Below are 144,179 nucleotides of genomic sequence, written 5' to 3'. Positions count from 1 at the left end.
CTGAGGTGTTCGCAGCTCCCAGCCTGTGTGTGGAAGCCAGAGTGGAGCTATGGAAGGGGCCCTGGCAGTTGCTGTGATGATAGATATGCTAAAAAGGAGAATAACATGAATGAGAAAGTGATAAATGCTCAGATTTTTTAAAGACAAATAAACTTGAAAAATTTTCCCTGTTAAAAATAAGGGGAAAGATTTTCCTCTTCTGTTTCTTAGGTGGAGCATTTATTTACGAAAACTTAGAAATACAGAAAGTATTTCCCAATCATCCCATAATATATTTGAAACCATTTCATGAATTTCAAATACTTTTACTTCTATGTTCTCTTTCGCCTCCCGACATATAATCCTGTACATGAGAAAATTTGATAGCAGGTTATGTGTAAACAAATCCTGCCCATCCCACCTCTGTGCCATGAGGGTCATCACCACAGGCCATGGGGTATTACAAGACCACCCTGGGACACTGGGATCTTCGGAGCAGGAAAATGTTAGTGGGTCCAGCTAAGAAGCAGTGTTCTAACAACAAAAGTACCAGGGCAGCATCGGGGCCATGCCGGCAGAGACCTCACTAGATCATGGATAAGTGAAGGCTTATCTACTGCAACTGTGTATTCACATCCAAGAAGTGATGAAAGATATTTTACAGACCTGAGAGATATTTTGTGACAGGAAGCAGCCAAAATCTCAAAAGGACAGCTAGATCAAGTGAGGAAAACCAATAAGGATGTAAATAGTAAGACAAATTATCTTGAGATTGAAATCTCTCACATCTCAGTTTTATTGGGAGATATTACCGGGGGGAGGGTTGTGAGGGCTTGGTTTGTATTCGCTCCAAGAAGAAAATATTCTGATGCAATCAGCAGGGGAAGCAAATGAGTTATTGCTCAGCAACAGCTATTGCTAAAGGATTAGCATTTCTGATTTTAAAGTAGGAGGCACAGCAGATCTACGCATATTGTTCATAAGTAATGCTAATAGAAAGCCAAACACATACCTAAATTATAATCTATGATTTGTTTTGTGTTTTTGGGAAACTCATCATAGACTTCTGGTTTCAATGACTCCCATCTTTCACATTTGGAGCATTTCTCACTTAATATTTTTCAAAGGCATCGTAATTAATTCAACTTCTGTTGAGTGGTGGAGCAAATATTACTGAACTCTTGGTAGGCACCAAGCCTGACACATAACTGTAGGGATTTAGTATGAAAAAAACAGAGACCTTCCCTCAGTGGGTTAAGTAATCAAATAAGTAATTAAAAGTAAACAAGCCATTACAATATAGTGCACAGAGAACTTCAATATGGGGTGAACTAAGGAAACATGTATTAAGCTCATTCTATGTGCCTAGCAATATGTTAAAGCATGATGACAAACAAACCAGCATGTTGCTGCTCTCTTACATGAGACATCATCTGGTGCCCATACATGGCCGTGTTTATTCATAATTCAAAGTATGTCCTGGGGTCTGGACAGACACCTACAGATTTCTCTCTTGGATCTGTAGTCACAGGTAACACCAAATGCTCTTCAAACACAGTGCAGCTAGTTCAAGGTTATCTTTGTTTAGAATGCATAAAAGGAAGGGTTTCTCTGCAATAATTACTAGCAATGCCTGTCTAAAGGGCTTGATAACTAAACACAAGTTTGATTTTGTTTACTAACATGGTCATCATTTTTTTTTTTTCCTCACTCGAGGACATTTTTCCATTTTTTGTTCAGATAGAGCAAGAGGGAGAGAGAGGAAGAGAGAGAGAGAGAGACATCTATGTGAAGGGACACATCGAGTGGCTGCCACCCGCACAACCAACCAGGGCCGGGGACAAACTGCAACCAAGGTACGTGCCCTTAGCAGGAACCGAACCCTGGACTCTCTGTACCGCAGGCCGACGCTCCAACCGCTGAGCCAAACCGGCCAGGGCTACATGGTCATCATTTGAAAGAATTGTTGCTGCTTATAGCATATACATTTAACTGACTTTGAAGGCTACATAAAGTTTGTTTTCTTGCTTGTTTTTAAAAATAACATCTACATTACTTGAGAATGCGAAATAGCTGCTGTAGTTCGGCCTCAGCCAGCAGGCCCTATGAAGAAGACATACACTGGTTTTCAATACATTTTCCAAAGAATTTTTTAGGTCATTTACTTAATCACATTCTTACCCTTTTCATTATCTTGTGACATCCATTTCAAAATGTGTGGCCTAAGCAACGCCCCCTCAAAAAAAAAAAAAAAGATTTCTATTCTTTTTGACTAACTGGCAGAACATAAGATTGTAAATCCTTAAGTGACTTGGAATATAAATTTTTTATTTTAATGGTAAGTTGAAGGATTCACTCTGGGTATATTAGTATTGAATTCAAACAAATTATAAATCAAGTGCTAATGGATGTTGTAGACACCATAATCTTTCTCAGTGCTCCAAGATCATGGTATTAGTTTTGAGAAAACCAAATAAATAGCATAAATATGTAATTATATATTCTTCTTCATGTAGAGTAATTATTGATCTGCTGTTAGTATGACAAAAAGGTACTCATGAGCAGGTGGCCAGGAACTCCTAGACTAGTTGCTCACATGTACAAAATAGGTAAAAATTTGGTAAGCTTCAGATGGCCCTCACGCTGGTGGTCTGGGGGCTACAATGGCCCAAGGGTGACCCCCAATTTCTCAAAGATCCACTACACTTCTGAGATTGAAAATTAGCCAATGTCTGATCCCTCTGTACAGTCAAATTTAGCAAATTTTAACCATTACAGACATACGCATTTGAGAAGAAAATGTTTAACTAAAGACAGGAGTGTGAAGGTTGAATTCCACCCAGCTAAGGAGTTATGGAATCAATGGCAATGTGCTGAAAGCGACTTCTGGCATGAGAGGAATTAACAAACCATCCCATGGAATCCTTGTTAGTGTATTCTTTTTTTTTTTTTTTTTTTCAATTTATCTTTACTTTTGAGAGTATTAAAGCTTATTCTTGATCTAATTCTTTTCTCTGTTATTATTTATGGCATTTAAAAATGTTTACACTTCCACATTTTCTGTCTTCTGTACTTTTGATTAAGACAAAAATCACAGGGCAAAACTTGCTTTGGGAGAATGTGAGAAATTTTTACTTGATGAGAAGACAGATGCACCTATTTCTAGGTAGTAAGCCTTGTATCTAAAGGTCCAAAAGATAAGAAATGTCAATTCTGAAGTTCAATGTATGAACTTGTCCTTTCCAGTGGGCATATTTTTTAAAAATTTAGGACCTGACTTTCTTTTACTTTTGAGATTTTATTCTCTGCTTAGGAAAGGCAAGACTAGAAAGGTGGTAAGAATCTGAAATGAAGCAAAGGGAAGAAATGAACTAAAGGTAAATTGTGAGAATGAAGAAAGATCAGGGAGAAAGTGATTGAAATCAACACCAACAGAAGGTGGAGGCTTCAGAGACACTGGTGGAGGTAAAGTCAAATGCTATGGCCTCTCTCTGAACCTCAGGACATCCCTGTTCTCGGGATGTGACCATAAAGCCCTAGGCACACTCAAGACGGTGCTGTGTAGGGGAGGCATGTTGGCCCTTTGGGGCAGTGTAGATGACAGTTCACTGTAATAGACTCTGAAGCTCTCCTTGATCATACATTGTAATGAGATTTAGTAAACACACTTTGCTCTGGCTGTCAGTCTTATAAAACAGCTTTCCAGCTTTCCTGTGGAACGCTGCTTTACACCTAATTTAATGTCAGGCCGTGGAATTTTGGAGCCTTGGCTTCAGCAGACAGCTTTAATTAATCACAGTAATTCGTCAAGGGACTGACAAATGACATACTCAGAGACAGTGAAACGCAATGGAGCTTTTCTTAGGAATCCTCAGGGATCCGTCATCTATTTTCCCTGACTTCAAACCTGGAGGAATGTAGACAGGAATGCTATGACCAGCATGTCCCTCATGGAGACAGAGAAAGTAGACAACACATAACAGGGAGCACTGCTGAGCTGAGGACTAACACGGGACAAGGGCTTAGTTTGAGGCCGTGTCTTGATCAAGTTACAGTTGACATAAGACACATCCCAGGACTTTCCAAGTACATGAACAACGAAATAATTGTTTGTTTTTAAGCCAATCTTATTAATACTAACTCATGCGTGGACCTCTGCTCAAAGTATGGAGAGCTTCTCCAGCATAGCAGAATAGATTTAGAATTATACACATCTATATAGAAATCTTAATTTTATCACTACCAAAGGTGTTATTCTGAGTAAGTGAATTAAACTCTCTGAGTTCAGTTTTTGTGTAATAGACAAACCATAAAATCCAAATGGTCAATGAGAAAAATCTATGGAGAACTTCCAGTACAGTGTACGCCACATAGTAGGCACTCAAAAATATGATGAGTCATTCTGAGAAGTCGTTATTGATATGAATGAAAAACTAAATACAAATTATGGGGGAAATCAAAGATATGAAACTCTTTTCTTGTTCTGTTAACGACATTCAAGTGTCCTCATGCCTACCGATGATGTGACTTTGAAACATCATTCCACCTCTCTCATCCCACCTCAGCTCTAAAATGACTTGTTGCGATGATAAATTCTAATTTCTCTTTTAGTTCTAAACCTCTGGTTCTATAGTCCTTAATTGCAATACACGTCATTACAAATGAACAATATGTTAATCAACACGTTTCTTACATAAAAATGAAAGAGCCATAGTTCATTCTCTCTGCATGGCTAGTTACACTGCAGTAGTGGATTTGGGTATAACTCAAAAGCTCCTTTGTGAGATATGAACTCTTAAGCTGCTGCCTATCCTCATACTTTTCTTCCTTTCTTTCTTCCTGGATAATTTGGCCAGTAGGATGGTAGGTTCTGGTCAGGGATCGGGGACAGTGGCAGCCATTTGGCATAAGATGTTGGAGCCAGAGCAAGAAGAAGAGTGTGTGTTCCCTGGTAGTGGCTCCAGCAGGTTGTTAACAGCCTAAGCAGGGTGAGGGGGAAAGCAGTCACATAAGGAGTAAGGGGTGGTAACAGTAGCAAGAGGAGACGAAATATAGTGGAAGAGGGAATTCACTATGTAATATGTTTCTCCAGACAAGAGAGTTACAAATATAGAAAAGGGGGAATTAGAATAAATACTTGTTGCTGAACTGGAATTGAAAGTGTCTGTGTGAACTCATGGGGATATAAAGATTATATATATATGTCTGTATATATATACATATATATATATGTTCACATTTATATTTAAATGTGCATATGTATATGCATACATACATATCCTAACTCTGTCCACTGAGAAGGTCTGCAGCAGTGACATCCCAATAGCAATAAACACACCTAGTGTTCAGATCTTGGTTTCTAAATACTTCTTCCCTCTAAAGGCACTAGGACGCCTTAGTGAAATGACTAATTTTAAAGCTGAGACAGAGAAAATAAAAATTGAACCTGGAAAATGTTGTATCAAAAAAAAGAAATTGCTTCAAGAATGCTGGAGCTATGTTAAAAGAACAACAAAGCCTAGCTTAAAAGACTATCTGCCTATTTCAGGATAATTTGAATATCAAAATATATAATGACTATTATAATAGATTAAAACCCATTTAAAAATAGGAAGCCATGAATCTATACTGATATCAAAAAACCGAATAAGTGGGTGCTATGGAAGAAAAGCATTTACTTTTGGCATAATTTCAATGAAAAAGTGTAGAGTGAATGATAGAATTTAAAAAAAAATCACAATTTAGCATAGTAACTCAAGACCTATCAGTGGATGCTACAATGAATATATTAAAGTTTGATGAGCAATGGGGATTTATATAGTCTCAAAGTACTTCTTTACAAAACACTTATTAGTCACAAAAGGGCACATGGTAATTCTACATAGAGAAACTTAGCAGATGCCACCTTAATCAAATAATCAAAGTTAACATCACCAATAATCAGACAAATAAAATCTGTTTACCACCTAGTAGGACACAGTGAAAAGAACACAACATTATTTCTCTGATATCCTTGCCAAAAAAAGCATAACATATGTAATCATGGGAAAACATCAGGCACAATCCCAATTGAAGAAATTCTATAAGATAACTGGCTCTGATCTTCAGAAAATATTAAGATCAGAAAAGGCAAGGAAAGACTGAGGAACTATTTATGACTGAAGGGCATTAGAGAGATTGCAACACACAACCTTGGTTTAAACACTAAGGGAAACTGGAGACATTTAAAGAGGACCTATTGATTCTATTGTGCTAATGTATTAATGTTCATTTTGTTGGTTGTAGTGTGATTATGTAGGAGAATGTCCTTATTTATAGAAATATACACCAAGGTATTTCGGATAATGAAACATCACAGCATCAACTAAATCTCAAATGACTAAAGGAAAACTACATTTGTTGTGTTCTTCTTGCCATTTTTATTTAAGTTTGAAATTATTTCAGAATTAAAATTTTTTTAATTTTTTTTCTTTATTGATTTTAGAAAAAGAGGAAGGGCAAGGAGAGGAAGAGAGAGATGGTAACATCAATGAAAGAGAACATCAATTGTCTGCCTCCTGCAGACATGGGAATTTGGCCCATGACCTGGGCATGTGCCCTGACCAGGAATTGAACCAGCGACCTTTTGATTCATAGGTCGATGCTCAACCACTGAGCCACACCAGCAGGGTTAAAATTATTTTAATAAATAATTAAACTAATTTAAGTATCACAAAAGCTGAAGACAACAAAAATTTCCATCAAAACGACTCTGGATAAACAAACTGTAGTGTATTCATACCACACGATACAACTAGGTAAATCATGGAATGAACTACTGATACATGCAATAGCACAGGTGGATCTCACAGGCATTGTGCTAAATGAAATAAAACAGACTCACACACTAACATGCTGTGTGATTTTGTGTATAAGAAATTCTAGCACAAGTAAAACTAATCTAAAATAACAGAAATCAGATCTGTCACTGCCCAGCTCTGGAGGATGGGGAATCAGGGAGGACTGGCAGCGAAGGGCACGAGAGAACTTTCTGGAAGGATGGAAATGTGCTATGTTCATTGGAATGGGAGTTAGGCAAGTGTATACTGTTGTCAAGAGTCATAAATCTGAACTTTATTGTATGCAATTATATCTCATTAAAGTTTATTTTTAAACAAAATATTGCTGGTAATAAAAAACAATAGTAACAGGAAATAAAACAGCAAGTAAAATATTGATAAAAATAATTTTAGAAACTCAATTGCAACTGTTCTCTTTGGAAGTAGTTTTAATAAAGTTATGAAAGGGTAAATTACTTGTTTATTTACTGAAACTTAATCATCTAGTAAATGTAATAAGCTTATAAGCATTTAATTTACTTATCTCTTTTAATTTTAGTTTTATGTATTTAATAAAATTCTATTTTAAAACAAAATTTCTAAACCAAACCACTTTAGTATGTAAATTTATTAATTTAAAATGTTCCTTATCCTAATAGCTTACCTTTAATTTGATTATGCTTTGTTAAAACAATGTTGTTTTAACACCAAACAATTCAATTTGCATAGATTCAAGCAAATGCCTTGACTGGCTTGGTCAAGGAGCAAGGAGAACTCTGTGACTTCATTAATCTACATCTCTTATAAAGTACTTAAAATGTTTTGAATCAAAAGCTTTATCATGACCCTAGTGTATCTAAAAGCAAATTATTTTGTTCTAAGACTGAAAGCATTTTTTATTGCAACAGCACTAATTTCTTTTATGAGCAGTATACGAAACATTCTAGGAGACAGTGTTTCTATTTTATAAAAGAAATACATGGTATGAAAGAAGGGAAAATGATTTATGCGAAGTGAGTCTTACAGGAAAGGTATAACAAGATTTTTGTTCACTGGGCCTTATGTGGGGCTATAATCGTTTAGCTCCTTGAGGAGCACTCATTCACAGTGGTATTGATAAGCTGCTAAGAACTGATATTTTAAGAGTCTAACCATAACTCATTTCTTTTAACAAAAATTCTTTTCTGATTCATTATGCTGGAATAAAATAGGAAAGACATCTAAGATGTAAATATCAAAAATTATGCACCATAATTTTGCTCCTCAATTCATGGGTGGATTATTCGGTGGCCTTAAATGCCACCCCTAAATTATTTAAAGGAAACTAAGTAATCTAAATTCTACTTCTGTCTGAATTATTTAGGGCATAAATGTTTCCTGTTGAATGCTTTTGTGGTCACAATTTGTGTCTTGGCCTAAGTGAATAAAATTAGCTTTAATGCAATAATACAAAAGGAATGGTTAGAAATAATACATGAAGTGATTGTAATTGTTTTTTCTTATTACAATGATGAAGTAGATATTGACAATAATATGCATTACTTATTTTTTCAATAAAGTTTTGTGCCAAGAAGAAATTGCTTCTCTCTCCCTCACCTTATATGAAAGTCAATTGCAATAAATGTTCCCGTGCCAAATTTTTAATTCACTTCTAAATCTGCCATTGCTAGTTCAGGTTTCTGGTTACCGAGTACAGTCGTTTATAATGACAATAATATACTTACCAGGGTGGCCAGTTGCTTTGATGGAGAGAAGCTGGCAATCTGTCCTTCGATGTGGAACCCGGTGCATTCTCTCTGTAGCTTAGCTTTGATTATATTGTTAAGAGACACCCCACGGGCTTAGGAACAGACTTCCTTGAAGCCTTCCTAGAACCTCATTTTTGTCATTAAATTTAACTGCCTTTCATTTATTTCCATGTTTAGCAAGTCTGAAACTACATGGTTTACGTTTCAGATTTTAATTCTCTTTTGATCTTACTAGTTAGGGAGGTAGGAGATAGGAGGACGAAGGTCAGTTAAAAGCTCCAAAGGTGCAGAATGGAAGGGAAAATAAGAATGTAGAAGTGACTAAAAGAATCAGAAAAAGAATAAACAATAATGGTATTATTTTGTTCATTGAATATTCTTTTAAATTGGGACATTCTCTGAATTGAATAGTATTATAAATATAATGACCCTTTGTTAGTGGTTTATAGTTGCAAGCAACAGAAGCCACCATAAGATGCCTTAGGGAAAAAAAAAATAGCTCGGTCGGGCTGAGGACATGGGATGTGTTATATGGACACAGGGCTCTTTCACAGAGCCCAGGGGCCACAAGTGCAGGTCCCCAGAGCGACAACGGGGAACTGGAAAGTTGTAGCGGGCTCACGGCTCCATAGCCTGCTTCTCCCTGGGCTCCTCTCTCCGTAGAGTGGCTTCCCAGCCACACGGCACGCGGCCGGCCGGCGCTCCAACGGGCAGGTCCAGTGGGCTCGAAAGAAGCTCCGACTCACCTACAGTTCCCTGGAGGAAGAATCGTATCAGTCTCACTTGAGCCAAATGTCTTCTTATGGCCAAATCAATGTGAACAAGGATTTCATTATGTGGCTTTGGGGAATAGGGTTGTCATAAGTTTCCATAGCAAAGGGAGAATTTATTGGCTCAGGTGCTGGGCAGATAGTCGATATATGCCCACCACAGAAAGCTGTAGTTAAACCATTTTAGAGCAAATTGTCATTTCAGGTCACATCCTTTAATAACTGTCATTCTTAAAGTAATTTTCCAAACACTAAGAAGTTAGGCTTTCAGAACTCCAGATGTTGCCTACATAAGTATAAGACATGTTGTAAATTGAGTGTTTAATTTTCTCCCTCCAGGGCCAGTGTTATTCAGGTTTTTCCGTCTGAAACATGGTTTTCTGTACTTTCCTGAACAGCCTTTGAAAACCGGGCTAGAGAGTTCAATGTCAATCTACAATGACCTCTACCTCCCTCCGAGGTCTAATCCAGCACTTCCAGTAATGACTGTGAAGTTAAGGACTACATTCTGTTTCCCATAATCCTCTTCTTTGTGTGGCTGGATTAAAGCCTCTAATGAAAGGCATTTGTGTGAGATGTACAGGGAGCCGTTATTTTCCAAAGGAAGCTGCAGTCTGATGTGTGGACCAATATGAGACTCAGAGTCTTTCTAGGGAGATCAGGAGCCACCAGCCTCACCGCTGAAAGCTGACGGGGTCCACGGGAGCCTCTTGGAAATGCTTAAGAATCGCCTCAGCTTCCTGCTGAGGACTTGAGAGCCATCCATGTGATGTTTCATGCTGAGACTCCCCGATGCCGCCTTCCTTCACCCCAGCCCTTCTAACAACTGTGTACCCCCTTAACCCACAGATTCAATCTTTTATATCTGGAATACTTGAGTGGTTTTTCTGTGTTCTTGATTATACCACGTCCAATTAAAAAGACTTTTGAAACCTGCTGTTACCGTTCACTGCTTTTCACGTGCTGTAAAGTGCGCAGTCCTCCAGGGCCAATGCTCTTTGTCACTCTGAATCAAGTTCAAGGTACTCAACTGCATCAGTTTCATCTTAAATAACACTTCTGTTTATATGATCTGGAGTCTGGTCACTTTCACCCTGGGGAAACTTTTTAAACTCAGAAGTTCCACAAAATATTGTTAGTATTTTTTAAGAAAAGCATAATATTATTATTTATATATATATCATTTTCCCTTAAAATATCCAGAAACTTGTGGGAATGAAACTCAGCGATGGTTATGAGTTAGTCATAAAGACTGACATCCCATCATCCTTGAACAGCTGCCTTCAAAACTTCACCCTTCCTCCTTCATGTACTGCTTTGCAACTGTCTGCCAACCCAAATGTGTCCTCTAACAGTTTCTAGAGAAAGACTATCTTAATTTTGGAACTCTTTGGAACCTTCATTGCCTTCTACTGATAGAATCCTTAGTATGTAACATGTGACTTGTCTTTCCATACTTTCCTGGTATTTGCTTTCATTAAAACTGGTTTTGGCTGCTAGATTTGCCTTGAATATTGAATCTGTATCAAGTTCGCATCAGAGCACCGGAAGAAATAGGCACCGTATAAATAAATCAAATAAAATGAATAAAGCATTAGGTGGGCTGTGCAATGAGGCAGAAGTGTCTGTATGTTTGCAGGAAATTCAATAGGAGATGAATGGTTTTGGAAAACATGTGCACAGCTAGGAAAAGGCTTCAAATGAGCAGGCCACAGGCAATAAGTCTTTCATTCATACTTCAGTGTCCCATCCAGCTCAAATTTGCATCTCTTTGAATCCCAGCTGTGGAAACCCTCTTTTCACTATGGAACCAAAGGCACTGGATTCTACCATCAATTTCACAATTAAAATAAACATGTCCACTGACTGTTTATTATTCTCTTGGCTACGACTTATGAAAGTGATGAGATAAAGTTTAGAGCTAATTGAAAGATGCTGGTGAGGATGAATTGATTATTATCAAAGTCTTTCTCTATGAAAGTCTTTCAGCAGAATTTGACACCCAGCCATTGATTGTGTTATGTTGTTACAGCCCTACTACAGTTTCAAGTGAAACTTTGTTCTTCAAATAGCAGTAATTTCCTTAACTTGTTTTTCTTTATTACAGAACAATGTCTCTGTTAAAACAAAACAGATTTCTGGAATGTGGTAAGTCAAGCAGTGAAAAGTAGTAACACATTTTACCAGCATCCACAACCCTCTCTCAGTCCATGAAAAATGTCACTACATTCCACCCAGATTGGCTCTGTTGGCAAGAATTTGAAAAATGTCTGTAAGGCTAAAAAACAAAAAGTGACCATTTTATTTCAATTATGTTTAATCTTCAATGTGTTGATGCACTTCACTGTCCATTATTTTGAAAGCAAAAATGTTAACCTAATTACTTGTTTTGATGTTTAATTGTTTTTTTCCCTTTGACTTTGGCAGATATTAAACTAGTGTTTATGGTATATTTTCTAAATATCATCAAGCAACAAATTTTTAGTAAACACTCTAGTTAATCTCTTGGCTCCTGAGGAAGAAAGCATGAAAGAAAGTAAAAGATTTCTTCTCCCATGTGCTGACTTATCTTCATAGGAGAGGAAAGAGCAGGAGGCTGATGGCAGGGGGCTGCCACCTGCTCAGAAATATTCAATAAGACCGAGAGTCCTTCAGAGCGGAGTTGGAGCGTCAGCCACCTCAAGCTGTGTACAAGCTCTAAACATAAGAGTCAAAAGGAGTTTTAAAAGAAAGCCAATGTCTCCATTGGATCTCAAAAGAGACACTTTACTAAAAAAGTGCCATCGATTTCCTTGTCAAATCATCTAATCATGTGAGTTTTGTTCAGATCTCAGAATGTCAAATTCTCTATTCTATGTTTGAGCTCATAATCTACACTGCCCTCCCCCCACCACACACACACACACACACACACACACACACACAACTAGATATCCTTGTAGCTTTTGTGTTAAGACTTCCAAAGTGAGAAAGAATTAATAGAATTATTTGAACAGCATCAGCCAAATGCAGTGAGGGAAATTACATGAGGGGGGATCATATTGACACATATAAATTTTTGCTCATATTCGTTCATTGGATGATTATTTTAGCTGATGAAAGTCCTATATAGTTAAGTTTAAAACCTCTTTTAAAGTTGGCTCACTGGTTAGAGCATCACCCCCCACACCAAAGGGTCACAGGTTCAATTCCTGGTCAAGGGCACGTAACTGGGGTAACACGATTAAAGGTTTGATCCTCGGCTTTGATTGGGACTTGTTTCTCTCTCTCATCCTACCTCTCCCTTCCAATCTCTCATTTTAAAAAATCAACAGAAAAAAAATATCCTTGAGTGAGGATTAACAAAAAAGAATAAAAACATAAAAATAAAGTTGTCAGATGGGATGTCAACACTAGTACTGCTATTGGGAAGTAGGGTTGAGGTGCCGCTATTTCCGCAGGCACCCACAGGAGAATGAGATATTGTTGAAAGCTTTACTCCTGTTAAATTTGATCCCTGACTTCCCAAGGCCCCATTTCCCTCTGTCCCACCAAGAAAAAAGTCCTATTTCATTTCCAGTAGGGCTAATATCAAAGCCAGTGCCCCGAGCTTTCACTCCATGTTAGGGCAAAGGCCAATCCAGCAGCAGGCTAGCTTAGCTTGTGTTTCCCGCTGCAGCCCATCAGTCCATCGTATATGGTGTCCACAGGGCCACATGCTATGGAGGAAACATGGACAAGAGCGAAGCCAAAGGAACCAGAGAGCCAGGAGAGAGAGAATTCCTTTGTCTAGTGATTATGTATTTCCAAATTTTCACGGGCTTGTAGTGGCCCTGCTCCCCCTGGCCAATGATCTCTGTTCTCAGGTTTGACTGACAGGCATCTACCCTATGTCATCCCGACTTTACCATCCATGTGGATCTCCTCTTTGCTGGACCCCTTCCCCCAGTGCTTTGCAGGGAATGGGTCAGTGGTTTCCTGGGGAATGTAAAACTGCAGTTTCCTGGTGAAGGTGCCCAGATACATGCCTAGAATGTCTGCCCTTCCTTTTGCTCCTTTTCTATTATTAATAACTAGCTAATTACAACAGTATCAGTACAATCTATTAAGTAATAGCTAAACCCTAAGTCACTTTTCTTTAATAAGCATAACTGGGTATTAGAAGAAGCACAGCGTAATAACATTCTGGTTCTTAATTTTTAAGAGTTGCCTATTTTATTTGAATAATGATGAATATCTTTCACAGTATTTCCCTGCATTTCAGATTAAATGATTATTGGTATAAGACAAGCAGCAAAGTGTACTTTCAACCAGTGAGAAAAATATTAGCACACTGATGCCCCAATAACCTCCAAAGATAAGCAGATATCCTATGATTCAACTTGACATTCATTATATGTTTGTGGCATGTCAATTCTGAACATACCAGAAGGTAAGACCTCTGCTGAGTATTGCTGAAATTTCCAGCACCTGGAGAGAAAAATGGAGGAACTGCTGGGATATTGGTGATTATGCTTCAGTAGGAAGATTATAACAGAGCATCAGAAACTGCAAGATACATAGGTCAGAAGTGTACTTCCTACGCTACTTAAAACATGCACGAAGGGTTGGGATCCAGTTTGTTTCATTCATTTTGTAATATAAACATCTCTAATTCTGCTCTAATCTTTTTCAATAATCTTCCAAGACAAATATTAGAATGAGTTTCATCCATTTTCTGCTTTTTAGCATCTTTGTGATGTTTAAAGTGCAAATTGCTTTTTTTTTTTTTTTTCCATACAAGGCATCAGGGACAATTTGGCACACCAGATGGAGAAATAATTCTCTCTGAGGTTCAAAAAATGTCTAGATGTAGACTGATGCCCATGTATGGGAAATTCTAAGTAATGTCAAAAAACTTGCATTTATATTCTGAATTATAATTGTCCTACCAATACCATTGTGATTAGCTAGTTATTAATAATAGGAAAGAAGCAAAGAGGGAAGGCCAGACATTATAGGCATGTCATTTGGGCAGCTTCATGAGGAAGCTGTAATTTCACACTCCCCAGGCGACACCAATCTATTCCCTGAAAAACACCGGAGAAAGGAATCTAACAAAGGGAAGACAGATGCATGCCCAGTAAATTTGGGGCGACTAGCCCTGACTGATTTGGCTCAGCGATAGAGCATCGGCCTGCGAACCAATGAGTCACTGGTTAGATTCCGGCCAAGGGCACCTACCTCAGTTGCGGTTCATCCCTGGCCCTGGTTGAGGTCATCAGGGAGGCAACCAGTCGATGTGTCCCTCTCACGTCGATGTTTCTCTCTCTCCCCCTTTCTCTCCCTCTCTCTCCCACTCTATCTGAAGATAAATAGAAAAATATCCTTGGGTGAGGATCAAAAAATAAAAATAAAGTTGGGGGGACTAGGGCAGATCCCTGACTGTCAATCACACCTAAAGACAGAGATGGTTGGCCAGAATAGGCGTGGCCACTGCCAGTGTGCCAAAATTTGGGAATATATAATCCTTAAACAAAAGAATGCTCTCTCTTCTTGCTGTGGTTGCTCCTGTGCTCTTGGCTTCCTTGCATTTGCCCGTGTTTCCTCCAGAGCATGTGGCCCTGTGGACCTCCCACACAATGACCGATGGACGGCAGTGGGAAACACAGCTAAGCCAGCCTGCTGTGGACTGGACTGGGCTCCAGCATGAAATGGAAACTCTGGACACTGGCTCTGCTTCTAGCTCTGCTGAATCCCCAGCGACACTTCTGTGACTGGGCTAAGGGGAAAGGGACTCTGAAAACTCAGGGACTTATTCCACACAAATAAAAATCATTCATTCTCCCCTGCAAGTCTCAGAAGATTCCTTTTCTCAGAATATCACAAGGAGTCCACCCCCGGTAGCAACTAGGGGAGATGAGACCTTCTCCCATCTGTTAACACTACCTTAATTTAGAGAAGTAATTTTTGCCAATCCTGAGGGAAAATTTTGGAGCAAATCACCACTTCCATGTATACTCTTTAATTCATGTTATTTAGCTGCTCACAAGTCCATAACATATTTGTATTGTTTTGAGGAAGATAATATGTACCCAACATTATTGGCAAGAATTTCATCTCCTCTCTTATGGAGTAAAAAGAGCACAGACTTTAGCCAAGGGCCTCCTAGAGATATTTGAAGATTACCACTTGATTCACAGTCTTGCTTATGTCCGGTGATTCTGTGGGTATGCTTTGGGTGGACAAAAGATTCTTCTAATACTTTCCCATCACTTGGTAGTGGGTCCAGAAGTATTATTATCACTATCCTCCTTCCTGCACACACTGTGTAGCAACAATACTATTTTCCACTGATAAACAGAACCAATCAGTTAACCAAACAGTAATCTTTTCTCTCTGGGTCTGGCGTTATCAGAAGCTATAATACGGCCTCTTGGAAATCTCAACTTTCAGTTCAACAGACCATTGCTTTGGCTTCTGATGGACACACTCCTCCTTTGAATACTAAGATGCCAATAACCCAATATCATAGGCAAAGGAAGAGCAAAAAATGTTTCGAGCCAAAATACTCTGATAATGAAAAACAAACAAAACAAAAACTTTAACATTTACTCTCTTGGTTAAGAGCAGTGGTTCTCAACCTCTGTGGGTCACGACCTCTTTGGGGGTCGAACGACCCTTTCACAGGAGTCGCCTAAGACCATTGGAAAAATATTTCTGATGGTCTTAGGAGCTGAGACAAGGCTCCTCTATCCGCCTCCAGGCTGGTCCACCCACACGCAGACATGCCCACACACAGCATGAGGAACTGTATTAAAGGGTCGGGGCATCAGGAAGGTTGAGAACCACTGGTTAAGAAGATACACTGCTCCTTAAACTCAAGTTACTATTTGCCAACTTTCTCACTTCTTTTAATATATACTTACTTTCTTTTCCCAAACCAATGTTTCACGGAATAAATAATCCTTTACAGGATGAATACAAAAGTCCTGTACTTTCAAAGCTTTTCACAATATAGTCCCACACTATTGTAATCCTATATGGCCAGTACTAAAACAAATAACTTATGTGTATTAATTTAATCTTCTCAACAACCCTATAATTTAAGTGTTAGTATCACTTCCATTTTCCAAATGATAAAGTTGAGCCACAGCAAATGTAAGAAACTTGCTTGAAGTCACTCAGCTGGTAAATGGTAGAACTGGGATTCAGACCCGTCAGAATCCGCCGCCTGTGCAGGAGACCTCAGTGACAGTAGCCGAGCATCATCAGCTCTGGGATCGTCTGGATTGTGTAATGAATGCAGTGCGTGCCATCTGCCACACTGCACTAAGCACTTTGCTTTCCACCTGCCTGATTCTATAGCCATGATTTCCCCCCCAGCTTTTTGCCTATCGAAGTCCTAGCTATCACCAAAGGCACGGCTGAAGCGAAGTCTCCCCAGGAGTCTCCTGCATTCCTATAGCCTGCTCTCCTGAGCATGCTAACATTTAGTGTCTTTACCATCGGATAACCAATAATCTGCACAACAGAGTCTGTGCTCTGTTTATCTAGAACATGTCTTATCTCCTCAATCACGGTAGAGACGAAGCTTCCTTTCATTCATTTTTGTATCGCTCACGATGTCTGGTGCATGTCTTGACGGAGCGCCCCATGGTTAGTCTTCATTCCAGAAACTCAAGGAGTTTTCTATAATTACTTATCACAGTAACATTATTAACAAACTTAAATATTTCATTCAGAGACTAAAATGCTCCTGTGTCATAAATAGGCTCAAAAATCTTCCCCAATCCCTATTTCTCCAAGCAGCTAAGGAGAAGAAAATGGGACGAGAACATGTTAGGAAGAGGTAACAGCTCGTAGCAGCTGCTTACTCATTTATAACAGCAAAGGATTCATAGAAACTCCAGAAAAAGCACAGAATACAGACACCTTTACCTTAGGGAACAATGTTCTGAAAAGCAGATATATTTCTCTTCCCTAAGAATAAAACATGCTGTAACATTTTCTAGTCAGAAAACAAAAATGTGACAGAAAGTATACGGACAATTTTGTCTCCAGGTAAAATCTACGGCAGACTGAAAAGCACTCAAAGCAGACCCCTAAAGGTCACAGCAAATCTGTAAACGTCAGAGCAGTGAAGTGGCATCTGGTCTCCAGGAAACAGCAGTTTGGATTTCGGACCAATGCTTCTCCTGAGGGCTTTTCGGCTTCACAATGTCTTCATCCGTCAAATGCAGAGCAACACACTACGCAGAGCAACCAGCAGTGTATAAGAAAAATATTGAAAAGATCACTATTTTCCATCAGTCTTACTCTTTTTTCTTTTATTGTTATAGATAAGTATACACCATTTTCCAGATTGTGCAAACATTTTGCTTTTAAACTGATCTGTATACTTAAATTTTGGGGAACTCAGATAACATTTTTATAGGTATTCCTCAAACAAGTGGCAAGAGGAGAAAAGGGTTATGCTCACAGAAACATATAGGGGGAAGAGTAACAACTTAAGGGTACAGTTTGCTAACTGAGGCAGGTGCAGTGCGGAGAATCAGTATGGATTTTCTAGGTATTGATTAATATTAAGAGTTGGCTTCAGCCCTGGCCAGTTTTGCTCAGTGGTTAGAGGGTCAGCCTGCAGTCCAGAGAGACCAGGTTCAGTTCCCACTAAGGGCACGTACCTTAGTTGCAGTTTGTCCCCGGCCCTGGTTGGGGTCGTGTGGGTGGCAACCAGTCGATGTGTCTCTCTCACGTCGATGTTTCTCTCTCTCTCTTCCTCCCTTTCTCCCTCCTGCTCTAACTGAAGATAAATGCAAAAAAAAGTCCTGGGGTGAGGATTAAGAAATAAAAGAGTTGGCTTCAGTTTTGCTACATATAAGCAATGCTTTCAGGGCATCTTGTGTTCTTCTATAAAGGTATATTACTATTCAAAGTCACCTTGCCACCAAATCGTGCATTTTGAGTTTTCCAATGTGTTCTCTGCAAGGATTAATAAAAGAGTTCCAAAAGTTCAGCATAGAAAAATTTTCTTCAGAATGGGTGCACTTTCTTTTCCTAGAGGAATTGTTTGAGGCATGAGTACTTCTCCATCGTGGGAGAAAACTCATCTCTCATCAAAGCATTTCCCAGGTGGCCAGTGGTTCTCCGAAGACAAGTGCCTCTCGCTAGGAACCCTCTGCGACCACGTCCGGATAAGTAAGTCTGCAGTAGCTGTGTGCTCAATGAGACTCTCGTTCTTTTTTAAAATGCATTTTATTTTACTTTTAATATAAATTATATATACTTAAGGTGTACAACATGGTGATTTTATATACATAGACACACTGAAGTGATTACTACAGTTGAGCTAATTATCATATCATCTTACATAGTTGCATTTTTTGCATATGTGGTAAGAGCACCTGAAATCTAGTCTCTTAGCAAATTTCCGATGTTGAACACAATTGTATTATTATTAACTATTGTCATCATGCTGTACGTTTGATCTCTAAGACTTAATTCATCCTGCGTAACTACCACTTTGTACCCTTTGACAAACATCTCCCTATTTTTCCTACCTCCCCACCCTCGGTAGCCCTCCTACTCTCTGCTTCAATGTACTAACTTTTTAAGATTCCACATACAAGGGAGATCGTACAGAGGACATTATGCTAAGTGAAATGAGCCAAACAAAAAAAGAGACTGTCTCTTTCTAAGAGGCCGGTGTGGAAGGTTTCCACCCTGTTCAGTCACTCACCGCAGTTTAAAGAGCCTGCGGTGGAAATGCTGGTGGCGAAGCAGTTTCAGCCGCTGCTGACCCTGAAGGGTGGTGAGGAAGGTGATGATGACTGATCTTGCCCCTGGCTACTGAAATGGTCATATCAGTTAACTAAAGCTTTCTTAGCCAACCTCCACCTCACGTACCTTCAGGGTTGGCAGAAGCTCCCTGTTCCCTCTGTAATACATTCCTTCTGATGCCCTCTGCCTGCTGACTGCTTGCAACCCAGAGGGAGTCTTATCTGCCTGCAGACTTCTGCTGCCAGCAGGCAAGTGGATCTTCCAAGAATTAGTTCTGTTTCTTCCCAAGTCAGTTATCCAAATAATACCATATATACATATATATATATGGTATATTAATTTTAATTAAGTAAAATAATTTGTTATAACTAAATATTACATAGGCTTGTTAAATATGAACACAAAGAGGAAGATGTTTATTCGATGGAAGGTAAGTTTAATGCTTTAGAAATAACTTCATAAAGTCAAGTACTAAGAAAAAAATTACTGTCAAGTTTCTGTGGGTAAGGAAACTAAAAAATATCAGGAGAAACAATCCCCCAAATTAAGAGTTATTACATTCAGATGATTGCCAAAACGTCTTTAAATTTTCACGCCACTTCAAAGAACTCCAGAATGGCTCCTGCGAGGTTTGTACCTGAAAGACCAGACAAAACTCCAATCAGTACACTAATAATTTATCTTTTTTCAAAAGACCTCGCTATGACAAAAAGAGTAAAAAATAAATATGCATTTATATTTATTAGGTATGTGTCATTTTTAAAGATCTACACCCCTTTAGTCTTTTTAAAACATTTATTCACAGACCACCCCTAGCCCTGATTATATTACTATGTACCCTTTGCCAGCAACCAGCATTGCTGACTTTTGCAATAAATGAAGAACTGCGGAGAGGAGTGTGTGAAGTTGTAGGAGCACAGAGGACAGGACTTTCTTTACATTCCAACTTCGGTAGATGTCCTTCTCTGAGCAGGTGCGTTGTGCGCTTGACTGACTTCCCACTTTATACCAGAAATAAAGGCAGCTTGCATGTACACTTAAGATACAACTAACATAAATTGCAAGATGACGAAAATTAATTAACAGTTTGCATCACAGTTTCTTCACAGTATTTTGAAGAATAAATGAGATAACATCTATAAAACCAAGCACGTACAAGGTGTCCAATAAATGTTGGCGCATTTTCTTATGTGGTCAATAAAAAGATATATTGCTGATGCATAATTTTAATTGCAATTATGAAATTACTCTCTGCCTCTGTATGCTGCTTTGTATTTTTAAAGTAGTTTTCTATAGATTCTGATTCATCCCATACAACAACAATATAGGATAAACAGAGTAGGCATAATTATCTGTCCTTTATATTTTATAGAACTGAAACAGAGGTGAAGTTTCCAACCAAATTCTCTTAGAAAGTTAACATAAATGCATGCTTAAATAAGCCTATTCTTAGCTTATTTTCTAAGCCTATGACTCTCATTAACTTCTACAATTCTACAAGATATCTGAGGTGTTTTTTTTTATTTCATTTCTCTTTCATGATGTTCTTCTTTAGAGACTCACAAATAATCAGCAAAAAACATAACACTTTAATTCCATGCCAATGGATTTTTTTAAAGAATAAAAGGTAGAAGCAAAAATAAATTTCTTGTGCATACAATTGCAACTCAGAGAGCTTTTGTGCTCTGAGCCTGTAGTCCAAGATGGGGCCTGAAAATCAGAATCCCTTATATTGTTCCAATTCTCCATCCTGATTCTTCCCCAGACAAGGACATTGGGACTATGGCTAAATTTGCAGAAACCTAGCCAGGGAATTTCTGGATAGACCTTGCTAATTCATAAAATCTCAGAACCATGTGGGAGCTGTGATGAGAAACTCTTCATTGATGCAGGAAACTTTCCCGCTTTCTTGACAGAAAAATCTTCTCTCAAGTAGCCATAAATTGTACCACTGTGTTAGTTCTCTTCAGATTTGATTTTCTCCTCCTGCTTTTTCCTGCCTTTGAGATGACTATTCTATAGATTAATTTTGGCCTATTTTATAGCTTCCTACAGAATGGGGCAAACATAGGCGTACAGTTGTGAGTACCTGAAACACAGAGTTTATTCTTGTATTGTTATTTGTTAACTATTGTATTATTTCCATACAAACAACTGTAAGCCTATTTTTGCTCCTACTCTGTATAAATAGAATCATAGTACAAAGTCTCTGTGCTCGGCTGAGTGTATTCACATAATGTTTTTTGAGATTCATCCATGTTATTGCTAGAATTAATAGTGTATTCCTTTTGATGGCTAGTGCTGTGCCCTTGTGATAATACATCACAATTGCTTACCAATTCTCCTGTCAGTGGGCATTTGAGATCTTTCCACTTTTTTGGCTACTAATGGTACAGCTTCCATGAAACTCTTCTACCCTGTGGATACATGTTTTTATTTCTCTTGAATAAACAACCAAGAAGGACTAGGAGTAAAACTGTTGAATATATAATTAGTGTACGTTTACCTTCATTGAATCTGTCGAATGGTTTTCCTAAGTGGTTGTACCACTTAATATTCTCATCAGCAATGTACAAGAGTTCACTCCACATCCATACCAACACTTTACATTTTCAGTCTTTTCTAATTTTAGCCATTCTAAATACAATGTAGTAATATCACATGGTGATTTTAATTTGCATTCCATGATGAGTAGTGATGTATGTTTTCCCTACAATTTTAGCCATCCGTATGTCTTCTTCTATGAAGTGACTGTTGCCTACTTTTTTAAATTAGATTGTCTTTATTACTGATTTTTCAGAGTTTTTGAAATTACCTAGATGTAAGTCCTTTGGCAGATATTTGTACTGTGAATATATCTTCCCAGTTGTGGCTTCCCTTTGCATTTTATAAATAATGTATTTTAATGAGATTTTAAATTTAATGAAGTCCAATTTATTATTTTCTGTAGCTAAGGCTCTTATGGCTTGTTCAAACATCTTTGCCAACCCTAACATGGTGAAGATATTCTCCTGGTTTAGCTCTAACATTTAGGTCAGATTTTCTCAATCTTGACACTATTTACATTTTGACTGGATCACCCTTTTTGGAAGTGAGGAGTAGCCCTGTGTTTTGTAGGATTCTTAGTAGGATCACTGGCCTCCAGCCATTAGACGCCAGTAACAATAGTGGTGATGGTGGTGGTGGTAGTCGTTTTCACAGTCATTTTTCTTCATGTAGGAATCTGGTAGTTTCCAGCACCCTTTGTCACAAAGACTTTCCATTGTTTATTGCTTTGAATTGCCATCCTTCTTGAAAAATAATTGACCTGTTGAGCATCCAATTCTGTATATTCTTAGATTTCATTGATCTATTTGTCTATACTTGTTTTACTCTCCTTGTTCAAAATGTTCTTGGATACTCTAGATTGTTTGCATTTTCATATACATTTAGGATTATTGGTTAATTATACAAAACATCTGGTGGGATTTTAATTGAGATTTCATTTAATGTAAACATGTATTTGAATTGTCTATAATTTCTTGGCAAAATCTGCACTGCAGTTTTAAATGTAGAAATCTTACCCACCTTTTGTAAGATGTATTCCATGTATTTGATGTTTTCTGAAAGTATTATAAATTGTATTATTTTAGTTTTATATTCTAAGTGTTTGTTACTTGTGTATTATATTTCTAATTTTTATATAATGACCTTGAATTCAATAATTTTGTTAAGTTCACTTTGAAGTTCAACAGTTTGTAGACTCCTTTGGATTTTCTACATTTTAATTGTGTTATTTACAAATAATGAGCTTTATTTTTTTCAATCTTTATGACATTTTTTCTTGCCTTATTTTACTAGCTAGGACCTCCATCACAATGTTGAATGGAGATGATGAAAGTGAATATTTATGCACTCTTCCTGATCTTAAGGAGAAAGTATTTAATATTGTACATACCATTAAGTATTATGTTAGCTGTAGATTTTCCTATTCAACAAGCTACTTTCTATTCCCCACTTGAGTGTTGAGTTTTGTTTTAACAAATAGTCACACACTACAAGATAACCATGATACCATGGAAGTTTGGTTTTATGCTTTCTAAGGGAAGGTCTGTTGTGTATGTGTCTGTAGTTCTACAACACAGCCCTTAATTTCTGGCCTTATTCTAAAGATGGCCCCTTCTGAGATTTCAAGGGAATATTCATGTGTTTCCTTGTGAAGGCCAAACTGACTTTGCAACACAGGCAGCTACTGAATTCTCAGCTCAACTGTTCGGGTTCTTAAGCTACTTATTTCCTTTGTGTAGTTGTGATTTATAAAGAGAAATATATATTTGGTTTTCATCCCATTTTCTAGCTCAAAACTCCTTAAAATTGCATAGAATGTCCTAAGTTATAAAAGCATAAAGTGGCCTTTTGTTGTCATTGAGGTGGCTTTTGGACCTCACCTAAGTTTGGGAGCCACATGCCAGGAGAAGCAACCATATGATTAGAGGGTTGAAATGCTCAGTCCCACTCTGATCTCTGGGGACAAGAGAGGGACTGAAGGCTGAATCAATCACCAATGGGTAATCATTAAATCAATCACATCTGTGTAAGGAAGCCTCCACAAAACCCCAAAAGGACAGGGTCTGAGAGCTTCTGGGTTGATGAACATATGGAAATTCGGGGAGAGTGGTACACCTGGACAGGGCGTGGAAGCTCTGCACCTTTCCCCATACCTGTCCTATGTATCTCCTCCATCTGGCAGTTCCTGAGTCATGTTCTTTTATAATGAACTTGTGACCTATAAGCAAAATGTTTCTCTGAGTCCTGTAAGCTACTCTAGCAAATTTATCAAACTCAAGGAGGGATTTGTGATCTGTAGCCAGTTGGTTGGAAGCACAGGTAGCAAGTGTATGGGGAGGGAGGGCAGTCTTATAGGACAGAGTCCTTAACCTGTGGGATCTGATGCCATCTTCAGATAAATAGTCTCAGAACTGAGTGTAATTGTAGGATACCCAGGTGGTGTCTGAGAATTGCTTGGTCCCAGGATTCACTCTGTATATGTAAGTTAGGAATCAGCCAAGGATTTGCGGGAAATTAATGAGCAGATTTGGGGACTCATCTTTGATTCTCTCATTTCTTAGAATTTCCCACTCAATTCCAGGCATGCTACAGCCCCAAATTCCAACATTTATTTTTTTTCAGGAAAAGTATATTAATGCTGATTTTCATCACTTCTATTCAACATTGTGATGGAGGTCCTAGTTAATGAAATATGGCAAGAACAAAAGTCATAAAGACTGGGAAAAAATTAAGCACATTATTTGTAAATAACACAATTGGAATGTAGAAAATCCAAAGGAATCTACAAACTGTTAAACCTCAAAGTGAAGCTAACAAAATTGTTGAATTCAAAGTCAGTAGACAAAAATTAGAAATACAGTATACAAGTAACAAACACTTCGAATATAAAACTAAAATAATACAATTTATAATACTATCAGAAAAAATCAAGTACAGGGAATGCATTTACAAAAGATGTATAACATTTTCACATTTAAAAGTACAATGCAGTTTTTGCCTAGAAATTATAGAGAATCCAAATACACAGAGAATTCTACCATGTTTGTGAATTGGATGACAACATTTTAAAGAAGTCTGTAATTTCAACACACTTTCTTTATGAGCTATATTCAGTGTAAACTGGGGAGTGCTCTCAGGGATAAGCTGGGTAAATGTGGGGTTCATTGTGTTTCTCTTTGTCTAGTGATCGAATCCCTTTCTGATTCTATTTTTAGTTGCTTTCCAATGCCTTGAACAGTTGTTTACTTTTTACTATTTAGTTCACGACAAATGTGTTATCAACAGTGGGCTCCGTTTGCCATGTGCTGTTCCACTATGTCCAGACTGAAATTTCTCACATTGGATTTCTTGCAGTCCCTCAAACATACACCTTTTCTCTGACCGCAGAGTCTCCACATATGCTATCTTTTACCTGAAGCACTATCCCTTTGTCTTTGACTAACTAGTTCCCAATTACCCTTCATGTCTGTTTAAAAATCAGTTGTTCAACAGTCTCTTCTTACCATTTCCTAACTCATCTAGGTTTTTCCTTTGGCTATACTTTCCCATAGCACATTGTTTCATTTAGTATTTATGAGACTCATCCTGCTTAGTTATTTAATACTTCTTTCCTCCTTAGAGGGTAAGCACCATGAAAGCAGAAATTATACTGTATACTGTGCCTGCCTAGCTGATTAGGAAGTATTTGGTAAATATTTACAGCTTTTTATAAAACCAAGATACATAATATTTTGATGGCCTTATTATAAATATTATGAAATTTATCAGAGTACAGATGTGTGTACAGTTAGGAATCAGCCAATAATTACAGAAAAATTCCCTCTGTCCACCTTGCTCTCATTGCCTACTATGTGCTCAAACTGTAGTTCTCTGTGCCCAGCTCAAGAGGACGGCAGCAGCAGCCCTTCCGGAGGACTTTCTGTGACAACAGCACAAAGCAGATGCTTGAAAAGAAAATAAGTCCAGATAAGTCTTCTGGCAGCTTTTTTATCATTACCAAGAAATCCATCTGATAACATTAATTATTTCTCATTAATATCATCTGTTCCAAAACGTAATAAAAACTTTACCATCTAAGAATAAATGTGATCATATTCTTTCCCACTATCCAGAGTTCTCTCTTCGTTGCAGCCGGGACACACAGAGCAATGTGTTACATATACCTGGCGAGTTGAATTAACTCATCAATAAGGAGACATTGCAAAAAGCACCATTAAATAGATGTATTTTGTGTTTTCCTTAGGAAACAAAAACCACTTACGAAGTCAGGCTGTAGCTGTCTGGGAATGGTACTGGGTAATTCCAACTAGAAACCAGGATCTAGCACAAGGCTTGGCACATAATAGTTGTTAAATAAACATTTATTTCATAAATAAATAGAAAATGGTCACAGTAAAAATTCAAAACAAAGGCAATTATAATAAACAAAGTTTATTGATTAATCCATAAACGTGACCATTTAAAAAAAAAAAGTATAAAGCAAATGATTGCCTCGGTTAATAAAACGAGGCCCTCCCTGGGGGAAGCTCCGCCTAACCAGCACAGCTCTTACAGCGCTGAAGACCGTTCTCGTTGCAAGCTGTACACTTCAGGGCTTTGAAAGAGTCTGTGAAGCAGTTTCGAAACACTGACATCTTGCTCCCATGGCACACGGAGCAGGGATGAAAGCCGAAGCCCCCACAGGAAGGACACTCGTGAGGATGCTGCACTCTCTGTGTAGGGCGGCAAGGGGACAAGAGAGAACAGGAAATGTGTTAGCATGGACAACTCAATCAGCCTTCCTGTCTTTCTGTACTGTTGATGGTCATAAAAAAAGTATTGGCATAACATGGCTATGTATTAGATAGATATATACACATACATATATGTATATTACTAGAACCAGACCTGGGGAAAGCTGGCTGAAGTTTCCGTCATTGTCCCACTGATGGCCATCAATAACATGAGCTTAATTTATAAAGCTTGGTGCATTTTTTTTTTCTTTACTGATTTGAGGGAGAGAGGAAGGAAGAGAGAGAGAGAGATAGAAACATCAATGAAAGAGAACATCGATTGGCTGCCTCCTGCATGCTCTCCACTGGGGGCCTGGCTCACAATCTAGGCATTTGCCTTGACCTGGAATCAAACTACTGACCTCCTGGTGCACGGGTCAATGCTCAACTACGGAGCCACATGGCCGGGCAAAGCTTGGTGCATTTTAGGTCAAAGGGCACACATTTAGAGAAAGCCATCATATGAAAACACATATTTACAAACCAAACAGTTCAGGAGATGGAGGTTTGCATTAAAGGGAAATACTGTAGCTTTCTAATATCTCAACAGTTTTATGTCTTTGTTTACAGAATAGTATCAATAATAGTGAATCTGGAAGGTCAGAAACTAAAGGCTGAAGTGCGGAGGAGCCACTAACTGGAGATTCAACTGTATATTGCACATCTGAATATGTTTTGTTTTTAAAGAGCACTTTAAATGCATTATTATAGAAACTTCCCTCACAACTCCTTTCACACACACAGACTTTTTTAATTTAATTAATTAATTTATTTGTGTTACAGATGTTTCCCCCTCTTCACCCACTGATTCCCTCCTCCCCCCTTTTTAATGCAGATAATTCAAGCAACTTATTCTTTATTTTATATTTGAAGAACAGACATAAAAATTTTAAGACATTTACCTAAGTCTGTAAAGCTTCACACAGTGGCTATCAGCCTCTCCACCTCAAGTAAAGATAAAGAACCCTGATAATAGAATGAAGATAAGTAGGCCGAGTGTTGAGGACAATATTTTGAAAACTATCCACACACATTTCTATTTGCCTTTGTGCTCACGTTCGTGCCAGAGTTCACTAGCGGCCTCCCTCAGCTGGGAACGATTAGGAGCCATTATAAAATGAATGCAGGGAAAATAAGAAAGCGAGTGCCTACCAAGCTTCTGACTTGCAAAATAGGAATTTGCAGCAATGTTTGAAAGCCCAGCTTTGAAACAAGAATAATGGGTAAAATAAGGCTGGGAAACGTGGGTCCATACACACACACACACACACACACACTGGACATCCACACAGTTTTTCTCTGGAGATTCACAATGGCAGGTATAAAAGTTTCCAAAAAATATGACTGAAAAAAACCTGAGTAACTGTGTTTAACCCACCATTTCTCCAGCACAAACAATTATATGAACCCCGTCCCAGGAAACAACTGTAATTCTCTCCTAATTACTACATAGTGGAATGTACTTTGGGAAACAAACAATAAAGATAAGATTGCCTTAAAATGTATATGTTCCCAGACCACTTTCAGCTATGCATTTTCTGCAAGATCCATGTGCAATTACCATTTGGCTTAGCGGTTGTATCGAGATGGAAAATCCATGTAATAGCTCGTTTTTAGTGGCACAGTTTTACTCTGAGGAAAAGCAAGGGCTGCCGATCTGAATGACACACACAAGGAACTCTGTCAAGTTTGCAGAGATTCAAAGCTCTTCCACAAGTCCGAGAAAACTTTTTTCTAAAATTAAATTAATATATGAATATTGAAAGCAAAATGGTCATTTTAAAGGGAATCACAAATGGACATAGGTCATCCTAAAATAATGTCATCAGAATCCATGCAATGCTATTATGAGATCTGTCTTTTACTCAAAGAGCTGTTGAGAGAATTCAATGAGTTGATTCATAAAAAATTAATAGAATATTGCCTGGCACATAGTAACTACTCAATAAAGCTAGTCATTGCTAGGTATTATTTCATGACTAAATCCTTATTTGAAGGGATTTTTATGAACTGCTGCCTCAAGCTAAATTGTGGTCATATGACACAACCATTTTCTATTATTCTTAAAGTCATTTTGTTTAAATATGTCTTCTATACTTAGTCTTTTGGTTTAAGGTCTTGAGGGAGAGTAAATGTGTTGTAATTCAGGTGTGAATTCTCATGCTTGGAGTACAGTGCTGGAGAGATTATAAGGCCACTTCCATTCTTAAAACAAGTTAGCTGTTTCAAACTTGGAAAGGATGGCTATGCCCAATTCTCACCCAACCTCACTTTACAAATGAGGAACCAAAGCCTCTAAATGGGTAAAAGAGATAATAATAATGTTCAAGTTGCAGGGGTACTAAACAACTAGAAATTAAAGAACTCTCTTCAAGACCAAAAGCCATTGTCTTTTCTCTTTAACAGTAGTTTCAACCTTTATTTACATCCATTTTTTTTCCAAAATAAAACATTGCATAGGATTCCCAAGATTAAAACAGCTAAGAGGATAAATGCTCTGACTAAAGCGGAAATGGGGAGGGGGGCTTTGGGCCACTCGAAGCTCCCCCAATGCTCCATGCGCCTCCAGGATCCCCGGTCCTGTCACAGCACCCAGTACAATCTATTGCATCTGATTTTCTAATAAAAATAAACAAGTCCTAGCCATCTCCTTCAGAGCACTCCTATTACACCGGAACTCTGGTTCCATCTTAAAGAGTTTTCACAGAGAAAAGAAGGTGGCTTATATCAGATGTTCCCATGTCCTGAGTCCAGTCCCTCCATGGACAGTTTTGCCCTCAGGAAAAATGTGAAATGAGCTAAGAAATTCCCCCAAAACTTAGCTTGGAAAAAGGAGAAATAACCGAACTTAACATTAGTCATTATTATTAGCAACAAAACATTTTCAATGAAGAGGTGTACTACAGGACTCTGACCTTGAAGCGACTAAGGAACCTAGGGTAGCTCTTCAGTGTCATGTGTCCAGCAGAGTGAGAACCACGCAGACCTAGTTGAGAATAGCACTCAGAGCATGCAGTCCACAGACTCACCCCTCTGAATAGTGGTTTGGGTAGAAGCATGTCCCTTTGGAGTACAATTCAAGAAAAAAGAAGTGTAAAGGCATCCTCTTTTTTTATCTCTTTCTGTTTACATATTCTTGGAGAAAGACTTTTTAAAAATAGATACTCAATAGGTAAGACTTATTCATTCACCCCACAAATATTTCTGGGTGTCCATGTGCCAGGCACTGTGCAAGGCACTGGGGATACAGCAGTGAAACAGACTCGTCCCTCTTCTCTTAAAGATAGCTCTTAGCCCCGCCTTAGATCTTCCACTGGGTACACTCCACACTGCAGTCATCTGAGCTGCAGCAACAGGAACTCCCAAATCTCTACCAAAGGTCCAAGTATCCAAGCATGGAGTTCATAAAGGGTAGTCAAATGGATTTTTTGGTAGCAAAATCTCAAATTTCAGAAATACAAAGTTTTTTCTGCTAGCTAATACAGAAATAGGATGCTAGGAGCAATAATCTTCAATGTATTTTTTAAGATTAAGAAATAAATGCACTTCTTATTCTTAACCCCAGATCATCTAGTCCTATTCTGGAGGAGTTTGAAAGTCCTTTTAGTATTCTACCAAAGAGGAAGCAATTTATCTGAGTTTCTGTGACCATAAACCTCACCATGCAGATTGTCTATGATGCAGACCTAATCCATGAAACAAATTGTCAGAGTGCACACTTGACATATAATCATCTCTGGATGATTCAGCTTTGTCTACATATTTTGCTTTAAACTATACTCAACATTTTAATTCAGAAAATGCTTGTTAAGTGCCTAATAAACACCTCTCTGTCTGACCTAGCTGCTAATAAACAGAATCTTCCCTGATAATTAGAGTTTCTAGCATCCTCAATTTGTAGATTTGGGAAAGAAGCCACCAAACAAAATGCAGACACAGAGGAAATTTGTAGTTTACGATACTACGTGGATAAGCCTGAATGTATGAGTCTGATTCTTGAACCCAGTGGGATATACTGCCATAAACCTACTTAAAAAGATGTTCAGATTTCAGAGAGCGGCAGACTGAGCACATGGCCTGATTTCCCCAGTGAGTAGGTGGTGCTCTGAGGCTGTAGTCTCGGAACATGCTGTGGCCATCCCCCCTGGGAGGGGCTGTCATCCAGAATGGAGCAACTCCAACGCCTTGTACAGACAGCCTGTGCCATGCTCAGCATCCTCAGCGTGGTGCTGGGCATCTTACCTATTCTACATGAACAACAAATAGTCCCCAGTCCTCAGGGGAGAGTCAAGCTTTACAAGAAAAAAGTGCAGAAAATAGACACTATGTTGGCAATCTCACTAGAAATGACACAAAATGTTTTCTCATATATTTTAAAAAACAAATAAAACAAGTTCTACTAACAGAAAACTTTAATTTAGTACCTGCCACGACAAGGTGTTTGTTAATACCCTTAGACTCCCTTGCTCTCTCTGTGTGGCCCCCAGCAGGATAGCTATCCTTCTTGGTTACTGCTTTGGGGAAATCCTTACTTACCTCTTTGCTTCTAACCTTTAGCCTGTTATTAATATAAATAAATACATAACTATAACAATAAATAAATGTTAGCAAAAAGTGGTGGTGTTTCTATTTATTCTTTTTGCCCAAGTATTCTCCTACTTTTTCTCCTCTTTTTCGTCAATTAACTGCTTTGCCTTGTCAAGAAACACTTTGGATGAAAAAGGATTCAAAAAAATATTTACTAGGTGCCCATTATTTGCCTATCGCTGTTCTAGGCATTAGAGGTAAAGAATAGAACAAAATGGACAAGAATCTGTGTTCACATGGGGCTCACATTCTGTTGGAGGGTCCCTGTGACTGTCTCAGGCACAGAGCCTGCACTGGCACAGCTGGCCTTATTGAACCCGAGTCACATAACGGCTATCACCATACTTCATTTGTTTCTATTGCCTTTGGCCAGCACCTCGTGTTAGAGGCCACTGACAATCTTCATCAACAAAACAGACCCACTCAGCTTCCTAGAGCAATTTTCACTTGGGAGAGATGTATGCCAAGATTTTTAAACTCAAAATTATTTGCTGACACCTTTTCTGATTGCCCAACTGTGACTGTTAGCCTCTTTCCTCACCATCACTGGGATTACCACTGAAAACTGGGACCTGAATTATGAGGACCAGAGCAGTTAAGTCCACTATGTAGCAAGCACCCAAGTAACAACAAATTGGAACTTGGTAGGACCTGTCAGGTTTCTCTCTAAAGTTATCATCAATTTGCACATCTTCCATGATGCCCCCTGAGAATCAGAGCCCAGTGTTAAAACCCAGTCTGTTCCTTGGACGCAATACTCTGTCTACCTCCCAGTAAACTATTCCCCTAGGCCTTGGGTCCTGCCACATATGGTCAGATTTCCCAGAAACCTACATGAAACTTAATTCAAGAGTGATGACAGCATAGATTCATGGTTAAGATCATGAGCTTTGGACTCAGCCTGATTAGAATCATTAATTGAACATGATTTCTAAGGTCATGTGCAAGTGATTTAATACTCTGTGCCTCTGTTACCTTGTCTATAAAATGAGGATAATAATAGAAGCCATCTTGCAGAGTTGTTGTGAGAGTTCAGAGACTTCATACATAAAATAACAAGAATATTACTAGGTACGTAGTAAAGACTCCAGTGTTTCCTACCTCATGAATATTTAACTCCTGCTTCATTGCCAAAAGCCAACCAGAAGAATGAAATGGGTTTGGATCTGAATCTCGCATCCCTTATCCACTTTGTTTGGCTCTTCCAACTGATTCTCCAGGGCCAGTCTCTTTATGTGGGTTAGTTTATCTTAAATCTAAGCCCTTTCACAGACAGAGTTCAGGGCTTTCTTGGATGGCTTCAAAGTGTCTACTACTTTGGTCATATGGGCAAAGCAGACCAACAGAGTGACAGCACCTTATAACTCCTGTAATATTAGAGGTCAGTACCATACCATTCTTTTTAATATTAGTCTTAACTGTTGTGCCTTCTTTATGTCATCAGTAGAATGGAAGGAAACAGACTTAATGAAGAAAACAAATATTCTTTCCAAAATTTTTTGCACTGAGAGAGAGAGATAGGTTATGTTAATATAACTTCCTGGTGTTAAGTTGCAGAATTAAAGAATTACAGACTCAATGGAATAAAAGTCCATAAATAGCTAAGTCAATCATCAATCTTTAAAAAGAGTAATGAGGGAGATTTACCTTGCAAGAATCTAAAAGTTGTTATTGAACCACAAAAATAAAAACAATATGATGATATTGGTACCATAGGAAACAACTAGATCAGTGGAACTTACTAGAGAGCTCAAAGACCCAAGTATATACAGAGATTTCCTACAATAACATAAAATTGACACAACAAAGCAATAATTTAGTAGATGATGTTGGGAAGCTGGCTTATCTTATGTAAGAAATTTGAATTGGATTTTATATGAATTAATGACCTAGATATGAAAAGTTATAAAGGTAATATAAAAAAATGTTGGACAATATCTTTCTGGCCTTAAAATGGAAGGGTATTTCATAAATACAAACTTAAAAGCACAAAACATGAGGAAAAATGATGGTTTTGATTATATTAGACAATTTCTGTTGGATAAACACCACCATGAAAGAAGCTGGAAAAGGGGAAGGAAACATTGCAATGACTAAAATGAACAAAAAGTTAACATCTAGAATATAGAAGGACCTTCTGAAAATCAACCCCAAAGAGGGCAAGTGTAAGACATTTGATGGGCAAGGTATAAGAATACACAATTTACAGAAGAATTAACAAGCGTAAAATGAAATGTTTAAACTCAGTGGTAATCAGGAAAATATAAATGAAAACAGTAAAGCAATATAGCTCAATAAAGCAATTTGCCTAATACCCTGGCAAAAATTAGACAACTGTAAATTAGAGAACAATGTAAAATAATTGTCAGGAATGTGGGAACATATGGAACCTCTTTCTCTACCGGAGGGGTGTTGAACGGTGCAACCATTCTGGAGAGCCATCTGGAACTTCCTGGAAAACTAAATACATGCATAAGCTCTGATCCAGCAATTTCTACTCCCAGGGAAATCCATGGGAAGCACGTTCAAGGTTGTTCCTTGCAGCACTGTTTGTTTGATGGGAGGAGTTGGAGGACCTGAGTGCCTGTCAGTAGAAAAGAGAATAGATAAAACATAGTGGGTGGGCCCTGACAGATTGCTCAGTGGTTAGAGTATCGGCCTTCCGACCAGAGTTGCAGGTTCGATTTCAGTCAAGGGCACATACTTTGGTTGCAGTTCAGTCCTGGCCCTGGTCAGGGTTTTGTGGGAGGCAACCGATCAACCTCTCTCTCTGCCCCCACCCTCCCTCCCACTCTATCTGAAGATAAATGGAAAAATATCCTCAGGTGAGGATTAAAAAAAAAGGTGGATGGGCTTCATGGAGTCAGACACTCCAAAACAGGAGGCACCAGTCACATGAGGCTGTTTGAATTTAAGTTTAAACCAAGAAAAGTTAAGTAAAATGTAAAATGCAGGTCTCAGTTACACTAACCACACTCTGAGTGCTCAAAAGCCACATGCAGCCAGTGGCTACTATTCGAGATAGTACAGGTGCAAACACTCCCATCAGTGAAGAAAGTTCTGCGGAACAGTGCTGTCATGAAGAACTGGGCAGCAGTTAGAAGAAATGGAAAATGTTTACAGAGCAATATAGATGTTACCTAAAAACACAGTGCCTAAAGAAAATAATATGAAAGAAAATTAGATATATTCCATAAAACCATTTACATACATTTAAAATGTTCACAGAAAATAATACACATGAACCAATGCAACTCATGTAAATAAAAATATTATATTAACCCAAATGAATGGTTTCATGGGGTTGGAGTAAGGTACAGGTACAAAATGAGAGAAATTAACTCCATCCATACAGATTTCCGAGCTGAAAGGAATTTTCAACTACCAAGTACACACGCGCTTTGTATTGTCCTTGTGGGCAAGGTCATAATATGAATAAAACATGATGCCTAAAACCAAGGAGCACATAGTTCATTTGGAACATGAATCAAAGACCCAAAGAAAAGTAATACAAAAATCGAAAGACTTTGATAAGCACCCAATGAAAAGAGGGTTACAGGAATTCAAAGGTGGAAGAGATCAGGAATGATCTGGGGAAGAAGTGTAGTGCGGACGGGCCTGGAGGATGGGGAGGGAAATGAGCCATTGGAACAGTAGCATTATAGGCAAGAACAGCTACACACAGGAATGGTAGTGACAAACCACAGAGAGTTCTTTGTTTCCACTGACATGGAAGGAATGGGAGACTACCAAAAACAAGGTCAGCAAGGGAGACTAGACCAGGACAAGCTGGTAGGGCTTGTACACTAGGTCCCAGGTGGGCACACTGCCTGGTTCACCTAGGAAAGTCCAGGTTCATGTTTGCTGACCCAGAATAATTATCGATGCGCCCTTGTACTCTCAAAGTATCTCAGTTTGCATGATAAAATATATGATCTTCCTACACACAGAGAAAAATAAGCTTAACAGAGAGGTATTGAGGGCTTTCTAGTTGCATATTGATTTGATGCATTGTACATTTGAATAAGTATTTTTCTGATGCTGTATAGGAATAAAATTTTAATGTGCACTTTTGTAGAAATAAATTTTCTTAATCTTTAGAAATGATGACCTGGTCCATGAGAAAAATAAAATAATTTAAATGAAAAATTTTAAGTGTGTTCAAGACAAGTGACTGATTTGTGACACATTATCAACATCACCTCTATTATAGAGAATTAGGCTCAAAAAAAGGCGGACTGGAATTTTCAGCTAACACTATGAGGTTGTCAGAAGCTAACACTAAGTCGCTGTAACTGGCGCAAACTTAATGGCAGGTGACATCAAATTAAAACGGCCATGTGTATCCTCTTACATGTGTGTAAGAACATGGGAAAGTTCAATTAGGAAAACTTAATTACAATCAAAATGTGTTTAATATTTTGATTACTAAAAATAAGTTGCTAAAAGCACAATTACCTCAATTTTGGTTAAGAGGTCTTGCAGTTCTCCTGATTCATTCATTGACAAAATTTTCTCAGCACCCTATTAACAAGAGAGGGTAGGGGGAAAGAAAATCCATTGTGTTAGTATTGGAGAAAACAAATCTCTAGCCAGGAAAGTTTAACCTACAAAACACTGACCATGATTCTTCCCATCAGATCTTAGTACATTTACAACCAGGAGGCCAAAGAAGAGAAGAAATGTATCTTTCCTTTCACATGTTCCCATCTAAGGCCCACTGTGGGCAAGGGGAGGTGGCCAGCTGTCAGACTATGTCCAGACGGGAAAGCCTCCGGCGCCCCCTTGAGTTGTTCCGGGCCTGAGACCTGCTCCAGCACCTGAGAGAGGAAGCCTTTGAGCAACTTGCCAGCCGGGCTGTCTCGGCTCCATTCCAAGCAGTCCTGGACATGGTCTCCCTCAGACTCATGCATGTAATGACAACAGTAGCTAAAACAATAATAAAATTAATAACCACTGATAGGAAGTATATACAGTGAGGCAGGCACCCAACATCATCTAACTTGATGTGGTTGACTCTGTTCATAGCAGAAACTGAGCCTCAGTGAGATTCAATTAAGTCAAGGTCACCCAGAAAGAAACAGAGTGGGCATTTTAACACAGGCAGGGCGCGGACTCCAGAACCAATGGTTTTAACTTCTGAAACTGTACAAACGAGAAGGGAGCAATGTGGGCACTTTCCAACAAGCTCATCCTGCTTCTTCTAGCCGCCCATTTTCTTCTCCTTTCCAGTGTCTTACAGTCTCCCTCTTTACTTCCCGACATATAGTCATAGAAAGAAAGAAAGAAATCTTGGGGTAATTGTTTCTAATCAAAGGCGAAGACCACATCTTCCTTTTTCACATCATATCCCCAGCACAGAATGTTGAATCCACTGTTGAGTAATCAACAAGACGAGAAAATGCCATTACACACATAGTGGTTGGATTTCTACTTGTGCTGGGCAGGGTGGGAAACACACACTTGCTTCGAAATAGAAAGGTCCCCCTTCTTAAGGAGATTACAGTACCCTTTTATGTGAACAAAACAAAGCAGCGCATGGGTGGAGTTGAAAATGATGCAGAAAACAGGTGAGCTAAGAAATCACAACACGGGGGACGAAAGATCTGCTGACTGAGGGTAGAGAAGGATTTCTGAGGTTGGTGGCATTTGATCTGGACCTTGAAGAGTGGTGAGTTTTCCAAGTAGGCTCGGCAATTCCCACAGATGTATAGGCATCTTTGGTTCTGGGTTTACTTAACTTTCATTGATCTTATATAATTCATGACAGCTTAATCACCATCAGAAATGTCAACTTAATATTTTATAAAGCACTATGGAAAAATACACAGGGCTACAGAAAATATATGTAGCTCTATGGGGCAGGTTATATTCTTTTACTTGTAGGTAGTTTTGCCAGGAATATAGACGTGACACCCCTAAAGTGGGAACAAAGGTAACAAAAGCACCAAAATAAAACATTAAAGTATAAAACATAGTAATATCTGGTAATATTTTACTGTTACTACATTGTATTTCTTTTAAGAGTCAGCTAAGTTAAAATGGGAAGAGCCTCTGGGGAATTTGGCTCAGGAACCGAAGCAGTAAGGAAACAATGCATGAGTCATTTTTCTTCAATGAAAGAAAATGCACCACAGTAACTCCAAGCACAATGAATGGACCAGAGAAGCTATCACACATCTGCATCCCAGCTCTCATCTCAGCAGTCAGTGTGCTTCGTCGGTTGTTGGCACACACTGCATAGGCCAGGAAAGGACTGTCTCATTACTCTTAAATGCATGAAATATGCTTGGCCTCAGTCCGACAGTCCCAGCACCATCACTACTATGGAAGTAGATTCCATGTTTCAGACGAAATGCAGGCTTTGCCCACTTCAAGCAATGTACCTAAAGGCATGACGGTCATTGCTCTTCAAGACACCCCGCTGTCTAGTGCACAGGTAGTGTACCAAGTGCTTAAGGTGGGAAGAACTTTGCTCTGTAACAGAGGCCTGGGAGATATCTCTCTCTCTCTCTCTCTCTCTCTCTCTCTCTCTCTCTCTCTCTCTCAAATGCTGCTATTCAAAATGGCCTCCACTTGTAAACTCCATAAGGTCAGCCCTCAGATTTTTTCCTTGGAAGAAGCCCTCTGGTCCTTGTGTACATGCTGAGCAGAAACAGTAACCCAAAACCCTTTGTATCCCCAAGGGGTCCCATGTCTTTGCTGAACCAAAGTACAAGGCCCTACAGGCAGACAAGGAGATCATCAGATGGTGCCTCTCTGCTCCTGGGCAGCACCAGCCTTGTCAGCAAGTTTCAGGGAAAACCTGGATTCCTCCCATCCTGATTTAGGACTTTTACCAGGGTAGCTCTCAATCTCTCCTGTTGGCACTGCATTTATACACTCCAATGTTCTCATTCCCTGCAGTTTTCCATCAAAAGTATCACAATTATTACTTGGCCTAAAAAGAAACCCTTGTGTCCACAAAAAAGTGTATTTTCTTACATATTGATATTTTTAGGTACTAATCTTTTCCCAGATGGCATTTGGCTAAGAATGTCACAGGTGTGTTTGTTAGTTTTTTAATATAACTCCACAGTCAATTAATCATGTTACTATCTGGCATAGTTTACCACAACTTCTAGGATACCTATGGAAATATTTCTAGTTTATGTTTCAATTGATTCAGAATTATTTTTTTCTGAAAATTAATGCAATCCTGAAAATAATGGTAAAAACAATGTTTTCAGTGCATTAGAGGTACTGGTTCCTTGAATCATCAGTGCAAAGTAAGCATTCTTATTTCAATTTTTAAAATGAAGAAACAGAAATTTGAAGAGAATAAAGAGCCTTCCTGGGGCCTTTAGTTATTAATACAAGGCTTGGTCAGATCTCGAATTCAGGTCTTGCTGACTCTATAACCGACACCCTTTGTGCTGCATCACGCGTGCTAAGTGCTCACGGTCGGAGCCCAAGGGGGTGAACTGAATGAAAGCTCTCGCCACATGACTCCGAGCAGCACGGATGTGCCAGAGGAGCCACAGCACATCTTAGTTCTTGTCCTTTTGTATCTCACTGCCATGCCTTGTTCAGTTATTTCGCATATGCCAGGAAAGGACCCGCTTCATTACCCTTCCACACATGAAATTAGCTTTATTCTCAATAGTTCCCACCTTCAAATTCAGAGTAGTGAGCTGTGACATGTGAATGAGCCACTTTATTTTACATGCAACATATGTCTCAGACAAAGATAAGAGTTTATATAATCTCTCCTCGTGTATGGATCCCCAAGAGGAAACCCATACCTTCAAGAAATAAGAAAAGGGTGAGAAAAGAAATCAGCCCCGCTGGCCAGGACCGCCAGAGCACTTGCCCTCACTTCTGATCACAAATGGGCAAAGCGCACACCACACTCAACTATACATGTCCACCCACTCATTGCCATAGTCAACCCTATTGTGAGCTCCCCATATGGGTTAGGCACTGTGCTAAATGTAAGAGGTATAAAATAAGAAAACAAATGGTGACGTTGAGCATTTTTTCATATGTCTCTTGGCCATCTGTATGTCCTATTTGGAGAGGTGTCTCTTTAGGTCCTCTGCCCATTTTTTAATTGGGTTCTTTGTCTTCCTTTTGTTGAGTTGTATGAGGTACTCTATATATTTTGGAAATTAACCCCTTATCTGATGTATCATTGGCAATTATGTTCTCCCATATAATGGGTTCCACAAATAATCAAACAACAAGTGCTGGCGAGGGCGTGGAGAAAAGACTCTAGTGCACTGCTGGTGGGAATGCAGCCTGGTGCAGCCACTATGGGAAACAATGTGGTATTTCCTCAAAAAATTAAAAGTTGAACTGTCATTTGACACAGTGATCCCACTCCTAGGAATATATCCTAAGAAGTCTGAAACACCAATCAAAAAGAATATATGTACCCTTATGTTCATAGCAGCACAATTTATAATTGCTAAGATCTGGAAATAGCCCAAGTGTCCATCAATAGATGAGTGGATAAAAAAGCTGTTCTACAAATACACAATGGAATACTATGCAGCGGTAAGAAAGAAAGATCTCTTATCCTTTAAGACGACATGGAGGGACCTGGAGAGTATTATGCAAAGTGAAATAAGCCAATCAGAGAAAGACAAATACCACATGATCTCACTTATTTATGGAATATAATTAACAAAATAAGCTGATGAACAAAATACCCAGAGACATAGAAAGGAGTACGGTTCAGACTGACAAACCTCAGAGAAAGGGAGTGGGGCGGGGGCATAAGATGAAGCAAAGAACTTATAAGAACATATGCATAACCAATGGACATGGACAACAGTGCTGGGGGGGGATGGGGAGGAAGGTGTCTAGGGGAGAAAAAGGAGATATGTAACAAAAATAAATAAATAAAAATCGCAAAAATAATAATTTTTTAAAGTGTTTTCACAATAAAAAAGAAGGAAGGAAGGAAGGAAGGAAGGAAGGAAGGAAGGAAGGGAGGGAGGGAGGGAGGGAGGGAGGGAGGGAGGGAGGGAGGGAGGGAGGGAGGGAGAAAGAAAGAGAGAGAAAAGAAAAGAAAAGAAAAGAAAAGAAAAGAAAAGAAAAGAAAAGAAAAGAAAAGAAAAGAAAAGAAAAGACAAGGCTCCCTGTTCCTGAGGGCATGTAGTCTTTTGGAGGAGACAGATGTTAAACAAAAGATCAATAAATAAATGTAAACTTGCCATTGTCATAAATGCTACAACAGAGGCATTGGTATGAGATGCTATAAAAGCATATAATAAGGTGAATTTTACCCAATTAAGAAGATTGGGGAAAGTTTTCTTCATAATGTAATGATTACATAATCTTTAGGAAGAATAGTAGTTCACTGAGCACATAGAAAAAGTGAAGGAAATTAATTAGGGCAATAAGGTTACCAAAGATTATATGTATATCACCCTTTATAGTCAGTCACCATTTCCTTTCATTCAAAATGAGAAAGTCTAGGTTTCATGAAACTGCCTATGATATTCTGCATTGAATTTTGGATCAGTGCCCCAGAGGAAACAGAGGTACGATACCGGGCCACAGTGCCAGCAATCTACTTTAACAATACGCTGAAGAAAATAATAGGTTGCTGTAAATCAGCTTGTATCTAGCACACTCTTCTAGATTTCTGGGAAGAGTTGCGAGGTCGAAAGTTTCCAAACACCATTATCAAAAACAAAAAAACCAATATAAATATTTAAGTGCTTTTTTCAAGTACTGTTTACAGTCGCAAATACAGAGTTTAGCTATCTCCATGCTGATATATCTCCATGTTGATCTTCAGGCTCTGGTGTCCACATGGAACACCAATATTTGGAAACTGCTTACCTGACATTTCTGAGAGGTCCAGAGGAACTAGAAAAATGTTCTCACCAACCAAAACCAAACACAACTTTAATTGTCTGTATATATTATTTATTTTATACACCACTTCATGTTACTATGAAAGCAACTTGCAACAAAAGATCCATACAATGAAATAATGAAATAAAATTTGACTGGGAATTCAGGACATAGGAAATGTTCTAAATAAATCTCAAAATAGTTACAATCGAGCCTTAAATCTAATTCTGAGCCAGCTCCTCAGTTAAAACAAAGTGTTTCTTAGCAGAGTAGTCCAACAAAGCAATGCCTTACATAAGACTTTGTATAAACTGGCTGATACAATAAATAATAGTCTTGCTTTTTAATTAACCATGAAAACATAGTCTCCAGATAAATGCCATCCCAGAACTGGTTCTTGAATCAAACAGTAGGAAATTTCATCCTTCCTGCTGGCTTAAACAAGCCTCCTTTTCTTTCTCACTTAATGACCTCCCTGCCATTCACTTCTGTCTACTTCATTGTATACCCTACACTACTCTTTGGAACATCTTCTAGTGACCAGGATAAAACCCAAACTTCCTGCACGGTCTATGGAGGCCTCCACTCTCTGGTTGCATTGATCTTTCCAGCCCTGTCTTTTAATACCATTTGCTCCTGACTCTGAATTTCTCCCCTGCTCTTGGTCTTTCCATGAGATAATATGCCTTTGCACAGTCATGCTCCATCCTTTGCCCAAAGTTTCTTCTATCCTCCTCACTACCTCCTCCTGGAAAACTCCTACACATGCTCCCAAACCCAGTGGAAATGTTTCCTTCTCAGTGGAGCCTCTTTGATCTTACCAGGACAAATTTCAGTTGTTCCCTCAGATCGCACTTTACTGCACAGCGAACACAGTGGTGATTACAGGGGCTACACTTTCTTCAAGGATCCAGCACTTTGTGTGGTACACCAGAGACACTCAATAAGTATTGGCTGTATTTATATCTTCAGCCTTTCTGTAATTAATGCAGCATTAAATTCCAAATGGCTGTTTCTCATAGTGACTGCTGATTTAAACAGGAAAACAAGCAAGGGTATGAATCAAATGCACCTTGGTAGAGGTAAATTTGCAAAGAAACCAAGCTGATGTGATCTGATGATACAATGCCAGATACTGGAGGTGTGAAAGGGATGAACGCTGCGTAAATGATCTCCCCTAACCCATCATTCTCTCAGCTGGGCACTTGATGGGAAGTGAAGAGCAAACCACTGGAGGTTGTACTGCCTGGTGCCGACCAGGAGGTGAGGACTGTCTAGTGCTGGCTGTAGGGAAGCCTTCTGCTGTGTAATCAGAAGAGCAGATGGCAGGGTTGGCATCAAGGAGCTCAACCAGAACCTAGCGTGGCGCCTGCCAAAGGATGTGCTCAGTAAATGTGTGTTGCTGTGGCTACCATGCCCACCAGAATGGGAGGTTACATCAACCCTGGAGACCGGCCACCTGAGTCCTGCTGACAAAGCTTAGAATTTGCTTCAGGAATCAGTTCTGAATCTTTTCCACGACAAGAACAAACTCCATGGAGTCCCTGAAGTTCTACACTAAACACTTGGGTCTGGAAAATGCTCATAGTTGGTGTGGCAGTGCCTTAAAAAGCACAATAAAAGCTTGGGGATAACCTCATTCTCAAAAGTATAGCATGAAGGGATTAGCTAAGAACATATATGCAAACCCCATGGACACGGACAACAGTAGGGTGAAGGCCCAAGGAGGGGGAGGCAGGAGTTGGGCGAGGCAGGCAAAGAGGGGGGTGTGGAAGTGGAACACCTGCAATAATGTCAATATTAAACATTTTTTAATAACAATAATAACAAAATAGCATAGCATTTCTGTGTCCCTGGCAGGAAAAATTAACTGCACAATTAAATAAACTAGTTGACTTGTTTTGTGTAACTGTAATACAGACCTTTGGGAGCTAGAAAATGTCTGCCAAAGAACATGATTTTAGTTGGATATAATTAATGCTGAGCCATTTTTCCCCCCAGTGTAGCTGTATAGAACAATTCCAATCGAGGCCAACTTTGATTTTTTTAATAATAAAATAAAAAAAGAAATATCATCAAAATAGATGATCATGAGAATGTATTATTTCCTTCTCTGTGGCAGAAGGCCATCTCTTTTGCTTCTTTAAAATTAATATCAAATTATATAAAAGTGATATCAAGTCATCAGGTTAAAAATATATGTATAGAATTGAGGATTGAGCTAAAAGCAGCCAGAAGACTATTCTGTTTAATAGATTTAAGACTGCTGTCTACTGTGTCATAAAATTCTCTTTGCATAAACTGATTTTTAGAATGCAGTTTACTAAGCCCAGCAAAGACTTTTTGAGTAAGACCCTTGATTAAATTCTAATGCCTCCACTAACAAATTATTTTAACTTAGACAAGTACCATAAACTCTTTTTTTTTTTTTTTTTTTTATCCTCACCCGAGGATATTTTTCCATTTTTTGTACAGACAGAGTGGGAGGGAGAGAGAGGAAGGGAGAGAGAGAGAGAAACATCGACGTGAAGGGACACATCGAGTGGCTGCCACCCGCACAACCAACCAGGACCGGGGACAAACTGCAACCGAAGTACGTGCCCTTAACGGGAACCGAACCCGGGTCTCTCCGGACCACAGGCCAACGCTCTAACTGCTGAGCCAAACTGGCCAGGGCAAACTCTTTAAGACTCAGTTTCCTCATTTGTAAATTGGGTATAATAATGTTACAGTGTTGCAAAGATTGCATGAGATGATATATAAGTCTGGAACATGGCATGACACATAATAGGAATTCAATAAATTATTATTATTACTATCAAACTCCCTGAGAATATATATAACTTAGAATCAATGTTGAACACACAAAATTTGGTCTACAAACATTCTATATAGACTCAGTAATTTATAAAAGATAATGGATATCTACAAGAGTTTATGTTGTTGGATGATATCATCATAAAGTAAAAAAAAAAAGAAGGGGGGCTCATGGAAAATATTGGAATGAAAGACTCAATTTTGTGACTTTTAAAAAAAAAAATTAGGCCCTGGCCAGTGTGGCTCAGCGGTTGGAGTGTCAGCCTGCAGTCCAGAGAGACCAGGGTTCGGCTCCCGCTAAGGGCACGTACCTCGGTTGCAGTTTGTCCCCGGCCCTTGTTGGTCGTGAGGGTGGAAGCCACTCGATGTGTCCCTTTCACGTTGATGTTTCTCTCTCTCTCTCTCTCTCTCTTCCTCTCTCTCCCTCCCACTCTATCTGAACAAAAAGTGAAAAAATGTCCTCAGGTAAGGATAAAAAAAAAAAAAAATGGTATAAAACTTGAGGACTTTCTAGACCATAAAACTTCTCAGCTAAGGTGTAAAATGACTAAAGTATTTTTTCATTATGGGAGATTTAACCAGCTTTCAGTCAGGGCTCTCTGAAGGGTGAAAAACTGAGAATTAGTTAGTGACCAATGTTGCTGAAGAAAATTAAGTTGATTGTTTTTCTGGGATAATATGGATATTTAATCACTGAGCAGGAAAAATATTTGAGTAAGAATCAAATGATGAGAGTAATTGAGAAATATAATCAGTTGATCAAAATGTCAATTAAAAGTATATTATTAGGAGGGAGCTCCAACTTGAATGGACCTTATCCCAGATGGTATCCAAGGATGTTTAGACCTGGATAGGTTACTCAAGATTCTCTGCAGCTTAAACATTCGATAACAATTACTTTATCTTTCACATTGCTATCTTAGTAAAAATATCAAAAGACTGAAGATACCACCTCCAGTTGCCACCGGGAGAGACTTCTCTGCAGTGTACTAAAATTCATGCAGTAAACACTAGAGTCATGGATTGTCTAACAATGGTTCTTTTTAAACTCATGGCAATGACCTAATGCATCATTCAGGATCCCAGCAAGCAACAGATGGCATTTATTATTATTTATCTACTACCATTTATTAGATGGGCCTGATGAAGGTCCCATCGACAGAAGTGTGGGCAACATCAAGTGAACCAACAGGTCCAGCGGTGTGGCTCAGTGGTTGAGCACTGACCCAGGCACCAAGAGGCCACTGGTTTGGTTCCCAGTCAGGGCACATGCCCAGGTTGTGGGCCCAATCCCCAGTGGGGGGCATGCAGGAGGCGGCCAATCCATGTTCTCTCTCATCAATGTTTCTCTCTCTCCCTCTCATTTCCTCTCTCTGTAAAATCAATAAAGGAGGCGGCCAATCGATGTTTCTCTCTCTCTTTCCCTCTTACTTTCTCTCTCTAAAATCAAAAAAGGAAAACAAAATTTTCTTTAAAGTGAAACAACAGGTTTGGTGAAGCTCCCCAGGGCTAGCAACAAGAAGCTATTACTACCCCTAGGTCTCATGTTCATAGGGAAGGTACTGTATTCCAGACCTTACCAAAAAACGTAGCTCTGGGAATGGGCCTGAGAGGAACACAGGTTCTGCCAAAGCTGTACCTCAGCATGATGGGAGCAGAGAAAATAAACACCTCAGCTTCGGTATTCTGCCTTACTCTGATTTCCTATTTAGCCTCCCTCTGACTGAAGTCAGGGGAAAGAACTAGAAATCGCAGGGCAAAGGCATCTGTGTAATTCAGTGGAAAGTTCGCCTTCCTGAGGCTCAGAGCAGGCCAGAGACAGGGAGAGAATGGATCTGGGAGGGAAAACAGAAAGTAACCTGCCCAGCCCACAGAGAATCAAATGACTTCTTTCATTCTGTTGGGGTTGATCCCTGTTTGAGTCCATTTGTTATGTGCCTTCAGAACAAGAGAATACGGATGAGAATCTTCCCACAATCCTAGGGTAAAGGAAAATGAATCGTGTGGATAAGAAGATATGTTGGGAAAGCTGAAGCATCGGGGTTAAAATTGTGGACTCAGTCACGCATTAAATCCTGTCTCTGCTATTTATTTAGTGTACGAGCTTGAGCAAGTTACTTAACACCTCAAGGCTTGTTTTCTCTGCTATAAAATGAAAAGAAAAATACTTCTAGCATGTACGGTTGCAAGAAATAAATGAGATAATGTATATTAAGAATTAAGCATTGTGCCAGGCACACATAGAGCTTTAGCAACAAGAATAATATTTGTTCATTCTTTTTGTTATTTTCAGCAAACTAGTAGAAGTCATGGATTTCCCACTGAGCCTAATTCTGAAGATCCTTTTTGAAGGATCCATTGTCAATAGTTTTTTAAAATTAACTACAGTGACCTTCTCTCATTAGTACTTTCTTACTTCTATTAATAATGTGTAAAGAATACTAATTATGTCCTGGCCAGTTTGGCTCAGTGATTAGAGCATCAGCCTGCGGTCCAGAGAGACCCAGGTTCGGTTCACGCTAAGGGCACGTGCCTTGGTTTGTCCCTGGCCCTGGTTGGGTCATGCGGGAGGCAGCCACTTGGTGTGTCCCTTTCACGTCCATGTTTCTCTCTCTCTCTCTTCTTCCCACTCTATCTGAATAAAAAATGGAAAAATGTCCTCAGGTGAGGATAAAAAAAAAAGAATACTAATTACACCCAGCCAGTGCAGCTCAGTGGTTGAGCGTTGACCCAAGTACCAAGAGGTCACCGGTTTGATTCCCAGTCAGGGCACATGCCCAGTTGTGGGCCCGATCCCTAGTGGGGAGCATGCAGGAGGTGGCCAGTTGATGTTTTCTCTCATTGATGTTTCCATCTCTCTCTCCCTCTCCCTTCTTCTCTCTCTAAAATTAATAAAGAAAATAATAAAGAATACTAATTACCCCTACCCCACTATCACTAACCATTCTCCATTCTCTTTTCTAGTCAGAAATTCCTCTGAACTGTATCTGAGCAGAGCATAGAGTGAAAGACTGTTTCTACAGCCTCCATGTAGTTACATACAGCCACGTGACAGTTCAGGCCAGGGAAACGGGAACGGAGGTAATGCATGCAGCCTCCAGGCCATCCTCTGAAAAGCAAGCTGATCATCTCACACTTACTCTTTTTACCTTTTAACAAGCTGGGGGGGAAATATGATGAAGTTGAGCCATTTTTAACAATGAGATGAGGACTCCATGAAAGGGAGGTGCAGTAAAATAAAAGAATTACGCATGGAGCAGAGACATCTACACTTCTGCACCAAACTTATTTAAAGACAAACACCGACCTCATCTGAACCAGTAGCCTATGATTCATACCCATATAGACAGATACAGAGACAGATGTGGATACATAGATATATGTATATGTATGGATGAATGCATAAATATAAAGATAAATTTATGTAGAGATGGAGATAGAGATAGGGATGGAGACAGAGACAGAGATAGATCAAGGTAGAGAAAGAGATAGTGAAAAGATGACCATGACATTAGCTAGAGTGAGTTTTAGGCCGGCACAAACTTTGATGTACTGCACAAATTGAAGGTTTATTTTTGTTTGTTTTGTTTTTGTGTTTTTAGCTACATTTAGGAAAAGAAGTAAAACAAGGTGGCAATAATAACCTTGTCCAGAGAGATCTCCTGTAAAAATTTTAAGTCTCATTTCCTCCATTCCTCCAGGGACTTCCCCAATTAAAACTGACTCCTATTTGAAGAAGCAAACTGAGGAACTCATTGTGTAGGCAAGTTCAGGGAGGATGAATAAACTCGGATCTCTAAAAATGGAACGCAAACAGAGCCTGGTACATCTGTGTGACTTCCTTTGTGCTGGCCTCTTCGACTCCAAAGAAAGCAAGCCTGGGATTTTCTCAAAGTTACAAGGCTTCCGTGATTCACCTCCCAAAAACATTGGCTGTTTCGGTAAGTAGGACAGTGCTAGAAGGACTGTCCTATTTTTTTTTAATTATATATACACATTTTTATTGTTACAGAAAAGTGTGTTAGAGTGATCAACAAAAGATTTTCAGAGGCAAGCTTATATAAAAATTAGGGGATAATTCTGGGAGAAGGGAAGGAATAAATCTACAAGTTCAAGTTGAAAATGGGATGCTGTACAATTTCTGATGTAAACAGCACAGTTGTTAAGGGGTGTGGGAGGAGAGGGCTTGCCCAATGGGAAAGAAGCAAACTGTAAGGAGAAGTCTGATGAACACCTACCATTAACCACGTTCTCTGTAAGCATCACTCAGTTGATCTGCATGGCATCCCTGCAAGTTGTCTTTTAAAACCCTCAGTTTTAAAAATAAGGAAACTGAGACTTGAAGAGATTGTAAAAGCACAAGTGTTACAAGAGGGCTTGTTCAAGGTCATCACACAGCTAACATGTGGCAGGGTCAACATTCAAATTGAGATCTACCTGGCTCCAACATCTATGCTTTTCTTCAGAACTTCACTTTTCTTGTGTATACATAGATAAATAAATAATTTGAAATAATATCTACCTATAAGAGATGTTAGGAGAATGAAGCATGATACTAACACACGTTAAGCCCCAGTTTAATACAGAACGTAGTAAGAGATGATCTGTCACTACTAAAATTACTCAATCACTAAAATTACTTTTACTATTATACTCAAATACCATGAATGTATTATAAATTCTCTCTGCTGTTCAGTGATTAGATAATCAAGAACATAGATTTGGGCCCTGTCATTCTCACTCATAGACCATTTCAGCATTTCAGCATTTCAGTTATGCCATCATTATAGGCAAATTTATATTATGAAGTTCTGACCTGTGTGTCTCCCATGTTCTTACTATGAAGCACAAAAGCAAATCGATGGAAATGTAGTTTGTTTCATTTTCTTTTATTTTTTATTTTTTATCCTCACCCATGGACATTTTTGCATTCATCTTCAAATATAGCGAGAAGGAGAGAGGGAGGAAGAGAGAGTGAGAAACATCGATGCGAGAGAGACACATCGACCAGCTGCTACCCACACGACCCCAACAGGGGCCAGGGACAAATCGCAACTGAGGCACGTGCTCCCAGTGGGAACCAAACCCAGGACTCTCCAGTCTGGTCCACGGGCTGACGCTGTAACCATTGAGCCAAACTGGCCAGGGCATAGGTTGTTAAAAAAGGCCAGAGACGTGTCTGTGTCAGGACATTCAAACAGTAAATACATAGCCCCTCTGTTCAGAGGATGGGCTAATATAAAAGTTATCCAAGACATGACCATTTATCTTACCAACCATTTATTTAATGAGGCAAAGCATGGTCATAGAGAAAAGATAATCTACTAAATACTAAAAAAATGAAATAGACTATGAGAAAGGAAAACATGCTAGAAGCAGTAAAAAGTAAACTAAAAATGTAGATTCTGGGAATAAAAAGTTTATTCTAATCAATGAGAACTAGGTTAAGCAAATAAAAACTAGGAAAAAGATGTTAGGGAAATAAAATAGTATATAACCAAAGCTACAGCAAGACTAAGAAAAGTAAGATAAAGAGAGCACTACCAACATTTAAAAAATGAAACAAAATAAAAATATATTTGAAAATATAAAATTAAGCAGTAAGTATTATGGGGTATGAAAATAAAAGCCAAAGAAATTTATTAAATGTATAAATGAGGCATAAACCCTCATGTGTAAACTATCCAAGTTCTTAAACTACTAATGGCAGTTAATGCAAATCAACATTCTAGCCATTGAACTTGACTCTTCATCACTCACATCCAAATCCAACATTAAGTCCCGGTGATTCACCTGCAATGTTTATTTTGAATCCATTCAATGCTCATCATTTCTACTGCTAACACCCTATGCCAAGGGCCCACCATTTCCCTGGTTTTAGTCTTGCTTGCCACCAATATCTTCTCCATGAGGAGACCAGATGATCTTTTACATTGTCAGTATGGTTTCATGACTCATCCTTACCCTGTTGAAAACAGTGAATGCCTTTGCCTTCCTTTTATAACAGAAGCCAGACCTCCCACGGTGATTTATAGGATTCTGTGAAGTCTGGCCCTGCCTAACGCTCTAACCTACCTCACAGCCTCACCTCTGTCTCAAGCTTTCCTTCCATCTCCTTTTAGCCCCTAGAACATGCCAGTCCTTCCAGCCTTAGAGCATCAGCACATGCTAGAATGGGCACCATCTCTACAGTCAGGATTCTGAACCTTGAGGATCCCTTTATGGCGGTCTTTCTGTAATGCTCCAAGTCTTAGCTTCGAGTCTCAGATTCTGAAGCAGCCTTTCTCCCATCACTCAAGTTAATTAACCTCTTCTAATTACTCTCAATCCCCGATACTGTTAATTCCATAAGAGTTTTCAATCTGTAATTTAGTACATATTTATTTACCTATGAATAGTACATATTCATCCCCCATAGTAGAAACAGCTATTTAATCTACACTGTTTAATTCAAAACTGACACCTATCATGGCACCAGACTCATATTAGTTTCTAATAAATATGTGCTGAATGAAAGACCATACAATGGTCTCCTTTCTAAAGAATTGGCCTTCCCAATGGACAAGAATCCTCAAGATTCAGAATCAAGGAACAGAAAGCAAGGTGTTTGGTCTCCATGCCCTTCATCCATGTCTGGCATGTCACTCGGCCAGGCGTACTGCCCATTAGATATTAGTGTTAGGATAACTCAGTACAGCAAGATGGAATTCTGTGGCTTGGCTCCTTGGTGCCTATAGTTTGCAGTCTGGTCACAGTCTCCGCTCCTGTGATGGCTCTTTGTTCTTGAACAACATAAGGTTGAGCAACATGACATTGTCATCATTTCCAAAAATGCACAAACATTGGAAATTTTTTATAGTTCAACTTAATAAATACACATCAGTATACCAAAAATAAATAAATAAATAAAATGCATTCAACCAGTCCCTTAAAGGGCACTGCAACATACAAGTATATTCTTAAATTAAAGATGGAAGAAATCACCTTAGAAACTAAACCCTGGTTCAATACTGGTCTTGCCTACCATAAGTATGCAGACCTTAATAAGTATCAGTACTTCATTTTCCTATGAAACCAAAACAAACTCTCATCTCTTTGCTTCTATAATTTTCAAGCAGAACAAAAGAGAACAGGAAGCAGGAAAAAGCATAGCATTGGTTCATTTATCCCCGTATTCAAGAACAAATCAGCTAAAATATAAGAAGGCCATAGCACGCATGTCCAAACAATTACAAGCAAGCCATTAAGAAGCTTCCAGAGAGGTACAGACACTGCTGAGAACTTAAATTTTAAAGAGGACTTAAACAGATTTTCCTCCAGAAAAACTCCACATAAATCCAGATCACAGTGTGCAGATCTGGTGAAGCCAACAGAGCAGGAGAGGACGTCCATGGGAAGGACAGCTGTTATACCCAGGCCCCAGGAGGACGGGCGTGCAGGCCACGCAGAGACCACAGAGAAGTGCCAGCTGGGGTCAGGAGGCAGGAGTGAGAGGAGGGAACATGGGCGGGAGACTTTATTGTGGTTTCCACAGGAAGGACAAGGAAATGCAGGTTAAACCAGTTTATGATTGGCTGGTTTGAATAATTTCAGTGGGCCCTAGAGGATAGTGATGGTCTCTGGTGGCCTGGTACCTCCCCTGGGGTAGGGGGACAGTGGCCCTGAGTGTGGTAGAGAGGGTGGTTGGGGATGTGGGCCCTGGACTGGCTGATCTGCATGTCAAGGGCACCAGCCACAGCACATTGTCTAGGAACTAGCTAACCCTATGAGGGGAGTCCCTCCAGTCCAGCAAGGTCCCGGGGGCAAAGCATCTGAAAATACAGAAAATAAGAGACACTTTTAATGCATCTTCAACTATACATTTTTATAATTCTCTTCTGCCATGAATTTTAGCTGGAGTTTGGACATTAGCCAGGACACTGCCTATGTAAACAGACATACAATCATTCTGCTCACAAAAATTGAAATTGAAGAATCTCAGAGGCAAGGGGGCTGGGGGGAGGAAGAGATTAACCAAAGAATTTATATGCATATATGCATGACCACAGACAATAGTACCATGAAGGCATGGGGGGGGGGGGGACAGGGTGAAAGGGGTCAATGGGGGACATCTGTAATACTTTCAACAATAAAGATAATTTTTTAAATTTCAATTGTTTAACTACTCTGTGATCAATAATAACCTTCACCATAAATGTATCATGACAGTATGTTGTATATTTTAAATTTACACAATGTTATGAGTCAAATATAATATTTAAATTTTTAAAAAATAATAACCACCAAATATTTGAAGTTTCCCACAGATGGCAAGAAAAAAATAGCATATAGGCATTCCAAATTCCAACTTTTCAGTGATTTATTTTATAACATCATCTACACAAATGTACCATACCTATGAGTAATACTTTCCTATTAATATATAATATGTGTATACATTTATCAATTAAAATATCCATAAATAAAACAAAAAGGAGTTTATATGTCATTCAATTGCTCAACAAATTGTCAAAATGGCTAAAAACTAAACATGATAAGAGATGGAATTAATGTAGTAAAAATTAAAGAAAAAGAACAGAAATAAATAATATTCAGGAAGTAGAATCTAGAATATTTGGTGGCCAAGGGATTGTAACTAAGGGTGACCACTATAAGGAAAGCAATAAAGAGAGGAACATACATGTATAAGCTACTCACATTTTATTGATATGTCTATTTTATTAATATAAATATTAACTTATAAAATGTATAGTATTTACTGGAGTTTATATTTTTATACAGTCAGTGTATGATTTTACCATCTTTTATAATTGAAATTTGGTGAGGGGGGATTACAGTTCTCTTCAAAGCACTATAATTAAGGATGACAGCTTTCCACTGTAAATCTAAACTTGTAGGATTTATGTGGGTGCTGTATAAATTCACAAAATGAATATTTGACAATTTTTAAAGCAAAAATAAAAATCAGTCACAGGCAAATCTGTTATTTTTCTAGAATTACAAATACATCTTCCAAACACATAGATGGTAAAAAAAATTTTATTGTATGAACCAAAGGGGCCACATATCAATAAGCACAAGTTAGAACAACTAAGATGATTTATTCTGCAAGTAACTTCAAGTCAAAGTTAAAGATGACTTATTAGGGTCATAAAATGGCACTGGGTATAGTGAATTTATGCCTTTGCTTTGTTCCCTGTCATTTTGTAACCAAAGCTATTTCTGCCCTGCCATAATGTGTATTTTTAATCGGACAGTATTAGCCACAGCAGAGCAAACCACAAGTCCCGAGAACAGATGACAGTAACTCTGTTTATGTTAGAGATCGGTTTCTGTGACATTGCATATAAATTAGGATTTACAAATCAAATTAAATGTCCACTTCATTTCCATAATCATTTTGCCTCTAATGAATTCATTTTGCTCCTAAATCTTGTCTTTAGAAACACACTTGAAAAAATATATATAAATTTCTCTCCATGTTTCTAAAGAAACAACAGTCTAAAAAAAATATCTACTCTTTATTGATTAAATGCTGCTTATGATATTGAAGAAATCACAATGCTTAGGATGTTTGTATTTGAGGTATTCTCCAGTGAGATTAAACAACAGTAGGTAAAGCCTGGTTTTCCTACCATCAGTGCTGAGTGAGTATACCACAGCTTGGCTTTAAACAACTTCTAAGCCCTCAGACTCAATGAGACTTTGTCGGCAGCTGGCTGAGCGGACCTTCCAATTCTATAAAGATAAAAGTGCTTACTCTGCACATCACCTTGGAAGGGAAGAACCATGAAACATTTAAAATATAATTCTCTAATTTACCAATTCCTTGCATTGATCCAAAGTGCAGCATACATATACTTCATGTTTCTTGTGTGTTTGTTTTTTTAAAGGCAGCAAATGTATTAGCATTTTAGTAAGATTTGCACCATATGTAGCTTTCCTCGACACCACCTAGTTCAGCTGTGTGTATAGAATTGCCTTCCTACAGCAAGGACGTGGTAAACTAGTGACTCCTGGTGGCTGGTACATAGTTGTGCAACTACTTCCAGGAGAGTGGAAAAAATTGGGAAAATAATATATACTGCTTCATTCCCTTCCAAAAAAAACTACTGCCACCAAAAATATTTTAAATGTATCATTTCTACACGTACAAACAAAATGTCTTTATAATAAAAGGCACATTGTAAAGTACTCATAGCAAGAAAACTAAAATTTATTGATGTACATTGTTAAAATATGACTATAGCTTCTTACTCCCGTAACTGGAATTTTGTCCTAAAATATAATTCAACAGGAACAATAATCTTTATCCAACATTATTATAAAGCAAATCCCAAAACTAGAAATATTAATTTCCAACAAGAGGGAACTCTTTTAACAATTCAAATGTGTCATCATGATGGTACATGACAAAATCATTCTCAAGTTTAATTATCAGTATATGAAAAAATAAAAAATGTTTTCGATAAACTGTTGGGCTTAACAAACAGTAAAAATGGTCTATTTATTTTGAATGTCACCATAAAAAAACATGTATGGGTGTGTATATATACACATACTCAAAGGGACTATAAAAAAATGGACATGATTGTAGTTGTATTATGTATTTTTTATTAAATACTATTTTTCTAGAGCAGTTTTAAGTTCATAGCAAAATTGAGAGGAAGAAACAGAGATTTCCCATATATATACCTACACATGTATAGCCTCCCCCATTATCAACATGCCCCAGTGTTTGTTACAATTGTTGAACCCACAATGACACTTCATTATCACCCAAAGCCCATAGTTTACATGAGGGTTCACTCATGGTGTTTGTACATCCTATGAGTTTGGACAAATGTATAATGCATGTATTCATTATTACAGTATCATACAGAGTAGCTTCCCTAAAACTATTCCATGGATTGCCTATTAATATTTTTTAAAATCCTTCGTCTTCCCAATAAAAAGTTAATGAATAAAAAATATTTAGATTGCAGAGTAATATGTAAGGATAAGCTAACAATAAACTTGTCAAAATTCTAATTTAATCAGCTCTTTCTCTCCAACTTCCATTCACCTTCATAGTTCATCGCCTCTCGATTCTTTAGGAAAGTCTTCTCCGAACCCCACCCCCACCCACACCCCCCACTTTGGGTAAAACTACCCTATTGGGTGTTTTAACAGACACCATTCTTTTCCTGCACAACGTATCTCTCACTTTGTGATTATACACTCATTAGGGTGATTACTAAAGTTTGTTTCTTTGACTAGATTATGAGAGAAAGACTGTGTACATAGAAAACACTAAAAAGAAATGGTGGAATAAATTAAATAGCACATACTCGATGAGGTATTTAACTTATACAGCTTGTTCCCACTATCATAGGAGCTGGAGCAGAGCAAGGACTGGGTGTGGTCCTTCATTCATTTTGGGCATTTTCACCAATCCACAACAGAACTTGGATGATATTAGAATTATCTAGTACCCATGGGAGAGTTAATAGAATCTTTACCTTCATTTCCTCCTGTTTATCAACTATTCATGTTATCTTTAGAAGAGACTTTGAAGGACGAAGGATTTTTAACTTGGACACCCCTTTGATCTTGTATCCTAAGCTGATTCTCCCCATAGTTGCTTGTGCATGACTTCAGCCCTTAACTAGCTTCTCATCCTTCCTGAAATAATCCAAATTGATTGCTAATCTACAAGAATAATACTGTCTGTTTCAAGAGCCATCTTTGTCCAATTATTCCTCGGGCCTGGTGAACTTCCCCTGACCTGGTCTTGCTATAGCCCTATAAAACATTTCACCCTCCATTCCCAAATAAGAAAACTCCTTCCAGCCTTCTCATGGTCAGCATTAGCAAATAGAGGCTTATGTTCACAGAGCTCTGGTTGATTTAGTCCACACTTGATTATTTATTAAAGAAATAGAGAAGAGACAACATGTATGCTCCACTCTTCAGAATATACACAGCATCCAGCAAAATTGCTCATACCTACTTGGAACCTAATGATGTTTCTCAGTTGTAAGTAAGTCATTGAAAACTGGAGCTTATTGTTGAGAAGATGATAAAATGGGCGTTTTGGCTCAAACAGAGATATATCAAGGAATAAATAACCCAGAGTCCAGGAAGAGCAAGAAGGAAGCAGATAACAAAGAAGATGAAGGGAGTGTTTCTGAGATGTTACTAAGGTGAATTGCTCCAACCTGGCTGGGAGCACATTTTCAGATATTCTTTTAATTTCCCCTATGTTTTGCCTGTGAAAGATGGAACACACTCTAGTTGGAAGAAAGAAAGGGAGGACAAGGGAGGAAGGGAGAGAGGGAGGCAGGGAGGAAGGGAGGAAACCCAACCGTTGATTAGAACCGCGTTTATATTTTTTATGCTGAAGTGTAGGATGTGTGCTAAGATGAGGTAAGAAGGGAAAACAGAACCTTTAAAAAAAAAAAAAAACTACATTTTTATTATTTTCTCCCCAAAATGGGAAGTAATATAAAATTTAAGAAATAGATATAACAAAAAAGGTAGCAAAAATTTAGCATATTTATAAAAATATTTTAAAATCCTTTGTAAGAAACCCATTTTAATTATATTTTATATGTAAGTAATTATACAAAAACAAGTGAACTTTACTTCACCTATGATCACCTCACTTTAACATTCTGAAGGTACTAACATGAACAATGTAAAGTCATTTTCTCAGCATGTTATTTGCCTGTATCAAGCTACTAAACATCATGGGCTTCTGGGTTCCAATATGAAAACAAAAGCAAGGGTTTTGACATTACTGAGGCAATAACATGATCCACTGTGAATGTATTGAATGTAATACAAAGAAATCCGATTTTCAACTCTTTTCCACACTGATATTAGCATTCTAAGCAAGAAAATTATGACAAGAGAAAAGAATGAAAACTATGTCTCTGAATAATAAAACATTTGCAATCTTTGTAGGTAGAAAAAAATAGTAGGCGGCATAATACATCTTACGTTATAATATATAAAGTACAAAATCACAAGTTAGTCATCTGTGTTCTAATGAATTTGAAAAGTGATTTTTGGTGTGCAGAGAAATTGACATTCCAATAAAATTAACATTCCAGGCTTGACTTGTAGTACGCCTCCTCTTTCTGACTATTAATTATCAATTGTAAGGAGGAAAAATGGAGGTGGAGTGAATGGAAGCTACACAGACCGTCTCCTAGGAGCAAACTGGAATTACAAATAAAATAAGACAAATCATCAGGAAAAAACAACAACAACAACAACAACTAAAAGGCATCTGGAGAGAACCCATATAACCAGGGACAAAAGGAGGATGCAAAATTTAGCCTGGTAGGAACTGCAGAGGCAGGAGAGAGCAGACTGGGAGCCCATGAACAGCAGCTGAGGGCTGTTTTACTTGTGAGTAGTTCCTGCTGAGAAAGCAGGGGTTTTAAAAAGCACCAAATCAGCTAAAGCCACTCACCTTGAGCTCCGGCAGAGGGAGAGCAGAGTGGACTGGAACTGTGTGGAGGGGGTCCAGGGCGCAGGGCTCAGGAGAGAGCTGGAGGGGAGGACACCAGGAGTTTTGTGCTGAATCACTCCCTCATATGACAGTACCATCTTACTCAAAGAGCCCCTTCCCAGAGCACAGGGGAGAAGCAACGGCCCCTCCCTCAGTAATTCAACACCACCAGGCCAGGCCAGGGAAATGCAAAACAAGGCTCATTAACATATAGAGTCTGACAGCAAGCAAGTGTCCCACACTCTGAAAATACTCTTATACCTGAGGGATTTTTCATTCAGATAAGGGCTACAAATAGAGGCTCATCAAGTAACTGAGACAAATAGCCTCCAGGAAAAAGCTAGAGGATAACTGAACCTTTCATTGGCTTGCAAATCTACCCAGGAAAGTAAGACTTGACAGTGGTGTTTAACATGGGTGCTCCCACACTCATCCAAACCCAGTAGAGGGAGCCACAACTAGAAGAACACCAACACTCACAGGGAAAATTTGGCAGGTTCCAAAACCCACTGAGATGGCCAAAATGGTGAAACAAGAAAACAAATCCCAAATGAAAGAACAAGATAATTCTGCAGGACAAGAAATAAATGACATAGAATTAAGCAAGATATCAAAGGGAGAGTTCAGAGGAGTAATAATTATGAGGAAGCTCAACAGCATGAGTAAAGATATAGAAACATTAAAAACCAACCAGCTGGAAATAAAGAATGACATAGCAGAAATAAAGAAAGACATAGCAGAAATAAAGAAAACATTGGAAGGAATAACCAGCAGAGTAGAGGACGCCGAGGACCAGATCAGTGAATTAGAAGACAGGGTAGAAAAAAATCACCAATCAAAAAAACAATTAAAAAACAGGATGACAGCCTAAGAGAACTTTGGTACAACATGAAACATAACATCTGCAACATAGGACTGCCAGAAGAAGAAGAAAATGAGCAAGGGTTAGAGAATATATCTGAAGAAACAGTGACAGAAAACTTTCTTAACTTGGTGAAGGAAAAAGGCATAGAAGTTCAAGAAGCACAGAGAGCTCCAAGTAAGAAGAACCCAAAGAGGCCCACACCAAGACACAAAGTAATTTAAATGTAAAACTTAAAGACAAAGAGAGAATCCTAAAGGCAGCAAGAGATAAGAAACAGGTTACCTACTAAGGAATCCCATAAGGCTATCAGCTGACTTCTCAACAGAAACACTACAGGCCAGAAGGAAATGGCATGAGGTAACCAAGGTCATGAAAAACAAGGATCTGAACTCAAGACTACTCTATCCAGCAAGACTATCATTCAAAATAGAAGATGAAATAAAGAGCTTCCCAAACAAACAAAAAGGCTAAGGGAATATATTAGCACCAAACCAGCACTCCCACGAAATATTAAAAGGACTGCTGTAATAAGCAGAAGAAATAGCAAGAGAAACATAACTATAATAAACAAAAATGGCAATAAATAAGTACATATCAATAATAACCTTAAATGTAAATTAATTAAATGTCCCATCAAAAGACACAGAGTAGCTGAATGGATGAGAAATCATGACTCATATATATGTTGTTTACAAGAGAACTACCTCACAACAAAAGACACACATATGTTGAAAGTGAAGAGATGGAAAATTTTTTCTGAGCAAACAGAAAGGGAAAAAAAGCTGAAGTAGCAATAGTCATATTCGATAAAATAGACTTCAAAATGAAGTTCATAACTAGAGACAAAGAAGGCCACTACTAATATTGAAAGGATCTATCCAACAGGAGGATATAATCTTGGTAAACACATATCCATCAACATAGGAGCACCAAAATACATTAAAAAACTTTTGGAGGACTTCAAAGGCAAAAGCAATAGCAGTACAATCATAATAGTTCAACATACTGTTGACATCACTAGATAGATCCTCTAGACAAAAAAATTAATAAGGAAACTAAGACTCTAAATGATTCACTAGATCAAATGGATTTAATAGATTTCTACAGAGAATTACACCCCAAGACAGCAGAATTCACATTCTTCTCAGGTGCACATGGGACATTCTCAAAGATAGACCACATGTTACAACACAAACTAAGTCTCTACCAGTGCAAGAAGATTGAAATCATATCAAGCATCTTCTCAGATCACGACATGAAACTAGAAATCAATTACAGCATAAACATGCAAAAACATTGGAAAACATGGAGGCTAAATAGCATTTTATTAAACAATGAATGGGTTACCAAGGACATCAAAGAAGAAATTAAAAACTTTCTGGAAACCAATGAAAATGAACACACAACAACACAAAATCTATGAGACACGGCAAAGGCAGTCCTGAGGGAGAAGTTCATAGCACTTCAGGCCTACCTCAAGAAACAAGAAAAATTTCTAATTGACTATCTAATCTCATAAATTAAAGAACTAGAAAGAAAACAGAAAGAAAAACCCAGAGCAAGTAGAAAGAAATAAATATAAAGCTTAGAGCAGAAATAAATGACATAGAAACTATAATATATATATATATATATAGAAAAGATCAATGAAACAAAGAGTTGATTCTTTGAAAAGATAAACAAGATTGATGAACCCTTACCGAGACTCACCAAGAAAGACCCAAATAAACAAAGTCAGAAATGAAAGAGAAGAAGTAACAACTGACACCACAGAAATACAAAGGGTTGTTAAAAAATACTATGAACGGTTATACGCCAACAAATTGGACAATCTAGGTGAAATGAACAAATTTCTAGAATCACAGTCTCCCAAAACTATTCATAGTTTAAAAAAAATTTTTCAAAACTTGAACAGACCAATAACAACTAAAAAAATTTAAGATGTAATCAAGAAACTTCCAGCAAACAAAAGCCCAGTCCCGGACGACTTCTCAGGGGAGTTTTACTGCACATTCAAAGAAAAACACCCATTAACCTTAAACTATTTCAAAAAACTGAATAAGAAGGAAGACTTCCAAACTCATTTCATGAGGCCAGCATAATTCTAATTCCAAAACCAGATAAAGATACTACAAAGAAAGAAAACTGTAGGCCAACATACCTAATGAACACAGATGCCAAAATCCTTAATAAAATATTAGCAAGTCGGATCTAGCAATACATTAAAAAAATTCACTGTGACCAAGTAAGATTCATCCCAGGGATGCAAGGCTGGTACAATAGTTGCAAATCAATAAATGTGATACACCACATAAATAAAATGAAAGATAAAAACCATATGAGTATATCAATAGATGTTGAAAAGGCATTTGACAAAATCCAGCACTCATTTCTGATAAAAAGCTCAGCAATGTGAGAATAGAGGGACCATATCTCAACATAATAAAGGCCATACATGAAAAACCTACAGCCAACATCATACTCAATGGGCAAAAACTAAAAGCATTTCCCTTAACAAGAACAAGACAGGGATGCCCACTTTCATCTCTCTTATTTAACGTAGTTCTGGAAGTCTTGGCCACAACAACTAGACATGAAGAAAAAATAAAAGGGATCCAAATTGGAAAGGAGGAAGTGAAAATGTCTTTATTTGTAGATGACATGATATTGTACATAGAAAACCCTAAAAACTCTATCAAAAATCTACTAGATTTAACAAGTGAATTTGGTAAAGTATCAGTATACAAAATTACCATCAAGGAATCGACAGCATTCTTATACATCAATAATGAACTCATAGAAAAAGAAACTAAAAAGAAAATCCCATTTACTATTGCAGGAAAAAAAAAAAAAAAACTAAGATACCCAGGAATAAACTTAACCAAAGAAGTAAAGGACCTGTTCTCAGAAAACTACAGGACATTGAAAAAAAAAAAAAAATAGAGGAAGACATAAAAAAATGGAAGCATATACCTTGTTCATGGATTGGAAGAATTAACATCATTAAAATGTCCATACTACCCAAAGCAATCTATGGATTCAATGCAATCCCCATCAAAATACCAATGACATATTTCATGGAACTAGAACAAAAACTGAGGTGGGGGAGGGGGATGCAGGACTGGGAGTAGGGTGTCAATGGGGGAAAAAGGAGAAACATCTGTAACAAAAATAAATTAATTAAAAAATTATCAATTTTATTAAATTATTTAGCTCTCTGAACAAGGGCATTTGCTCAGTTTTCTTTTAGTGCCATGCCTATGGTTACATTCTAGAATTTTCTTAAGAAACAGCCATATAGGTTTCTGCATAAGATAGTGATATACACCCTGAGTCTAACTCCCCCACAACCAGATTTCCCCTGAAAAGAAAAAGAAATGTCAGAGTTGAGGGAAATTTGATTTCATTTTAAAAACCAGAACAGGATACCATCCACAGGTTAGGTGTTTACAGGGCATGTTGCGAAAGAAAGGGCAGACAGGACTGAGTGTTCCATGAGCTCCACCGTAAAGGGAGTGGCATGCCTGAGGGAAATGTGGAGAGCACTTTCAAACACATGACCAACACTTGCTATTCAGAGGCGAGTGGCAATCAGGAGAACTCTGTGTTGAGCACATATGTTCAATAAGGACAGTAATGTCTCCCAAGGTGTGAAAATGTGTGTGCCCTTGGCCTCAATTATCTCATTTTGAGAAAGTTCCCTAAGAAGTTAGTCCAACAATATAAAATTACATTCACAAATATGTGTATTGGAGTAATTTCTACAATAGGGAGCCTAAATTCTCAACAGCAAGGAAAAGATGGGGGAAAAAAAATGTGGTACATATCAAAAAAAATTCTAAAACCATTAAAGAGGAGTTTATCATTATGGACACTCTAAAATCCTTTTAGTCTGGCTCTAGAAATCCATGAGTAAACTCAACCAGCTCCACATAACAGAGCACAGTCTACAAATTATTCCATTGACTGGCTCCAGCAACCTTTCCTATCTCATTACCCACAGATCCTATATACACCTTGATGGATTATCTACCAATTACCTTGATAGATAATCTCCAGTAAGAAATGATGCTCTAGAAGAACTTCTGAGTGGCCCCAGCAGATGCAACGTGGAATAGAAGAATCCTCCAGCTGAGTGGTGTCAACCCATGAAATTGTGAGAAATAATACACTGCTGTTTTAACTCACTAAGTTTTGGGGTGACTTGAATCAAAGAACTTGATAACTGAAACATATTTGATACTCTGGTCATACTACACACTATTTCTGAGTCTGCACAGTCTACATTTTTTGTCCCCACTAAGGCTTCTGTTCCCTTTGTGAACTTCACGTCAACTTGTAAGACCCACCTAGCATTTCATCCTCAGGGTGTCTGAGTTCCTCCTGCTGTCCTCTGGACGTCAATAAACCGACACAGTGCCTATTTGTTTGACTGTTCTCTCCACACATGTCTACCTTCACACTCACTGTGAGTTCCTTGAGGCAGAGATTGTGATGTTATCATGTTTGCATTTCCATTGCTTAAAACAATACCTAAAGAAGATCCAATGAAGCAGATATGATTGTTCCTCTTTTGTAGATTTGAAAATGGACAGAGAGTGCTGAGTGTGCACAAGGGCACTCCATCAGAAAGTTAAGTTAGATGCATGGAGAGATGGACTAAAAACAATTCAAGTTCTATGAGTTCAAGGAGTCTTTTAGGATCACTCCATTTGTCAGGGATCTTTTTCTCTGCTGATGTCCTATAGCACTTATAATCTGAAAAATAAAAAGAACTATGGCACCTAATACTCCATATATAGGCTGGTCTTTTTAGTCTTACTGCGTTTCTGGCATGCAAATCTCACAGCTTGTGTTGTTACTAAATCCTCCAAAAGGCCTGGCACAGCACATAATAGGTATTCGTTTATTAATTGTTCATTTGAAAAATATTAAACTAGTGCCGTGGCCTGTGTGGCTTGGTTGAGCATCATCCTATGCACAGAAAGGTAGTGGGTTCGATTTCCAGTCAAGGTACATGCCCAGCCTGGTGGGTGTGGCTCAGTGGATTGAGTGTCTGCCCATGGACTGAGCCAGTTTGATTCCAGGTCAGGATACATGCCCGGTTTGCAGGCTTGAACCCCAGTAGGAGGTGTGAGGAGGCAACTAGTCAATGTTTCTGTCTCACATTGATGTTTCTATCTCTTTCTCCCTTTCTTTCTCTCTAAAAAATAAAAAAATAAAAAAAAAAACATATTTTTTAAAAGGTATACATGCCCAGGTTGCCGGTATGATCCCATCAGGATGCGTGTGGGAGGCAACCATTGCCCAGATTGTTTCTGTCTCTCTTCCTCTCCCTGAAATCAATCTTACCATTTTTTTAAAATATGTTAAACTAGTGAATGCTAAGGAGACATTCAGGGAAATGTACCAAGTCTTCTTCTAAAAAAAAAAAAAACAAAAAATAGAACTGAATATTCAATTCTATTTTCAATTCTAAGTTTCTAATAATTTGCTATACTATGACTTGTAATACATTTTTAAATGTACGCTTTTGAACTTAGGCACAAGTGACCTTGACAGATGCTTGTTGTGGGTAATCTCCCTCCAACCTGAGTCAAAGTGAAGAGTGGGTGCGATCGGCTGTCTCCTGGGGAGATCGCGTTGCTCCCGCTGGAGCCTCTTCCTGGGAAGCACTGAGAGGCTGTCCTTCTGCACCAGTGCTCAGTCCGGGGCAGCACGAAATCGCTTCCTTTCTCATTTTGACTATAAACACCTTAAAATGTAGACGCTTCCCCTTTTGTCCCAGGAACGACACACAGTAGACAGAGTGGAGCCAGGACGCCCAGCACGCATCCCACCGCCAGCAGAGCCCTGTCCCTCAGCCAGCCCTCACCTCACCTTCTCACACCCTGTGCTACACTTTCAACTCTCTCGACTCACTCAAGGGAAAAACAGAAGCCCGAAGCTCCGCATCAAGTCACTTCCAGCTCCAAAGCACAGCACACTCCAAAGGATGTGTGCCCTCCGCCGACTCCAATGAGAAGCGCAAGGAGGACCTCTCAGGCCTGCAAACCCTTGGACTGTAATGGCTTTGAGGGCTTTGGATTTGGCAGCGATACTGAGACGTAGACAGCAGGACCTGGAAACAATCAACCTGGAGCTAAGCTGAAGGTCAGTGAAGGCTCGTAACTTTTTCCTTAGGTACTAACACTTTAGGGAGATCCAAGTTGACCTTTTACTCTTTCAGAAAAACCCAGTCATTCCCTAAAGGTCTTTAACCCTGCATTTCATCACCTAGCTCTTTCCCAGAACGGAACTGAATGGCACCTCATTAGAAAGAATCAGAGTTGTCCACAGTTCGGCATAGTATTAGATTTCTCTCTAGAAATGTCTTATGCTGGGCTCATTCCCTCCGCTTCTTAATGAAGTCCAACTCATTTCACAAAGCACAGCTCGAAGCCTGCCTTCTTAGACCGTCTGCCATCGCCCTGATTGCAATGACTCTCTTTTCTTCCTTCTAAATAAGTTTTGGTTTACCGTTAACTTAGCATGTAGTGTACCAGCTTAGAGTGATGTAGTACGTATCCATACCCACTCCCCCTCTCCACCCACACACCCTGTAAATGCTGTGCCTATATTCTGACTCTAGAGATTTAAAGTATTTGACTTTCTAGAACATTGTCCAGTTCCTTGAACACAGAGGGTGCTCAATATTTGCTCCATGACAGCTCCCTCTGTACCTCTAGGCTCTTCAGGGTGACTATTTTTACATTAGTCAGATCCACACCTGCCCCATCTGATTGTACATCACACCCATCCTGTATTTTAGCAATATGGCCCAAGTTTCAGAGAAATTCAAATAATAGCTGAAAAGAACTTCATTTATTTCTGTGTTTTCCCAAGTCTTTCAATTGAACTTGTTTATTTCAAATCTTCAAAGGAAACCATATGTGGAATACAATAAAGAGTGTGGCTCAGCAGGTGTCGCTTGGCATTTGGAGAAGAAATTGACATCCCTCCTGCTAACACTGCCCACCAGGTGCCCCCTAAAGAAAAGTCAGACTCCAGGGGACCACAGAGAACTATTTGAAAACCACTAATTCTAATTCAGCCTCCTCAGTCCCACAAATGAACCACATGAGTCAGAGAGAAGTGCTGAAATTCACACACAAAAAAGCAGATGAGCACTGGCCCCTCGGGACCGAATGTTGTTTATTTGCTGCAAGGCTGACCTAGGTTACATCCAAAGAGGATGAGCCTCTGGCGTCAGCAGCGCTCGTTGCTGGACAGGTGTTTTATTTCATTTTACTCACTCTATTCATTCTTTGAATCTAATCCAGAGAATAAACACCATCAGGACCAAAACATATGGTTAGGTCTTTAGCTTAAATTTTGTTTTTGAAGAGACAGGCATCTTGGGATGAGCTCAGCCAAACTGGGAGTGCAAAGAGTGATTAAAAACAAAACAAAAGCACAACACAGTGTATCAGAATCCTTACTGGGCTGAAGGAAGCCTGCCACTTGGCTCAGGAGCTATTTACTTTGTTGAATCCCCATGTGAGATGTTTGCTCGGTTGTAATTATATATAATATCATGGTAACAAACTAAATGTTTACAGAAAAATAGGTATTAAAGTCTAGAAACTCTCAGAGAAAATACATGCACTTTCCTTTTATTTTTTTTTTTCAGTCAAAATATAAATGATATAGGATTAGGCCTGCAGACAGTAAAATATTTATTGCATTTGTTTTAATTTCTTGAAGAGTCCATTTTAAATTGCTGCCCCTTTTATCCTTTTTCCTAAAAGGAAACCTGGATTGGAAACTTTGTTTATAACCCATTTAATTAAGACATTTAAATTTAATTGAGCTCTAAAGAAAAATATATCACAAATGATTTCTTCTGTTTTCATTTATTCTCCTATTTAATATATATTTCTTATATTGTGAGAGCCCTCTAGTGGTAGAAAGTATACTAGACCTCTATGCTCATAAGAACAGAAATTTACTTCATTACAAATCAAAGCTTTCTTGACTGAGGTACTGATTTCAAGTTTTATTAGAAATGGGGGGGTGCTTATTAAAATTTCTATTAACTTTCATCTATTCATAGAATGGTAAATCAATTTATTTTTATGCATTTTCTAGGATTAAAAACAAAAACAAAAGATCTTAAATGCTTACATTATGTCTTTAAATCCTAATAAGAAAACACTGATTGCGTGCAAATACATTTTCTTTTCAATCAGATTGAGAATAGTTAGCAATTTACATCTAAATCGAAATATAGTCAAATTGGTTCCTGGAGCCCTTTATTAAGTGGCGATGACACAAATAGAAACAACTGATTTATACTTCACAGTGCCCAGGTCCAAAGAACCAAATTTAAGACTCGAGTTTCCAATAAATATTACACAAATCAGTAAACAATGGACCTGCTAGACACTTTCAAGTACCCTGCCATGCAGAAAACTACACCAGACAAAATAAAAGTGCTAACGTCTTAGGCAAATGGGACAACAGATTTACATTTATGAAATGGTAAAGCCAGGATATATATTAAGAAAAGCCTAGTCCGGCTGGTGCGGCTCAGAGGTTGAGCATAGACCCATGCACCAAGAGGTTGCGGGTTTGATTCCCAATCAGAGCACATGTTCAGGTTGTGGACCAAATCCCCAGTGGGGGGCATGCAGGAGGCAGCCAATCTATGATCTCTCTCACTGATGTTTCTATCTCTCTCTCCCTCTCCCTTCCTCTCTCTCTAAATATTAATCAATAAATTAAAACAAAATTTGTAATGAAAAGCCTAAATGGGTTAAGTTGTTCCTTGGTCCTGTAATTTAGAAACACTTAATGTCTACATGCCTCAAAAGTCCTCTGTCTTTTATAGGCTCGAAGTTTTCAGAGTAAAAGATGAATTGTGCATAAACTGGTTTCGAGGTACTTAATACTCTAGGACTTTCACGTCATTGAGTTAACTCCAGAACCCAAAATATATGATGAAGAAACTATTGCTGCTGCATTTCTTTTGTGAGAATAAGGTGACAACCAACATATCTGTAAATCCAAAGGCGACGATTTGGTAAGTGGACCACAGTTATCACAAAGTGTTACTGGTGATGCTACAGTCATACTAAAGGACTCTGCAAGTGTGAGGGAGATGTGGTACTTTGATTTAGTTCCATACAGTTATTAATTGAATGCCAAACTGTTCCACAAACAAATTTCATGGACACGTGGAATGTTAAAACAGAGTTAACTGGCTCTAGTAAAAGTATGCAGTCCTCCAACAAGAAACTGTCAGTGAGTACACCCGTCTCAGGCAAAACACCAGGATTGGATGACATCAAGTTCTTCACTTGGCAGACTGTTGTGGTGATGGCCCCTAATGTGTCCAGGCCTCGATGTATGGACACTCTGTACAACGTGATGTGGGTGGTCCTCCCATTAAGAGCCGGAGTCTGTTCTCTCCACCTTGCATCTCATGTGACCTGCTCTAATCAATGGGACAAAACAAACGTGATACAAGCAGAAGTCTGAGATGTGCTCGAGCACTGGGTGCGCCCGCTCTCACTGCTAGACACTCCTTTGCCACTGTAACAAGTCCCAGTCATCCCCTAGAGAAGCCATGTGGAGGAAATCCGAGGAGACACTTTCCAGCTGTGTAACTGAGGCCCTGCTGAACCACCCAGGCCTAGCCAAGCCACCAGCAGACCACAGTGTACAGGGCCTCAGGCTTAATAGGATCAATTGTATGGTAATGATGCTTAAAGTAAATCTGGGCTCCACTATTAGAGGGATAGAGACCCTGTTCAGGGAGATAATCAATCGTCTGAAGGTTGGCTCTAGCTTTGGGTGCTGCATGTAAAGAGTGGGGTGTGTCCTAAGAAGAAGAATTAGGATGTGAATATTTAGAAAACCTTGACATAGAGTAAGAAGAATAAGAGAACCATGGAGAAAATGTGCCATCATTTTTGTATATGAACTTGTAGTTGTGAGGATGAGGAAGCAGTTTTAATTGGTATTGCTCTAAGTAGAAGCACTAAGACCAGTGGGTGAAGAAAATTAGAGGCAGGTCTGTTCTGAACATGAAAAAGAACTTTCTAATATTTAAAGGGCTACAACTGAATAGGTTGGCTTAAACAGTAGTGAGGATGCTGTCACTGGATGTGTTCAAAGATTGTTCATCTTTGCCCAGGCATGTGGTAGAAAGAATTCTTGCACTGAGAGGAACATTAGACAACATGACTTCTAAGATTCCTTTCAAATCCAATATTCTATGCTTCTGTGTGAAATCTCTATGTGCGTCTACCTACCTTTGTCTTTACAAAACCTCATAAATTAAGTCTTCTGCAACCTCACTCAAGGGTTGTCCCACCAGTCTCTCAACTTAATTTTGATCTGAGACAATATGAGAGAAGAAAGATGTTAACAGAAAAATGTAAGAAATTAACTCCTTCACCTTAATTCCCCTACTTGGGCACATGTGTTAAATTCATTAGCTTTGTTCTAGTAATGAACAGCAAGTCAGAGGTCACCTACTAGCATAATGAAATGCTTTCTGAGTTGAATAAAGGTAAAAGTGAATTTGCTATTTTAAAGAGAGAGAAAAATCAAAGTTTATATTATAAGGAAAAAAATGATCAAGGTATAGAGTTTCTTTTCAGTTTCTTATACATAAGTCTTCTGTTTCATTTTAAGAGAAAAGAGGTATATTGTTAATAATTTTTAAACCTCTTATGTTATAGACTTTCATTAAATGTTTTAAATAGCATTGTTAATTAAAATAATTTATCTAGTATTAAAATGAACAAATATAACACTATTTAAATAAGTATATTTCCTACCCATGGAAAGCATCATGAATGAAGATGGAGTGTCTCTAATATCCCACATTATCAGCTCACATGAAACTTAATGCGATTTGACCTTGATACCTGCTAAGAACAGTACCGCTCTCCAGAGGCTCAGGTGCTGAGCAGCATCCTGCCCCCAAGGATTAGACCCTTGGACATTAATATCTGAGTGTAGTCTCATAATAATGCTCTACACTTTTCTTCTCTCATGAAGACTTGCTTATCAGCACTATCTTAATGGTGTTTTTCTCCCCATCTCGTTCCACCTATACATCCTGTATGTAAGCTTTCTCTAAAGCTCTTGCCTTAATACTAGTATCAAAGGGTTACTTAGTGTGTACTGTGTTCCCGGAACTGTGAATGTTTATGCTTGATTGCATTTGATTCCAAAAATACCCAGTCATAGGTATTTTATTATCTTCATCTTGGAGAGATTAAAGACTTGTCCAACATACACACCAGTAAGACAAAGAACTTACTCTTGCATCCAGACGTCTGCTTCCACTTTGCTTTGCTGCTACTACCTTCTGGGCGGAGGCGCCCAATCGGGAGATCCCATAGGACACAATGTATACATGGCAAGTGACTATATATGAGGAAGAGAAAGATGGAGTCCAAGAAAAGTGAGATGTTTTGAGTCTGAGGGACAGAGAAGTAGGGGGTCATTAATTAAGACCAGAGAATTGGAATGAGAAACTAATAATGGGGAACCACCCTATGGTATTTTTTTTTTTATGTTGAGGTAAAATATCTACCAAAAAAAACTTAAAATACCCGACAAGATAGGAGCTATGAATAGATTTGAAGGCTGGAAAAAGGAAAGATGATAATGAACGTATAAAGGGGGGAACAGGAAATGACCATTGGACTCCTGTCTGAGAAAATTAACAAATAGTAAGAGCACAGGTTATGTGGCATGTGCTCACAATAGAAAACCAGCAAGCTATTGACAGGAATAGTAGATGATGGGTGCTGATATTACAACTTTGGTGTAGACTTCTTTGCCACGATTTTGTGATTTTCTCCAATTATGTCCTTGGTATGCTGGAGTGAAAAAGGGAAAAACAGATAGAGGGAGTTGCAAAGGACTGGGAACTAGCAACCTTGGAAAGTCAAGAGAGCTTATCCAGCAAATGATAGCAGACCGGGTGGTGTTATACTCCTGAATACAGGAAGGTAGGGAAACAAGGGAAACCGAAATTGTGGCTCTCAGCTGAGAGGAACGGAAAGGGGCCAGGATAAACAGCACTAAGGATATTGCAGTAACTTCGACAGAGAGAAAGAGGAGAGACTAAAGGACAGAACACTGGCCAGAGCAGGGCTTCTCGAAGTTCAAGGTCTTGAGTGTGGAGCGGTTTCAAGTGATGAAGTAACTCAGGATGTGAATATGCTCTAAACAGTGAAGTGGAAAGATACTGGAGATAAGGGTGAAGGAACTTTGTGGCCTCGATTTTAAACAGTTCAAGCTCTCGAAGAGAATTTTAATTCTGGCTAAGCCACTTGGGATCTGAAGGTATTTAAACAGTTTTTAGCATTGCTAAGCCTTACTTTTCTTCAGGTACAAAATTTGCAGTGGGGGAGATAATAATGGTACCGGTCACAGTATAATTTTAAGATGTAAAAGAGAGAAGGCATGTTAAAAGCTTAGCATTCAAGTTAGCTTTTACTGTCATCGTTGTTGCTATTAAAAACTATCCTCAATCATTCAGGGAAAAAGGACAAAGAAGCAATCATACAAGAAAGATATTGCTTAATGTAAATTCCAAGAGCTTGAGACTTAAGTTGAAAACTTCTCTATCCCTGCACTTTCTGAAGCAGAGTGCACAGGCCAGGAAACAGATACTTCATGCCTTTCAACGAGGAGGCTTGAAGATTAAGCACTCACCTTGTCTATTACAAACAAAAGGCAAGACAATTGGGGTATATTTGGAGGTTCAGAGAATTCTTCTCCTATACATACCTTTGATGAAATTGATAATAATCAGACAATGACAAAATAAAGGGAGTGTGGAGAAGATGACTTCCAAAGAAAAAGGAAGAAAAGATAAAGATCTAAATTCATCTATTCCATGATTAAATGCTAAAACATCAAAACTATCTGACTGCCTTCCCAATATCCATGATCCCTCTTCTCTTCTAAGAAAACACCTGATTTTTTTTCAACATATCAAGATCACAATTCCCTTGTTTCTCTTGCCTTAGGTGATGTTTCAGTGAAAGGAAAAGATGAACACATGGGACTACATCAAACTACAAAGCTTCTGTACAGCAAAAGAAACAACCATCAAACTGGAAAGAGAATCCACTATATGGGAGACCATAATTGCCAATGGTGCATCAGATAAGGGGTTAATTTCCAAAATATATAGAGTACTCATACAACTCAACAAAAGGAAGACAAAGAACCCAATTAAAAAATGGGCAGAGGACCTAAAGAGACACCTCTTCAAACAGGATGTACAAATGGCCAAGAGACATATGACAAAATGCTCAATGTCACTAATCATCAGAGAGATGCAAATTAAAACAACTGTGAGGTATCACTTCACACCTGTCAGAATGACTGCCATCAACAAAGCAACAAACAACAAGTGTTGATGAGGGTGTGGAGAAAAGGGGACTCTAGTACACTGCTGGTGGGAATGCAGACTGGTGCAGCCGCTATGGAAAACACTATGGTGCTACCTCAAAAAGTTAAAAATTGAACTATCATTTGACCCAGTGATCCCACTTCTAGGAATATAACCTAAAAAGCCTGAAACACTAATCAGAAAGAATATATGTACCCCTATGTTCATAGCAGCACTATTTACAATAGCTAAGATCTGGAAACAGCCCAGGTGTCCATCAGTAGATGAGTGGATTAAAAAGCAGTGGTACATATACACAATGGAGTACTATACAGCAGTAAGAAAGAAAGATCTCTTATCCTTTGAGATGACATGGGGGGACCTGGAGAGTATTATGCTAAGCAAAACAAGCCAAGCAGAAAAAGACAAATATCACATGATCTCACTTATTTGTGGAATATAATGAACTAAACAAACCGATGAACAAAATTGACCCAGAGGCATAGAGGTAGGGTACAGACTGACAAACCTCAGAAAAGGAGGTGTTAGAGGGGAACAGATAAACCACAGAACTTATATGCATATATGCATAACTAATGGACATAGACAACAAAGTTGGGGCTGGGGCTGGGGCAGGGAGGATGGGTGTCAATGGGGAAAAAAGGAAAAACATCTGTAACAAAAACAAATTAATAAAAATAATTTAATAAATAAATAATCAATTTAAAAAAAAAAGAGAGATCACAATTTCCAGCCTACTTTGCAACTAAAAATGAACAATAAAACACAAGTGGAAGTTGGGTGGAATTTCTGAAAGTGCTCTTTAAAAGGAAGCTCCTTTAGCACGATGCACTTTTCTTTCTCATTCCCTTCCTGTCTGAAATGCAGGCACAAGTTCAAGAGTCTCAGCGACTATCTTGAACCACTGGGAGACCTTGAAGATAAAAGGCATGTCGCAAAAAATGGCAGAGCTATAAAAAAGAAAGTGGTCCTGGCTGACATCATGGAAGTTATACTTTCCCTGGAGCATCTTCCTATTTATTTTTTATGTGAAAAAGAAATCACATCCCTGGTTTTTAATGCTTTGGGGTTTGTTGTTTGTTTAGGAATTGTTTTGTGGAGAAGAATTAATGCTATTCAGGAAATAATGTAATTCATAACTGGTGCAGACATCCAGCCTGAAATTTTCACTTTATTTTGTTATATTGCCTGGAAATAGACTAACTGATGATTTATTTCGGTAAACAATGATTTTTAGTAGGTTGTTTTCATGAATTTGGACTTTAGGTAGCTATGAACTATGATCTCTGAGTGGCAGGAAATAAATGAGGTGAGAGCTATGATTTCCCAAATTTACTATTATGACAGCTTTACCACGTTGTGTATAGGAAGGGAGAATCCAAGCAGAGCCTGGTGGACTCCCTGAGTTGAGGAAGTAGACCTGAGAGTCCAGGAAACAAAGATACTAGTGTTCATAGGACAGAGTACTAGAGAGTAAAGAACTTCACAGGGAACTTTGGAGATGTACAGAGGGCCAGCTTGGGTGTTCAGCAGAGTACTGATTAGTACATGTATTTGAGGAAACTACTCAAGGCCAGAAAGGGAACCACCTAAAAGGATAAAAAGAGACAGTATCTGGGCCCAGAATTGTGTCTGTTTCTACCAGCCAGATTGGAAAAGCTTATCATTCATCCGGCATTGGGTAGAGTATCCAGAAGATCATGCCTCCGTACTGCAAGAATAATTATCTTGGGACAATCACTACTCTGGCCCTGCCTAGAGAATCTTAAAAACAAAACTCAAAGGTCAAAATGTTTCCAAGAAACTTAATTGCATCTCAGCAAAAGGCTCAAGAATATTGATAGGAATACAAAAATATTCCAACAAGGAATGTTTTTTACTCGAAAAGGCATATTCACAATATGCAGAATTCAATAAAAATTACCAGGCGGGTAAAGAAGTAGGAAAATATGATTTATAATTAAGAGAAAATTATTCAATTGAAATCAACCCAGAACTGACACAGATATTAGAATTTTCAGACAAGTAGATTAAAACCATTATTATATCTATATCTCATGTGTTCAAAACACAAGAAGAAACACTGAACATATTAAATAGAGACATGGAAGATATTTTTTAATTGACACTCTAAAGATAAAATTCCAATGTCTGAGCCCTGGCTGAGTGGCTCAGTTGGTTTGAGCATCATCCTATACTGTGTTCTATTCCAGTCAGGGCACATACCTAGATGGTGGGTTCAATCTCTGGTTGGAGAGCATACGGGAGGCAACAGATAGATGTTTCCCTCTCATATCAATGTTTCTCTCTCTGTCTCTCTCTCCCTCCTCCTTCTAAAAATCAATAAAAACATATTCTCAGGTGAGGATTAAAAAATTTTTTTAATTACAGTGCCCGAAATAAAAACACACTTAATAGGATTAACAGAAGATTAGACATTATACAACAAAAGATCAGGGACCTAGAAGATAAAGAGTAGGGCAAAAGTAGGTTTACAGTTGTTCATATAGAAAATAATTCAGCCCTGGCCAGTTTTGCTCAGTGGTTAGAGTGTTGGCCTGCGGACCAGAGAGTCTCGGGTTCGGTTCCCGCTAAGGGCACGTACCTCGGTTGCAGTTTGTCCCCAGCCCTAGTTGGGGTCGTGTGAGTGGCGACCACTCGATGTGTCTCCCTCACATCAATCTTTCTCTCTCTCTCTTCCACCCTCTCTCCCTCCCTCTCTATCTGAAGATAAATGCAAAAATGTCTTCAGGTGAGGATTTTAAAAATAAATAAATAAATAAAATAATACAATAATTAATATATAATAATACAAGAATAAACCCTGTGTTTCACATACAACCATAAACTTACTTTTGCCCCACCCTGTATAGTAATAGAAACTATCTAACATAAAATGAAGTAGCCTGTGGAACAACTTCACACAGCCTAATATGCATGTAATTGGAGCCTCTGAAAAAAAGAAGAGAAAGAAAGTGGGGATACAAATAATATTTGAAAAAATAACAGCTGAAAATTTTCAAATTTGATAGAAATTATAGATCCAAGATTCTCAGTGAATCCTAAGCAAAAAAAAAAAAAAAAAATAGAAAGAAAGAAACTACACCAACATATCATAATCAAGTTTCTCAAATCTAGTGTTAGAGAAAAATCTTAAAAGCAGCCAGATAAAAGAAATGACACATTACATGAAGATGAACAAATATAAGAAGATTTTTTTCATCAGAAGCAATGCAAATAAGAAGGATAGGAGCAACTTCTTTAAAGTGATAAAGAAAAAACCACCTTTTCAACCTAGAATTCTATATCCAGCAAAAATATCTTTTTAGAAACAGAGGTGATATAACTTTGCAGGCTTAAAAAAGCTGAAAGAATTAATCTACAGCAGACTCACACTACAATAGTAATAAGTCCATCAAATAAAAGGAAACTAATGTCAAATGGATATAAGGATCTACACTAAGGTATAAAGAGCACCAGAAATTAAAATTGCAGAGGGTGGGGTACTTCCAAACTTACTTGATGAACTCATCATTACCCTGATACCAAAACCAGACAAAGGCATTAGAAGAATAGAAAACTATGTTGACAGAAATATCAACAGTTACCAGGGATTGACTGCCAAATGACATGAGGAATATTTGAGGGGTTATGGAAATGCTCTATGTCTGGAATGTGTTGGTAGATTCATGGGTTTACATATCTGTCAAAACTCACTCATCACATTGTATACTTGAAAAGGGTGTAGTTTGTTATATATAAACTATACCTCAATAAAGCTGATTGAAACAAAACAAAATAAATGAAAATAAAATTTCTGACAGATACAATGGTTTGGCTCATTCAATAATCAATCCAATCTCCTAGAATGTCTTTCTCTACTGAAGTAGCTAAAAAACTAAGAAGTACATTTCCTATTCTCTTCAGTTTTCATATGTGACTTTAGTAACCACAGATACACTCTCTCCAGAATTTACTCAGGAATAGATGTATGTAGAAAGAAGAACAGAGAACAAATAGTCCATTGTGACAGTGAACCACGGCAAAAACATCAAGTTTCTAGAGCTGGCCACTTCCTGATCGTGGCTTCCTTGGTGATCCTTTGTGCAGAGGTTTGCAAGAGGTCCCTAGAAATGTGCTTAGTGTCTGTATTTCTAGTCTATAAACTAGCTCTGCTTAATAAGAATTCTTTCATCTTTAAATGGGAAAAAAAACAACAACAGTATTTTAATTCTAGATACAGAATTATCAAGCAGTCACACCTCAATATCAACTAGTTTAAGATACCTACTTAGATCTACAGCTCCTTTATCGTCTCTGTTACCAAAGCACCCACTTTGGTTTGTCTATGTGTTTCATAGCTCAGTTCCAGTGTGGGGTTTATGGATTTCCACTGTAGAGTTTCATAGTTGTCTGAAATCAAAAACACTATCTCTAACCTATTTTGTTACCGCAATTTCTAAGATAATTTATGTCTAAACTATTGAAACACACTCTTTCTGCATAAAGAATATGTTTCTGGTGCCAAAACAACAGCACAACTGCCCTAAGTAAGTTCCAAGCTGAACTTGCTCCTATGCCCTAACCCTCCCCATCCCCCACCCCCAGGTGCTGGAGCATCCCAGGGCAATGTAAATTTGTTTTCTAAAGGAATTTCTTTCCCTTCATAATTGCCTTGCTTTCATCTTTAGTTTTAGTTTGGCTGGAAAAGAGAGTCCTCAGGGAAAAAATAGCTCAGCATCCTTGTCAATTCTTCTGTTCTTGCCCATTGATCCCTGTCATCTTTTCTTCAATGAAGGTAACTGAATTCCTTTGGCACCACCCACCTAGGTTGGGTGACAACAACGGCAGTAGCATAAGGGAGCTGCAAAGTGTTCTCCTTCTCTCCACATCCTATCTCAGTGTCTCCTGCAGTCTGCCTCCAGGGGCCTCTGTCTCTGTCTCTGTCCAACTCATTCTCGGCTCCCTGGCTTTCTCTCCCTCCTCACAGAAAGTTGTACTATGCAGATGATTCACACATCTTGATTTTTCTCACTCATCCAAATTTAAACTAAATCAAATGGTTTCATGTGACTGCTTAAAAATCACAGATACAAGGAAATTACCAACATTGGCTTCTTTTTTCTCCCTAAAAATTATGTTTCTCCAAGTCCCAAAACCCAGCAGAGGGCATCCTTCCATCTCAGATGCAAGGATACGGCAGTAAAAAGGCTCTGCAATGCCAGCAATGTCTTCCATTTACAACTGTGCCCTGGAATTCAAATAAGGAGGATCTTGGTAGGAGGGAAATTCGTTATGTAAGTTATTCTGGAGTGTTTACTTCCATTTTGGATTACAGATTTAGAAGTAATTCTCCTTTTATAAGAGAGAGAGAGAGAGAGAGAGAGAGAGAGAGAGAGAGAATCTCTGTCTCTGGCCTCTCTCCAAGTTTGGAACAATAGCGTCAAATTTCAGAAGCAACAAGGTAGCACCTCTGTGATCCTTCCTCCTCTAGGCTACTGTGTGTGACAGTACAATGATCACAGAGCAAAAGCATTCGTGAAAGAAGCCTGCACCCCACCTCCTCTGTTGCACTCTCCTTGTATTCCTTGCACAAAAAGACAAAAGCAGAAAAAGTGCCCGAGCCGTCAGATTGTCTCAGAAGCAGGAACAAGAGAAGCACAGTCCAGAGCAGGGTGACAGGCATGGCCAACCTTGTACCTGTATAAGCAGACAATCGCCCACCAAGTTTCATTGTGCAGTTCCACAAAAATTCAAGTTCCACAATGAGAAGTCTCTTACGTTGTCAGAAGAATTTTCCTGGGTGAAAAGGCAAAGGTGCCTACCACCCTCATCAGTGAGTTTCTCCTTGGTGTGGGTGAGTCTATTAGAGCCTTTCCTTATGGAAGAATGTCTTCAGGAGAGGAGGAAAGATTCTGAAGGGACAAGAGAGCATCATTCCTACTTCCGTTCACACATCCATTAACACATCCATTCAGCAGATGTTTTTGAGACTGTGCCAAACCCTGTTGTAGGTGCTAGGAACGCACCAGCAGCCAGAGATCCATTTCCTTGAGGTCATGGACCGCAGAGCCAGCGTTAGGAGAGGTGGACAGACCTAACTTTGAGTCTGGCCTTGCCGCTGACCAGCTATGCGTGTGATTTGGTACAAAGGACTTAATGTTCTCTTTTGCAAAACAAGAATAATAACTGTTCATATTTATCGAAAACATAACTTTGTTCCTGCACAGGAACTAAGCATATATATCAGGAAATCTTCACAGTTAGCCTATGAGAATAGTTCTGTTATCATTCTCATTGTATAAATGAGGAAATAGGGACACAGAGTGATTTACAAATGGCACAGAGTGAAATGGAGGCCTCGAAGCAGGAGGCTGAAACAGGCTGTCAGATCCCGGTGTCCTGCCTCTTCCCCGCTATGCCAGGGAGCTGATTTCCAAGGCTGCGCCGAGGGCTGGGTGACATGGCACATGGAAAGCTGACAGCACAGGTTAGCTTCATTCTTAGAATCATCATCATCAGATCATGATTATCACTGCCATTGTCACGCTTTCTGAGACCTAAGGTTCTATGTTGAAATATAATAAATGAGGCTCAATACTTCAAATCCAAGTTGCCTGCTTGGGAAGGCAGTCTGTACGCTGCTCTGTTTGAAAGGCAGACTGCATAATGTCATTGCTATTGAATCACGGCTTCCTGCGTTGATCTTTCCGCAAGATGACAGGCTGCCTCTAATAACTATGGCTCCAGGCAGCACAGACTTCCTGTAAGACTACGAGCTACCCTGTAACAAAACATGAGTATGTTCTGCTCTGGATTTTTCTAACCTCCCCTCAAAGCTGAAGGCTAAGACCAGATGTAAAACAAAACCTAGATTTGAGTATCCGTCTGTGGTTTGCCGGTCCCTCTTTGTCCTCTGAGTGGTCCTGTCGTCAGCCCCTCCCCCCTCAGCTGCTGGTGTCTCTGGGCTCTTTGCGCCCAGTCTTTCCAACGCGCACTTGCTTGAGCCCTCTCCTGGGTCTCTTACCGATTGAGCATGTCCATAGATCGATGGGAGTTATTATGCTAATAGTATTATTCAAGGAGAAATGGAGCGGGCAGCCTTTCTTGCTGCTCTGGGAGTCCTCTCTGCTTATTGTGAATTTGTGTCTCACACTGCGGCATTACCAAAACCAAGGATAATTTTAAACAAGCAGATACAATTCTGGCTCCAGGTCCCATTTCTTATTGATTTCATTTCAGGACTGTAATCTTAGGTTCATTAGGTAGGAAATTGAGTGCCTGATAATTGGATATAAGAGAAATCACAAATATGTATCTCACAAATAATCCATCTTTCTTGCCTGTACAAAAAAAAAGGTTTTTATCCCACATGTCAGGCTTCATAATGCAAAACTCAAGTCAACTGAACATTTTTAAAATGTATCCTATTAAAAGGCAATTTCATGCTGATTTTATCCCACCATGCTTCTGCTGGGATGAACACTGTTGCACATGTGTTTTGAGACAGAAATAAGTGCTTCAATCTGTTTGGTTTGAACTTGAAAAATAGCAAGTGTCCTGGTAGTTATGTTGCAAGTGACTTTGTCATAGGCTTGCAGACTTCTATCAACACCCGTTGGGTTTAATAAAAATAAGACTTTCCTTACCCCAAGATAATGGCCGTCGATGAACACGACAGGGAGGGAGGGAGCTTCGGAAACCCGTCGGCACCGTTCGTCCAACTCTTTTCCGTAGTCCCCATTCAGAGCTATGTTTTTCTCTTCAAATTTTACTCGATGGTTTTGGAAGATCTTTCTAACCAGTTCACATCTTTCAAAGGTTGTCCGCACCACACGAAGGCAAGTGGTATAAATCACCACACGGTCAAATTCTAGCTCCATTGATGGTTGCTGAAGGGGAAAATTGCAGTGTAAATATGTTTGCATTGACTTTCTCACCTCTTATTTTAAGACAAGTAACAATTTTAGCAAGTGTCTTATACATTAAGGGCGTGAATAAGTGCTCTATTTGTCGATTCTCGGGGGTGGCTTTTTCAGTGAGAACATCTGTGACTGAGACAGGGACAGCAATCAACAGATGTCAATGACATAATTTAATTGACAGCATTTATTCTGTTTACAGTAGCACATCAAATAATGGCATATCTTAAAACGGATAATGTCTCACTTGGCATGCCATACAGCAAAATAAGGAATGGTGGAATTCCTTTTCTCGTGTTCTGTGGACATTGTTCAATCACTCTATGTGCCTCTTAAACCCAAAGTAAAATGTGGAACAACATAGTCAAGGTTAGCATTTAACCACCCGAAAATTCTTTTACTTATCAAGTTGCCAAATGGCATAGCCTTTGAGCCACAGTTTCCCGGGAGTAACAAGACCCATGTGCCAGCCTTGCTCTGGGGTTAGGGAGCACGGCACAGGTGCGCGAGCTGCTGCGGGGCAGGGCTCCAGCCAGCGCGAGGCTCTGCCGCCAGGAACGAAGCGAGAGTGACCCCGGCAGAGCGCAGAGACCAGCAGCAACGTGCGCAGTGGGTCAGAGCCGCGCATGAAAGGAAACCGAGGGACAGTCACTGCCACAGAGGCAAGCACCTCTCAACACAAAGGAGACTGTTTGAGAATCCTTTCTCCTACATTTCCTGCTGCATCAGAAATCAGTGACGGCATTCCTGGGAAACCCTGCCCAGCACTGCGCAGACCCTGCCAGGTCCGTCCCGACTTCAGGAAAGACCCACTTCCTCCTCCTCACAGTCCTGCTTGCAGGCGGCTGAACGGAATAGCCAGGCCACGAGACAAGGGACACCTGCGTGTTCCCGGGGCTACAGGTGTTCACGTGTAAACCCATGTGACGTCAGAACTGTGACAGGAAACCGCTCCAGCCAGGTCAGTACAGAATCAGAAGGTCGGATACTTAGCTCCACCACTTTGTGTTCAAAGAAATCAGAACCTTCTGCCGAATGCATAGGTACAGATAATCCTAAAAAGGTCCAAAGTCGTGAAGATGGCAATACAATGCTCTCCACCCACTGAAAGAGAGAACACCGTTCTTTCCTGATGATAAAATGTATTAAAGATATAAGAATCATTTCTTCCTTCAGTAGAGTTTGGTGGCCAAATTGAAAACCCAGAGGCCTGGAGGGGCCAAGCAGGTGTCGTGACTTCTCTGACAGGTCAACACTGAAGGAGACATTAGTGAGAGACAGGGAGGTGTCATATGAAAGAGAAAAACGTCTTTCGGCTTCAGGCTCGCCAGCATGTAACTCAGTGTTATCAGACACGATTATTTTCAACATAAGCTTGAAGTGAGATTTTTATAGGAAATGTTCCGCTTTCTCAATTTTGGCACCTCATTCAAAATTAAGACCATGCAGACCCATATATCTGAAGGCTGAATTTGGCCTGCAGACTGCTAACACTGAGGAAGACACAGCATTTGATATGCCTGGACTCTGCCACTGGCCATCTGTGTGTCTTTTAGAAGCTAATGAACTAAGAAGCTTTAGGGTTTGTTTGTTTGTTTGTTTGTTTTTATCTGTACAATATGGTAATAGCAACTGCTACCTAACAGGTTTTCTGAGAAGATAAAGTAAGCAAGAATATGAAAACCAGTATGGGGCTTGAAACATAGCACTGTGCTAAGTACAAAACTATTGCACTCCACATTATGACAATTTTAAGATTAAAATCACAAATAAAAATAAGTCCATGGAGAAAATCAAGGTAATAAATTAGAAGAAAAGGGGATTGTGGCCATGATTTAGATTAAGAAGCATTGATCGTCAAAGAAAGCAACCAAGTGCCCAAGAGCCGATAGCTACTCTTCCTGTTCATGATTGCGGGCAAGCCTGGAATCGGAACCTCGCTGTAAATGTTGCAACTTTTATTTATTTATTTATTTATTTATTTATTTATTTATTTATTTGGTACATGCCCCTAGCGGGAACCAAACCCGGGACTCTCTGGTCCACAGGCCGATGCTTCAATCGCTGAGCCAAATTGGCCAGGGCAAATGTTGCAACTTTTAGAAGAGCACCCAACGTCTCCTTTTCCTGTTCATAGTTGAGTAATTATCCATTGTTCTTCTGGCTGCAAAGACTGCATTTAACTACATTTGGTTAATGTTCCATTTTTTTCAATAGCTACCTGTACTTTATAAAATATTTGATATGAAATACATTTGCCCCACGTATAGAAGGGGGGAAGTTTAAGATTGAACCTCTCTGGTGCGACATTAACTAACTCACATAGGATTCTCTCTAATCACACATTACACAATAGGTACCACTTTTCTATGCATCTCTAATAGTGATGCATTTAAAAAATAGTAATAAGGTGCACCCTTATCAGATAGTCATGTTGGATGCAGTAGAACACAAAAGATAACAAAAAATATCCCTTCATCTAATGTTGAGGGTGAGCTTTGCCTGGAATCAGTGGATCTCCAAGAGTGATAGTTATTACAATAAACTGGGAGCTTTTACAAATCGCCAAAGCCCAGACCAAGGACACACCAATTAAATCAGAATCAGTCAGGGTGGGACCACAGAACTGAGATTATTTTAAAGCTCCTATAGTGATTCTAGTGGGAAACCAAGTTCTAGGACTAATTAGATACCAGTTGGAAATGCAGAATCATAGACCTCACCCCAGGTTTACTGAATCAGAATCTGCATTTTAACAAGTATTCTGGGAATCTGGACACACATCACACTCTGAGGAGCCCCAAGGCAATCACCTCGGCAGTTTGGTTTGACAGAGAATCTGTGAGTATGTCTCTTTAAAATAACTGCTAGTCATTCATTCAGTTATTAGAATAGTTTATTTGCTAGACATGGTGCTAGGCACTAGGTACATAATGGTGGCCAAACAATACTATTCCCTAACAACACAGAGCTCATTGTTTAAAGTAATAATAATAATAATTAAAATAACGTTTAATAATAAAAGTTAAATTAATAAATATAGAATTACAAACGCTTAAGTGCTGTTAAGAAAATGCACAAAATGTTAGGACAGACTATTGCAGGAGTGTGTTCTCTTATCTTAGAGGTTGAGAAAGTGTCTCCTGATATTTGAGTTCTGAGTGGAAGCATATGAAGGAGTTAAAATTAAATAGGCAGAGGGCACAGGGGAAAGTACTACATGTAAGTGCAATGATTTTGAGACAGGAGGAAGATGGTGTGTTGAGACTCTGAAAGAAGGTCTTCTGCTGAAACGGAGAGAGAATTATAATAGTACTAAATGATTCTGGACAGGTATACAGGATCAATATAGTCACTTTAAAGATCTAGGGCCTTTAACCTAAGAGCAATGAGAAATCCCTGAAAGTTTTTAAGGAGAATGAGAGGGACTTACATTTCAAAAAGGTCAGTGAGATGAGATTCCAAAATGGCGTCAGAGTGAATGGAAGCTACACAAACCATCTCCCAGACCGATTCCAAACTGAAATTCCAACTAAAATAAACACAAATTATCAGGGAAAGGCAACAGAAAAGCAGCTTGCAGAGAACCTATAACCATGGACACTGAATCAATTCTGGTAGGATTCCGGAGGCCCAAGAGGGGGCTTGGGAGCCCAAGGACAGCAGCAGTCTTAGTTGTGAGTGGCACCCTCGGGGTAATCCCAAGCCTGCTCCACAGCGCAGAGGGCCAGGACAGAGGCTAAAATAGCCACAGCCACTCATCTTGGGCTCCAGCAGAGGAAGGGTGGACTGGACTGGAACTGTGTGGGGACACTCAGGATTTGGAGGGTGCTCAGAGCTTTTGCTGAGTTGTGGCGACTCAGGATGGTGGCCATCTTACTCCTTCCCAGGACTTTGGGGAGAGGTGGAAGCACCTCCCTCAGAGATTCTACACCACCCAGGTGGGCCACGGAAATGCAAATTGAGGCTCATTAACAAACAGCATTCTGCCCCACCCTTGGGAAATCCTCTTATGCTAAACACTAAGGGAGTTTTTCATTCAACTGAGAACCCAAGCCTCTTCAATTAACTACAACAAATAGCCTCCAGGCAAAAAACTAGAGGATAACTGAACCATTTCTGGGCTTGCAAATCTACCCAGGAAAGTAAGATTTGACAGTGATGTTTAATGCAGGTCCTCCCATGCTCATCCAAACCCAGTAGTGGGAGCCACAAACAACAGAACACCAACACCCACAGGGAAAATTTGGCAGGTTACAAAACCCACTGAGAGAGCCAAAATGGTGAAACAAAGAAACAAATCCCAAATGAAAAAACAAGAGACCTCTACTGAAGATGAGATAAATGAAATGCAGTTAAGCAAGATATCAGAGGTAGAATTCAGAGTCATGATCTTGAGGAAGCTCAACAGCATAAGTAAGGACATCAACACCATAAGTAAAGACATAGAAACATTGAAAATCAACCAACTAGAAATGAAAAACCACCAAGAATAAATGAAGTATGACATAGCAAAAATAAAGAACACATTGGAAGGACTAAACAGAAGACTACAGGAAGCTGAGGACCAGATCAGTGAATTAGAAGACAGGTAGAAAAAAATCAACCAATCAGAAAACCAAAAGGAAAAAACAATTAAAAAACAAGAAGACTGCTTAAGAGAACTGTGAGACAACTGGAAATGTAATAATACTCGCATCATAGAAGTCCCTGAAGAAGAAGAAAATGAGCAATGGTTAGAGAATATATTTGAAGAAATAGTGACAGAAAACTTCCCTAATTTGATGAAGAAAGAAGGTGTTCAAGTTTGAGAAGCACAGAGAGCCCCAAGTGAGAGTCCAAACAGGCCCACACCAAGACACATAGTAATTAAAATGCCAAAAATTAAAGACAAAGAGAGAATCTTAAAGGCAGCAAGATATAAGCAACAGGTTACCTACAAAGGAACCCCCATAAGGCTCTCAGCTGACTTCTCAACAGAAACACTACAGGCCAGACGGGAATGGCATGAAGTAATCAAGATCATGAAAAACAAGGATCTGAATCCAAGACTACTCTATCCAGCAAGACTATCATTCAAAATAGAAGGTCAAATAAACAGCTTTCCAGCCCTGGCCAGTTTTGCTCAGTGGTTAGAGCATCGGCCTGAGGTCCAGAGAGGCCTGGGTTTGGTTCACGGTAGGGGCATGTACCTCAGTTGCTGTTTGTCCCGGGCCCTGGTTGGGTCATGCAGGTGGCAACCACTCAATGTGTCCCTTTCACAGCGATGTTTCTCTCTCTCTCTCTCCTTCCCACTCTATCTGAACAAAAAATGGAAAAAATGTCCTTGGGTGAAGATTAAAAAAAAAAAAAGAGCTTCCCAGACAAAGAAAAAAAAAAGGGCTAAGGGAATACATTAGCATCAAACCAGCACTGAAAGAAATGTTAAAAGGACTGCTGTAATTAGTAGAAGAAATAGGAAGAAAAATAGAACCATACTAAACAAAAAATGGCAATAAATAAGTACATATTAATAATCACCTTAAATGTAAATGGATTGAATGCTCCCATAAAAAGAGACAGAGTAGCTGATTGGATAAGAAAGCATGACTCATATATATATTGTTTACAAGAGACCCATTTCACAACAAAAGACTCACATAGGTTAAAAGTGAAGGGATGGAAAAAAAATCTTCCAAACAAACGGAAAGAAACAAAAGCTGGGTAGCAATGCTCATATCTAATAAAATAGATTTCAAAATGAAGGCCGTAACTAGAGAAAAAGAAGGTCGCTACATAATATTGAAATGATCTATCCAACAGGAAAATATAACCTTGGTAAACATATATGCACCCAATATAAGAGTACCAACATATATTAAAAATCTTCTGGAGGACTTCAAAGGAAAAATCAACAGCAATACAATCATAGCAGGGGACTTCAACACCCTGCAGACATCACTGGATAGATCCTCTAGACAAAAAATTAAGAAGGAAACAGAGACTCTAAATGAAGCACTAGACCAAATGAATTTAATAGATATCTACAGAGAATTATACCCCAAAACTACAGAACTCACATTCTTCTCAAGTGCACATGGGACATTCTCAAAGACAGACCACATGTTAGGACACAAACTAAGTCTCTACAAGTTCAAGAAGATTGAAATCATATCAAGTATCTTCTCAAATCACAATGGGATGAAACTAGAAATCAACTGCAAGAAGAACATGCAAAGACATTTGAACACATGGAGGCTAAATAGAATGTTAGTAAACAATGAATGGGTCACCGAGGAGATCAAGGAAGAAATTAAAAACTTCCTGGAAACCAATGAAAATGAACACACAACAACACAAAATCTGTGGGATGCAGTGAAAGCAGTTATGAGAGGGAAGTTCACAGCACGACAGGTCTACCTCAAGAAACAAGAAAAATCTCTAATAGACTATCTAACCTCAAACTTAAGAATTAGAAAGCAAACAAAAAGAAAACAGCAGAGCTAGTAGAAGGAAGGAAATAGTAAAGATCAGAGTAGAAATAAAAGACAGAGACCAATAAAGCAATTCAAAGGATCAATGAAGCAAAGAGCTGGTTTTTCAAAAAGATAAACAAGATTGATAGACCCTTAGCTAGACTCACCAAGAAACAGAGAGAGAGGACTCAAATACACAAAATCAGAAATGAAAGAGGAGAAGTAACAACTGACACCACAGAAATACAAAGGATGGTTATCAAATACTATGAACAATTATATGGCAACAAATTTGACAATCTAAGCAAAATGGACAAATTTCTAGAAACATATAGTCTCCCAAAACTGGACTAGGAAGAGAGAGAAAACTTGAACAGACCAATAACAACAAAGGAAATTGAAGAGATAATCAAGACTCTCCCAGCAAACAAAAGCCCAGGCCCAAATGGCTTCACAGGGGAGTTTTACCGAACATTCAAAAAAGAACTAACATCCATTCTCCACAAACTATTTCAAAAAATTCAAGAAGAAGGAAGACTTCCAAACACGTTCTATGAGGCCAGCATAATTCTAATTCCAAAACCAGAAAAAGACACTACAAACAAAGAAAACTAAGGCCAGTATCTCTGATGTACATAGACGCCAAAATTCTGAACAAAATACTAGCAAATCGGATCCAACAATACATCAAAAAAATTATTCACCATGACCAAGTGGGATTCATCCCAGGGATGCAAGGCTGGTACAATATTTTCAAATCAATAAATGTGATGCACCACATAAATAAAATGAAAGATAAAAACCATATGATCATATCAATAGATGCTGAAAAATCATTTGACAAAATCTAGCACCCATTTCTGATAAAAATACTCAGCAATGTGGGAATAGAAGAACCATATCTTGACATAATAAAGGCCATATATGAAAGACCTACAGCCAACATCATAGTCAATGGGCAAAAACTAAAAACATTTCCCTTAATAACAGGAACAAGACAGGGATGCCCACTTTTGCCACTCTTATTTAACATAGTACTGCAAGTTTTAGCCACAGCAATCAGACATGAAGAAAAAAATAAAAGGGATCCAAATTAGAAAGGAGGAAGTGAAATTGTCATTATTCACAGATGACATGATATTATACACAGAAAACCCTAAAGACTCCATCAAAAATCTACTAGACTTGCCCTGGCCAGTTTGGCTCAGAGGTTAGAGCATTGGCTTGCATTCCAGAGAGACCTGAGTTCAGTTTCTGTTAAGGGCACGTACCTCTGTTGCAGTTTGTCTCCATCCCTGGTTAGGTTGTGTGGGTGGCAGCCACTCAATGTGTCCCTTTCACCTCTCTCTCTCTCTCTCTCTCTCTCTCTCTCTCTCTTTCTCTCTCTCTTTTTCCCTCCCACTGTATCTGAACAAAAAAATAGAAAAATGTCCTCAGGTGAGGATTAAAAAAAAAATCTACTAGACTTAATAAATGAATTTGGCAAAGTAGCAGAATACAAAATTAACATCAAGAAATTGGCGGAATTCTTTTTTTTTTTTTTTTTCTTTTCATTGTCACCTGAAGACATTTTTCCATTTTTTGTACAGATAGAGTGGGAGGGAGAGAGAGGAAGAGAGAGAGAGAGAGAAACATCGATGTGAAAGGGACACATCGAGTGGCTGCCACCCGCACGACCAACCAGGGCCAGGGACAAACTGCAACCGAGGTACATGCCCTTAGCGGGAACCGAACCCGGTTCTCTCCGGACCATAGGCCGACGCTCTAACCGCAGAGCCAAACTGGCCAGGGCTCGACGGCATTCTTATACACCAATGATAAACTCACAGAAAGAGAAACTAAGCAACAATCCCATTTATCATCACAGCAAAAAAAAAATTAAAATACCTAGGGAAAAAATTCATCAAAAAACTAAAGGACCTTTTTGCAGAAAACTACAAGACATTAAAAAAAGAAATAGAGGAAGATATAAAAAAGTGGAAGGACATACCTTGTTCATGGATTGGAAGAATTAACATTATTAAAATGTCCATATTACCCATAGCAATCTGTAGATTCAATGAAATCCCCATTGAAATACCAACGACATATTTCACAGAACTAGAACAAATACTTCAAAAGTTTATACGGAACTAAAAAAGACCCCGAATAGCCACAGCAATCTTGAAAAAGAAGGAAAAAGTAGGTGGGATCACAATACAGAATATCAGGTTATAGTACAAAGCTACTACAATCAAAACATCCTGGTACTGGCACAAGAACAGGCATATAGACCAGTGGAACAAAACAGAGAACCTGGAAATTGACCCAAGACATTATGCTCAATTAATATTTGACAAAGGTGGCAAGAGTATACAATGGAGTAAAGACAGCCTCTTTTATAAATGGTGTTGGGAAAATTGGACAGCTACATGCAAAAAAAAAAAAAGAAACTAGACCATCAACTTACACCATACACAAGAATAAACTCAAAATGGATAAAAGACTTAAATGTGACTCATGAATCCATAAAAATCCTAGAAGAAAATGTAGGCAACAAAATTTTGGACATCATACGCAGCAGAATTTTTACTGATACATCACCTAAGGCAACAGAAACAAAGGAAAAAATGAACACATGGGACTACATCAAACTAAAAGGCTTCTGCACAGCAAAAGAAACAACCATCAAAATGGAAAGGGAACTCATTGTATGGGAGAGCATAACTGCTAATGATACATCAGATAAGGGGTTAACTTCCAAAATATACAGAGTGGTCATACAACTCAACAAAAGGAAGACAAAGAATCCAATTAAAAAATGGGCAGAGGAACTAAATACCCACCTCTCCAAACAGGACATACAAATGGCTAAGAGACATATGAAAAAATGCTCGACAGCATTAAATCATCAGAGAGATGCAAATTAAAACAACAATGAGGTATCACCTCACACCTGTCAGAATGGCCGCCATCAACAAATCATCAAACAACAAGTGTTGGCAGGGGTGTGGAGAAAAGGGGACTCTAGAACAGTGCTGGTGGGAATGCCGACCGGTGCAGTCACTATCGAAAACACTATGGTGTTACCTCAAAAAGTTAAAAATTGAATTGCCATTTGACCTAGTGATCCCACTTCTAGGAATATACCCTAAGAAGCCTAAAACACCAATCAGAAAGAATATATGTACCTCCATGTTCATAGCAGCACTATTTACAATAGCTAAGATCTGGAAACAGCCCAAGTGTCCATCAGTAGACGAATGAATAAAAAAGCTGTGGTACATATACACAATGGAGTACTATGCAGCTGTAAGAAAGATCTCTTATCTTTTGAGATGACGTGGAGGGACCTGGAAAGTATAATTCTGAGAGAAACAAGCCAAGCAGAGAAAGACAAATATCACATGATCTCACTTATTTATGGAATATAATGAACATAACAGTCTGAGGAACAGGGTAGACCCAGAGACGTGGAAGTAGGGTACAGACTGACAACCCTCAGAAGAGGGGGTGAGGGGAAGAGATAAACCACAGAACTTATATGCATGTACACATAACAAATGGACATGGACAACAAAGCTGTGGATGGGGTTGGGGGGATGGGGAGGAGGGTCTTAGTGGGGAAAACAGGAGAAACACCTGTAACAAAAATAAATTAATAACACATAAAAATAAAAAGGTCTGTGAAGCAGGCCAGTGCTCTGCAATAACCTAGGGAATGTCATCAGTAATAGAGTCTAAGTGAATTATGCCTTCAGGGTTATACAGTCCACAACTTGAGCGATCCTAGGCTCATTCCCAATTCCCTTGGTCTCAGAACTGAGATTGAATACAGGGTAAATTTGGGGTAGGAAATATGGGTATTCACTAGCATAGGCTATTAAGTGAGATGTTCTAAAAATTCTTATTGCATAATTTTTGGTGTGATTGGGAAGCAGATCTTCTTAAAGGTAGAGAGAGGTAGGCTAAATGATTTCTCAATGTCTTTTCCAGTTTTAGCATATGAATTTTCAATGATACTATCTTTGGTCATTAAAAAAAAAAAATCCTCTTCTATATTTGTTTCATTTTCTTGCCTTCAGCAGACTTGGCACAGCATCTGCCTGTAATCTAAAGATAGCCTCTCAGTGGTAGCTGTCCCTCTTCTCCCTCCTGAGGTTACCATGGGGATAGCGTAATGAAGGATGGAGCACTGAGAAAGCGCGGAGAGGCCGTGGGGATTTGCTAACCTAGATGTTAATAAAGGCAGGTCATTTCTTCCCTCCCATTGATTAGAAAGATGAATCTTGGTGCCCGTTAGGTCCTGGAAATATCAAGGGGTGCACTTTGTAAAGTATATGATGGGCTAACCACTGTGCTGTACACCTGAAACTAATACAAAATAATATTGCATGTAAACTGTGATTTAAAATTTTTAAATCAAAATTTTATTTAAAAATATATGAATCTCAGGGGTTCCCCAAAGCCTCACAATAACCTAGACATGTAGACAAGGGATGTAAATTGCTATGAATAAGATTAAGAGGTTACTAAACAGCCAAGGTATGTTCTCAGCCTGCACCTTGTCCTACACTAGTCACTGTGAAACGAGCACTTCCGTCACCTAGTCATCTTGGGACAGTTCTGCAATCCCCACACCCACTGGAACTGCTACAGGAATTCAGGACAAGAGTTAGCCCCCAGCCCTCCCCGTCAGAAGAGCAGCCTGGAGCAGCAAATCCAGCAAGTCATTTCCACTTGACCCTTTGCGTGCCCAGCCTGGCCACGTGTGAAAAGGTCTCCTGAAATAGCCTCTTGGTCTTATCCCAGTGTGTCCCAACTCACCAAGAAACTAGGGGCCTCCAGACAAATTCAGAGATTCAGGTCTAAAGAAGAAAAGTAAAGTAACATTTTAAAATGTCAATGGCAGATATAATGCTTGCTAGCATTCATTTAATCTTCATAATAACTTCCATGGTGCTTCTATCTTTATTTATAGATCTAGAAACCCAGAGAGGATTAATGACTTAGACAAGGTGACAGAGTTCAAATTCATCCAAGTTCGAAAACTGGACCCAGATGCACACTCTTCCCAAGTTTTTGTGCTTTTCTCTGAAACCCCGAGCCACTGAGCCACTGAAACACTGAAACACTGGGCCACTGAAACACTGAGCCACTGAAACACTGGGCCACTGAAACACTGAACTACTAAACCACACAAGGATAAACCAAAGGCAGCTATAGATCTATCTCATTGCCTGGGAGATTATGCCTATAATTTGAAGAGGTTTTCCCACTTACTAAATCATGCTCCCACAATTAACAGTAAGTAACATCAAAGGAGGGACATTGTAAACTTTTTTTTTCCAGTCTAAACAAACTCCTTTGCGATGGGCAAAGTGTAGGCATCTTGTCTCCTCTAACTGAAGGCAACGAGGTGAAGTGATTAGCTCAGGGTGAGCATCCCAAAAGACAAGTTGGGACTAGACCTAGAATTCTTGATGATCAGGAAATGGGTCAACCTGGCTCCAGAAATGGTCCTTTTCAATAACAGACACATGCCCGTAAAGGGCAGGGAACTTTACGAGCCTCTCTCCCCACCCCTCTCTCTCTCCCCCTCTCCTTTCAATTCTGTAAACCTCTGCAGCTACGTGTATGCTATGGAATGCTTCTTGATATTTTGAATTAAAATAAATAAGCCCCTGCCCACCTTGCTCTCAAATCACCTCTTGAAATCTCACTCTTGTTCTTAACTGATGTGATTTCAAGTCCCACTTTCTGCATCAGGTTCCTCTCTTCGCCTGTTCCCTGTTCAGCTCTGATCTATGGCATCTCTCCTCCCCACCCTTTGACCACACACACCAGAACAAAACCCTGGAACTTCTCCGTGTCCCTCTGTCAGGCACAGGTTATAAAAATAATGATAATAACTATTATTTACTGTGCGACTCCTGTGTATTTATATGCAGTTCTAGGAATTTTAAAGGAGACTTCACATGTGCTATTCCCATTGATCAGAAGAGATAAGGACAATTACACAAATTTTACAGATGAGGAATCCAAAGCTTAAAGATAAACTTACGGTGTCCAAATAGCTCAGAGGAAAAGGAGCAGAACCAGAATTTTGACCTGGGTCTGCCTCCTAAGTCCTTGCTCCTGATGTGGGACAACATACCTCACGCCCCTCTTAAATACAACGGACCAAGGGGGCATGCTGTCCTAGAAATGAGTCGTGGGGTATACGACGGAACTGCCACAGGAACAGTCCTCGAAATTCACACTGCTCACCTCTCTATTTTATTCTGATATTTCCTGGATGTCATCCCTGAGACAGACCTTCCGTCATCATCCTATGGAAAATAGGCCCTCTGCCCTCTGACCCCATTCTGTCTCTGAGAGTACCCAGTATTGCTGGACATTATATCGTATGTGTTTATTGGTTTACTGTCAATCTCCACAAATAAAATAAAACCTCAATGAAGCAGAAACTTAGTTTTTTTCACTAGAACTAAGAACCCAGGAAATAACTTGGTACATACTACATGCTCAACAAATGTCTTCTGGCCTATTTTCCACACATTGGTTTGAATCTGCCTCTTAATAACTGGATAATCTTGGACCATTTACTTAATCTCTTTACAGCTCAATTTTCAAATCTGGAAAATAGGGACGCTAATGCTTACTTCATGGGGATTTGTGGGAATTAAATGATTTCCTGTATAGAAAAACCCATGGCATGGAGCCCGGTGCATAATAAACACTCAGTAAAATGCTATCTTTTTTATTAATAATATCATTATTAGTATAAAATGTTACTGACAAACACCAGCACCAGTGCTATCACCACTATCATACCAACAGGTCCAAATTCACATATGTCATCAAGTTTGAATGGCAAAGTTTTACTTCATAATTATACAATGATCAAAAAATAAATGTCTTTAATGAGTTAAATCACCGCTTACATCTGTTTGGATGCGCTGTCAATTCTGAGTGAAAGCAAGAGCATAGTGTACATATCAGACATGATAAAATCCCTCTTTTTCTAAGTTCACAAAAGTTCATTTCTTTGTGGCACTAAGGAATGCATAGCAATGCATGCAAATATGGAAATGTTTTCTATTTTCATAATGCTCCAAAATCATATAAATAAGTGAATTTCAGTTATTTCCTTAAGAATGATCTATGTATCCAAATCTACATTGAATTGGACCAGGCATTAATTGAAAAGTCAGTGAAGCTAATAAATCCTTTATATATATATATTAAAAAAAAAATCAGCCCTGGCCAGTTTGGCTCAGCAGTTAGAGCATCGGCCTACAGTCCAGAGAGACCTGGGTTTAGTTCCCAGTAAGGGCACGTACCTCGGTTGCAGTTTGTCCCCGGTAAGGGCACGTACCTCGGTTGCAGTTTGTCCCCGGCCCTGGTTGGGTTGTGCAGGGGGCAACAGCTCGACATGTCCCTTTCACGTCGATGTTTTTTTCTCTCTCTCTTCCTCTCTCTCCCTCCTACTTTATCTGAACAAAGAACACAAAAATGTCCTCAGGTGAGGATAAAAAAAAAATGCTGAGTTAACTGCCGGTTCATGGCACATGTCTCTTTATGCCACATTTAATGCCATTCTCTTATGTCTAAACAGTTCCTTGCATTGACATTGCCTGTATTGCTCCATTAAAGCTGCATTTGTTACATCACGCCTGGTGTAGTGTGTCTGCACACACACTTTACCTGGGAAGAAACAGACTCATCATTTAAGTATTTGAATTAAACCTTTGGGGACAAGCAACACGTTGCAGTAGAAGAAAACCCATCTTGAGTGGTTGCTCTGGCACTGAGCTGCATAAACTGGGAAAATTGATTTACTTTTCTGGGACCATTTTCCTCTTCTCTGATATGAGAGCACCTATCACGTAGCCCCTAAGGGAGTTGGAGGATCACACGTAAAATGCATCAAAGACACATTGTAAATTATAAAAGTTTACAAACACACCAGCTGTCATCATCGCCCAAAGTAACACAGCTAGGAGATGAGGAACTAGAATCTAATGGATACTACTTTCCTACCAAACAAAAGTATCTCTCTTCCAATATGAATACTTTGGTTTCTATGGAAATTGGCACAAACATTACTCGTTTGCATTTGAGATTATGCTTATCTCAGCAGATGAAAGTGATATAAAAACAAATGCCAAAAATCACCATATTTAGGAGTATCCAACCCCAAAGTGGTGTTTTTACTACAACAGTGAAAAGCCAGGTAGCAAATGAATCAGGAATATTCTGCAAATGGAGACATTAAAAATTTATTTTTTTCCTCTCATCTTTTGAAAGATTCAAGTTGCAAAACCAAAAGAAGAGGGACTAAAACATTAAACAATAGCATCAAAATACTAAATGCTTAGATAGTTCTTCCTTGACTATTTTCATAATGTCCTATCTCTTTATAAAACCCTAGTGCTCTTTCTTTCTTTCATTTTATTTATTTCAGAGAGAGAGGAAATAAGAGAGAGAAACATATATTTGTTGTTCCATTTATTTGTGTATTCATCGATTGATTCTTGCATGTACCCTGACTAGGGATTGAACCCACAACCTTGGCATATTGGGACAATGCTTTAACCAACTGAGCTACCTGGCCGGGGCTCCCCATGCTCTTTCAGAAAGAAAAAGGTGTTCTTTTTCTTCAACTCTTTAAAATATATCCATATCATAAACAAAATCAAACAATAAAAGATTAAACCTTCCTTGATTTTTTTACATCAAAGAAAATGCCTGAATTATCAGCTTAATATAGTCAATCTCTTTTAGTGGGTTGGAATGTGATAAGAACCTCCTGTAGAGGTTGAAACATGCGCATCTCTTCTCAAGTGATGCTTTCACAAGTGCCAGTATGGTTCAGTCTCTGTGGAATTCCCAGAATAGACTGAAGACTGAGAGCAACAGAGCCAATGAAAACTTAGACGTTCAGAAGATTGGACCAGCCTCAGGCAAATGTCTCTTCCCTGCCTCTTCCTCAGACTTAAGGTTTAAATCTAATGTCCCTCTGACTATACTGATTGTCATGGTCTCAACCTCACCTAAATATGCTCTTCTCCAGATTCTAACTGTATTCAGAGCAAGAAAACTTATTCCATGAGCATCGAGTCCTTTAATTCTATAAGGAAAGTAGGTACTATCATTACCTTAACTTTTCACATGAGGAAGCCGAAGCACAGAGAAGTATGGGACAAGCCGAAAAGTCAGACACCTAGAAAATGATGGAACTAGTATTTGATCCAAGTAAATCACAGAAGTAACTCTTTATAGGATCCTATGGGTCATGTACTAACTCTCTTTGAGTCCATCTCTACCCCATCTCATCTGATAGAGAACAAGAAGGTAGAGGGATAGATATCAAATTTATGAATCTCTGATTTTCATAAATATATAGGGATTTCAGATAGATTGTGTATTAATCTCCTAGAGCTGCTATAACAAATTACCACACTTAATGGCGTGACACAACATTTTATTCTCTTTCAGTTCTGGAGGGCAGAAATTCCAAATGGGTTTCACTGGGCAAAAAATGAAGTGTCGGCAGGAACACACTCCCTTCAATGGGTCAAGCAGGGACTCCATTACCCGGCCTTTCCCAGCTTCTAGAAATTGCCTACATTTCTTGGATGGTGGCCCCTTCCTCCACTTTTGAAGTGTACTATGACAACCTCTGCTCCCATGAACACATCTCCTCTCTGCCTCTGACCTTCACACCTTCTTCTGAAAAGAACCCTTGTGATTACATTGGGCTCATCAAATAATCCTGGATAAGTCTTACATCTCAGTGCCCCTAGCTTAATTATATCTGCACAGTTCCTATTGCTGTAAGGAGGCCTACTCTCAGCTCCCAGGAACTGGAACATGGACACGTTTGGCAGTGGGGAGTCGGGGGAATGACCCATTATTCAGCCTACCATAGATGACAGACAGACAGACAGACAGACAGACGGATGGATGGATTTTTTTAGTTACTGGATCCTAGGTATAGGAATGAAAGGTACACAATCTTAAAACAGAAAAGGAACTTGGAGATCATCTAGACCAACTTGAACAAGTGTGTGAGATGTGAGGAATACACTCAAACCTCCGATTATCAGGCTAGACCAGCTTCACTGTTTATCCATTTGCTTTATAATCATAAAATGACACAATTATTTGTGTGTAGGATTATTCTCTAAGTTGCTACTGAAGAAATGAATGTGTCTAAAAGAGAAATGCATTTTAAAAAAGGATTTTTTATCATTCTAGTGTGCCTCATCTCTCTTTTCTACCATTTTCTCTCGTACCTTTCAATATGTTTTGCCTCCAATCGTCAAATGAGCCTTAGAAATGGTTCTGAATATCAGCCATTAAGCATAACCAAATGAGAAGAGGTACTTCACATTACATGAAAAGGAAAATACAAATGAAAATATCTGAAATGTTTGTAACGCCCAACATTTGTCTGTGTGTTTCACAAAGGAGTCTCGCTAATTTTTCAGTTCAACTTCAAACAGAACAAATAACGATAACTCAAAAGCAAGAATATGTTGCCTTCTCATCTCCTCCGAAATTCCCCAAAATTAGGTCGCTTTAATAAAAGCAACTAAATTGTGGAAAATGAAGCCTACAGAAGCAGATGTGAGAAATAATGCTCAAAATCTTGAGTTATGTTTTTTTCAAGAACATACTGTGTTGTTCAAGATGATTGATGTAATTTTGTAAAGGAAGTTTAATAGTTGATATTGATTCATATTCACATAAGAAACAAATAGCACTGTTTTTTAAACAAGATTGATCACAGTGTTATCAGAAGGAAGAAAATAAAATGAATTCTGAAAGTGTTCTTCATCAGACACTGCTTGCTTTGATAACAGAGTTCCTTACTGAAGCTGATTATGAGATTTTGGAGATTCAGATGTTAGGAAAGAGATCTAACTAAATTATTGAACTAAATAATCAGTCCCATTAAGTCGAAGATTTTATCGTGAAGGATTTCATTAGTAATGTTATCAACATTGGAAACAGAAAAAATATTCATTAATGAATTTTATGTCACAGGCATAGTCAAATGAAGGCATTTATTAACCCTCACAACATATAATGCAATAGATACTATTATTTCACTTTCACTGTCAAAGTAAATGAGTCACAGGAAGATTTCAAACTTCCTCAAGGTCATAAAATATTAAACATCTTTTCCTGTTGGTGTATATCACGTCCTTCTGCCATATATTTTCTCTTACATGCCTAGCTGGTCCTTTTCCATGCTCAGCGAGGGTCACGCTTCCCCTGAACACTCTGGCTCCCATGGACTCTAAGGTTGGTCCCTGGCCACCTCTTCTCTAGATGACCTCATCCAAAATTTCAGTAGCTAATTAAAAATTGATGAACTCCCAAGTATACATCTTCAGCTCAGACTCCAGTCCAACAATCCAGAGTGGATGTCCAGCTTCTATGTAGCATCTCCACTCACACATACCCTCCAGACCTTGAATTCAGAATGCCTGAAGTTAACCTCATCATCGTCACTAAACCTACTCAACCAGTTGCTTCAAATCTGGGATTGGGCCTGATTCCTCCAGTGCTTTCCCTCACCTCTCCCCATGGTCTATACACCAAGTAGTCCTATCAGTTCTCGTTTTTTGTATATGTTTCAAACCTGTCTTCTTCCCTCTGTCCCCACTCCTACAGCTTTAGCTCACGTCCCCACGATTTCTCGCTTGGGTTACAACAGCTTCTTAACTGGCCTCCATGCCTCTGACGGAGGCCCTTCCAATCCCTTCTTCAGAGTGCGTGTAAGACTCTGATCCTGTCGTTTCTTGACATAAAATAATAATAAACAATAGCTTTCAGGATAAAAATCAAGACACTTACCCATAAAGCCTTTCCCAGCCTGTTTCCCACGTCACTCCTTGTCAGACACTTACCATTTGACTGATATGTATACGTTCCAGCTCAGTGCCAACCTCTCCAGACACAACAAAACGTTCTCCGAAACGTGCCCTGTCCTTTAGTGTCTTCGACCTTCTCTTATGTAGTCCTTGTGCCTGCAACACACTTTCCTCCACTGTTCACTCTTCCTTCTCACCAACACAACTCAGGTCAAGCAGCAGCTCTGAGGGAGTCTCTGCACCCCTCTGCAGTGGGGTGTGTGCTGCCCATCTTCTGCACCCCAGCACGCACTCTGCACTACCCTGTCCTCCTGTGAACTTCCTGACGTCGAAGGGTTTGTGTTATTTAATTTTGTGTCCTCCACACTTAACAGAACGTCTAGAACACAACCAGAGGCACCAAACCCATGTTTGTTGACTGAAGAATAAACCGAAATTTAAGCTTAGGCTGTGAGATCCTAAAGCTTATGCACTTTCCACAATAATATAATGGCACAATATGGTATGATTTAGGGAGAAATGAAGAAAAAAGGAAAATCTCCAAAGTGATGCTTCTAATTCAAAATAAGCAAACATGTCACTAGTATATAATCGAACTGTCACTTAAGGAAACATTTACACTGGATACTTTTTCTACCTCATTAACAAATTTTTGACGTAACAACAGTAACTAATTTACCTTTAGCAAAATACCCAAGATGAAAATGCAAGTGATTGCTGTTGCTCATTCATTCCGGTAGGTGTATAGAATTCTGACTGGGATAATCTCGTAATGGTTGTCTCTGGTGTAAACTGAGACCTCTCCAGGCCAAAAGCTGCAGGCTGGGTGATGCACAACAGCCAACATGACGAATTCAAACAAATCACCTAAAGGACTCTCACTTGTCCTCACTGCGTAATTTGTAATAACATGTGAAAAAGAAAAAAAGTTGTGTTGCAATTAAAATGAAAGAATGGAGTTTTATTCACATCGATGATTTCACAAACACTGGAAAATAAGACTGTGAAGTGACACTCTAAAATATCCATTTGTGAAGTGGGGGGTGAGAGAAAAACTGGCTAACGACCTCTAAATCAGAATGGAGAACATCTTAATTCTCCATTCCTCTCCACCAAGATGCGGTTAAATGTTTGTGCAGATGTCAGCCACACCCGAGGAGAGCCTATTGCCCTTCATCATCATCCACAGTTTTTCTGGTAGCATCTACTGAAATGGTACGTAAAGTCTATTAGAAAACAACCACCCTCTCAACTGCCTGCCATGGTCCCATCCTCAGCCAGCCCTGGGAAAGAGAAAGCATCTTTCTCCCTGGTTCCCAAGCTAGGAGCTGTAAGTGTAGATGTCGGGCATGGTGTTCCTTCCACCCAAATGTGGCAAAGGAGAAAAGAAGCCGAAATGAAATAGGGGTCTTGACAGGATTTCCATTTCATTTTCACCTCCATCCTTGTCATGATTATGGTTTAGTTACATGTGTCAATAAACAAATTCCTCTTTCTGTGTTTTTTGTTTGCGTTGATCTTGTTTCTGTCATGGCCAACCAAAGGTGCTATTAAATGCCCATGATTTCAGCAGATTCAATGAATTTTACTGATCACATTTTTGCTTTCCAGAAATAACTTTATGGGGTGAAAACAGCCTTTCAAACAGTTTTCATATGCTTGGGACATAACCCATTTCTATGCCCATGTACCATCTAGGCTTAAATACAGTAAGTGACTGATGACCTCAGGAATGCCTGGCTGATCTTCCTCTTGATGTCGTGGTATTAAGAATTCTGAATTTGCAGATATGAAACCTAAGTTGTGAATCCCATCTCTGCTTCTCTGTAGTAAAATTACCTATAATAAATGTATTCCCACATTCATAACATCGGTAAAACCCACCTGCACCATGTCACCAAGCTCTTATAAGGATTAAATAAAGTGGATGACACACCTATACTTTGTACAATCATGAATAAGTTACTGCTATTAATTACTAGTATTTCCCAAGGCTTAGTCTTTGAACTTTTGACATCTTTTGTATAAATTCCCTCCCATGAAGACTAATCTATCTGATTGTCCTCAACCACCACTTTCCTGCTCCTGGCTCCTAGGTTAATACTTATTTTCCTTTCTTCTCACCTGAGCTATAGTCTCATAGATATTTCCTTCTAAAGAACCTGACATTACTTCAAACTCTGTAAGTCTAAGAACAGACTTGTCTCTAAATCCCTGTTCTCTCACATCTTCCCTCTGTGGCTCTGGTCTGTCCCTCACCGCTGGAGCCACCTTGCTGCCTCCTCCCTAGTGACCAAACCCAATTATAAGCCAGCGTCAGGGCCGTGTCCCCTTCAATTTCCTCTCACACCTGTGTTGCTCACGTCTCACTGCCCCCAGCAGCGCTAGACTGTCTTCATCTCTTCCTGGATCACTACATCCTAAGTCACTTGTCTAATCTGACCCTATTTTCCCCCTCTACCAATGTCAGAATACTCATCTTCAAACCTTCCGCCCAGTAACATTGATAAAAATAGAAACATACATTTATATATGCACTGTAACTCTGCACTGTAGTGCTTTGGGGTTTTTTTGGGGGGGAGGGGTTGTTTTGTTTTGTTTTGTTTTAGAAAGATGTGGAAGCTGAGACTCAGAGATACAAAATGACTCGCCCTAGATAGGTCGACCATCCAAGCCAATGAAGCTTTGTTTTCCACTAACCAGTCATATCCCAGTCCTTCCACCAAGGGTTGTGTGGCTTACTTTTGTTCTCAAGTGTCTTCTTATTCGCCCCTTATTATTCAGTCTGTGCTTTCTTATGTCATTTATCAATGGCATTACGTCCGCCAAGGAGATTGTGAGAAGGTAAGATTCAGATTTTCAAGACTTTCATCTTTTTTATTATTGTCTACTCCTAAAATAAAACTAAATATAGGGAGAGAGGGAAGAACAGAGGAAGATGAAAAATGTTCTAAAATTCTTATAGGAGACAAGATACATTATCATCATTTCTCAAAGTGTGGTCCGTAGATCACCTGCATCAAGTTTGCTGGGACGCAGGCCCCAGGCCCTGACGCCCTTGATTCTGGTGTAGTAGCTCCGCCGGGCAATGAGAACCCTGGGGTTCCTACACACGGCAGGTTGCACATCACTGAAGCCTGAAAGCTCTCAATGTCTTACCAAAAAGCAGAAGTTTGCCCTGACCGGTTTGGCTCAGTGGTGGAGCGTTGGCCCACAGACCAGAGTCTCGGGTTCAATTCCGGACGTGTACCTCTGTTGTGGTTCATCCCCGGCCCTGGTCGGGGTTGTGCAGGAAGCAATCAGTCGATGTGTCCCTCCCATGTCGATGTTTCTCTCTCTCTCTCCCTTTTTCTCTCCCTCTCTCCCTCTCACTCTATCTGAAGACAAATGGAAGAATATCCTCTGGTGAGGATCTTTTTAAAAAACAGAAATTTAAACAGCACATTCTATTTGTACCCCACAGAGGGTAAACATTTCATGGGAAGTTTGCCTAATTCCTAGAATTGTCAACAGATGAGGCTATCAACTTTTTCCCATTTTCTTATTCTTCCTAAGACAAGGTTTCTAATTGAAACCTCCCACTGATCTCACAGTGAGTCAGGTCCAAGCACCTACACTGTCTTACTTTCTTTCTTGATTTGGTGAAGGCAATGTGATCAAAGATAGAGTGAGGCCTTACACGAAAAGTCCAATCCATCACTAACACACGCACCTCACATTAAATAAACCTCAACTTTCCCATTTCTGTGCTTGTGTATGCTTCACAGAGCCTCCAGTTTGCCAGATCCAGTGCCTGCGAATAAACTGCATCCCTGTCTTCCTCTTACATTGTATAGAAAGGGCTTCGCTATGGTTGCCATGCACACGACCAGAGGAGCTCTCTGTTATGCTGCTCTGGTCCCACCAAATCATCTGAGCTTTCCTCCCTCCCTTAAAGACAGCACCAGAGCACACTGTCAACTAGAAACCTCATGAGCAGAGTTTGAAATGAGGTGCTCAAGTTGCTATTTTAGTTTGGGGATACACCAAATTAATAAGAGGGGGAAAATGAATCTCTTGATGGTGTCTTAACTTGACCCCTCTATGTCATTTTAAAAGGAGGTGGGGGATATTGTCGTATACCTTAAGTCTGTTTGTTGTTTGGTTTTGTTTTTCAATAGTGAGGATAATTTTGTCCTCAAGCATTTGCCCACTCTCCCCAGGGACATGAATTACAAGGTGAAGGGACATTTCAGGCTCTCAGTCTATCGTTAAAGAAATCTCGATCTAAGCAATTCCAATTAAAACAGACACTAGTGCAATGGAGATAACACTGGCTTAGAATCAGTCCAGGATCTTATTTCCAGTTTGGTCACAACATCGGGGCCTTTAATTACACCCTCTGGAACTCATTTGCTTCTCTATTGAACGAAAGGAGTAGAGTAGATCAAGGCCACAAATACAAAGTTTTTTTTCAGAGCTAAGCGGGGAAGCAAATGTGGGAAACCAAATGAGCACTAAGACAGCAGGGAGGAGTGGGAGCTAGGAGGAACTGGATTTTTACGTTCCCTCAGAAAGCATTCAAATTCAAAATAAGTTTGAAACACCATGTTAACCAAACCTCTGGCAGTCAAATTAAGCCCACAGGCTACTTATGATCCCCGAACTAGATTGTTTTCAAGTACTTTCCAGCTGCAATCATATATGATTCTATAATTGCCAGCAATGCCCTGGCGGGTTTGGTTCTCAGTGGTTAGAGTGTTGGCCCATGGACAGAAGGGTCATGGGTTTGACTCCGGTCAAGGGCATGACCTGGGTTGTGGGTTTGATCCCCAGCCCCAGTCGAGGTCCTGAGGGAGGCAACCAATCAATGTGTATCTCTCACATCACTGCTTCTCTCTTTCTCTTCCTCCTTCCTTTCCACTCTCTCTAAAATATCAATGGAAAAATATCCTCGAGTGAGGATTAACAAAAATGAATGAGAAAGAAAGAAAGAAAGAAAGAAAGAAAGAAAGAAAGAAAGAAAGAAAGAGAAAGAAAGAAAGAAAATTGCCAGCAATAATAATGTAAACCATCTTATAACAAAGACAAAATTGATAACATTTGTCTATTGCTCTTTATATGCCAGGCTCTTAGCTATAGACTTTACTTATAGTAACTCATTTTAATCCTCAGACCATTTAGTGAGGTAGGTTTATTGTTAAAATCCTTTTCCAAAGGAGAACATTGAGGCACAGAGAGTTTTAAATAACTTGTCCAAGTTAATCCACCTAAATTTCCTTATGTATAAGAATCATCTTTCCAAATAAATAAGGTGTCCACTATAATGGATTAAACATATTGGCCATATTTTTTCTAAAGAATACACACAAACACACACACACACACACACACACACACTTATCCATGGTGATAGTTTTATATGTTTTGTCAGTAGGGTCTTTCTCACATTCACCATTATGTAAAGAACCTTTCATTTGTTTGATAATCCTACATGTTGACAGAGATCTTACTGATCTTCACATAAGAGATCACTATGTGAACTCACAGATCTCTACTTAATCATTAACATCACATATGTTAAATTTAAACTCTGTATTTACCCCTTATAATTTCTTAATAAACAGTGAATGAAAATGAATTATAAAGCATCATCAATAGAGCAAACCAGGCTTAATTAACTTCATAACTGACTAAATATTCAACTTATAAACCTTAATCAAGAGACTTAATGAATGATAAAGTAATATTTGAAAGCTAAAAATGATTTTATATAGCAACATTATTTAATGTTCCACTCCATTAAAAGTAAAAAAAGTATTTTTTATGTCTCTATATCACTGAAATAGCTTTGTGTGCTTAGAAAACTAATGGTTATTAGAAACTAGAGACTAAGAATAAAAATACATTTTTATGAAAAGTGAATTGTCTAAAATGTTGATAAATTTTTTTGATAAATTTTTAATTAAAGAAAAACTACTTTGTCAATGTCACTGAAAGGTAATATAGTCATAGAAGTAGAATAATAAAATAGATGAGGTTTCTAGAAAACAGTGGGCACTGTTCCTTGACCCATTTATTGGGCTATGCTAGACTTGCAATCGGATCATAGAAATTAACAATATGTTTTAGTTCAAAATACCAAATAAGATAATCATTACAATTTAATAGTTTAGATTTCTGATTTCAGCTCCAACATGTAAAAAGCTTAGAAGTGAATACTTCCATCCTTACAACAAGAAAAGCTGAACAGACCTAAAATCACCCGCTTTTCTTGGTCCCTCTGAAAACAGCCATCCTGACACCTGGGGGGACAGGTGCATTGAGAGAGACAGCTGAGCTCTCTCACCTGGAGCTGAAGGCCTTAGGCCCTAAGGCTTAGGGCGATAGCCTGGTGATTTTGATACACAGCTGACACCCAAGCCTGTATTAGCATGACAATGCGGAAGTCAAAGGGGCTGCATTAGGGAAGCTCCTGCGCTTTCAAGAGTTTTCCTTGCAGGAACCCCACCAGGTTCCCATAGTGAAGAACCAGGAAACACTCCCACCAGGTTCCCATAGTGAAGAACCAGGAAACACTCCCACCAGGTCCTCATAGTGAAGAACCAGGAAACACTCCCACCAGGTTCCCATAGTGAACAACCAGGAAACACTCCCACCAGGTTCCCATAGTGATGAACCAGGAAACACTCCCACCAGGTCCTCATAGTGAACAACCAGGAAACACTCCCACCAGGTCCTCAGAGTGAACAACCAGGAAACACTCCCACCAGGTCCTCATAGTGAACAACCAGGAAACACTCCCACCAGGTCCTCATAGTGAACAACCTCCCACCAGGTCCTCATAGTGAACAACCAGGAAACACTCCCACCAGGTCCTCATAGTGAACAACCAGGAAACACTCCCACCAGGTCCTCATAGTGAACAACCAGGAAACACTCCCACCAGGTCCTCATAGTGAAGAACCAGGAAACACTCCCACCAGGTCCTCATAGTGAACAACCAGGAAACACTCCCACCAGGTCCTCATAGTGAACAACCAGGAAACACTCCCACCAGGTCCTCATAGTGAAGAACCAGGAAACACTCCCACCAGGTCCTCATAGTGAACAACCAGGAAACACTCCCACCAGGTCCTCATAGTGAACAACCAGGAAACACTCCCACCAGGTCTCATAGTGACAACCAGGAAACACTCCACCAGGTCCCATAGTGAAGACCAGGAACACTCCCACCAGGTCCTCATAGTGACAACCAGGAAACACTCCCACCAGGTCCTCATAGTGAACAACCAGGAAACACTCCCACCAGGTCCTCATAGTGAACAACCAGGAAACACTCCCACCAGGTCCTCATAGTGAACAACCAGGAAACACTCCCACCAGGTCCTCATAGTGAACAACCAGGAAACACTCCCACCAGGTCCTCATAGTGAACAACCAGGAAACACTCCCACCAGGTCCTCATAGTGAACAACCAGGAAACACTCCCACCAGGTCCTCATAGTGAACAACCAGGAAACACTCCCACCAGGTCCTCATAGTGGAGAACCAGGAAACACTCCCACCAGGTCCTCATAGTGAACAACCAGGAAACACTCCCACCAGGTCCTCATAGTGAACAACCAGGAAACACTCCCACCAGGTCCTCATAGTGGAGAACCAGGAAACACTCCCACCAGGCCCTGCCAGGAGGGAAGAAGAGCGCTGTGACATGCACGCATGGCTAAGTCCCCTTTTGTAAGTGTGGATGCCCAGAGTGACTTCCTTCCAAAGACTGCGGCATGGGAATCAGGGGAAAAGGGTAACTAGCGTGGAAAGTCCTGGCGAGCACTGCCTCAGCCCGGAGATCGAGTTCAGCTTCAACGGTGGTCAAGTCAAGCCGGCAGTCCACACCCTGGGCATGATGTGATGGAAAGGGGGCTCTCCTCTGTGTCTTCCTCCACAAAGTGCATAGCCCCAGTGTGATCGCGAGAAAAACACTGGACAAATCCAGATGGAGAGATGTTCTTCAAAATACCTGAGCGATACTCCCCGAAACTATCAAGGTCATCAAAACCAAGGAAAGTCTGAGAAACTAAATGCAGTGTGCTAGCTTGCATAGCATCCCAGAAGAGAAAAAGGACATTAAGTAAACACTGAGGAAATCTGAATAAACTATAGACTTTAATAAACAATAATGTATCAATATTGGCTCCTTAATTGTGCCAAATGTACCATACTGATTTTAAGATGCTAATAATAGGGGAACTGGGTATGGGATATACAGTGTCTCTGTATTAGCCTCAAAATTTTTCTGTAAATCAAAAGCTATTCTAAAATAAAACATTCAATTTTTTTAAATAAAAAGCTAAAAAACATTAAAAAATCTAATAGTAGCAATAAAAAGCTTTAAAATGAATGTAAAATATTAATAGTTGGCTATCACTCAGGTAATTAGTCATTAAAATTAGAGAGTTGCTGTTGTTTCCTCCTTGAAGGTCAATTTTCAGCTTGGTATGTGGTCCCAGAAAACAGCAAATTCGAGTCTACTGTAATTTCTATTGAAATGATATTAGAAAGTAAAATTACAATATGGCAATGCTATTTTCTAAATATTCATATCATTTGACATGAAAACAGTTATTCCAAAGAGGGATACTTCTCATCCTGTTTCTCCCCTCGTTCAAATTAACATAGGCCAGGACTATACATTCCAAGGATTTTTTCACAGCAAAAAGAAATGTATAATGAAGTTCTTTAATGAAATATGACATTCCCCTCTTGGAGAACCACAGTGTACTCTAGCATAAAAGACTGGAAAATTCTAGTGTAAAGAAACTTTGTGTGGCCATTGTACAGTTTTTCATAAAGCACACATTGACATCTGAAGAACCAGCAAGAAAGATTTGAATCTGAATAATTTCAAATGCCTTCTTAAATCACTCCAGAGACTTCTGCCTGGCACCTGCTCAGCATTCATACCCTCTACGCTCAGTCTGTTTATTTCTTTGAGTGCTCGGTGCACACCTCAGACTCCTTTACCATGAAATTCTGTTCTTACAAAGCTCCTCTCTCCTCATCTGGAGATTAGTTTCATTTCTGAAATTTGCTTAAGACTTTGTTCCTATCTACCTGAAATGCCTCCTTCCTTCCCTTGTCTCCAAATTCTACTCATCTTTCAAAGGCTAGCTTAATGATATCACACTTTTTCACAAAGTCCTCCGTAATCTCTCCTAGCCCTAACCATTTCTATATTCTCTTTATTCCTATAGTTCCTACTGTCTATGATGCCACTTATTGTGCACTATCCAATTACTTAAGTATTTCTTAAAATGTGTTCCATGGGCCAGCCAGAATTTATTTGGTTTTATTTTTCCTGACCATACTCAGTACCAGAAATCCACACACTTCCAAGGGGGGAAAATTAAGTTTGCTGTTTTTTATATATCTCTGAATGCATATATATATATATATATATATATATATATATATATATATATATATAATTATATACATACACACACACATATATATATCTTTTTTTAAGTCTATAATTCTTGGAAAGTAAAAAAAAAAAATAAGTCTTTCATTTGTTGGTAACCTACAAAATGCAATTTTAACATATGGTGAATAATAAATACTTGTTGCCTTGACATGTTCCTGAGAAATCATGATTTCAGGGATTCCAAAATAATCTGATTAGTCATAGAACTTGTTTAAAAATCTTTCTCCCACCAAGCAGAAGCCAAGAGCATGAAGTCTGCAATCTCCAACCAAAATCCCAATCCCAAAGTCAGATCCTGGGAGGACCTGTTCTTAACTAAATTTATTATATATCAAAGACAATAATCATAAGAAGAGTCTTGGTCCAGGCTCCTAAGCTTTCTCTGACCTCACTGATGGGTCTTGTCATCACCAAGCTCATCACCAGCTCTTACAAGAGTGCTTATTTATACATGGATCTGCACAAGTCACTTGTTCTAGCTGTTACATATGTAACTCTTATTCTTCCAAAGCTTATTCAAACAGCAAATCTAATACAAATATGGAGAACAATGAGTGAAAATATTTTGTTAAAAAATAAAATCAAGAAAGAAATAACTCGCCCTGGTCAGTTTGGCTCAGCGGTTAGAGCATTGACCTGCATTCTGGAGAGACCCGGGTTCGGTTCCCACTAAGGGCGTGTACCTCAGTTGCAGTTTGTCCCCGGCCCTTGTTGTGTCGTGTGGGTGGCAGCCACTCGATGTGTCCCTTTCACGTCGATGTTTCTCTCTCTGTCTCTTTCTCTCTCTTCCTCTCACTCTATCTGAACAAAAAATAAAAAAAATGTCCTCGGGTGAGGATTTAAAAAAAGCCAAAAAAAAAAAAGAAATAACTCTATCATATGATAGAGCAAGTGACTGAAAATGTATAGTATCCTGTTAACTAAGAAAAAGGAAAAATTTGTTCCTTTGTGGGAAACCTCAAAATCCTTTCTATGGAAGATTAGCATTCTCAAGAAACAATGTGAATTCTATCAGGATGTAAATTATCAAAAAGACAAGTGATAAGAAATATTGTAAGGATGTGGAGGGAATGTAAATGCATAGTCATTATGGAAAACACTATGGAGGTCCCTCCAGAAATGAAAACTAAACCTACCATATTATTCAGCTATCCCATTTCTGGGTATATATGCAAAGGAAAAGAAATAGCTATCTCAAAGCAATGTGTACACACCCATGCACACTGCAGTATTCTTCATAATAGCTGAGTTATGGAAACAATCTAAGTGTCCATTGACAAATAGTGAATAAAGAAAATGTGGTATATATTTACTCAACCAAATAAAAGAAGAAAATCCTGTCATTTGTGACAACATATATGAAACCAAAGGGCATCGTGCTAAGTAAAAATAAATTAGACAGAGAAAGACAAATATGTAGAATCTAAAAGAAAAGAAAGTCAAATTCACAGAAACAGAGAGTTGACTAGTGGTTGTCAGTGGACGGGGGATGGGGCACATGGGAAGATGCTGGTCAACGTGTACAAACTTTCAGTTGTAAGATGAGTAAGTTCTGAAGCTCTAATGTACAGCATGGTGAACATAGTTGTTAATATTACATTATATTCTTAAAATTTGCTAAAAATGTAGATCTTAAACTGATGGGTGGGTTGATTATGGTCATCATTTCACACTGTATATAAATATAAAGTCATCATGTTGTGCACTTTAAATACATACCACTTCACTTGTCAATTATACCTCAATAAACCCTGGAGAAAAATACCTTCAACCACAATTTTAAAGTTGGACAATCAAAAACATCTTCAACTGCAAGCTTGGCTATCAGCCCCAATCAGAGAATAATCAGGTAGAGTTTTCAGTGTTAAGAAGATCTTCAATTAACAAGGCATCATGAATGACTTCCAGTTTTGTAAAGCAACCCAGTGTGAAATATGTGTAACATCAATTTTGAATAATAAAATTATACAACACGATAAACTGAAGCCTTAGAATCTAACAGAAAAACTAATATTACTTTTCAGTCAATGGATTCTTTTCCAAAAGTAAAAAAAAAATAAAAATAAAAATTAGAATCACAAAATCTAGGAAGAGTTAATTTCAGAAGCATAAATTGCACGATACCATCTCAATTGTCTATTTTGTTTTATGTATTGTGCATCTGCTATGTGCCAGGCATGGTTCTGTAAACTGGTGATTCAGCAGTGAATAAAAAAGACTAAAAATAATTTCAGTCCCCATGGAGCTAACATTCTAGAGACACTTCAAGCATTTTATCATATTCACCCAGAGTTGGGCTCAAAGAAACTCAGAATGAAGGAAACATCAAAATAAATTTAACTCTCTACTAGAACTCATTGTACCTTTTTCTTTTTAAAATATTTTTCTTTATCGATTTTAGAGAGCGAGGAAGGGAGAAGAAGAAAGAGAGAGAAACATCAATGAGAGAGAACATCGATTGGCCGCCTCCTGCATGCCCCCCACTGGGGATTGGGACCACAACCTGGACATGTGCCCTGACCGGGAGTCAAACCAGTGACCTCCTGATGCATGCGTTGACACTCAACCACTGAGCCACACTGGCCAGGCGTGCCTTTTTCTTTTTGGTTTATTGAAACCTAGGATAGAGCACTGACATGCTGAATTACTCCTCACTCACAAACAGCAACATTAGCTAGAAGAACTAAAAAAATATCCATGGAGCATCTTTGGGTAAAAAGAGTTAGAAGATTAGAACCCATTTGAAAAAATCTTTTCTCTCAAGAAGATTTGAAATGTACAGTCAAGGCCGTTCATCCCATGGCAGCATTTAATAGAGTAATTCGTGAGTCAGAGTTATCTGATCTTCTCCTACCCAATGGTATTCTATATTGAAGTTCTTGCTCATTTATTTCCAGACGTGTCCAACTCAGCTTCAGGGTCTTATCTTTGGAGGTGGTGAAAATGTTTGGTGGGATTAATTGAACCAGCTATCTTTCAGTACAACTCTTCCTCCTCCACTTTCTGCCTCTATCCAAGTAAGCACTTTCTCTCGACCTTGCATTCTCTCTCCACCTCATTAAGTCCCCTGCAAAATGGTGGAAAGGCATAAGTCCAAATAATTCCATTTCAATTATAACTGCAGAAAAGGAAATAGACTGTAAAATTTTTACATGCACAGATTCAGCATATTTTTGAAGACAGTTATATCTGAAAATGTCATTTGAGAAGGTTATTAAGGAAATTGCTTAAATAAATTGCAACAATAATCAACTTGCTGAAAAAAATAAAAGGCAATTGAAATTAGAAAAATTCAGTTAATTGGTCTGCTGCGAATTATTTTGAAAATAAACCTCTAATTAGGGGGCTGATATACTTTGTAAAATGACTCCCTTTTTATTTGTTCTAGAATTGAATTATTCCTAGGTTTATACATTCCTGAGTAAAACAAACTAGAAGCTTCCATTTGGGGATCTATAGTTTTCATATTCTACTTTCATTAGCAGGTTCCCTTATTAATGCACTGACAAATTCTTCACTGACCCCCTTGCTGCCATCTAATTTTCTTACTTCTTCCAAACATGTAATATTGGTCTTAGTTAAAGGGGCATCCGACTTAAACACAGGATGTGTATCTGCTTGCCATGTAAGAACTTCAAACGTTCTTAAATATACGCAGACTTCTTCCCGTTCATTTAGAAACATCTCACAAACCTTTCGTTTTCATGGGGGATTCTCACAGCAAATGTATTAATTGCTACATAACAACCCATGAGCTACAAATTGCAGAAAGTAAGTAAGGATTGCTCCTAACAAATGTGTATTGTTTACAGGGCCGTGGTAGAACTTGGATGTTTCAGTAAAACTGCCAATGCTTGTGGAGCATGTCAGTTTTTATTTATTTTAATTATTTTTATTAATTTATTTTTGTTACAGATGTTTCTCTTTTTCCCCCCATTAACACCCTCCTCCCAATCTCCCTCCCTCCACCCCGGCCCCAGAATTATTGTTTATGTCCATTAGTTATGCATACATGCATATAAGTTCTGTGGTTTATCTCTTTCCTTCCCCCTCTCACTCCCTCTTCTGAGGTTTGTCAGTCTGTACCCAACTTCTATGTCTCTGGATTTATTTTGTTCATCAGTTTGTTTTGTTCATTATATTCCACAAATAAGTGAGATCATGTGATATTTGTCTTTTTCTGATTGGCTTGTTTCACTTAGGATAATACTCTCTAGGTCCCTCGATGTCAACTCAAAGGATAAGAGATCTTTCTTTCCTACAGCTGCATAGTACTCCATTGTGTATATGTACCACTGCTTTTTTATCCACTCATCCACTGATGGACACTTGGGCTGATTCCAGATCTTAGCTATTGTAAATAGTGCTGCTATGAACAAAGGGGTACATATATTCTTTCTGATTGGTGTTTCAGGCTTCTTAGGGTATATTCCTAGCAGTGGGATCACTGGGTCAAATGGCAGTTCAATTTTTAACTTTTTGAGGAAACACCATATTGTTCTCCATAGTGGCTGCACAGTCTTCATTCCCACCATCAGTGTACTAGGGTCCCCTTTTCTCCACACTCTCACCAGCACTTACTGTTTATTGATTTGATGATGGCAGCCATTCTGGCAGGTGTGAGGTGATACCTCATAGTTGTTTTAATTTGCATCTCTCTGATGATTAGCAACATTGAACATTTTTTCATATGTCTCTTGGCCATTTGTATGTCTTGTTTGGAGAGGTGTCTCTTTAGATTCTCTGCCCATTTTTTAATTGGGTTCTTTGTCTTCCTTTTGCTGAGTTGTATGAGTACTCTATATATTTTGGAAATTAATCCATTATCTGATATATCATTGGCAATTATGCTCTCCCATACAGTGGGTTCCTTTCCATTTTGACAGTTGTTCCTGTTGCTGGAGCACCTCCATTTTTAGGCTTCTCTGACTTCATTGATGAAAGACAATACCTGTTACCCCACCCCTCATTCTGAATCCCCTCACTGTTCGGAGATTTCCTTCATAGCATTTACCTCCAACTGAAGGTACATCATTTGCTTAGTTATTTATTTACTTGATTATTATCTGCCTTCCCAAATAGACTGTAAGCTCCAGAAAGACAGGATTTTAAATTGCTCCTGCTGTATACCTAGAAACATACCTGATCCATAACGAGTACTCCATCCCAGACAAGAAAAAGTTAAAGGAGTTCATCACCACCAAACCAGTGCTGTATAAGAACGTTAAAGGGACTTGTTAAGAAGACAAAAATCACAAAATAAATGATAAAATGGCAACAACTACATACCTATCAGCCACCCTCAGTCTTTTGATTGGAGCATTTAATTTATTTACATTTAAAGTAACTAATGATAGTTGAGTAAATGGAGAAGGAAATAAGACCCATACATATACTGTTTATAAGAGACTCACTTCAGATCAAACAACACATACAAACTGAAAAAAGAGGAATGAAAAAAGGTATTTCATGGAAATGGAACAAAAAGCTGCCCAGCTGGTGTGGCTCAGTGGTTGAGTGTTGACATATGCACCAAGAGGACACCAGTTCAATTCCTGGTCACGGCACATGCCTGGGTTGTGGGTCAAATCTCCGGGGGGGGGGGGGGGCATGCAGGAGGTGGCCAATCGATGTTCTCTCTCATTGATGTCTCTATCTCTCCCTCTCCCTTCTTCTCTCTCTAAAATCAATAATGAAAAAAAAAATTTTTAAAGCTGGGGTAGCAATACTTACACCAGACAAAATAAATTTTAAAACAAAGGCAATAACAAGAGACACAGAAGGACATTTCATATGCAGTAGCCATGATGTGGAAGCACCCTAAATGTTCATCGATAGACATTTGGTCAAAGAAAATGTGGTACATATATACAATGGAATATTATTTAGTAATAAACAAAGAATGAAATCTTACCATTTGCAACAACATTGATGGACCTAGAGGGTATTATGCAGCAAAAATATTAAGATAATTAGGGAAAAAATGTTGAAGCATCTTTGGAAATTTTTAAAGAATTGGTGCTTGTGGTATAACGTGCATATGCAGCTCCTGGGCTGGTGACAGATGGGGCAGAGAAGCATGGGCCAGGCTAAGCAGAGCAGGGACAAAACTGGTAATTTGTATTTTGCCCAGAACACATTTTTAAGCCAAATTACAATCATGCCATTTGTATAACTGTGAAGTAAAGAAAATTTTTATAAGCAAAAAGCAAAGATTAAGGTAATACAGGTCAGGGCAAAAGTAGGTTTATAGCTATTCACATGAAAAATAATACAATAATTAATAAATACAATACAAAAATAAACTCTGTGTTTTGGGTCCTGACAACTGTAAACCTACTTTTGCCACACCCTGTATTTTTTTTTTTTCTTTTTCATTTTAATTGGTAAAGTAACCTACTTTACTAGAGGAAACATTTTGTTTGCACGTCTATTAACATATTGAGAGATTTTCTTATTGGCCCTGGAATGGACTACTCAGACTGTAAGCTGAGAATACAAAAGCATAAATTGCCTAATAATTTGGGACCAACAGTCCCTCATGGGTTTATTAAGAACAAATAAAAAAACTCTGCTATTTTCTAACCACCACCACACCCCATTGCCAATCCCCCGTTATATTCCGAGGAAGAAAAGGGAGCGGAGGATCATTGGAGTAGGTAGTGTTGCCTGCCCTCTAGAGGACCTGTCCTGTAGCCACTACAAGGTGAGGGACCTGAGACATGTCTATCCGAATCTCATGCCACCTTCTACATCGTGCTTTAGCATTCCAGATTCCCTCTCCAAATGGTCTTAAGCCTGCTTTCAGAATTTATACAGACTTCTTACCTTGTTTAATTCTCCTGAGAAGCACCACCCCTACACCCAATGAGTGGCCAAGGGTGGCTGCTTGCAACAGGCAAAACAGAGTTTGAGCATGTTTGCTGAAGTGATTCCACACAGGTATACAAGGTCACTCTCAATGTGAGACAAATCCAAGACTGGCAAGATAAGAATGGTTGGCTTGGGCCATGCCAGTCCACCCCATGCCACTATATTAACATGCAAAATTAAAAGAAATTCAAGAATTCCAAATTCCAACTTGGTCTTGAAGATCATCATGAATATATATCTATCAAGAAAAGTATAAGGGATATATTTACTTAACACTTTGTTACCTTGATATATGACATAGGACGCCTAGGCTTCCATTTATACTCATGCCCAAGGTCCCACAGATGTCAGAGACGGTCAAGAGAGAGGCTTCTGGGGCAGCCCATCAGTGTTAGACAAAGGATAAATGATAAACCCTTGTCACTGTCAATCACTTGGTCCCTTCCTGCAACACAGGCATGGGGACCTAGGAGGGGTGGGAGTATGAGGGAAAGAAAGGCAAATGGTTTGTTCTAGGAACACACCAGAACCCCTCATCTCCCCAAGTCTTTACAGCCCTAAGTCAACTCAGCAATATTTTGCTCAGCAAAACAGCAATTAATGTTTTAAGAGTAGGAAAGTTTGGAATCGTTATAGAATTTGCCTGACATAATAAAATTTTTTTAAAAAGTATGTAAAGACAGGGACTTGAAAAATAGAAAACATTATTGTTTGACTCTTACCAAATTCAGACTACTCAACAAAATTTTGGGAGATGGCCGAGCATGTCTGTGTGTGTGCGATTGCAGCATCTCTACATACAAGGTGCCCCGCCCCAGAATTCACACTACAGAATTACCCACTCTCCTCCACTGAAGTGCTTCCTGAATGGGTCTCCAGACCAGAAGCATGATCCAGTTCTGAACTCCCAAATTTAGAAGCTCCTTGGGGTGGGGGTGGGGGGGTAGAGGGGGGTCTAGAAATGAGTAAAAGTGGGGCAATGGGCATAAATATTCCTATGTGGAAAGCTCACTGGCATTTATTTTCTGGGATTTTAAAGGAAATTACTGAAGGCCTGGATAATGACCCCATAGTGAAAGCTACTGGAAATAATTTATTGGCTTCTGCTGACTAAAGACGATTGAAACAGAAAACCCGAGATTAGATTTCTTAAGGAGACATAATGAGGATTTGATCAGGATTAGTGTAACGGCTCGTGGTGGGAAACGAGAGAAAAATGAAACATTTCATTTTCAGAAAATTATATTTGAGAAATTTTGTAAGAAATAACAAAAGGATAGAAAGAAAAGGAAAGAAGGGAGAGAGGAAGGGAGGGAGGCAGGGCGAGGGAAGGACGTTAGACCCTACCGGATTCACCCAGTTTGATGGGGAGAAGGACTCCCTCATGCTGCACAGGGCTGGGATCTGAGGGAGAACCTGTACCCTTCCAGTGTGTGCTCTGCACACACCACGTCAACATGTTCCCTAAGCATCCAGCACCTCTAGGCATGATCACCACACACCACACTACTACTTGCTACTATTACATGACACCTGTCCCGCCACGTACATCGTAATTCCATCACGGGCACGAACGTCCCTCTTCTTGGTGTGTGTCTTAGACACAGGTGGCAGGGAAGCAGACTGGTTCACCACAAACTGGGAAACAAAACCTTCCTGGCCAAATGGGCAAGCATGTGACAAGGAGTATTAAAAATTTCTCTGGCGTTGAGATAATTGCCAAGCAATATCCTGACTGTCTGTGCTAAGGGTTCATCCACCTGCCTTCCCCCTTCACCTTTCCAGTTTTTTATTCCAAGTAAGGCAGCCAGTTGCGGAAGTCACCTGTCACTGTGCCCACTGTCCTACAATAAAGCCTCTGCCAGCGAAGCAGAGTGTGGAAGCGCTCCGCAGGTGGATGGTCAGCAATGCCAAACTCCCTGCCGGCTCCCCTCTCTGAGGTCCATTCCCTTGTGCTACAAAGGTCAAAATGCTTTGCAGGGAGCAGACGCTCCCCAGGCATGCTGGGGATGGACACGATAATTCTGTGCATTCCACATCTCCCAAGGCAAAGCTCCTAGGAGGGTGTACCAGACTCCTTGGGCGATGTGGAAGTCAACTCACAGATTTTCAACTCATTAATATAAATGGAGAAGAACTACTATAGAAATTTATATCTCTAGAGATTAAAACTTAAGCTCTGGACAGAAAGTAAAGGACAAGTTCTGGGAATTTATTTTTCCCCCAGTATGTGACATGTTCTTGGTAATAGCCTTGTGGCCACGGCTGGTTCAGTATATTCAAAAACGTCCAGTGAGAACAGTCAGGAAAACGTGGCTTCGTGGGTTACAACATCATCCAATGTATTCCTTTCCCATTCTGACGAGATCTCAGTCTGAAGGTACTGATCTGAACGGTCTGACCCTATATATGTTAGGAATCACAGTATTCCAGGTTTACTCCAGAAAGAAATAAAATGTTATAATGCACATTTATAAAAATAAGAAATAAGAAGGTAGACTAAGAAGATGGACCATGACCTCAATCTCAAAAGCCCATAGATACAAGGAAGAAATATAAACATGAGGGACTCGGGCCAGTATAAGAAAGTAACAGCAGCCCTGGCTAGTTTGGCTCCACGGTTAGAGTATCGGCCCGCGGACCAGAGAGTCCTGGGTTCGGGTCCCACTAAGGGCATGTACTTGGTGGCAATTTGTCCCTAGCCCCGGTTGGGGTCGTGTGGGTGGCGACCACTCGATGTGTCTCTCTCATGTCAATGTTCCTCTCTCTCCTATTCTATCTGAAGACAAATGCAAAAATGTCCTCAGGTGAGGATAAAAAAAAAAAAAAAGTAACAGCAGTCCTGGCCGGAGTGGCTCAGTTGGTTGGAGTGTTGTCCCAGGGGCAATTCCTGGTTAGGGCACCTACCCAGGTTGTGAGTTCAATCCCCAGATGGGACGCGTGTGGGAGGCAGATGATCAGTATTTCTCTCTCAGGGATGTTTTTCTTTCTCTCTGACTCTCTCTCTCTCTCTCTCTCTTTCTCTCTCTCATCAATAAAAACATATCCTTGGGTGAGGAGTTAAAAAACAAACAAACTGATTTCAAATTCCTCCGTACTCAGGGATGTCTGTGCTGGAATCTTAAATGCATACTCACCAGTTATGTTTCATGCCTGATCTCCGAATACTGAAAAACCATATAGTAAGATGAATATTTCATGGACTTCCTTTCTTGCTATCCCTGTGCTAATTTCTATCTTGTTTCCCTATTCTAGGACTATGGTTTGGCTTCAGAATCCCAATTGTTCCAGTTCCACCCAGAAGCACTAAGTGGCCTTTCTGCCCAGGGCAGCTTCTTCTCCAGAGAAATGCATTCACCTTCAGAAGCTCTTATCTAAGAAGCCCTCTGTCCCTCCCTCACCTGACTGGCCACCTGCTTCAGGGTCAGCGGCTCCACGTGTCCCTCTCCCCATGTCAGAGAGAGGAATTGTAAAGTCATGTGTCGCTGCCAGTAGAGCCCTCACTGGTGAGTCTCGGCTGAGCTGCAAACATGCAGCATTTTCCCTGGCCGTCCTTCCAGCCCGTCACTGGGGATTAATTACTCTGCGGGAACAGTCTGCCTAGCACGACAAAGCAATTTTCATTCATCAGCTGTGAGTGTGAGATTAATGAAAGCCACAATCTCATTGGAATGAAACACCAAACTCTCATTTGTGCCATCAATGCTGGAGGAAATGGGACACTTTTTTCCTCCCCCATAAATGTCTGCTTCCAGCAATAAAATCAGATTAGACTTTCATAATGCCAAGGATTGCACTTTTGATTATGTAGATATCTACATAAAGAAACAATGCCAAATGTACTGGGTAAACAGCAGCAGCCTGTGAGGGCGATGTCTACCGGCAGATTGCGGAAGCCATCCTCCTACTGGGTTCATGGTAAGGGGGTAATTCTTGGCTTTGATTCCCCTCAAGTTTTGACGCTAAAGCAACCCCACACAGTTAAAATGAAAGACTGTGGGGAGATGGAGCATACATTTCTATTCTCAAAGTTTACATCAACATAACACTAGTACATTGGAAATCTTCATTTAAATGTTAATTACCCTGGGGACAGAGAGTGGCACAGACAAGGAAGACACCAAAAGATTGGACCTCAGAGGTTCTGGTCAGCCCTCAGATAAAGATGGCTTCCTGAACCTGAATCACTCCACACATCCCTTCCCCAAAAGAAGATCAGAAGAAGCAGAAACAAAACCATACATGTCCCATGCCTTCAGAATTACTAGGAGGGAAAGAATAGCACAAGCTTCTAATTAACTAGAGAAATAAATGCCACATTACACCAGAGCTCCCTCCACTATCACCAGTAGCTTTGTCCACCAAAAGGACCAATGAGTAATAGCACATCAGTAAGAGTGAGCAAATCTATCACCCAGATATTTGTTTCCTAATATCATTCTGCACCAAAGGGTACCAAGCGTCTTTGAAGAAGTGGTTGGTTTCTAGTATGGGTAGGAAAGGTTTAAGTCGGGAATACCTTGTGCCTGAAGTAAGGAAGTGCTCAAAAAATCGATGGGAGCGTGTCAACAAGACACCAGTGCCAGTTTTAAGGGACTCCCACTGGCCAAGACTGGAACATTTAGAGTATTAATAGAAATAAGGACAGTGATGGATTAGAACCCAGTGAATAAGAGTCTGTGATTCTTTATAGTGATAATAAATAGATGGGTAAATAAATCTATAAACAAAGGAGGAAAAAAAGTCTTCCTTATAGAAAAATGCTGACTAATAACTATGGAATAAATTGTCATTTTGCAAACATACTGCTAAAAATTGATCCAACAAGATAATCACACAGCCTCAAAGTATCTCCTAAAGTATACCATTAATACCATAATAAACTGATAAAATTGATATCACTAAGAGGGGGCAAATAGACATCATATGACTTCAGATATGATACCCCCAGAAAGAGGACACTTATCAGTTATATAATATCCCTGCCAAAAATGCATAACCTGAATCTAATCATGAGGAAACATCAAAACACAAAGTGCAGATACAAAAAATGAAGCATGAATTCTACCAGATTATCTCCAGGTCCCTTTCAATACTGGGCTTTTAGGATTCCAAGGAAGCACATACGGTTTTAAATACACCTGCAATGGTGTGCTACCAACCTAGACACTGCTCCGCTCCAGTGCACCTTCCATTTATGCCAGAAAATCTCCACAAATCCCATGACCCTTGTTTAAATGTCACTCTTCCAGGTATCTTTCATCGAAACAAGACACTCTGGGAAACAGAAGGTGCCCCGGTAGTTACAATTATATCAAGTAATAACTAAACCGCTGCCCTTACTGGCTCTCGCTGAATTCTTGGGTCCTCACTAAGAATGCCAAACAGCTTTCCAGGTTCGTGTCCTGCCATTTCCCCACATATACTCTCTGCTGCAAGTAAACTAGCCCCTGTACTGGCTCCAAGCATATGCTATGTCTCTGCTAAGAGACTACCCTCCCCATGTTTTAAGGTAAGTATATCATATTTAACAAGTGTGTGATGTGCCAGGCATTATTTTGATCTCTATAAATATAGTAATTATTTTAATCCTTACAATAACCAGATTAATTAAGTAAAATAATAAACTCCCATTTACAGATGAGGCAGCTAAAATGTGTCCAAGACGACATAGCTACTGGGCAACATAGCTACTGGGTGATCTGCACCCCGGAGTTCTCCAGAGTAACTGCTGTTAACCCTGCACAGGCCACCTGCCGCCTGGAAGCCTCCCGGGTCCTCATCCCAAGGTCTGAGAGTACGCCGATGTCACAGCAAACAGACGTTCTGCTGCTCATGTCCCTGTCCACCCAGACTACCTGATGCCACTTCAGTGTGCTCTTTCCCTCCTTGATCAGTATTCATCTTGCTATATGTTTGTGTCTTGTTGATCTAAGTCTTGAAAGCAGAAGCCATACACTTGTTATTATTGATTTATTGCTTGGTTTTCTTACAGTTTCATTATTATTGGTTTGTTAGCTGTACATATAGTTATAGAGTGTCATTTATTTATTTACATATACATATAATGAGTGACATACTCATTAAGTCTACTTAGTAGACTTCTTTCAAAATAGATCCATGCTTCAATTGCTTTGGAATGGTCTTAGATTAGATTAGAGGTTTTTTGTTCGTTTGTTTTTGTTTTTGCTTTTTGGTAAAAGAAATCCAGTGCAAAATCAAAATGTACTCATTCATTTGGTCCACAAGTATTTCCAAAACATTATGTAGTTATGTAGTTATGTACTATGCTAGGCACTCAGAATACAGACATCTGAACACAATTCCTCACAGCCCTGTGCAGAAGGCTGAGTACTAGGCGGATTTCTATTATAGTTACAATATGTTGTAATGAGGGTGTTAGTAGAACTATAATAAGGATGTTGCAAGAGCTATAGGCACATTGAACACTAACTGGGGAAGCATGGAAGCTTCCAGGAAAGAGTCACATCTGAGGTTAGTTTTTTTTAAAAAATTGACCACCAGAGAAAGATAAGTACCTTATGATTTCACTCATATGTGGACTCTAATGAACAAACTGAACTACCAAGCAACATAGAGACAGGCTCATAGATAGAGAGCAGGCAGACAGCTCTGGTGTGTGTGGGGGGGGGGGGGTTATTGGGGGTGGGGAGATAGAGCAAAAAAGAAAAAGAGAGCGAGAACTCATGGACATGGACAACAGTGTTGTGATGGCAGGGGTGGGTGAGTTGAGGTGGAAGAGGGGATAGATGGAGATAGAAAAAAATTAAATTAAATTTTAAAATTAATTTTTAAAAAGAAAAAGATTGAATTAACTAAGAGAAGTAAGTGGCTGCATTGCAAGAAGAGAGAGCAGCAGATCGGCATGCACCCCTCCCCACAAAATGAGGACTATAAAGTGGCAAAGCAAGGCTCGGACGCCTGCACGGGAATGTACGGGCCGTCAGGAGAACGAGTCCAGGGACAGAACTGGAGAGAACGCGGAAAACCAGGGCTAGCTGCCATGCCTGCGGGTCAGCTGCCTCTTCCCCCGGCCTCCCACCACGGCTTCAGGACCAGCCCCCCGGGGCTTCCAGTCACCTTGCAGTGACAGAAGCGCACTGTCCGCTGCTGCCGTCTTTTGCTTTCTGCCCTGGGCTTTCTCCAGCTCCTCAGGGTGGGGCCCTGGAAGACTACTCCCCTGGCTCTCAAGCCTAGGGGGCTCAGAAGCACCTGTGTGTGTATGTGGGGGGGAGTTGGACCTCTTGGGATAACCCTCATCAAGGGGAGAGGGTCCATAAATGCGTCTCCCTGTTGTTCTCGGGGTGTGGATTCTGCAAGGCACTCTGGACCCTCCTGAGAAGGCCCAGCAGACCCAGATGGAAGCACGCTGGTCGCCCTGGCAGCAGTCAGTGCACCTTTGCGCTGATTTATCGCCATCCGTCTCCCACTGTCCCCATCTCTCCCTCCTGCCCGCAGATGGCCTCCCCAGGGGACTCCCTGTACCCACGTCCTACTTCACGCTCTGCCCTGGCTCCCTCGCCAGGCTAAAAGGGCTGATTTTACAAGTAAAAGCTGCAGAGAGACTGCGCTTTGCTGTTCGCAGGGGAGCAATGTGGTTATCTTTAAAGTCGTAGGAGGAAAGTATCGCTGAAGGCGAGCCTGGAGGCTGGGAAAGGAAGTGGGACCAAACCCGGAGGTAAATCAGTTTTGCAATGAGAAAACAAGTACAGTAACCTTCAGAATGGCAAACCGGATGGCACATTCTCAGAGCATTTTAGGAAAAGGAGGATGTGCGGGGACCAGCTCAGGCACCGGGGTCAGTTACTGAGGAGCTTCACCTTGTCCTGTCTCGGTGTTCCTTCTTGTCAGCCTCTTCTGGTCGCCGTGGCCTGCTGGTAACTTTCAGGGAGAGGGGAAAAGCCCAAATGTTACTTTGTCGTATTTGCTGATTCCGGCGCTGGGAATACTCGCCCCATGGCCAATTTCAAACTGCCATGGGGTTAATAACCATCTCAGAAATTCTCTGAATATCGAATAACCCTCTCCACCACACCCTGCCACTTCCCACAGGGCAGGCCCCGGGCTCCTCAGACCCCTGGCAACCAATGTTCTCTTCTCTTCTCTCTTTCCACCTTCCACTGCTTTCCAATGCAATACTTGAGTGAGAAATCCTAGTATCCTGAATTTTGATCCCCTCCCCACTGACCACACCCCTCCCTTGTCTCCAGATAATGTCACATTTCTTTGACAAGGGTTAGTGGGTGCTGTGGTGTGTGTCCCCGCATCTGTCTTCCTTTCACTAGGCTGGTGTGCCATCCTCATCTGTGGTTAGTGGTGCCTGCTAATTACAACCCAAGATGAATGGGAGCTACTTCATCCAGGCGACTAGAGGGCACTCAGTTATTGACATTAGACAAACTTCACAGTGGTCAACTGGTCAACCGGTATTAGTCACTCATCTTAAGACCTGATGAGCAGAAACAATAAGTATCTGGATGTGAGACACATCTGTTCCAGAGTGTTGGAGATAAACCCCACCAAGATCCAAGAACTTACACCTCCTGGTGAATTATTTAGGAGTCTGGTCTGGGCCATGCTGGAATATCCCCTCAAAAGGAAAGGGAAAATTATTGTATTTTACACATTCTACCTCTATGAAAGAAGCACAGTGCTTAATGGACCTGTTCAGGTTTTAGAGGACACATATCCATTTATCAAGTGTAACAGGAGGTTGCTAGTTTTGAGCAGGGCTCACAAAAGGAAGGGCTATCCAAGAGCTTCGGGCTGAGGTACATGCAGCCCCGAGGTGTGTCACAGAAGATCCCACATTACTAGAGTTATCTGTGGTGGAGTAGGTCTCTATGCTGAATTTCTAGTGAGCCTCAACAGGAAAAACACAGCACCAACCGCCCGGGACTCTGGATCTAGACCATGCCATTTATAGGAGAAACTACACAGTATTCAAAAATCAACTTCTGGCATGGGCTGGGCCCCAGTAGTAACTGAACATTTACCCTACCAGGCCTCCAGGACTACTTTGGATGTATACTGTCACGTCCACAACGTCATGAAATCAAGTAGAGTAGGTCTAGCAGCAATTCATCATCAAACGAAGGTGATCATCTAAGATCGGGCTCAAACAGGTTCAGAGGGCTCAGGTAAGCTAGCTGAACAAGGAGGAGTACCAATCTTGTACCACACCATCCAGAACTGCCACCTGACAGAGTTTAGAGCAGCATCTTGAAGGCATAGTTGGTGCTTCAGCTCAGAGATGATACTCTTAGAAAGAGGCATCATTCTTCAAGATGCCACTTCTACCTTTGTGAAGATTAATGAACCAAAACCTCATTTAGAGTCGGAGAGTGTGTAGGGGGAGATTTCATGCCATACCACCATCATCAATTACTCCAAACAGGAGGATGCGCACTTCCATCTCTAACAGAAAGATGTTTCTCTACTACTCTGGCAGGAAGAAATACGATCTTCTCCTCCCCAGCAAGCATTCAACCAACGAAAGACTGCTGGAAGTCAGCCAATGAAAAGCCAAACACTTCAAACTCAGATTCTTCCAACGGACTCTACTTACAACTGACCCTCTGACCTTCCCCTTTCCTCTATCAGAGAATATTCCTCTCCTTTATTCTCTGGGCTTGCATGTGGTTTGTTGTTAGACTGCAGTTCTTGTGTTGTTCCTGAATAAACCCATTTTTTTCTGAAGAAATATCTGACTTTGTTTAAAGTCAAAATCTTAAAACAATGGTCATTTTATGGAGTTATATTGCCAACAGCTAGAATTCATGGTCCAGGAACCAATGGGAAGGTGTAGGAATGATCCCATTCAGCATCACTCCTAGTCACCCACCTGGGCAATTGTGCTTTCCAATTCTGCAGCGTTGGGCCTTCGTAGTCCAGGTCCCTGGTCCCAGAAGGAAGTACCTCCACCGGGCAACACAGAAAGAGGCCCACTAAACTCAAAGCGACAGTTGACACAAGGTAACCCTGGACTCATTACAACACTAATGCAGCTGACCTAAAAAGGAGTTATGTAACCAGCAGGGGTAACCAGCTTGCCTGCGTCACGGAGGAAGAACTGCCGCTACATGTTAGGAGCAGGTAGAAATATGTCTGGCCCTCGGGTGCCTCTCTTGGTACTCACTAGGTTTTAAATGTAAATGGGCAAGTACAGCAACCACGGCCTAGTCAGGGCTTAGTGACCAGAGGCTCAGACTGCAGAGAGACTGAGAATATGGCTCACCTGACCAGGCAAGCCACCTGCATGTGCAGAAGTGCTAGCTAAGAGGAGGGGTGTCTAACATGGATAGTAACAGAGGGATAGTGAATATCAGCTCTTACTATAATTTATCTCACTAATCCTCCCACTAAGTGTGGCGAGGCTGTGTGTGAATGGAGTAAACTTAATGGAAGACGCAACTAATCCTGAACAGTGCAAGAGGCAGACGGTGATGGGTGCTCCCAGATCCCTTTCCTAATGCTGGGTGACCCATCCCCAGCTACTGTCAATATTTATTGCTAAAAGGTCACACTTCCCCCTTCTCTGGATAAATGTCTCAAAATGTCTCACCAGAATGGATGAAACACACACACACACACACACACAAAGCCAATGGCCATTGACAGACTGACACAAGCATACAAAATGTCAGCTCTTTGCTGTACGCGGAGACCAAACCCATGATGCAATTTGTATTGTGCATGTCCAGGTTGAAGCTGGTTTCTAGCCAAGATCACTCCCTTGCTTAGCTTTCTTTCCCTGTCCTAATCTGCTTCCTTCTCCCTCTTTCTTCTGAGAATGCTCTCTTAGTAAATCACTTTACACAAGAACCCAATCTGAGGTTCTCTTTCTGGGGAACTCAACAAGACACAGGAGATCTCTAGAGTAGGGAAGTAGGAAAAACAATAAAAAAAATATTCAGGTAGCAGATCAACATGAAGGCCAAAATAAATGGGGACCATGTGTTCTCATGGTCCTTTAAATCATATTGGGATGTTGTCCTCTCTCAACGTGTAAAGCAAGTTGAGGTCAACCTTGCACATTTCTCTGAAAATTAAAGAAATAGCATCATAACAAAGGGACCTGAAATAATTTGTCACATGTAGGCATTCAGCTAACGGTTGCTCTCATCACTAACACTAACAGCATTCTTTTACATGCTTTTGTAAAGCTTGCTTGTGACGCGCAGACTCGGGAGAGCTGGAGCAGCACAGTTGCCAGGCCGGCCGAGTGGGCCCGCCCTGCTCTGCGTGCAGAGCTTTGCGATCACTGTTCTCACGCGTGAAATGAGTTCCCGCCCACCGACTTCGGGGCCCCAGAGGGGACTGGCTTCCGAAAGGAGGAGTGAATGAAGGAGCAGAGGGAATGATCCTGTGGCTCTGCTGTCATTGCCTTTTGTTTTCTACTTCACGCAGGCAGGTGGGGAAAATAAGGCAATCTGCACTGTTTAGGGGAAGGTCCTTTCTGTTTTGGACTGTTCCGCTTAGGTCAAATGCGGCATACACCTCTTTAAAACTGCACAACGAGCACCCTACAGATACCATCGATAACCAAAATACTTACACTTTTAACTGCTGTTAGTTAAAAATAAATGGTGTGGCATCCCTACTGTCACTTGAGGTTTCTGAAGTTTTGGTATTAGAATAATTAAAGGCATCAGGTAAAAAGCTCCCGGCCTGAAAAAGATATAGATAGCTGTCAGAAATCAAAAGGAATGAATACTGAAAAAATGTAAGGAAAAACAAACATGGAAAGACTGAAAAACGAAAACCAAGGACAGGCTAAATAAATGCACACAGGTTGTGAAATAAGATCACTATTAAAATGGTTCTGAAATTCAAATAGCATAATCTAATGTGAGTTAAATAAAAATAAAATAAAAATCGTCCTATCAAAGTTCTTGAATAACGCTGTGGCCAGTGCCCTTGCTTACTGATCCCTGAGCTGTTTCCAAGCCCAGCTCTGTGCTTCCTTCCACCACAAACGCGCATCCCCAGCCTCCTATTACAACAAGGACTGTCTTATGGCCAGTGAAACGCACAAGAAAGCTTCTGGGAAGTTTCTGGAATTTGCTTTCCCTTTCTGGCAGAGAAGGCATTCCTCCCTTTCTGGTTTGGCTTCTGGCCTCGCTTTAAGCTTTGAGCCCACGAGGGAACATCACAAATAAGCTCCAGATGAAAGAGCAGCTCAGGAACTGACTTATCACCTCAAAGGCCTCTTCTGAACTTAAACCATATAACCAATGTCTGTGTATTTTAAGCCAGGTGGAGCAGCCTTATAGATACGAGCAATTACCTGCATTAGTATTGGAAGACATAAGTCAACCCAGGCGATTGCTGAAGAAGCGACAGAGGCTGCGTCCATGCAGAAGGCCAGGCTTTCCGGATGGCAGGTGCGGAGGATGCTCAGACGCGGGGCGCTGGGCGGTTGGCCGGCGGAGCTCACAGGTATGGAGCCAAGCGCAGCGGAGCCAGGCTGACAAACACATGGCCAGGTAGCCCTGCGGCTTAGAACCACAGAATCCAAGACAAAGTCCCAGGTAGGGGCTGAAGCCAAGACAGGATCTTGACCAGAGGAACTAGCCTGGGAAAACAGGTTTGTGTGGCAGGGGCTAAGCCCAGTGCTGAGGCAGCAGCTGGGATTTCCCAAGGGGAAGCGAATTCCACCAATAAAGCTTGAAGCACCATCAGGCCTGTTAAGGAGTGGCCCACGCAGCCCTCGTTTTAAAAGATGTGATATGAGGGGGACGGAATCTGTGAAGATTTGCAGAATCGGGTCAGACGTCCAGCCTCTATCCCCCAGTAAGCTTCTGAATATTTACATTTTACAGCAACTGAGTTTGTCGTCCTCACAAGAAGGAATTTAGTTTCTCAGAGGACAGAAACGATGCTTTATTCATGTGTACACCCATTGCCTAGCAGAGATCTTAACAATAATTAATTCTTAATTTGTCTGAGGGAATGGATAGTGAAAATAGTAACAGTATTTATTGAGCCCTTACAAGGTTCCAGGCATTGTCAAAAATGCTTTATACATAATAGTTCATTTACTTCATGGGAAATAGTCGCTATCATTATCCCCAAGTCATTGAAGAAAAAACTGGCATTTAAAGAAGTTGAGTAAATTTCCTCAGATTACCCAACTAGGACAAGGCAGACGCTGCATCTGAAACCATCTTTCTCCAGAGAACAGTGCTCTGACTCACTAGTGGACAGAAAATAAGCACAAGAATAGTTTGAGACACTACTAAGAACTGTGGCACTTGTCTTCTTTCTCTCGCACAGGAACGCGGGCTTCGGTTCCCAGAAACAGGGGTCTTCTTTCGCCTGGGAACAGAGCTGTTTCAAGAGCTGGACCTACAGCAATGGTGTTGGGGAATTCCAAGAGTCAGAAGAAGTGAAGGGCCTCACCAGCTGCCTGCAGCACCGGGCAGCAACGACGATGGAGCCACTGGCATCCACGGGCCAGGACCATCCTGGGTTTTCCCTTGTAAGTCTCTATATCCGGCAGACCACAGTCAGAGAGGAAAGGCACCCCAGTGATAACTATAGAGAACTTCCTGTCTGCCCTTACAAATGGGAGCCATCAGTCACTGTTAATCTTATATGGAAACAGCAAGTAAAATGATGTTCCTGCAGTGGTTGGTTGTAGCTCCCCTTTGCACCTTCAGCCGAAGGAAGGCAGGGAAGGGGAGAGGAAGGGACCCCCTCATTTACAGCGCGGGCTTCCGGTCTGTTTCAGTTCTAAGCTCCCGCCACCAAGTCACTTCTTTGGAGAGAGAGTTTCATCTCCAGAAATCCTTCATAGAAATAGAAAAACTGCTTCTGAGAAAGCTAACTCGTAACGGAGTGCCTGAGGCAGGCAGCACTGGCAGAAGAAAATATACATAGTATCCTTACGTGTGTGAAAAGGGGGTCCCACATCAGAGGAGGAGCCCTGACAGGTGTGGTTAATCCACAGAATCTATGAAGCTGTGCCCCAGAGCTCTGTTATTGATTTTCTGTGTGGTTAGAAAGAGATGTTATATCATCAGTAAAGGATGGTTAGTTTATTTGTGTTATTCTTATAATAGATTTCCTAATACTTTCTTTTACCAGAAAAATGTACATAACTGTATGCACTAGATCTACAGTTAAAAGCACAGGCACTCAGAGAGGCCAACCTTCAGCCAGCATCGCCTGCTATTGCCTTTGTGAAAAAAACTCCATGACTCTAGAAGCCCAACCATGCTGAGTATTAATTCACTTGACTCAACATATGTTGGTGCCAGGACCACAAGCTATCTTCCTTCCAAAGATCATAGTTTTTGCCTTCAGATTGTAGAAATTAGGATGTATGACCTCGGAGACAAATGACTCCCTTCCTGAAAAAATTTCTGGCAGTATAAAAATAACGTGTAAGGATCATTTCTAACCTAATAAGGGGAAACCCACAGTGTCCTCTGAGGCTGATACAGTCTGTGTCACAACTGTATCATTTGTCTCCTTTTCTGAATTAGAATACCACCACTGGTTTAACCTGACTGCTTTCTAGTGATTAATAAATACATTTAGCATTGCCTTAGGAATGCATAATTTCCTTTAAATCCATTCCCTTTTACTCTCTTAATATTACACCAAAATTACACCGTAATATTATGCTCATAATTTGCCATGATCAAAACTGTTCCATTGAATCAACATGATACTCAGAGATGACTAGATGCCAAATCAGGGTCCAAAAATATTTTGACATTCCAGACTAACAGAATAAAATTAAATTTTGTTGACTGTAGAGTCCTGTATATAAATACAGAAAGGAAACCCACAAAGCAGTATTACATTAAGTGAAACAAGCAGATATTTTATAGGACTGAAAATTTTAGCCTCATGAATCTTGGCCCTGAGAAAAGATGTTTACAGGAGTCAGCAAGCCAGCATCACAGCAGTGTGATGTGACCACCAAAAATATTCACTGAAGCTTAAGCTGCATTCTTAGAAGTGAGTGACAGATGGCCTTCCTTCTATCCTAGTATGATCAGCTCAGCAGGTTCAGTATCCATAGGATGGTGAGAAACCTTGTAACCCCTGGGGTCCTGCCAAATACCCCGCATCTCTTCCCCCTAGAAATCCCTATCAAAGGCTAGATAAGGCCCCAGCAGAGATGCTGTAAAGAAAACCCAGGTAGCAGATGAGTGGACACTAGTTGCTCAGTGAACCAGAACCTAGACTTTGGAGTTAAACATTCTGGTATTTCTATCTCTCACGAACGTGTGCTGAGCAAGACACTCAATAGCTGTGAGCTTGTCCCAGGTTCCTTCTGCTGCTTCACAAACCACCCCCAACCTGAGTGGAGTACATCCTTAGACACTTATCGTGCTCACTCTTGCGTCTGAGGGTTGGCTGGCAATCAGTTGACCTGGGCTAAGCTATGCAGGGTGAGGCTTCTAACGGCTGGTTGGATCCAGCTCTGACCTTTGTGTCTCTCACTCTCCTGGGAGCAGCCGGCCTTCTGCATGTCCTTCTCATGGTGATGGCAGGAGTGCAATGGGGCAGGGCACAGACATGCTGGTACATTTCAAGCCCCTCATGTGCCACGTCTATCACCATCCTTTACCATCAAGGAAGTCATGTGGCCAAGACTAAAGTCAAGGGCAGAAGAAGTGCACTCCTGTCCTCAGATGGCCGTGGCCAAGGGGTATCAATAGCTGATACTACTACAGGGCAAAAAAAAATTGGAGCCAATGATTCACACAGCCCTACTTTTCTCACAGACAAAACAAGCTTACCATACCTAGCAGGTGTGAGAGGCAAACTAATGGCTGCCTGAAAATGCCCACGATCACATCCCCACACCTGCGAATATGTTACTTTACATGGCAAAAGGGACTTTGTAGACATGATTGCATTAAGGATATTAAGATAGAAATATTATGCTGGATTATCCAGTGGGCCCAATGTAATCACCAAGTCTTTAGAAGGGAGACAGGAGAGGTAGAGGAGACAACAGCGGAAGCAGAGGTCAGAGGGATGCCGTACCATGAGCCAAGGAATGGGGGAGCCCCTAGGAGCTGGAAAAGGCAAGGAACAGATTCCCCCCTAAAGCCTCTAGAATGAACCCCACCCAGAGGAAACCCTCATTTTAGCCCCATAAGACTCATTTCAGAGTTCTGACCTCTAAAACTATGAAGTAAAAAAATTGTTTTGTTTTAAACCACTAAGTTGTGGCAATTTGTTTCAACAATAGGAAACTTATACACTAGCTGAGTAATTATCAATGTCCAATCCTTCCTAAATATAAATCCTACAGGCTTATTTTTTACATAACCAGCATGATTAATCTAGATGCCAAAGCCCCCCCCCCTTTTATTTCTGGGGAAATGATTAATCCCATGTCATCGAGAACGGGTTATTTACTTAGGACAGTTTGGAAGGCTTTCAGCGGAATCTTGGGACGTGAGAGAGCATCACTTCTCCCAGATGCTCTGCAAGCAACGAGCCGGCAGCTGTCAAAGGAAGGTGCTCACCACAGGACTTGAACCTGGCTGCACACAATGGTAATGTGCAGGTAAGGACAGCGGCTCTGACAGGGTCGCCCGTGTGAGCTTCTCCATGCTGACCCTGATCTAATCCATGAAACCCCTTCCTCCAATCTCCACACCCACCAACTTCCCCTGAGGTTACAACCCAACCAACTCTTCTCACCTTCCTGAAATTACCTCCATTTAGTCTCCATGGGTTTGGTGCTCTGACTTTCAACCCTGTTCTCTTTCCACTGACCAGTTAGAAGATAATTCTCTTCTAACAAAACTATCTCTTGTAAACAAATACCTTGACTTTCACTACTCAACCTGCTGTATGGACTAATCCAGCTTTCACAGTTTTCAAATTCTCTTTCATTTTTTTATTTTTTTATTGAATTTATTGGGGTGGCACTGGTTATCAAAATTATATAGGTTTCAGGTGCATAATACTACAACACATCATCTGTACACTGTATTGTGTGTTCACCACTCCAAGTCAAGTCTCCTGTCCATCATCATTTTTCACCCTTATACCCTCCCCTCACCACACTGTGGTCCCTGCCCAGGAGTTCTTTCTCTTCATTTTTCTTTTTTGCTCAATCCCTTTACCCAACCACCCAGCGACCCCTCCGTAGCTGTCAGCCTGCTCCTTATCTGAAAGAGAGAGGGAGAGAGAGAGAGAGAGAGAGAGATCTTTAATTCCATACCTCTAGTTACATAAAAGATTCAGAAAAGGAGCAACTTGATTCTTTCATGACCTAACTTTGTTGTTTACGAATCAATAAAATAAGAAACGCTTTCTAATTTTGTATATTAACTGTGTGGGAGAGTTTTATGAACAAAATGTACATCTATTTCATCCCTTTTAATGAAACATTTTCAGACATAAATAATTTGTCATCAATTAGGTTAGAAAATGAATTATTAGAAAAATAAAATTGAGCAAAGATACCATAAAATTTTCTTACCCCAAAATTTCTTTATAACATTTTATTGTGTTGATAATTTTTTAATTTCTTCCAGGCAATATGGATTGAAGGATTGATACAGTAATATAGTGTGTCAATTTAAAGACTATTAAATGTTTATATTGTTCTTATACAACATTCAAAACACTGAATTTTAGAGAAAATATCAGAAACTCTCTGAGAGGATGGGCAGCCCACCCAAAGAATGTTTGCAGAGTCCTGCAGTTGTATTTCTTTTATAAAGTTTGGAAATATCAGGTGTTAATTCCCTAATTATGTGGTACCCACAGGCTGCCAGTAAGTCTACTAAGCAGTTCCAAGTTCTCCTGTGGACTCTGTGGTTTTGCTCAGCATGTTATTCTAAAGACAGAATTCACATAGATTCATAGGATTAAGTTTCAATAAATTGAAACCAAGCTCCTACAAATTAAAATGTCATTGTGACATGAGGTTTCTAATGAACAGAGGAGAATGAGACTATTCCAACTAGATATTCACTGAACTATAGAGACAAGTTTTAGTAAGATTCATAGAACTTGGGTAAGTCAATACTCATGGTCAGAGTTACCATCATGGACTTCTGGAGACTTGTAGGATCAAGATAAGAGTCATTAATTACACAGATGGCCCATTAGTTATTGGCCTGGAGACAGAACTAAATTAGAAATCAAGAGAAGCTAAAGAAGGGATGCAATACAATTATAGTCTAATCAGAGAAAGACTAAAAAAAGAAAAATATAAGCATTCGAGAAATGCAGAAGCTATGTTAAGCCAACAAGAAAACAGGAGGATCCTATGGCAATAAGAAACAAAATTGAGTTTTATATCTGAACTCTTCCATGAATCACTTTACACAATCATTCATAACTACAGCTGGAAATTTCTGTTAATATTATCCATCCTAAAATTAGTGACCAATGCTGAGTAGCAGCCTTCCTTGAAATAATCAAGGCATCCTCTTCCAATGGTGACTCTTACAACTTCATGATAATTTAATCAAATAATATTATAGATGTGTTTTGATAAAATTTTAAAATACAATCTAAAAATAGTAGAAGCTATTTAACTCTACAGAAAAATCTTTCCTAGATGAAGACTGAATGTTCACTCAACCATAGATTTTAAAATCTGCTAACCAAATGTTGACCTTTCAAAAGACCAGATTATAATATAACATGATATAGTTAGCATTATAAATCTTCACATTTGTAATGATAACACTTCAAAAGGTAAAGGTGGAAGTTTCTCTGTATATCACTATAGTTTTAAAAAGTTACATAGCTAAAACAGAGAAAGGCATAGTTCTTATGTTACTAGCTTTAGGCCAGATGCTTGATTTCTCTGACTCTCAGTTATCTAAAAACAGGTATTATAATAACTTTATTGCTTATTTCAAAAAATGTTGGGTACATTGAAGCAAAATTATGTATGTGAAAACCTTCTGCAAAATGCAACTCATTCTGAAAATTCAATAGTCTTTTTATTTTGTCTTGAAATATTAGAATACTCATAAATATAAGCATACTAACCACAGATGTGCGTGTACATACAAAGATGAAGGAAGTATGTTTGAGTTCCTAGAAAGGAGCCACCAAATTATAGTATGTGGTGTAATTAGTTTCCTCATTTGTATCTATATTTATCCATATAGTAATTTTAAATTTGTAGAAAAAAGAGAGAATTGAAATTATGAAAATTACAATAGAAGATTCTAACAGAGTACAGAATGAAGTATACAAGTTTGAGTTTAAGGTCAAGAAGAGCTTACTGTCTGAAATTTAATTACCATCTGAAATTTAGTCCAGTAAGTAAAAGTTAGAAAAAATTAATGACCCTAATTATCTGCATCATTGACCCACCCTAAAAAATTATAGAGATATGTTGCTAAGAGCAAAGTGCATCTCAAATCCAATTATGCGAACTGGATAGCGAGAGCTCTGAACTATATGGTGTTTCTAAAATTTGTCTTGCATAGAGTAACAGTGACAGCTTTTTAAAAATAAAAATTAATAATTTCTTTCTAAAATATTCTGTTAGTGAGGAATAAAATCATTTATCTGGAGAGAAATGTCCTTACAGCAGAATTCTTAAAAATAACTAAAACATTACACCTACATCAGAGTGTACTGGTAAGATTTCTGGGCCTGTTCCTAAACCAACTAACTGATAAATTAGAATACCCATACATATTTTCTTTGTTCTCCTCCTTAAATATTGAAGACATACAAAGCATGAAGGACTATCTTTAACTTTAGAAAGCTGGATGAATTTCCCTTCTACGCTCTAAGTCAATGATTCTCAATATAAGAACAATCTGAAGAGCTTCTAATCAATGCCTATATCCAGGCCACTATTAGATTCCAGTTTTCAGATTTCCAAAGTAGCCTCTCTTGAGCATTAAATTTTTGTCATCTCTATAAGAGCTAGAAAAGGCAAGCATCTGGATCTGAAGAGACATAATCTAGACCAGCTGGAGGTCCTTCAGCAATTCACCAAGGAATCAACGAACCACCTGCTACAAGGCCCCCTGAGCTTACAGGTGACCTTTCTCTCTACCTCCTGGTCCATGACTACCCTTAGTAATCTTGTTTAATATTGCACATCCTCAATTGATCAGAATTCTATAAGGTAAATTAATTGATAAATCAAGTGAAAGTTTGTTCTAATATTTCTTTTATAGACAACTTTCTAAATAAGTGCTGCCAAGAAGTAAAAGTGTTTTAAGCAAGTATCTCCAATGACTATTCTCTGCACAGTTGAAACATTTACTTGGCATGTGTCAACATTGAATGAGACAGGACTAACACAATGGGAAACTGAGAGGAAGCAAAGTGATTTACAGGGTCTTTGAAAGATTTTATTTATATTTAGAGTTTCAAGATTCAAGTTGAGTGCTTCAAGATTTTATAACTGAAAACAAGAAGAAAGACCTGACTGCTTCTTCAATCACACTTCCTTGCTTCAATAAGATTGCCTGTGCATTGGAACCTTAATCAAATATCCAAGATACAATTCCTCACTTTTTCTTCCCTAAGAGAAATGGCTTAGTTACAGTTACATCTAGTTAAGTTTGCTGCTATGCAAACTGATATGGAAGATGTAAAGAGATCTAGGGAAGAGTCTCGTCTGGTTCCATAACCATGTTTGGGGAGGAATTGAAACGTAACTTCTGCTTTTAGCTCCTAGGACTTCTCTGTTACTGCATTGTGGCATGCATGTGGAAACCTACTCAGTCATCCTAAGACACATGCCTAAGACATTTATCATTGTTTATGACATTTTCCTTAGCAAGCAGCAAGTATCCAAGTTCAGCTCTCTACCTAAGGCTTTGTAGGTTATATTGCACAACTTCAGGGGGTGCTGTTCATACAGACAATGATGTGAATTGAGCCCCTTGAAATATCAACTGCAGCCCTGATCCAAAGTAGGAAGCCTTTTAACTTATGTTTTATCCTGGGAAGATCAGAGAACACTCCCTGATGATAACAATGGTGATGATGATGAAATTGATTGTGATGGCCAAAATTTATGAATACCTACAATATGCTGATTACCCACATTATAAAGAAAGAGGGAGAAAATTGGGGGGTAACTGATTAAATATTAAAGACTTGCAGAGACCTCTACTAGTAATCAGTATTTTCTTCTTAAAGTAGAGGGTATATGGAATGGGGTTAAATTACTAGAAAATGACAGTTTCATTGAATTTTTTCTCTCCTCAAAAACTGTGATGGAATTATGCAAAGAAAAATATGTAAGTAAATATTATAAGCAAATCTAGCACTAAAATTTTGGCTTGGAATTTTTTCCATTTTCTATCTACAAATTTATGCCACCATAAGAATAAAGCCATAAGGAGGAAAAGTTTTTCTCTTGTAGGTTTTGAAGAGTCATTCAAAAACAATAGTTTTTTGGGAGACTTGAACAAATTCAAATCAAAGTACTAAAATTGGTATAGCAGTTTTGTAAATAATGCTCCAAACCATAAAGCCTTTCAAATCATGACAAGCCATATTAATTACAATGAATGTAACCATTTTTTAATTTAATTGTTACACAGTCTTGGTCTATCTCTTGGCAAAAGTAATTTCTGCATTGGGTGAAATATAGAGGACACTAAAATGATTTCAACCTAATAATCTCATATCTAGAAATCTATACAATATTGTTTCCAACCTAATAAACCATAGTCATCTGTTTCTGAGTTTTGGCTCCCCAACCCCACCCTTAATCTGTGAAATCCTTCATGGGTTTTATATATCAAAATAACCTTTGATCTTAACTGCTTTTACCCTTTAATTTCTTTTTTAAAGTCCTCACAGTGTGATCTTTTCGAATACTTCCTTTGAAATGAAAAAATAGTCAAGTACCTTTTTAAAAAGACTTTCTTTCTACCAGTCCAGCAGGTTCAAATAATGTCAAGGCATTGAATGATTCTTCACAAGATACCATTTTATTTAAATATTGAGAAAAATATAAAATGGTATTACGATGAGAAATACTGGTTTGCTACCTTAATGATAGTGATTATGAATTACATTCCTGAAATATTATGCCTTTTTATTTTAACAGAAAATCATTATACCAATTGCTTCCAGGCAATTTTAAAAACTGTCTTAACATTACATCATTGCCAAAGACCCAGGACTTAAATAATACATTCTTACATCCCTGTGCAGCATCATTAAATTTTAAGGGTAATATTTTACTATAAAATCTGGACTTCAGTCTATACTTTTACAGAAGAATAACTTTTTCAATCCTAATCTAAGAGTTCCTAAGAGCAGAGGTACCTGCCACCTCTTCCGGAATGGACATCCAAGTTCACCTTTGTATCTTTACAACATTCCAGCCGAGTCCAACCCCATTGAATACAGCACTCAATCTTTTTCTGGTTTAAATATCTATACAGGTGATGACAAACACTGGTGTCTTAAAGATGATAAACCAGAAATTAACTTCTAAGTTTTTCTCAGATGCTTTTAACACTACGGTGTGTTTTTTTGTTTTTTTTCTTGGCTAAGAAGTAAATATGCTGTTTTCCTCATTACGCACTGGAAGAAAAGAGCCCTTAAATGGTAGAAATTTTGTTTTGGTAAGTGAATCTAGTTTGCTAAGCACAATAACCCTGTTTTTAATCAGTGGTTGTTGAGACAGTATCTTAGAAGGGAAAGTGACTCATGAAGTATGTAGGAGTCATGAATAAGAGAGGCTTGCTTTAAACTGGAGAACAGAGTAGTGTTGAGATGGTGAGTTACGAACAAGTTCAGGAGGAGCAAAGGGCAATGACTTACCTGTAATACTTTGGTCAAATTGTTAAATAAAGCTTGGCCAGCACTCACTTTGTATTTGACGCCTCTGACAGTGCCATTTTTACTTAAAATGTTGACTCTTCTTGTACCAAAACCCTTCTCACTGGCAGCCCTTGCCAACACCAGCAAGTTATCCTGGTCGTTCTCATGCTCATCACTTTCTGATCCTATGTGGCCATTCTGCTGTCCATCAGACTCACTTAGTCCATCTATGCCACAGATACTGGCACATTCAGAATCCAGAGAGCCTGACGGTTGCCCATCTTCATACACCTCCTTCAGAACTCGCCCACTGTGAGATGACGCGATCCGAAACCGGACTTTCCGTGGCCTGTCATTTTCCGGCTTCATCTCCCTTTTGAGCATGGTGACATCCACCCACACAAACCATTCACATAATTCTCTATCCCCTGCTATCGCACTGGTCCACCTGCCACATAGCAATATCAGAACTTAATTCTAGTGACGGCAGCACTCATATGAAACTAACATCGAAAGGAAAGAAGATTCCCAAGAACTTACAGTGCATCTCTGCTGTTAATAATGAATGTGTGTGTGTGCTATGGTTACCTTTAAACTAAAACCTGCAAAACGATCCCAGCGTTTAAATATTAAATAGCTATGGTGGACTCTTTAACAGGACAAGTGCAAGAAAGTGGCATGCAATGAAACAGAAAATAAGTGCAGTCAAGGAATTGAAAGACTTGAACTTTGAAGCCAATAGTGAGTGTTGAAAAGGATCTTAGTGACAGAAGCATCTCTATAGTTCACTGTCCAGAGTGGAAGCCAGAGATAAAATATGGAAGCAAATGTACGTACCGGAGATATTATAGTTTTCTCCCAGTGTTTATTTACTTTGTATTTCACTCTCAATGAGCAGTCTTTAAAAAGGGCAGTGAACACGCTACATTTCTGCATAGCCTATCATTACTAGTTCTTAAATAATCGATCAGACTTCAGCAACATTATATAAGATGAATTTGCAACCTACATCTTCATGCACACGTGGTTATTCTAAAGAATGACTTTTTAACAGACTGTGAAAATAGAGAACTTTTGCATTGTTACCTTCCCACTTCCGCTAGTGGAAAACGTTGTTCTCCTGGACAGAGGGAAGGTTTGGAAAGGAAACACATGGAACAGCGAAGGAAGAATGGAAAATCCCCCAAGCCAGCCAGATCAGCCAAAGCTATCCAGGTGATCAGCACTGATAAATATTATATCCAAATCACCCAGGCATAGAGAGAGGTCCTCCTTACACTGTGCTCCATGTATTTTCTGTCATGTTGGCAGGCAACTGAAGAGCCTCTTAAGGGAGAGCCGCACTGAAACGTACCCTGCAGTGAGGGCCCCGGCCAGTCCGCCTCTCCCGAAAGAAAATGAGCAGCTGGCCCTCACACCGTGCCTCCAGTTTTTTAATGTTTATCGTTTTATCTCATTGTGAACTAAATTTATACTTATTTTAGAAAATTCAGAAAATAATAGCACAAAGTGGAAAAGAAAAGTCACAATCTCACAAGAGATGCTCATAATTTTGTGAATTGTTTCCAATGTGTTTGAGGATGAGATGCCCTGATGCTCACAGAACTACGCTGCCAGCCACTTGCAGTTAAGGGAAGAGAGAACACGGGCCCGGCTTTTCCTGATGGAATGTGAGCAAAAGTGATGCATCCTTTGTGGACCACGGAAATTAAGACCTGTTCATGTTCTTTCTGTCTTCCTCTTCTGCTAGCTGCAAGATCCTAGCAATCTTGAAGTCATATCCTGAGCTGGCTGGAGTCACAGAGAAATTCACAACTCCCACCACCCTGCCTTAGACTATGTCATGAAAAAAAAAAAAAAAAAAAAAGAATTCATTGTGTTAAGCAGTGGAAATTGAAGTTAAAGGGTTGTTAGAGAAGCTATTATTATTGAGTCTAACGTTCTCATACATAAAATCAGATAGCATTTATTTAGTACCCTGATGTTTTCATTCAGCATTATATAGTGAGTCATTGCCTATATTTTTACTTCTGAAAAACATGAATATAAGGTGTATATTAAAACTCCATCTAGCCCTGGCTGGTTTTGCTCAGTGGTTAGAGCGTCGGCCTGCAGACCAAAGAGTCTCAGGTTCCATTCCGGTCAAGGGCACGTACCTCGGTTTCAGTTTGGGAGTTGTGCTTGAAAATTACCTGGAACATATTACTCAATGTGTCTATGATGATGTGTACATATACTACGTGCTCTTTGCATGAGAAGAACTAATTCCCGTCTGACTAAGGTAAGGCAATAGCTACACAAGCTCAGTCAATAAATGTGTTTGAAGGATAGAGAGAAGTCATTAGAATGACTGGAAAGTTTGTGAGATTTTAAACCGATACATCAAAAATATATAGTATGTATACATGTATGCATGCTATATGCATATACAAAATTTTCTATAATACTTTAAAATAAAGAGATTCGTTAAGGGTCATCTCTCTTTCAAGGATAAACTAAAAGTCCAGTAGACTGGAAACTAGTCTGCAACAAGTGTAAGGAAGTATCTGCTAGTTTGAGGAGGTATATGCCCTTGATAATTATAACTCACACACTATCTTAAGCTAAAATAAAAATTCAGCTCTTCTTTACAGTGGATAAATCTTCATAATTTTTCTTTGATTCAGGTAATGAGCATTTCATGGTATCCATCTATCCAAGGATAAGACATTGCAAGACACTGTGGTAAATATAAAGACATATAAAAGTATGTCCATGTCTGCCACTGGTAAAATATGCTTAAACAAAATAGCTAGAGTTTAACACAATGTAAAATATAGAGTTCCTTTTTCTTTAAATAATCAAATTACTAGTCATCTCCAACATAAGACATCAATGCTATTCTCAATACTCTCCACACTCATTCTGTTTACAACTTGTTCCCAGCTGCCTGATGTCAGTATAGCACTTTCTAACTATTCCATTAGCCACCCTTTCCCGGTATCAATTTATTATTTGCTACATACTCATCTCTTTGCCAGATTAGCATCCTCCCTTCATCAAATTGCCCTCTCTTCCTTCAGGTGCATTCTTATAATCATTCATTCATTTAACAATATTTGTTGAACACCTACTAAATGGATGGCTGCTGGATCTATGCAGGTGAAAATAACAGGCATGTTTCCTGCTTTTAGTAATAGATAACATACAATAACAAATTATGATATAGTAAAAATTATAGCAAGCATTATATCAAGAAAAAGAAGTACATAGAATGGAAATGATAAAGAAGGGAGCCTACTTTAGGTGAAATAATCACAGTAAGCCTCTCTGAAAATGAAATATTAAAGTCTACCAAAACTAGAAAAGATTGATCATGTAAAGATTTGAGGTAGGCAGGAGTAGTAGGAGATAGTTCCTCAGCTGCAGTGTCATATGTAAAGGTCCTGAGGCAGAAAGCCAGTAGGTTTGTTCAAAGAACTAAAAACAGGCAGAGTGGCTGAAGACAAGTCTGACTCTCATTCTACAAAGCTCTTCTCAGAAAAGGATAAGACGGACTAGACCTTTCTTTCTTAACCTAATACTTAATTTAGGCAACCTCCTCAAAACAGGAAGCCCAACACCTATAAACCATTTCCATATCACCAATATAGAAACATTTCAAATACTCATAGGTCATCTATTTATTGAAAGTAGTAAGTTAATAAATTCCAGATGCTAAATAGAGGATAGAATGTTGGAGTAACCAAACTAGAACTACTTTGGAAAATACTAGTAATGATGAATTTAGAGGAAAAAAAAAAATATCCCTTGTGCAATTCCCAGTAGAAATAATAACCTAGCAGTTAGAGCAAGGCCTGGATATTTCTTGTTGCTATTAGTTTTTTAATCAGAAATATTTAATTATTTCCTTATGTGTAGAAAATAATGACATCAAAATTTATTCTTTCACTTATCCAAATTTTGCTGCTCATACTGTTCTATGTGTGATTATCACTCCATGGTGAAAAGTCATTTTAACCGTATTCCCAGCTTTGCAGCATAATTTTTAAATCCCTTGAGTCATAGTAAACATGTGCAATAGACCTCAATGTGCTGTTACTTTTATTTTTTATTTTTTTTAATTTATTTTTTTATCCTCATCTGAGGACATTTTTCCATTTTTTGTTCAGATAGAGTCGGAGGGAGAGAGAGGAAGAGGGAGAGAGAGAAACATCGATGTGAAAGGGACACATCGAGTGGTTGCCTCCCACAAGACCCAACCAGGGCCGGGGACAAACTGCAACCAAGGTACGCGCCCTCAGCGGGAACCGAACCCGGGTCTCTCTGGACCGCAGGCTGATGCTCCAACCACTGAGCCAAACTGGCCAGGGCTGTGCTGTTATTTTTAAATTATCACATTCACTATTTTGTTCTTTGGTCTTGAAAACACTCAAAATTGATCATTGAAAGTGAAGCAGAAACTCGTGGCAAAGTCATTGTCTTCTCTCCAGCAATACTTGTCACTGAAAAAGCAATAGACAGAACTCCCTAGTGCTGTTCTCAGAGCTTCTGTTTGGGTGGAGACAACTTATCAATTTTTACTTTTTAACTACATTATTGATGGGGGGGTGGGGGTGGTAACCATCTGTGAAATAAGGAAAAAGAAGCTATCCCTGAAGCTTTTCAGCTTATAGAATTTTGAATCTTTCTTAAACAACATGAATCCACAAATCAAAATCCACAGTTCAGTAATTAATTTGAAAGGCAGAGAACTTCTAACAAGAAAAGAAAGTGGGTACATTAAGGAAGGTATTCTTTAAGAACAGGACTACTGTCATGTATAACAAGAAAGATGGTTGATTTCTTAGTTTATAGACTAGACTGTGGGTGCACACAAGGCTGGGTTTGAATCTTGGATCAGCCACCCTCTAATTGGCTTTGAGCCTCAGTTTCCTCATCTGTCAAACAGTAGTTCCTATTTCACAGAGTGTTTGGAAAGATTAAATAGAATGATGCATATGAAACGTTTAGTAGGCTGCTCAACAAATGATAGCTATGAATTCTTACTGGTCACTTAAACTCTAAATATACATACTGTTTGGAGGATGGTGAGTAGCGTGGAGCCAGAAAAGCATAATCAACTGGCAGGGAATAAAGGCAACCCTCCTACTTCAGGTCTGATGCGGGGCCTCCAGGCTAAACCAGCCTGCCGTCACTTAGGTCCCTGAGCAGGGATCAGGATGCCAGCGGCCTTGTTCATGCTGTACACCTCTGGACTGCGGGTTTCTGTGTATTAAGAGCTGTGGTGGGGCAGGGGTTTCGGGCTGCGAACGTCCTGTCACTGTGGATCCTGGGTGGGCACAGCTGTCTCCGGCTCCTGGGGCTGCCCGGGTGTGGAATCAGCACATCGCTAGCACTTCAGTGTTATAATTAGGCCTAAACTCTCTAAAATTAACACGAGGATAAATAAAGAGTCCACAGAGAAGCAACTCCCAAAATAAATTGTACAGTGCAAATCTCATCTTTGATCCCCTCCCCCACATCTTGTAAAGCATTTTGCATATAAACAATGTTTAGAGAAACGTTTGCTCAATTAAAATGGGCTAAGTTAGATGTGAATGTCACAACAAAATGACCTCACATTTAGGAAAGAGGGAAATAATAGCTAAAATGATTACTTCCATCTCTTTTTGTCCTGTGCCCAATCCACGTACAAGGTAAGAAATAATGTTTATTAAATTTTAGGGTAAAGTATCTGAGTCAATGCTATTGGTGCCATTAAAGGACCGTCTACAGTACATAAGAAATTGTTGAATGCTGGACAGCAAAGACCATACTCTGCAGGAAGAAGTAAAAGAATCATGAATCAAGTTTATCTACTAAATGGTGTTGAAAACTTGACGTGGCTGCCTTCAACTTGCAAAACCCAAGTGACTCAAACATCCAGTCTACTTCATACCAATAGCTATAAGCTGAGGCCTCATTCTCAGGCATGAAACAAAGATTTCCTATCTCCTCTTCAATAATAAATTTCTTGTGTATTGTGTGGCTAAGGTTCTTCCACAGCAAGAAAGAAAAAGATCACTTTTATGTCCTTCTTCAGTCAGATAATCACTATGTGTAGAATACTTATAAATATGTCTTATGGTAAAAATATTTTTAAACTACCTGCATTATTACTCCAAGATATTGGTGTATGGATTTGATACCTTTCCTAAAAAAAGAAATCATCAATGAATGGAATTTTGCCTCCTCTTATTCTATACATGGGAAGTTTACTTCTTAAAATTCTGCTTGGAACCATGCCAAAAGCAAACCCAACTACCATGGGATAAAGAAAGGTCAACAGTCTGAATGAACAGGGCACTCAAGAATAAAGATTGAGCCTGCCGATGTGGCACAGTAGTTGAGTGTCAACCCATGCACCAAGAGGTCGCTGGTTCAATTCCTGGTCAGGGCACATGCCCAGGTTGCGGGCCAAATCCCCAGTAGGGGGCATGCAGGAGGCAGCCAATCAATGTTTCCTCTCGTTGATGTTTTTATCTCTCTCTCTCTCCATCTCCCTTCCTCTTTCTCTAAAATCAATAAAGAATAAAAATTGATGAATAAACCATCAAAAATACTGAATCACACCCAGAGATACTCAAGATAGCCTACTATGTATCAAAAAGATCAGTGTTTATCCTTGAGATTTTCCCAGACTCGGGATAGAAATAAGAGAACAGGGAAGTAACGTCACAATCTTAGAACCATCAGCCGAGGAAAGTAAATGCAGTTGTCCAAATCAGCAGCAGAAAAGAATGTTTGTGCTTAATGTGGCAGCTTGGGAGTGTAAATCCCTAGAGTTTCAACTTAGTTTTCCATAGTGAGAATGTTCTCAGAGAAAGTGTGAAAAGATCCTTCAGAATTTCAAATCCATTGAGGTTAAATGGCAATGCTCTCAGAGACGACCCCGCTGATAAATTTTTCTTTTTCATGTTAAATTAATGAGAAAGCAGAACATCAAGAAAAACATACAAGGCTGACTGAAAATATATATGTATTTTAAAGAAATGGAAAAAAAAGAGGGGGGAAATGAGACAGACTTCCTGTCTATTCTTGTGGCTGAACTTTTTTAAATCACTGAAAGTGATTTAAAACATACATTATGTTTTATCAATAAATGCCATGAGTTTAAAATGAATGGACACTGCCACTTTACAGTATCACAAATTATTATTCAAACTTGTGTTGTATTTTTTTCTTCCAAGAGCATGATGATGGAATGGACCCCTGGGAAATTCTAATTCTATTATCTTATCATCGTTGCCACGGTAACAGAGGACTGTTGATTCTAGTGTCTGAGATGAAGGTTAAAGCTGGCAAGGAGAGGAAAAACAGGGAGCCGGCAAGTCAGGAAAAAAACCTGTGTTCATTTAGAGATCTATAGATGT

General features: G+C 39.4%; 1 protein-coding gene across 1 annotated transcript; it reads right to left on the bottom strand.

The window, feature by feature from the left end:
* Nucleotides 1–26,015: 26,015 nt before the first annotated feature.
* Nucleotides 26,016–137,661, bottom strand: GRXCR1 (glutaredoxin and cysteine rich domain containing 1). The gene is made up of 4 exons (XM_036275426.1): nt 136,786–137,661; nt 79,070–79,312; nt 35,418–35,483; nt 26,016–26,312 (listed from the first exon to the last, which is right to left on the bottom strand). Exons 1-4 carry the CDS (start codon nt 137,167–137,169, stop codon nt 26,133–26,135), a joined length of 873 nt encoding a protein of 290 aa, XP_036131319.1. The 5' UTR covers nt 137,170–137,661; the 3' UTR covers nt 26,016–26,132.
* Nucleotides 137,662–144,179: the final 6,518 nt, after the last annotated feature.

Source organism: Molossus molossus, unplaced genomic scaffold, assembly GCF_014108415.1.
Source record: "Molossus molossus isolate mMolMol1 unplaced genomic scaffold, mMolMol1.p scaffold_m16_p_1, whole genome shotgun sequence".
NCBI classification, from domain to species: Eukaryota; Metazoa; Chordata; class Mammalia; order Chiroptera; family Molossidae; genus Molossus; species Molossus molossus.
This window is presented reverse-complemented; position numbering and strand designations above follow the sequence as displayed.

Coding starts and splice junctions, on each gene's coding strand:
- GRXCR1 (XM_036275426.1), bottom strand. CDS start 137,169: ATGCTCAAAAGGGAGATGAAGCCGGAAAATGACAGGCCACGGAAAGTC. Junction 35,484..79,069: donor TCGACGGCCATTATCTTGGG/GTAAGGAAAGTC, acceptor TCTTGTTAATAG/GGTGCTGAGAAAATTTTGTC. Junction 26,313..35,417: donor ACCTCTTAACCAAAATTGAG/GTAATTGTGCTT, acceptor CGCCCTACACAG/AGAGTGCAGCATCCTCACGA.